General features: G+C 47.9%; 1 long non-coding RNA gene and 1 pseudogene across 1 annotated transcript; both read right to left on the reverse strand.

Moving 5' to 3' along the window:
- Nucleotides 1-351: 351 nt before the first annotated feature.
- LOC120391957 lies at nucleotides 352-77,863 on the reverse strand (annotated as a pseudogene).
- Nucleotides 77,864-94,233: 16,370 nt separating this feature from the next.
- On the reverse strand, nucleotides 94,234-116,713 carry LOC120391761. Its single transcript, XR_005591471.1, has 3 exons — nucleotides 116,633-116,713; nucleotides 112,438-112,746; nucleotides 94,234-94,370 (listed from the first exon to the last, which is right to left on the reverse strand). It is a non-coding gene; the product is annotated as an uncharacterized LOC120391761 (long non-coding RNA).
- Between the last annotated feature and the right edge of the window lie 27,466 nt (nucleotides 116,714-144,179).

Raw genomic sequence — 144,179 nt, forward strand, 5'->3', positions numbered from 1 at the left:
ACTTGTAGCCCAGTTTGGCAAGTTCCCGTCGCCGGTGCAGGCAACAGCCAGGCCAGCGCTGGGGAAGGTCCCGAAGCCCTGGGCTCCGAGGCTCACTACTGCATTGCAGTCAGAGCAGGCTGAAACGGGGGGCGGTTCTGGTTTGGGAGAATTTCAGCATTTTGATTTTGGTTTCGTTCTGGAGCAGCAGCATCCCGGGGACCCTGCCTTTGACTGGATGAAATTCAGCCAACCCGGCTCCTTTTCAGGAGAAACGTCCGGGCTGATGAACTGGTTTCATTGGAAGATTCCCAGCCAGGTTGAGCTGCATTTTCTGTCTGGCTGGGACCCAGCAGCACCTTTCCATGGCACTCACCTTGGCAGGCTCCAGTGCGTATATTGGGGATGAAGCCCCGGCGGCAGGGGTGAGGCTGGGCAGGGCACATCTCACATGGGTGACCCCAGGCCCGTCCAATGGTGGCACAACACATGGTCTTAGTGCAGACAATTCCACTGAGCTGGCCCTGGCACATTTGGTTATTCACCTGGCTGAAGCAGGGACCGGTGCGATAGTCTGAGAAGAAACCAAAAACCAGCAGGTTAGAACAAGACCCCAAACCCAGCTTTGGCCAGTATGGCCTGGTACCTGCTCCCCTCCCTTGTGCTGTGCTTGGGTGCAACCTGTGAGCTGGAGCCTGCTCTCCCGTTCACAAGGCAGCAACACCAACATCTTGCCCCTGACAATGGACCTCAGCCCCAGAGACCTCCCCAGACTCCAGGCCACTCTCTGAATAGATTATCCAATCCCTGGCATGTGGGCATTGTGCAACCATTTTTAACTCTTCCCTGTCCAAAGTGGTCTGGCTCCCCGGAGCTGTGAACATCTGCAACCCCGTATAACCTTGCATGGTTTAAGATATCTGCAGCTGCTTGCCAAATGCCAGAGTATTATGGGATTGAAGATACCCCCACCATTCAGATTACTGGCTGACCTGTCAAGGGGTTGCTTGCGATAACTAGCTGTGATATCATGATGCTTGTCAGAGAGATAGACTGTATCTGTCTTCGATGGAAGGTCCTAGGGATCTGGGGGAATAGTCCAGGTGATTTGGAAGCCCTGGGCATTGCATTTCCATTGGGTACTTTCCAGTGGATGGGTTTGCACTTTGAATTCCCTGCCTTTCTGACTTTGCTTTTCTTTCAGAGAACAGCAAAGCTCTACTGAGGATTTTCCCCGTAAGTTAGTGACAGCTATTTATATTCTTAGCTCCAGGTTAACAATCTGTTGTGTTGGGAACAGATGTTTAGGACTGAGTTCACTGCTGAGTGGCTCCTAAAGGAAATCGGCTCCAGATCTCTCCTGAAAAGCTTTCTAGAGAGAGAGAAAGCTTCCCAGACATGACTGAGCCCTCTCGGGTTATGGAGTGTGCACAGCACTGGCATAGGAATGCCTGCTCCTCTATCAGTCTGTACAAGGAGAGCCTCCAGCAATGACACATGCAATAGTGATTCATTTCTCCTAGGAAACTAGGAAAGGCCCCTTGGCAATTTTAACTGGCTCTTTAACACGTCGATGCTACAGCAACAGTGGGCCCGTTTCCCAGTTCCAACAAGGAGACATCTGTGCCTTACAAGCTACATTAGTTGGGTTATTTGCAGTGAGGAATGGGGTTTTCCTGCTCCCTGGGCTCGCCTGATCCCTGGTTGGGGATATTAGCACATCAGGGATTCATCAAGAAACTCACGGCTATGATTTCATGCAAATGTTTCATCTGTTCGTGGAAGAGGGACCTTTGACCATAGTACAGTCAGACTGAAAACTCCTACATTAAACATCTGACGAAGTCCAGGAAACAACAGCTGAGGGTGCTGCTCTGTCTCTAACTTACTCCCATGCAATGTAGGTGCTGGCAGGACAGCCCAGTATTTTATATGCAGGCTGCGATTTTCAAAGTTGCTTAGGGATTTCAGTGCTGGATTTCTCATTAATGAACTGGGAGCAGAAATTCCTCTGGCAGTGCTGTGAATCCCAGGCTGCATTCTGCATGCTGCAATGTCCAGATGAGTCCACGACAGCCCTAATGCTAAACTGCCTGGGTTTGAAATGTAGAGCACCAAACTGGTGTGGAAGGTGTGTAGACACAAATAGGGCCACAAGCAAAATCGGGAGGCCATATCTTCAGTAGTGGCTGTATTTAACTGTGCCCACAAGTGTTTTCTCCTAATAAATACACATAAAAGCGCAAAATTAATACCACACAATCAAGTTTAATTTTTGCATTTCTTGGCTTCTGAATGCTTCATTCCATAACCCTAACACTCTCTGAACATATGTTTTGAATGGAATTTCTTCAGATTGTTGTTGTTTTTAAACCCTAAGACATGTGCAAACAGAAAAAGATTAAAGGGAGCCAAGCAAATCCAGCCAGGAAGAGTGACAGGACAGGAGGCTTGTTTCCCTATGTGCCAATCATGCAACTTATTCCTACCCTCACCCCGGCAAGGAAGCTGCTTGGGGCTGGGCCTAGACCAAATGGCGCCCCAGGTGCCCCCCCACATGTGTTAAACTTTTCAATACCTGATTTCTTATTACATTTGTAGCCCATTTCATGACTTTGATGCATGAGTTACATGCATGATTTATCTCTGTCATATAAGACAATACATTTGCACATTAGGATCTGTAAATCTGTATTAATTCCATATAGAAGTAAGGCTGCGAGTCTCTCATGGAGGTTGCAGAAGTTACGGATTCTGCGACCTCTGTGATTTCCGCAGCTGCAGCTGCCAGTGCAGCTGACCCCAGAGCCACTCCAGCAGCTGGCCGGGCCCAGCCATACCAGCCATTGCTGGACCAGCCCAAGGGCCAGCTGCTTGGGGGCCAGCGACACCAGCCACTGCTGGAGTGGCCCCAGGGCCAGTTGCTCGGGCAGCCCCGGGGCCAGTTGCACCAGCCCCTGCTCAGGTGACCCCAAGCAGCTGGCCCTGGGCACTGCCTGAGCAGCAGCCGGTGCGGCTAGCCCCGGGGACAGACCAGGCAGCAGTCCCAGGGCAGCCCTGGGGACGGGGCGGTTCTAGGTATTTTGCCACCCCAAGCATGGCAGTCAGGTGGCTTTCGGCGGCGCGCCTGTGAGAGCTCCTCTGGTAACATGGATTAGGCGGCATGCTCATGGCGACCGGCAGGCCGCCCCCCACGGCTTGCCGCCCCAGGCACGCGCTTGGTGTGCTGGTGCCTGGAGCCACCCCTGCCTGGGGACCACCGGAGCAGCAATGGTCCCAGGGACCACTCCGGAGGCGGCTGGAGCAGCGGCCGGAGCAGCGGCCCCAGGGTGGCTGGAGGCAGTCAGCCCCCGCTACAGGAGCAGCAGTGCCCTGGGGGCTCCCAATAGGGGTGGAGCCTCAACCTGGAGCTGGGTTTCACGGTCCCAGGTATGCAAGCATCTGCTCCTATAAACCCTGCAGGCCAGACCTGAGACCTGGGGGTCAGGACATTGCCCAGCTAAAGGCTGGGGGAAACAATCTGTGTTTGGTTTGGAACATTCTGGTAATAAAAGCAGACCCCAAGAAGGGCCATAATTGGATTTGTGAAATCCACTGTTTGAGTTTACTGAGAACCAACGAGGGCAAACCATGGCAGGGTGCCACAGAGCCACCCCCGGCCGCAAGGGGGCATGGGGGAGGCACCAGCTCTGTTACGGTTGCAATGAAATTTCACATATTTCATGAACGATCCCTGGGCCTAATTAACCGTAGGACGGTGCAGGGCACCTAATAAACGAGGCCTATTTCACCTATTTCCCAATGGAAAGGAGCCTGGCCCTCAATGTGGCTGATGTGATTGTACTGTGGTATCGGTAGTGCATTGAGGACTGCGTCAGAGTTGCAAGCTATCACTTTCAGAGTGTGGGGAGGGGGGAGGGGTTCCTGGTCCTGCTTGAAGGCTGGGGGCTCTGTAGGCAGGGGCGGCTCCAGACCCCAGCACGCCAAGCGCGTGCTTGGGGTGGCACGCCGCGGGGGGCACTCTGCCAGTCCCCGGAAGGGCGGCAGGTGGCTCCGGTGGACCTCCCGCAGGCGTGCCTGCGGAGGGTCCGCTGGTCCTGCGGCTTCGGTGGAGCATCCGCAGGGTCACCTGCGGGAGGTCCACCAGAGCTGCAGGACCAGCGGACCCTCCGCAGGCACGTCTGCAGGAGGTCCACCGGAGCCGCAGGACCGGCGACCAGCAGAGTGCCCCCCGCGGCGTGCCGCCGTGCTCGGGGTGGCGAAATCGCTAGAGCCGCCCCTGTCTGTAGGGAAGTGTATGAGCACAGGCAGTCTGTAAAGAGCCAGCCTAGAGCAAGGCTGCCTTAGGAAGCAGCCTGCTTTGTCTCTCTCGGGTTTGGGGCACATGCATTATTGTTCTGAGGTCTAAGAAATAAAGTCATGTTACATTGTAACCTTCCAGCCAGAGTATTGCATGATTTAATCTAACTTCTCTCTGTCTGTGCTGTGAACATAACTGTATCTGGAAAAGGCTCTGGATTCATTTATAAAGACAAAGCCTATAACCACACAAGGACAAAACTCAGGCACCACAACGGGCTTCAAAGCAAAGTGGGGGAAGAGTCAAACTGAATATCTGACAGTGTTGCTGAATGTGCCACAGAAGAAATTCCTGGCAATTAATAATGAGGCCCAACATTTGCCATTGAAAAGGAAAATGCATCACTTTAAAATATACTTGACAAAAATAGATTTTCATATTTAGATTTAATTCTTTGAGGGAAAGCAGCCAAAGAAATCTGGGAATTGCAGTCTGGAGTCCAGAGTGTACTGGCAACATACCAGCTCCCATCTGGTGCTAATTTTAATGGGTCAAATTATTAAATCTTTAATGAGACACTAATTAAACTTGATAAAGATTATAGGCACACTTATGCGATGGCTGAGGCCCTGTGAGACTCTGCAGGACTCTGGCCTCAGATAATTTGTCCTTTGCAGAATTTGTCTCTGTGGCCACATTTTTTGGCGGAGCAGAGCAGAGCTTCATTCCCCACTGAAATCTATGTGGTGTCTTTTTGCTTCCTCTCTGGAATGTCTCACTTGCAGTCACAGTACGAGTGCCATGTGGTAGAATTTCCCTAGTTAGGGGCTGATCTGTAAGTATGCAAAGTGCTCACCAAAGGGTCTGCAAGAAATGCAGATTTTCAAGCCCTATATCAGGGAGAAAAAGTCCAGTCCTGAGCTTGACGAGCGTACAGGAGTCAATATTGATTGTCAAGTATCAGAGGGGAGCCGTGTTAGTCTGGATCTGTAAAAGCAGCAAAAAGTCTTGTGGCACCTTATAGACTAACAGACGTATTGGAGCATGAGCTTTCGTGGGTGAATACCCACTTCGTCGAATGCATTGATTGTGACCACATGTATTTGGTACTTTATGCATGACCTGTAGCCGCAAAAGACATCATACCAACTCAGAGTTCAAATGCAGATCCATTTTCACAATACAGGGATAAAAAGCTTTGTGTGTAAGAACTAACTGCCAAGCAGACGTGTTCCTCCCTCTACCCTTCTTGGCCCATGGGCCTCAGAGCACCCACTGCCCGCAGTTGTGTTTTGTTCACTTGATCTGTGTCAGCTTAGGAGAGGCAGAAGAACCAGAAAGGACTTTGCACATTTGGCTGGTTGTCATGGAGATACTCAGGTTGCTCCTGTGCCTAATGAATGCTAATGCCCAGCACTCTAAAGCCTCCGCCCCTTCGGGAGTTACTCAGTGGAATCCATTCCATGGCACAGGGCTCTCAGCTATGCTGCCGGCTTTGTCCAGTCTGAAAGAATCTACTTACAGCTGCAGTAACCTTCCCTCTAAATGGAAAACCAACATGTGTCTGCTCTGGATGTTTCCTTCCACACAGACTCTGACCTGCGCCTGGCTGGACCACACAGACAGCTGGAGGTTTTAGTGCAGTAGGAGAGTATCAGTGTGTTGTATTAGCAGAGAGTGAACAATAAGAGTCAGGGGACTCCTGGTTTCCAGACCTACCTGACCCACTGTGCTGCTTTAGGCATGTCACGCAGGCTCCGGCTACACCCCACTCCTCTAGTCCCCCACAGAGGGAGGCAGATTACGATTTTGTGGGGCCCTGGGCCAGAGCAAGTGGGGGCTTCTCTCCACCCCTTCTGCCCGCAGCCCCCCCACGCGCTTCTGCCGGGGAAATGGGGTTAGGCCTGAAGGCTTTCCCCGACTCTCCCTCCTGCCCAGCACTCCTGCCGGGGAGCAGGGTCGGGGCGCGGGGCCTTCCCCCGCTCTGCCCACCTGGCGGTCCTGCTGGGGAAGAGGGTCAAGGAGTGGGGGCTTCCCCTGCTCCCCAGCAAGAGGGCTGGGCAGGCGGGCAGAGTGGGGCAAGCCTCCATGCCCTGACCCCACTTCCTAGCAGGAGCGCCAGGCGAGCAGAGCGGGTCAAGGTGAGGGGGCGTCCATTTTCCCAAGGACCCCCAATTGGCCTAATATACCACTGGCCCCCTGCAACTGTGGCCGAAATGTCTGTCTCAACCACCGGCAGTGGCAGACAGCGGTTGACCAAAGATAGCTGAACACAGCCTGTGCTTGTCAATGAGAAATGTGTTTAGCATCAGTCCTTGGCCAGTGAGGAATCATACTGCCGACACATTCCTAACAAACACCATCCTAGAGCTAGTTAGCTGTGGGTCTGCAGGCAAGACCATTGCCTCCTATGCCTCAGTTTATCCATTGGTAAACGAGGCTGCAGAGCTGGACGAACTTTACTGGGTGGAAAATCGTCCCAGTGGAAGAGACATTTTCACAGGAAATCCGGTTACTAACCTGTGCCATAACTGCTGTTCTTGGAGATGGGCTGCATGTGTCCATTCCGCTCTCGGTGTCGGTGCCCCCAGCGCAGGACCCGAGGAAACTTTTTGCCTCAGGGTTACCCGTTGGGTGACTCAAGCACCCTTGCTGCCACACAGCATTGCCTGCAGGTCTAAAGGGCAGAGCTTGCTGTAACTCCTGCAAAGAGGGGAAGGAGGGCAGGTTGTAGAATGGACACATGCCACCCACCTCAAAGAACAACAATAGCAGAACATGTTAATAACCGTTCTTTGAGTGATCACGCGTGGGCATTCCACTCTTGGTGACTCACAGGCTGTAGAACAGGAGCGGGGATCACAGTCTATTTCCATAAAGATTGGAGAACAACTCGTCGTACCCTAATATCGTCTCTGGAGTCTTGAGCCACAGCACGGTTGGAAGCAAACGTCTGGACTGAGGACCAGGCTGCCACTCCACGAATGTCTGCGTTTGGCACTTGGGCCAGACAGGCTGCCACGGCTGATGTGCCCTCGTTGAAGGAGCTGTGCCTCTGTCAGGCACAGTGACGCTAACCACGTCACAGCACATGCGGGTGCAGGATGAGATGCAGGAAGAAATTCTCTGGGTGAAGACTGATGGACCTCTCACTCAGCCTGCATCTGTTACAAACAGCTGGGAGGATTTATGGAAGTGTCTCGTTCTATCTAGGTAAAATGCCAAGGCTCTTCTGATGTCCAAGGTATACAAACACTCTTCCTCCCTGGTCACATGTGGTTTTGGTTAGAATCTAGGCAAATGAATTGGCTGTGGCAAGAAGAAACCACTTTTGGGAAGAATGTTGGATGAGGATGCAGATAAGCCTGGTCCTTAAAAAAGACATTAATGCCTGCCGCTCTCCTTCTGGCTGAGGTAATGGCCACCAGAAATGCCACCTTCATTGATAGATGCAGCGATTACCAGATAGCCAATGGTTCAAACGGGGGACCCACAGGTCCTCACAGTACTAAGTTCAGATCCCACAGAGGAACAGGGTCTTGCACTTGAGGGTATAATTTTAACTAAGCCTTTTAAAAATCTTATGGACATGTCATTGGAGAAAACAGTGATTGCACTTTAGGATGGAATGCTGAATTAGCAGCCAGATGTACCTTGATGGAACTACCACCAAACCATGGTGTTTCAGGAATAATAAATAGTCCAGTACACTTTGATTTGAAGAACTGGTCCCATTCTCAAGACCAGATGAAGAAACGCCTCAATTTTGCAAGGTGAGTAAGCTCTTGTAGAAGGCTTCCTACTACTTAGCAGGACCTCTTGTACATCTTTTGAGCAAGCCTGCTTTCTAGTGCCTAGCCATGGAGCATCCATGCAGTTAGGCAAAGGGATTGTAGGCTCAGCTGGTATAGGCAACCGTGATTCTGGGAAGTTAGGTTTGAGTCTAGGGGAAATGAAATTGGAGGTTTCACTGACAATGCCAGGAGAGTGGGGAAGGCCTGTGCTGGGGCTATAAGTATGACTCTGGCCTGGTCCTGTCTTATCTTTAGCAGGACCCTATAAGTGAGTGGGATGGGTGGAAAAGCATGGAAGACCCTTTGACCATGTCACTAAAAAGGCATCTGTTATAGAATCTGGGCTGTGATGCTGTAGGGAGCAGAACTGCTGACAGTTTCTGTTGGACTTTGTCAGAAATAGGTCCATTTGGGGAAACACCCGTGACTGGAAGATGTATCAGGCCACTTTGGTGAAGAGACCACTGGTGGTGACTCGTAAATAACCTGCTCAGATGTTCTGCTAGGTCGTTCTCTGTGCCCAGCAGATTAGATGCTTCTAGATTGACTGAGTTGGCAACAAGTAGAGTCGCTTCTTGGCAGAGTGGAGAAGAGCAGGCTGCCCACTGCTTGCTGGGGTAGAACATTCCTGCCACGTGGTCTGTGAGGATGAACAGGCTGCTTCCCCTGATTTGTGATAAAAATACTCGGCATGCCAGAGTGACAGCTTTCAGTTCTCTGACACTGAGGTGTAAAGCTAGGTCCTTGTAGGACCATAGATCCTGCATTTGTAGAGAACCCAGATGGGCTCCCCATCCCAGGCCAAAGCATCTGCCACTAGCATGAGTGTCAGTTGTGGGCAGGCAAATGGAACGCCTACACATAGGCTGGCTGGATCTCTCCACCAATCCAGGGAGGGGAGGACATGGAAGGGCACTCTTAACATTGAGTCTGACAGTGGCTTAGTGAGTAGACTGATGCCAGCCAACCCTGCAGAGTTCTGAGTCATAGTCTGGCCTGTTGATTCACGTAGGTGCAATAGACCATGTGTCCCCAAAGCCCCAGTTTCGTGGTGGTGTGATTGTGTGAGCCTTCAAACCTATAACAAGTGATTGAACTGCCTGGAACCTGGAGTGTGGAAGAAAGGCCCTGGCCTGAGATGAGTCCAGTACAGCTCCTATAAACTCTATCCTCTGAACAGGGAGAGGAGAGATTTTCTGTGTTGATTATCAATCCCAGAGCATTGAACACTGACTGGACCAAGGCAACACTGCTCTGCACTTGCAGTTTGGACGAGCCTTTGACAAGCTTTGGCAAGGGAGGGGTAAACCCAGTGCTTAATTTGTAATGAAAGACGTGCCAGGGCTCAAGCAATTTTTACATTCATAATGGATGCAGCAAGCCCAGAGGTTATGAACTGCCAAGCCTAGAGGTGCCAGGCCTCAGTCCTGGCACAAATTAAGCACTGGGAAAACCTGCATCCTGGATCTTCAGAGGAATGCAGCTAATTTGTAAAGACCCTGGGATAATAAAAGCTACCGTGACCATGAAAAACTTTATCCTCTTTAAAAATGTGTTGAGTTGACACAGGGTTAAAATTGCTCTGAGACCCTCTACCCCCGAACTTTTGGGGTTAGGAAATATTTTGAATAAAACCCCTTCCCTCAGACCACATGGCACCTCCTCTGTGGCTCCCCAAGCGAAGGAGCAATTGAAATTCCTGGATAAGGAGTTTCTCGTGAGAGGGGTTGCTGAAGAGGGACATGGAGGAAGGGTGGAAGAGAAGAAAGCTGCAGAGTATATCCCACTTACACAGTACTCAAGACCCACTGGTCCAAAGTAATCTGGGGCCAAGCAACGTGGAAGTGGGACAGATGGTTTGTGACGGTGCATGAGGTAATAATTGGAGATATACCAATCTCCTAGAACTGGAAGAGACCTTGAAAGGTCATTGAGTCCAGCCCCCTGCCTTCACTAACAGGACCAATTTTTTGCCCCAGATCCCTAAGAGGCCCCCTCAAGGATTGAACTCACAACCCTGGGTTTAGCAGGCCAATGCTCAAACCACTGAGCTATCCCTCCCCCCTAAGGGGATGTGAGGACTCCCTGACCGCTTTGACCTCTACATCTAAGTCTGCAGCCACTCTCTTTAACAACTCCTGATAAACTTTAAAATCATCCGGAGGAGGTGAAGATGTGCCAAATGAAACAGCCTTGTCTGGAGAGGACAAAGAGGAAGCCAAACCAGAGGGGCAGAATCTCTTCTGCTGGTTGGTTCTGGAACCTCCTCTGGGATGCTCAACCCAGTGCCAGACTCCAGGGAAGGAGCTGCTTGGTGTGTAGATTCAGCCCTTTTAGACAAGGGCACTGAGTACGCATGGTGTGGGTAAGATCTGGAAACTGTGGGGAAACCTCCAGCGGTTCATAATGGCCACAGATATGGGACAGGGCCCCATTGTCCCAGTCACATTCCCAAGGCAGGTCCCACTGAAGGGTCACAGTGGTAGATGGTCAGAGAGGATCTGTGCAGAGACCAGTTGTGATACATCAGGTCCCACCTGCAAGTCTGATGATGAGGATTCCCCTTCCTCTGACCAGAGTGGGGCTGATCCAGTCTGTGCCGGGGACCAGTGCCGAAAGCCTGGCGATGGACAAAGTGACACTATCATAGCAGGCTTCTCATTGGTCAGAGGCTGAGTCACTGGCAGAAATGGCCTGGTGCCAAGGGACTGGACTCCGGTAAGGAAGGAGACATTGGCCCCAAGAAGCAGAGCAGGTTTCTTGGCACTGCAAATGCCTCCGGCATAGTTGGCATTGAGAGGGTGTTTGGGTGTGGTGCCAAAGAAGCTGGAAGCTTTGTATTTCTTCTTCGGTACAGGTGAGAGAGACCATGGCTGGGATTCCGCTAAAGCTGGAAGTGCTCTTCTCACTGAAGCTGCAGCACTCAGTACCGAGTCAGACCAGGACAGCTCTGACGGTGGTCTGATACCACCTGCATCAGCAGAAATTTCAGCTTACCCTCCACATCCTTCTTTGTCCTAGGTTTGAACTCCCTGTGAATCTGGCACCAGGCCTTCATATGTGCCTCTCCCAAGTGCTTCAGACAGCTCTTTTGTGGGTTGGTTCCTGGGACAGGCCTGGAGCAAGAAACCTGGTGACCAGGGCACAGCTCAGTACCATACATAGAATAAAACCTCAACTGGAGAAAACAGCAAGTCCAACAGGTACCACTGAGGGGAAAAGTTTCTGGCGGCCATGTGCTGGGCGCATCAACCCCACGAGTGGAATGCACACATGCAATCACTCAAAGAAAAATCAATTTATTTTCCCATGAAAATGTCGGTTTCAGTGAAAAATTTAAATTTTCCTTCAGGAAAGGTCAAAAACAGGCATTTTTGTTTCAAACTGACAAAAGTTTTCATTTCTTTTCAACTTAAGATGCTGGTTCAGCTTTTTTGATTTTAAAAAACCTGAAATGAAACTGTTAATGCCAAAACGTCAGTTCAAAACTACAATTTTTATTTTGTTTTGACTTAAAATATTGACTTGCTGTGCCTTTTGGAAACCAAAATATTTAAAATTGAAACCAAATTAAATGTTCATTTTCAATCCGTTCAAAACGTCCTGACGAAAAAGACATTTTTCAACCCCCAAATTTGAACACAAATATTTTGTTTGAAATTTCTTACAGGAGAAATGTTGTTTTCCCACCACCTGTCTGGGGACGGTACCATCGATCTGTCTCACAGGATGCTCACAGGTGAAATGAATGCTTGTAAGGGGAATTCAGACCCACACAGATAAAGGTACAAGAGCAGGGCTGAGTGTCTACCATGTCCATTGCTAGTGTAGGCCCCATGAAAACGTGCTCAATTTTTGGCATGTGAGCAGACCAATGAAGCACAAGCTAACTGGAAATCAATAAACTAATTAACATTTCCTTTAATCTCTCGCTGTCTTGCTGTAGCACCACTGTCCAGGATCCCCTGGGGAATCCAGCCATGGCCCACATGAATTCTTTCCTTGCTAGCAAATAAATATAACAACAAGGAAGAGGTGGCTTTTCTCTGCTAAAATCAAAGCCCCTCTCATAATAAACAATGTTTTTGCTGAAAGTTTTCTCTTCAAACAGCAAGGCCGAGAGCATCGGTCTCTCTCTGGGGCTCTGCACATTGGTATGTTCATTACCAACTAGTGGGGACTCCCAGACTGTGAAGTACATAATATTCCAATACTTCTATGTCAGTTCTGAATCGAATTTGTTCCAGGTCTTCATGGAGGACTAATTCTCGACAAGATTGAGGTTTCAGAAATAAACCTTTCTGGAGTTATCCAACCCCAAAACAAGCATATGCACATTTGTTGGCCCGCAAATCCTATGGGGTCAGATTTGACCTCAGCTCTACTGGTGTGACTCTGGATTAACGTTACTAAATTCCCTGGCAACTAAGGTCAGTATCTGGCCCATGTTTGATTAACTCAGAAAAACAAGAAGGATTTTATTTAACAATTTTTCTCCATTAGACTGAAACCAAGAAAGAAACAAACTCAGCTCAAAGATGCTTAAGGAAGGTTAACGCTGCCAGAGGGGCACTGCCTCTGCGAGAACAGGCTCTTTGTATGTTGTGTGTGGCTGGCACAACTCAGAAAAACAAGAAGGATTTTATTTAACAATTTTTCTCCATTAGACTGAAACCAAGAAAGAAACAAACTCAGCTGAAAGATGCTTAAGGAAGGTTAACGCTGCCAGAGGGGCACTGCCCCTGCGAGAACAGGCTCTTTGTATGTTGTGTGTGGCTGGCAGACATGCTAATGTGGCCTGGGATCATCTCCTGTTCCTGAAGGAACTGGGGTGGTGCCCCAAAGGAGCATGCATGGGACATGGTGTTAGGGGACTGTATTCGTGCCTCAATGTCCCACTGACTCTGAGTCAAGCGGCACCTTCCCTAACAGCTTGGAAATCCCCCTCCTCCACTGGGAGATCTGTCACTCCTTCGCACAGCACACAGCAGTGGCCTCCTGCACATAACGATATTTCGAGACAGCTGCTCAGCTGCTGAAAGTTGCCATAGCTCCAGCTGCGAACCTGCCTAGTGAGTACTCCCTATTCATGCGTTTATAACCTACCCAGCACCAGGGTAGACGTCACCTCACTCACCGCACTCAGTTCTCAGAGAATTGCTCATGGTCTTTGAGCACTGTACCAAAAACAACATGCAACTCTAAGCAGAGTCAGATACACTTCATGTCACTTCTCTCCAGGCAGGGTCATTTCAGACCACGTTTCTTACTGCACTCAAGGGAGACTACAGGATGAAACAACTACAGGGCATTACATCATTGTTTAGGCCAGTGATTTCCCTACACCCCCCCTGAATTTTCCCAACACCCCCCTCCCCCAGTTTTATGAGCTAGTTACATACCAATTTAGTGACTGTTTGGAAATCTGAATTTAAACTGAAACATTAATACACACTTTAAAAGCTTATACAGTGTATGATAAAATATGTGTATCTGAAAAAGTATAATAGATTTGAAAAGTATGAACATAGACTAGCTTCCTTGCTTCCTTATACAGCTGTTGTTTTTTATGATGTCAGTGCATTCATTTCGGTGATGTTGGCCAACCTAATAATTTCAAATGATGATTTGTAAGCAAAGTCTAAATGAGCTCTCCCTGACAGCTAGTGATGAGCTGGGGGCTACGGCTTCAGGGCCAGATTATATTTACATTCACACCTAATCTACCTAGGTATCCAACAAACAGAGCTGTGTTGCCCAAGTGATAGATTTTGGCTGGGGTTGGGTTACAAACCACTTGAATGTGGGGGGAATGGGGGATGAAATGTTGTTCTTATTGTATGAGTAAAGGGCAGTAGAACTGTACTTAGCCTGTGATGATTTGAAGGCATCAAGAGAGAGGGTGGGGACCTGTCCCTCTCCACTGTTTAAAGACAGAGCTGATTAGGCTCCATAGGTAGTCTTTTGTTCTGTTAAGTGACCACTGCAGCTGAAATCACTGACAATCAGGTCTAAGTGCTTAGTCCTGTTGTGGGGACAGTGTTCCTGTGGGTACAGTGTTTTTGTGTAAGAGACAGCCCAGACTGCACTAGCAGTGAGGTTCCCGCACTGAGAGCTCAGCTGAAATCACTGAGAGCTGGTGGAACCTCAAGAGACCAACTCGCAGAGGTCACAGTGGCAGGTGACAGCAGAAGGTGACTGTGCAGGGCCATTGGTAACAGAGCGGTGGAGTGAACGGTGGCACAATGAACAGCCATGGCCAGAGCGAATTGTGCCTTTTTGTCTCCCACCTGGAAGGTGTACTCACGTGAAAGCACCTCTGAACTCTGAGTCTCCACTGACCAAGGACAACACCGGTGAGTGGAGTGCAGTGGAGGGAAAAGTGAGGGGCATGTTAAATAAACATTTGTTTGTTGGACTATATTTTAGTCACTTTGCTCCCGAATGCTAGATTTGTGACTGGGAATGGAAACTTATATAAATATGTTTCCCAGTAGGCCAAGATTTTTAAAATGCAGTATTTGCCAAGGTTATCATCTCACATTGTTGCTATCTTGGGAGGTCATTATGTTGGGGAGTTTCTGTACTAAACATTTTTATTATAATTAATTTTTACATAAGAATGGTCATACTGGGTCAGACCCATGGTCCATATAGCCCAGTGCCCTGTCTTACAACAGTGGTCAAGGCCAGGTGCTTCAGAGGGAATGAACAGAACAGAGAATCATCAAGTGATCCATCCCCTGTTGCCCATTCCCAGCTTCTGGCAAACAGGCTAGGGACACTCACAGCATGGCGTTGCATCCCTCTCATCCTGGCTAATAGCCACAGATAGACCTGTTCTCCAGGAATGTATCTAGTTCTTTTTAAAATCCTGTTATAGTTTTGGTCTTCACAGCATCCCCTGGCAAAGAGTTCCCTGGGTTGACTTTATATTGTGTGAAGAAATACTTCCTTTTGTTTTTTTTAAATCTGCTGCCTATTAATTTCATTGAGTGACTGCTAGCTCTTGTGTTATGTGAAGGATTAAATAAAATTTCCTTATTCACTTTCTTCGCACCAGTCAAGATTTTATAGACCTCTATCATATCAGTTTAGAAAAGTCATCTCTTTTCTAAACTGAAAATTCCTAGTCACTTTAATCTCTCCTCCTGTTTCATACCCCTGATCATTTTAGTTGCTCATCTCTGTACCTTTTCCAATTCCAATATATATTTTTTAGGATGGGTGACCAGATCTACACACACTATTCAAGGTGTGCACGTACCATGGATTTATATAGAGGCAATATGATATTTTCTGTCTTATTATCTATCCCTTTCTTAATGATTCCCAACATTGTTTGCTTTTGTGACTGTTGCTGCACATGGAGTGGATGTTTTCAGAGATCTATCCACAATGACTCCAAGATCTCTTCCTTGAGTGTTAACAGCTAATTCAGATGCCATCATTTTGTATGTATAGTTGAGATTGCTTTCCAATGTGCATTACTTTGCATTTATCAACATTGAATTTAATTTGCCATTTTGTTGCCCAGTCACCCAGTTTTGTGAGATCCCTTTGTAGCTCTTCGCAGTCTGCCTGGGACTTAACTATCTTGAATAGTTTTGTATCATCTGCAAATTTTGCCACCTCACTGTTTACCCATTTTTCCAGATCATTTATGAATATGTTGAACAGCACTGGTCCCAGTACCGACCCCTCAGGGATACCACTATTTATCTCTCTCCATTCTGAAAACTGATAATTTATTCCTACCCTTTGTTTCCCATCTTTTAACCAGTTACTTATCCATGAGAGGACTTTCCTCTTACCCCATGATGGCTTACTTTTCAAAAGTCAATTTAAATTAAATACTTTTTTTTTAAATGTATATTTTTTTAGAAATCTAGACCTGTTATGTGTTTTGGTGTAACTTGCATTATTCTTATGTTAAATTTGCATAATCCTAACAAAACATTTACTTTATTCATATCTCTTTTATATATCTCATTGGTCCTGACACCCCCCCGTAAATTCGAACACCTCCCCTAATTTCAATTCCTGGGGAAACCACTGGTTTAGGCCCAGATCTTTAAAAGGATTTAGGCACCTAATTCTCATTGATTTCAATGAGAGCTAGGTGCCTATATCTTTGAGGAGCTGGGCCTTAGTACATTTTCTTAGCCTTGTCACAGTTTTAGCTCCATTTCTCAGGAACCAGTCCCAGCCTGTGAATGAAACTCCCATCAGAACTAAGGCCCATCTCAAACCTCCCACCTTGGGCTTCTTCCACCTATCTCCTCTAACATACACATACAGCAACAAACCAATGACAAAAACCAACACACTGCCTTGCACTGCGCTGCATACACAACTCTCCCCCAGGAGGGGATGAGAGCGAGAAGGAATCACACTGCATAGATGTGAGTCCCATTCCTAAATGCCCTAATGGAAGATAGTAGTGAGGAGGGCAATATAAGAACCTATATAGACCAGGCTCAATTAGAATTTGCTTATCAGTCCTGTTCCTCTTTGGAATCTCTGTAAGGAAAAAACCTCATGGAGGCAAATACAGTTTGTGTCTAACACTTTGACTCAATTCCTGCATCTCATATAGGTGTGGAGAACAGGGCTGCCCTGGGGGGGGCAAGTGGGGCAATTTGCCCCAGGCCCTGGGCCCCGCAGGGGCCCCGACAAGAGTTTTTCAGGGCTCCTGGAGCGGGGTCCTTCACTCGCTTTGGGGGCCCCGGAAAACTCTCGCAGGGCCCGGACCCCCGGAGCTTCTTCCGCTCTGGGTCTTCGACTGCATTTTGGCGGCGGGGGGGTCCTTCCACTCCAGGACCTGCCGCCGAAGTGCCCTGAAGACCCACGGCGGGGGGTCCTTCTGCCCCGGGACCTGCCGCCCAAGTGCTGGGTCTTTGGCGGCAATTCGGCGGCGGGGAACCCCCGCTGCGGGTCTTCGGGGCACTTTGATGGCAAGTCCCGGAGCAGAAGGACCCCCTGCTGCCGAATTACCACCAAAGCGGAGGCCCCCCACCGCCGAAGACCCCAGACCCCCTGAATCCTCTGGGCAGCCCTGGTGGAGAAGGCAGATACAGTAGCTGCCTTGAGCTTTCAGCCATAGCCAGCTAGAGGGGAAAATGGCTTCTAAACTTTACTGCTGGTGCTGTCTGGACTATACAAAAACACTGGGGCGGCACTGCCGACATCAGACAGTCAAGTGCGAGCAGCCTGCACTATAAATTCATCCAGCCAGATCTCCCAAATCACAGAGGGCTCAAGCCTGCGAGACTGGGAGCGCTGCCTGTTGTTATGGTGCCTGACACTTCCCATTATAAGACCTTGTTTTCAGTTGCTTAGAACTTTGCCAAATGTTAGCCACTTGGCTGACATTTTCCACGCCAGGGGCTGCTTTTTTTAAAAAAAAAATCCAGCCAAAACACTGCAACTGTTTCTGAGAATGAGGGTAGGGAAAAATACATTGTTTTGCCCATATTAAAATATTCTGATGGCCTTTTCTTTGAGAAGATCTAGTGCCCCCATGCTTTGGGGTCGGGAAGAAAATCTCCCCTGGATCAGATTGGCAGAGATCCTGTTTTGGTTTTTTTGCCTTCCTCTGCAAACAGGGGCACAGGTCACTTGCAGGTTTAAACTAGTGTAAATGATCAATTCTCTATAACATGAAGACTCTAAACCATGATTTGAGGACTTCAGTAACATAACCAGAAGCTAGGGGTCTATTACAGGAGTGGGTGGGCAAGGTTCTGTGGCCTGCAATGTGCAGGATGTCAGACTAGATGATCATGACGGTCCCTTCTGACCTTAAAGTCTATGAGACTTGACCTTTGGGTCAGGGATGTACCTTTTGCTGTGCCAGTGAAAATCAACCCAAATTGCCCAAATTATAAGCCTTTGAAAAATCACAATTCACAAATGCTCAATAGATATGTGCTAGAGCTCAGTAGCTAAAATCCCCAAAGATTCTGTCTGCACTGAGCATGCTCCAGCCCAGGGTTGCAGGGGCTGAGTAGGACTTTCCCTGAAATTGTAGTTCTGGGCTGCTACAGGCCATGCCAGAGCCAGGGACTGGAACAGAAAGCGGGGAGACCATCTCACCTGTGCTCTTCAAAGACCACCCTGAAGAGGATGGACCTGCTCTGGGGATGGATCAGGGCTATGTAGTGAAGGGGGCTGTTGTCTGTAGGCTCCTCATTCCTGGAGGCAATTGCAGGAAGAGAAAGGATGGTCTCACAATTAAGGCAGTCAAACGCTGCCCTGGAGAATTGGATTCTATCCCTGCCTCTGTCACAGAGTCCCTGCATGGTGCTGGGCAAGTCACTTCAACCAGACTTTTCACCGGTGGGTCACCAATTGTGTGTCCTCATTTTCTGGGTGCCTGACTTGGAACCCTGCAGTCTGATTTGCTGAAGTGCTGAGCGCTCACAGCTGCAACTGAAATCAATGGGAGCTGGGCTTTGAACATATACAGTGCTAGATGAAGCTCAGTACGCTGAACAAGCAGGGCCTAGGTTTCTCACATTGGGCACCCAAAATTAATAGATGCCTGTGACTTTAATCTCTCTGTGCTACAGTTCCCCATCTGTCAAGCGGGAATAATCCCAAGCCCGCACCTCGTAGGGTCATTGTGAAAATAAACGGTGATGCACTCTACCTTAGAAATTCCACGAGGAAACCAATAGCTAACATAAGAACAGCCATAGAGGGTGTCATGGAGTGTTGGGGAGTCAGGGCCCTACACCCACCCCACACTTCCTGTGATTCACCATGACTCTCAGCCAGCCGGTAAAACAGAAGATTTATTAGACGACAGGAACACAGTCCAAAAGAGAGCTTGTAAGTACCGAAAACAGGACCCCTCAGTCAGGTCCATCTTGTGGGGTAGGGAGCCCAGACCCTGATTCTGGGCCTCTCTCTGTTTCCCCAGCCAGCTCCAAACTGAAACCCCCTCCAGCCATCTCCCCCAGCCACACACCCCGGCTCCTCCTCCAGCCTTTGTCCAGTTTCCTGGGCAGAAGGTGTCACCTGGCCCCAACCCCCTCCTGGGCTCAGGTTACGTGCTCATGTATCATCCCACAAGTGAAGTCACATCCTGATATCCCACCACCGTCAGTGTTAATGCAGACAGTAAACTAGTAAAACTCCCATGCAACATTACCAAGTTAATACCCCCTACTCCCTACTCCATCACAGAGGGTCAGCCCAAAGGTCCATCTAGCCCAGTGTGCTGTCTTCCCACAGCGGCCAGTGCCAGGTGCTTCGGAGGGAATGAACTGAATGGGGCAGTTCATCAAGTAATCCATCCCCTGTCGTCCAGTCCCAACTTTTGGCAGTTGGAGGTTTAGGGATGCCCAGAGCTCAGTTCAGCCTTGAGAACAGAAATTGAATAGAACGCAGAAGGGCTGTCAAGCAATTGAAAAAATTAATCGTGATTGAAAAAATTAATCATGGTTAATCGCGCTGTTAAAAAATAATAGAATATCATTTATTTAAATATTTTTGGATATTTTCTACATTTTCAAATATATAGATTTCAATCACAGCACAGAATACAAAGTGTACAGTGCTCACTTTATATTTATTTTTTATTACAAATATTTTCACTGTATAAAAACAAAAGAAATAGCATTTTTCAATTCACCTACTACAAGTACTGTAATGCAATCTCTTTATCATGAAAGTTGAACTTACAAATGTAGAATTATGTACAAAAAAACCTGCACTGAAAAATAAAAGACTGTAAAACTTTAGCGCCTACAAGTCCACTCAGTCCTACTTCTTGTTCAGCCAATCGCTCAGACAAACAAGTTTGTTTACATTTTCAGGAGATAATGCTGCCTGCTTCTTGTTTACAATGTCATCTGAAAGTGAGAACAGGCGTTTGCATGGCACTGTTGTAGCCGGCGTCTCAAGGTATTTACATGCCGGATGTGCTAAAGATTCACATGTCCCTTCATGCCTGACTCCCATTCCAGGGGACATGCATCCATGCTGATGATGGTTCTGCTCGATAACCATCCAAAGCTGTGTGGACCGACACATGTTCACTTTCATTATCTGAGTCAGATGCCACCAGCAAAAGGTTCATTTTCTTTTTTGGTGGTTCAGGTTCTGTAGTTTCTGCATCAGAGTGTTACTCTTTTAAGACTTCTGAAAGCATGCGCCACACCTCATCCCTCTCAGATTTTGGAAGGCACTTCAGATTCTTAAATCTTGGGTCGAGTGCTGTAGCTCTCTTTAGAAATCTCACATTGGTACCTTCTTTGCATTTTGTCAAATCTGCTGTGAAAGTGTTCTTAAAATAAACAACATGTGCTGGGTCATCATCCAAGACTGCCATAACACAAAATATATGGCAGAATGCAGGTAAAACCATGGAGCAGGAGACATACAATTCTCCCCCAAGGAGTTCGTTCACAAATTTAATTAATGTATTTTTTTTTTTAACAAGCATCATGAGCATGGAAGCATGTCCTCTGGAATGGTGGTCGAAGCATAAAAAGGCATATGAATGTTTAGCATATCTGGCATGTAAATACCTTGCAATGCCGGCTACAAAAGTGCCATGTGAATGCCTGTTCTCACTTTCAGGTGACATTGTAAATAAGAAGCTGGAAGCATTATCTCCCGTAAATGTAAACAAACTTGTTTCTCTTAGCGATTGGCTGAATAAGAAGTAGGACTGTGTGGACTTGAAGGCTCTAAAGTTTTGTTTTTGAGTGTAGTTATGTAACAAAAAAACCTACATTTGTAAGTTGCACTTTCACAATAAAAAGATTGCACTACAGTACTAGTATGAGGTGAATTGAAAAATACTATTTCTTTTATCGGGGGTAGCCGTGTTAGTCTGTATCCACAAAAACAACAAGGAGTCCGGTGGCACCTTAAAGACTAACAAATTTATTTGGGCATAAGCTTTTGTGGGTAAAAAACCCACTTCTGCATCTGAAGAAGTGGGTTTTTTACCCACAAGAGCTTATGCCCAAATAAATTTGTTACTATTTCTTTTATCATTTTTACAGTGCAAATATTTGTAATCAAAAGTACTATAAAGTGAGCACTGTACACTTTGTATTCTGTGTTGTAATTCAAATCAATATATTTGAAAATGTAGAAAAACATCCAAAAATATTCAATAAATTACAATTGGAATTCTCTTGTTTAACAATGTGATTAAAAATGTGATTAACTTTTTTAATCGCGATTTATTTTTTTGAGTTGATCATGTGAGTTAACTGCGATTAATCGACAGCCCTCGTACACAGTAAATGAAACTGGCGCCTACTGAAAAATGAGGAGAAAACAAAATATTGGGCAGGATCTGTCTTGTGAATGGAATGAGGCAGGGTCCTGTGGAAAACGTAGGATGTGACCATGTAACTAAAGACTGTATATGCACCAGGGGGTTGAATTAAGGTTGCACAGGCAACTCTTAATTCTGGCATTTCCTAACTTTTGAGAGCTTGGCTTTGCAACCTGAATCATGTTCTTGTAATGTTGTTTTCTGTGTGTAATATATACGAAACCCCACCAATGTGCCTGTCAGACTTGCCTTCTCCAGGGATTGCAGGGGAGGACTGTTTCCCATGGCCATAATTAACTTTTCAAATAAACTGTCCTGGAGGGAGACAGGAAACTGCATTATATTAAATCACATAGCAAGGCCTGGAGCAGAAACCCACTTGGAGAGCCTGTTATGTGAGATTCAAATAACAAAGAGCCAGCCTGGGCCCACTGCTCTCCAGTCTGTGTACATGTGCACAGGAAGAGCAGTCCTACGTTGGTCACACTTACATATGAGGACAGAACCCTGGGGCAGCACTAGGTGAGATTTTCTGGTCCGTGTTATGCAGGAGGTTAGACTGGATGATCAGAAGGGTCCCTTCTGGCCCTAAAAATGAGTATGGGCTGGTGTAAATCAGCAGAGCTCCATTGACTTCAGTGGAGTTTATACTAGATGAGGATCTGGCCTTTGAATATACGTGTACCTGCCTCAACAGTAGCCATTTCACAGGCTGTTGCGAAGGCTGTGAATGGCTTCTCTTATAGAGCCTTGTTTCCACAAGTTCCTAATTCCTGAAGCAGGCTCCGGTTGGGCTGGAATGGGCCCACGCGTGGGCTCTGTCCAACGTGAATTGTGCTGGAAAGTTCGAGAAAAATCCTTTCTGCCATTGTTGAGTCAGGGAGGAGTGAAAGGACACAGTTGCCATTCTACCTGCACGTAAGCCATGGCCACGGCAAACTCAGCGCCACTTTGAACCTGGACCGTGGCCTTGGCAGTGTCCTCACTGGGCGCTTGGGCTGACTGAACAAAGCTACGACCATGTGTACACTGTGCCCTGAGTCTTGTGAGCTGAAAGCCGGCAGAGGGTGGACCCGGCCGGGAGGCTGCCTTGGCAGTCAGAAGGGCTGGGAGCTGCATTGCTCCAGAGCTGGTCTGTTTCTTTTTCCCTAGCAACAGGGCTGCTGGGGGGGGGGGGGGAGTGGGGCAATTTGCCCCGGGCCCCAGAGAGGCCCCCACGAGAATATAGTATTCTATAGTATTGCAACTTTCAGGGAAAGGGCCCCCGAAATGGCTTTGCCCCAGCCCCCCTGAATCCTCTGGGCGGCCCTGCCTAGCAGAGAGGAAATGAAACACAGGGGCAGAGCTAAGGGGGCACAGGTCACACGCGTGCAGGTGGAGCTCGGGGTCGTTACACGTTCCTCTCCTACGCTGCGTCGGTTTGCGCTGGTACAAACAACTCTCTCTCCCTGTCTCCTATATCATGGCAGCCACACCACTGCCCCTTGTCAGTGCCTCAGGCAGAGATGCTCTCCCCCAGGGATTCTGCATGTGCACAAGGAGGGAGCAATCTGACTGCTCCTCTGTCCTGCAGAGGGCTGGGGGTGGGGAGGCCACGGCTCCATGTGCTTCTGGACCCTTTGGGCAGGTGGCTCCCAGGGTGGGGTCGGGGAGGAGTGAGCAGGGTCCGCTGCTGTCTTCATCCCTTGTGCAGCTGTGCAAAGGAGGGAGGCTTCCCGGCTGTGGCCACGCAGGAGCTGCACACAGGCTGGCGCTGTGCGGGAGGAGAGAAGGCCTGAATGTGCGTGTGGTGGAGCACTCCCGGCCCCACTGAAGTGAATGAGGCCACTCCTGTGAACAAGCCCTCGCCAGCGGGAGCACAGAGCATGTCCAGGAGAGCCAGGCCGCAGAGCTCAGTGGCTGCAAACGCGTTTGTTCCTGATGTGCATCCACAACATCTGTAAACACATCTCTGGACCACCAGCCAGCAGGCAAACGCCCCCCAGGGCGAAGGTCCTCCCCCCTCATCACCGCACCTCAGACGAATGCTCACCACGCCCTTCCCTCCAGACTCAGAATCCCACCCCCAGACCTGCGGCACCGCCAGGATACCCTGGGGAGGGGTGGAGCCTGCAGCATGGCCTGACAGTCCTCAGATCTGGGCCTGGAGGATCAAGGGGAAATTCAAGAACCGCTCCCCAAGAACAGCCCATGGGCAGCCTCCTCCTGAGTAAAGAAGGACGCAGTCAGATCAGGGCTCTCAGCTGGTTTGGTACCACACTGGAGAGACAGGCTGCTCTCTCTGGAAGACAATGCTCAACCCACTTCAGGCTTTATAGCTAAATCTGAACACCTGAAACTCAAAAATCAATAGGTAACCCATGCAGATCACTGAGCGGAGATGTGACGTGAGCGACACACTCCTCAGAAGTCGATTGTGGGCTGCCAGGTGAACTGCAATTCCTTACGGTCTGGAGTAGGAGCCTGTTGGAGAGCTCGTTACTGTTAACCACTCAGGTGAGGCCAGATGTCCCCAAGAGCCAGGGGTGAAAGTAACTCACGGGAGCCCGGAGGAGCACTTTTAATGCCGGCCCCAGCCCAGCTGCCAGAGCTGCAGGCCGGGGCCGGGATTTAAAGGGCTCGGGCTCCCCGCAGAGCCCTTTAAATCCCCGCCCCAGAAGCCGATGCTCTTGCCAGTATGCCGTACCGGCTTACTTTCACCTCTGCCAAGAGCTCAGGGCCAGATGATTTCCAAGCGCTCAGCTCCAACGATCTGGCCACATTTCCCCAGGAGCTCAGCTCCCAACAAGACGTGCAGCCCTGGTTAATGCTACAAGTTTGTGATGGTAGAACTATATCATTCAGAGGTGGGAGAATCCACCCCTCTGAGCAGTGCAGTGATTCTGACTGAATTCCCAGTGTAGGGCTTCTCTTGTCGGCATAGGTAGCATCTTCACTAAGCGCTACAGCATCACAGCTGTGCCACTGCAGTGCTGTAAGTGGAGACAGATCCTAGAGAAGGGCCAGACTGTCAGAGACCCTCAGCACCCAGAAGCTCCCACTGTGACACCAATGCCCAGAGCTTCAGAAGAACTTAGCACCTGCTATGCAGCCAACATGCTGAGCTGCTCTGTGTTTATCTGAACTTCCTGCATCTGGATCGATCAGATTCCTACCACCTCTCCTGGTGCAGGGTCATCCGGACTCAGCCAATGTGCACAGGGCCAACTCCAGGGCTTTTGCCACCTCAAGCGGGAAAAAAAAAAAAGGCGCGATCTCAGCGGCATCCCCACCGCACTGCTTTCTTCTTTGGCAGCAATTCAGCGGCTGGTCCTTCCCTCCAAGAGGGACTGAGGGACCCACTGCCGAAGAGCCCGATGTGCTGCCCCTTCCCCTTGGCCACCCCAAGCACCTGCTTGCTGAGCTGGTGCCTAGAGCTGGCCCTGAACGTGCAGTGTCCACAGCCCAGCGTGCAGAAAATCATAGAATCTCAGGGTTGGAAGGGACCTCAGGAGGTATCTAGTCCAACCCCCTGCTCAAAGCAGGACCAACTCCCAACTAAATCATCCCAGCCAGGACTTTGTCAAGCCTGACCTTAAAAACCTCTAAAGAAAGAGATTTCACCACCTCCCTAGGGAACCCATTCCAGTGATTCACCACCCTCCTAGTGAAAAACTTTTTCCTAATATCCAACCTAAAACTCCCCCACTGCAACTTGAGACCATTACTCCTTGTTCTGTCATCTTCTACCACTGAGAACAGTCTAGATCCATCCTCTTTGGAACCCCCTTTCAGGTAGTTGAAAGCAGCTATCAAATCCCCCCTCAATCTTCTCTTCTGCAGACTAAACAATCTCAGTTCCCTCAGCCTCTCCTCATAAGTCATGTGCTCCAGCCCCCTAATCATTTTTGCTGCCCTCCGCTGGACTCTTTCCAATTTTTCCACATCCTTCTTGTAGTGTGAGGCCCAAAACTGGACACAGTACTCCAGATGAGGCCTCACCAATGTCGAATAGAGCGGAATGATCACGTCCCTCAATCGGCTGGTAATGCCCCTACTTATACAGCCCAAAATGCCGTTAGCCTTCTTGGCAACAAGGGCACACTGTTGACTCATATGCATCTTCTTGTCCACTGTAACCCCTAGGTCCTTTTCTGCAGAACTGCTGCCTAGCCATTCGGTCCCTAGTCTGTAGCAGTGCATGGGATTCTTCTGTCCTAAGTGCAGGACTCTGCATTTGTCCTTATTGAACCTCATCAGTTTTCTTTTGGCCCAATCCTCTAATTTGTCCAGGTCCCTCTGTATCCTATCCCTACCCTCCAGCGTATCTACCACTCCTCCCAGTTTAGTGTCATCTGCAAACTTGCTGAGGGTGCAGTACACGCCATCCTCCAGATCATTAATGAAGATATTGAACAAAACCAGCCCCAGGACCGACCCTTGGGGCACTCCGCTTGATACCGGCTGCCAACTAGACACAGAGCCATTGATCACTACCCGTTGAGCCCGACGATCTAGCCAGTTTTCTATCCACCTTACTGTCCATTCATCCAGCCCAGACTTCTTTAGCTTGCTGGCAAGAATACTGTGGGAGACTGTATCAAAAGTGTCCACAGGAGCGTGCAGCATCCACAGCCCAGTGTGCAGCATCCACAGCCAGCGTGCAGGGGAAAATCTATTTTTCTAGAACAGTTTGCTGATGTTTTTTTGAACCTCAGAGAGGTTGAAGGGTCTGGTCCAGGGTCTGGTCCAAGCTTTGGACTGGGTCTCATTTTCCCCATTCCCCATTCCTCAATGATTCATCCTCGGTTTGCACTCTCCCCTTGGCCCAGCACTCCAGGAGGGGTGCACAACCATCTGCCGGAGACTCATGCTCAGAAATGTACATTAGCCACTGACGTGACTGAGAGCAAACTCTGCCCCTGACTGAGCTAAATCTGTCTTCAACAAAGATTTACTCTGTCACAGACTCAGAACATCTCCATTAGGGGAAACGGGAGCTCATGCTTCCTAGGAACATAGGACTGGAAGGGACCTCCTGGGACATCAAGTCCAGGCCCTGCAATTGCAGGCTGCCCCATCAGCTAATCTTCAGCGATCCCAGAGCTCCCATTACAAGGAAGAGAACAAGATCATGAAGGGATGAGCAACAAATTACAGCGCAGCAGAAAGACCCCAACATTTTAGCACCAGCCTGTCAGTCGCACACCTCGATGGGGGAGCACTGCTCTGTATTTTGGGAATCTGAACCAATGGCGTGCTAGCAAAAATCTGTGAAATGTCTCCTTACAAATTAGAATGAGAAATCTCCCAGGGCTTGGCTACACTTACAAATTTGCAGCGCTGCAGCAGGGTGTGAAAACACACCCAACTCCAGCACTGCAAATTGCGGCGCTGCAAAGCGCCAGTGTGGTCAAAGCCCCAGCGCTGGGAGCGCGGCTCCCAGCGCTGTACGTTATTCCCCACAGGGAGGTGGAGTACGGACAGCGCTGGGAGAGCTCTCTCCCAGTGCTGGCGCTTTGACTACACTTAGCGCTTCAAAGCGCTGCCGCGGCAGCACTTTGAAGTGTAAGTGTAGCCAAAGCCCCAGTAAACATGGTCTGTTATTAAAATACTTTGTTGAGGAAAATCCTAATTACTGCCAATACATTCCTAATTACTGCCAACAATTACTGTCACTAGCTTTCCTCCTCGTCCATATTTCTTGTTGAAATTGTTTCCAAATGAACTTGGAGTTGATGGGCAGAGCAGCCTGTCAGGATATGCTCACAGCCATGAGTGTGAGTGGCAGAAACTGGCTCAGTAGCCAGTCGTCTCCCGAGAATGACTGTTGGTTTCTTTCCTAACCCTGCAATGTAAAAGCAGAGCGGGGAGGCCAAAAGCCGAGTCAGAGCTCACGAAGCTGTGCAATGGCCTCCGAAGCCAGGGTGGTGTGTGCAGAGCACAGCACGAAGTTAATGTAATGTTCCTCTCTCTCCTCATGACTCACACAGCAAACTGTGAGGGGCAGAGACTCGCAAGGCATGGAGGAGTAATTCCCAGCTTGGGCAGCCAGACCTGTGCTGGCTCTACAAAGAGCAATGGCGATCTGAGCAGCGCGCCGGGCTTGCGGCCTCAGTATGTCCCTGAGGTTTCAGACAGGATCACACGTGGGCAGCCAGCTCCACTGCTGTTTGTTGCATGCGAGCTCAATGAGAGCAAGCCTGAGCTGGACTCAGCCCCCAGCTCCAGTGCGGAGATACCCAGAGACAGCCAGCCAAAGGCACTACAAGGTGGGTTACCAACCAGGCCTGAAAACAGAGGGCACTTTGAATACCCTCTGCCTCTGACCCTCTCCTGCAACATCTGGGCCCAGCACTGCCACTGAAATCATCCTCCTCACCCTCCAGCCAGCAAATCCACTCACCAGCGTCCTGCCTTTCTGGGTCAGGATCAAGGGTCTTCTCCTTCCCTTTGGAGCACTGCACAGACTCATCTCCTGCTTCCCTTCCAGACCTAGCTCCCTCCTCTGCCCCCTCCCCACTGCACTCCACACCCCCACCCTCCAGAGGGATCCCCTCTTCTTCTAATTTGGAGTCGGTGCCTCCTGATGCCTGGAAGGACTGGCACTCTCCATGGAGCCCCCGACCTTCCCCCTTTCAGGGCAGAGTGGAATGCACGAGGCTGGCAGAAGTGCAGGGGTCTGAACCACGGGGGGTAACCAGTCAGAGAGTGCAAAGAAAGCCTTGTGACTCAGGGGATCAGTCACACGATACAGATAAACACAGTTTGTGAGCTTGGCAAAAAGTGCCCATTGGACAATTTCAAATAAAGAACAATGATAAAAGTCCGAATCAGTTCACGGATCATTTGTGAATAGCAGAAAGGGCAGAACCCACAGAATCACTTACCTACACATCCAGCTGAGGGTTCCCTGGAGCAACCAGCTCCACAGTAGCCAAGCACATCCATGCTTTTTTTTGCTCCAAGTAGTTTACCCCATAGGCGCCGACTTCCCTTCTGCCCGGTGGGTGCTCGACCCCCAAACCTGCCCCTGAACTGCCCTCGCCCCACCTCCATTTCACCCCTTCCCAAATCCACGCATGCAAAAGCCATAACATGAATGCAGTCACCACTAAACCATGGATCATTTACTCTCCTAGTGAACACCGTGTCATACCCGTAGTGGGTTCAGAAGCACCCCTGGCCTTAGCCATGTGCATAAAAAGCTGTATGTATTTAGCCCCTGCTCTGGAACACCCAGTCAGCCCAGGAATGTAGCAAAGCATGTCATGGCAATGAGGAGGTAGATTTAAATATTGCACTGACAATACAACAGGGTGAATCGATGTCTGAGACAACCCACAGAGGTCTCCAACCTCAGCATCTTTGGATTTCGGGGCAAAGGCTCTCAAATTCACATGTGGCCCCCGGTCTGTAAAGTCACTCTGTGATCCCGGCCCTTTTGATACCCAGCCATAGTTGCTGAGGGAGTGAGAGCCCCACAGCACCCTGAGTCTGGGGGCTTTCTCTGGGACTAGGCAGTTTCACATGACTCTGGGCATTAGTTTTTCATGCATCAGTTAAACCCTATTTCTGCTGAGCCTGAAGAGGAGCAAAAATTGACACAGGCAGAGAACTGTCTATAAGACAGGGGTCTTGAATGTCCTTGTTACAGCTCTGGCTGGGCTCTCCCTTATGGTCAGACACCAGGCTGCTGTACTGGACTCGCCCTTTGGATCCTACGTGCCTTTAAGCCAGTGGATCTGAGAAGCGTCCAGAATCTGTCTCTTAGTCCAGACTATCTGGCACATGTCCAGGGTACAGGCCATCTGTCTCATACCCCTCCTTGGGATGTGAGACCCACCCCCTGAACCAGAAGCTCGAGGCTCCAAGACAGTGTTTATCCTCAATCTCCCCAACTGCTTAAGCACTCTCTCCCCAGAGCTCCACCCTTGTGGGTACTCCAGTTACTGGTTAATCCTTCGGTGACCGTGTGACAGTTAAAACAAGGGAACACACAGGCTTTGCAAAGGAGCTTCTAAGCCAGACACACTTACTCACAGACAAAGCAGCAGAGTTACTGATCTAGGCAAAACTAACAAACTCCTGCATGCAGAAACCCCCCCCCACCACCAGTGCCCTCACCATACCCAGATTCTCCAGGGGTTCTTTGGTTAGTGACCTTACAGGGTCCTAGGCCTCTCCTGCACCCTGTCCTGCTCAGTTGTCCTACTGTCTGCACCCCACCTCCTTGTGGGGCAGGGTCCCGCATGGCGACACCATGGTTTCCCTGGTGGCAGAGGCAGTGACTGATCCCCCACCTCCCTGGATTTGCACTCTGGGTGACTGCTTTGGAGCGTCTTTGTCCCCCTCCTGCTGAGGAGAGGTGATCAGATTTTCTCCCAGGCAGTTATAGGCTGAGGGGGAGAGAAGTTCCCCTCCCTCCTTGCTGCTGCTTTTTCTACACTCTTCCATGCAGCTGCTTTGCATTTCTTTGGGGCTTTCCCCACCCTCTCATGGGTATCAAATGTTTGGGAATATTTTTTTGCTGGACACACACTGTAGCCATTCTCTGTGGAACTTTAAAATCTCTTAGCCAAAGGAAGTGGTTTCTACAGAACAAAAAGAGACCAGTTAGTCTCTCAGTTTTTGCCTTAAGTTTCTACTATGGTAAGATTTGAAAATACTGGCATGTTATCAGGGCCGGTGCAACCATTTAGGTGACCTAGGCGGTTGCCTAGGGCACTGGCATTTGGGGGGCGCCATTTTCTTCAGCAGCGACCGTGGTGGCCGGATCTTCGTCCGCCCCATTCGCCGCCGGCATTTAGGCGGAGGGAGCTGGGCAGGGGAGCGCGGGGAGGGCCGCCTGCAGCAAGTAAGGGGGGGTGGGCGGCATGCAGGGGAAGTGAAGTGGCCACAGCGTGCTCGGGGAGGAGGCGGGGCAGGGATGAGCTCCTTCACTTCTCCCGCCTCCCAGGCTTGCGGCGCCAATCAGCTTAGGCACCACAAGCCTGGGAGGCGGGAGAAGTGAAGCAGCGACGGGGTGCTCGTGCGCGGATCAGAGGTGAGCTGGGGCGGGGGGGTGCCTCAGGGCAGAGGGGGGGTGGGGAGCTGCCGCAAGAGGGGTGCCTCAGGGCAGAGGGGGGCAGCTGCCACGAGGGGGCACCTCAGGGCGGGGGCACGGGGGGTAGGGTGCAAGGTGGAAGTTTCGCCTAGGGTGCGAAACATCCTTCCACCGGCCCTGCATGTTATTTGCAGAAAGTGGAAATGTATCCCAAAAAGGTATTGCCGAAGTAGCACTTTCCACACTAAAAGCAGAGACTCATTTTCATGAGAATTAGCAAATTGCATCCAAGGCGACATTTCACTATTTCCATGGGAGTAAAACAAAGAAAGCCCCCAAATGTCATCCTTGGAACAAAGCATGCCTTCACCTGAGCGAAATATTGCCATTTTTGCTGTAAAATCTTTTCCACTTGCAGAAGGAATCTCTCCAGTGTGGAAAAGAGTCGTGATCAGAGACAAAACTTGAGCTTCCCCTCTTACAAAACAGGAGAAAACCATTTAAAAAACTATTTTGGCCCTTTCTCTCCACAGAGCTAATTTTTCTGCACTGAAAAACTCTTGACACTGATGTAACATGAGCTCCCATGATCAAATACTGCTGGAATTATATGGAATATCAGCTACTTCTTCACTCCTGAAGATGGCAGAAAGCAGCAATGATGTTACATTCTCTGAGTGCCCTAGCCATTAATCTATTTACCTCTAAAGTGGAGTATTTCCTGAAATAAGCGTAAAGGCAGCCAGAGTCCTCCCATTTCAAAGCTGTAGTCCCAGAGCTGCTAGACTGCTACTTGCTGAGCACAGGGCAGCAGAGACATGGGACTCCAGGCAGCTATTATGCTGTAAGGGGTCAACACAATGCTTGAATTTTACGAAGTGCCGTTCCTGTGGCACGCACGACACTGAAAATTATTAAACCCGAAAAATGGTTAAAAATTCTCCTTTACTTTTCACTATTCATAACAAAACAAACTCTAACAAACGTGATCATAATGAAACAGTGGCAAGGGGGGTTTGCACTTCGCTTGAGCCTTTCATCAGATCAAATTTGAAGCTGTGCATGTGTCTAGCAAATACAATAGGGCAAAAATGGTCAGCACGAGGCCCCATTTCCACATCTAGGCACCCCCCATCGAATCGATTGAACCATTATTTAGCAATAACGTAGGTTCTGAGATTCAGACAGTTTAAGGCTCTGAGGGAACATTGTGATCAGCTAGTCTGACCCCAGAGAGCCTCCCCGCAGTTCTTTGGGGAAACGCCCACTCTTCATTGAAAGGCTTCATGGGACAGAAGATCCAGCGCATCCCTAGGGATGTTGTTCCTGTGGGTAATTACCCGCCCACTGACAAACGTGCACCTATTTCCTATTTGAATTTGTCTCGCTTCAGCTTCCAGTCCCTGGATCTCAGTCTGCCTCTATCTGCTAGAGAAAAGAGTCCTCGGCTCACAGAGATCCTCTCCCCGGGGTGGATGTGGAGCACCCGTCTCCATGGGAGCGGCTTGCGTTGCTAGGGGAGAATGAGGCCCATCGTTTGCAATGTGCTTGGGCAGCTTGCAGGATGAAATGTGTTTATAAGTCTCATCTTACCTATCCAGGAGAACACTGGCATGCTGCCTTGGACAAATCATTGACAGAAATCTCCATGGGGGTTGATTCTGCCCTCCCCCAGCTCACAGGGGCTGCAGTGCACAGGCTCTCTGGGGGGCAGGAATTCAAACTGTGCCCAGGAGGCAGTGGGGTCATGCAGCCCAAATACAACATGGTGTTGCCAAGCGAAGAATTCAGCAATGTTATCCAAAGCCACGTTAACACCTAAATGCCAGCTACTGCCCAGCTGTAGGGTCAAACCCCTGACACCACAACCCTGGGATAATGGAGGGGACTCAAAACTCAATGTTCCCTTGAGGTTATTTCAGCCCAAAGTAGAGGTCAGTCACTCTCCTCACAGCCAGTCATTCCCAGATCCCGGTCGCTGTTGCTAGCTAATCCTCAGCTCCTCTGTGGCCCCTCACAGCTCCCAGGGCAGACTGGAAATGATGTCAGTTTACCCTGGGGGCAAAGGGAGGCAGCGCTCAAGAGACCACCCACAGTGAGTCAGAATCAGAGCCAGGAATAAATCTCAGGAGTTTTGGCCTCCCAGTCCTGTGAATCAGAACGCTTCCCGGCCGGCCGGGGGGAGCAGGGGCGGGGGGCAGCTGCCTTTGTCATACACGCAGCCCCATTGACATATTAGCTCTGGAGTTAGGGACCTGAGAGACATTTCACAGACTGACAGGCCCTGCCCATACTCTGAGCTCACAGGCTGATTTCTCCAGCCAGCAGGATCCTCTAGCCCAGGGAGTGCTGTGCCGAGGCTTCATTTATTCACTCTAATTTAAGGTTTCGCGTGCCAGTCATACATTTTAACGTTTTTAGAAGGTCTCTTTCTATAAGTCTATAATAGAAAACTAAACTATTGTTGTATGTAAAGTAAATAAGGTTTTTAAAATGTTTAAGAAACTTCATTTAAAATTAAATTAAAATGCAGAGCCCCCCGGACCGGTGACCAGGACCAGGGCAGTGTAAGTGCCACTGAAAATCAGCTCACGTGCCGCCTTCGGCACGCGCACCATAGGTTGTCTACCCCTGCTCTAGCCTCTGTCTCATAGCAGCCTGTGTTTCACAGTACAGAGCCCTGGGCAAGACAGGTTTCACCTTATCCCTTCTTTCCACAGAAAAGACAGTCAGTGCTGGTCTAAATACCAGCTACTGCCATATTGAAACTTGATGGCCAGCCCAGCAGATTCCCACATTGTGCTGTCTCTGAGCAACAGACATGAGGACCCTGCACCAGACAGCGCTGCAGCAACCAGATAACTGCAAGTGCTGTCCCAGTGGGGAGCCAAGCTGTTCTGGTGTGAGGGGCGAGGGGAAGAGGCAGGAGAGTAGCCAACGGGCAGCCCTAGCCTTAGGGAAGCTGCACCTAGCAGGGAGTCAAGCCGCAGTGTAAAGGGAAGTACCAGGCCTTTTTCTAGCTGTCCAGCAATGCCACAGAAAGGTCATTCCGGATCCAGAGAAATCCTTCAGGAGTGAACCCAGTATAGTGGTGGGTCTATGCTCCTCTCAGCCAGTGGTGGGTCTATGCTCCTCCCCGTGCCCTGCGCATCAAGCGCCAACACCTCATTCCACTCAGTCCCATGACAAGAGTCCCGGGAATTCAATGGCACCAGGATTTGGCACCATGTGACTAGGGCCCAGAGCCACAAAGACATTTAGGCACCCAGCTCCCATTCATTGCCATGGCAGTGAGGTGCCGAAATACCTTAAAGATAAGGACAGAGCTGCTGCTGCTTTTCCTGCAAGAGGCATGAAATCACCATACAGACACTTCAGCCATCACTACCTCTGAACACTGTACAAGATCCAAGGCTACAAATCTGTACAATTGGCCAGCTTTGTTCTCCTCTGACTGGAGACTTCTAAGGGGCAACTGTGAATATTTCACATACTAGTATTGGCCTGGAGCTTGGGCCGAATCGGAAATTATGCACTGATCCACAGTGGAGATCTGATAGGCTAGTGTCCTCAATACCTTGTGTTCCTAAGGGAGCCCTGATTAGCGACTGAACCTTAACGTGCTCAGCAATGGAACATATTCATTCTCCAGGAGGGAAGGGTTAATGTCTCCCTTCACTAGAGCAGTGAATGCCAGCGGCTGGGATGCAGCCTCACCTCCCTCCTTGTCTTGCTGTAAGCTCAGAGCCTAGCATGGAGGAACCTCTAAAAAGTGTAACTTATCACATCCCTTAGCAAAGCGAAGACTCTGTTTGTCTTGGCCTGGTACAACCTGTGTGTACACAGCTGGGGAGCTTGTTTTGTCTCCTAGTGCAAGTCTGGACCAAAGCAATTCTCCAAAGGCTTTGTAAAAATGTTCGCTGTATTTAAAGAATTTTACATATTATGAGACATCTCCAAAACCCACACACACACACAAAACATGAAGGCAATTGGATTTTTCAGTCTTCCCTGGCACTCGCATATCCAGAAATTGCTTTCTTTACACATTTGCCAGATTCCTCCTAGAACACAGCCCTTATTCTTATAAACACGCAAGCCATAGTATTTATGCTACTTGGTAAGCCAGCAGCAGGGAACCAGCCACCTACGTGCTAAGGGGCCCAATCCTAACCCCACTCCACATACGGAATTCCCATGTAAGTCATTTTAGGTTTAGTGGGAGCCGAAAGCTTTCAGGATGGAGCCCCCTGTTGTGTAAGACTGTCTGTCATCGTGGCACCTGCCTGAATACTTTATAGTAATTAAAAAGTGTGTGTGTATGTGTGTGTACCAATCTTTGCTTCTGTAACAAAGTACAAGGGAGGGGAATGGAGCAATGTGTGCCCCCTCTGTACTGGTGTATGAAAGCTGTTAAAATAACTTACACTTCGTTGCATCCAGTAAAAGTGAGGCTCAAACCACCGTGGAGGCCTTGATGGGACACCTGCTCCACAGTGCTCAGCAGGTAATTTTGTAGCCCAGGGAACACTGAACAACTATTTTGAGCTCTGCGTATTTTGACTGGCTGCCGTTCAAGCAGGACTGCCTGCCTGCCTGGGCTACCAGAAACCAATGTTATTCCTCTCTCACCCTCTACATCAGACTGCCAAGAATTCAGAACTTGGAAAAAGCCATTAGAGACAGGAACCAGACAATCCCGGAGCAGGGAGCTAGACAGTTCACTCCCAGTCTCAGGAAAGTCAGCTTGGGGGGAGTTTCCCAAGACCTTTGATGTGAATCCTTTGAGTTTGCACATCCGCTCCGGGGAGTGTTTCGGTTTCACTTCTGTTCTGTGCAGCGCTGACCCTCGCCAAACATCCCCTCAGCAATGAGTGTCCTTGAGCGTTCCTCTAAGCCAAAGGGACGGGAGGGAATTCCAGCTCTGCTAGCAGAACCTCACTCATTTCCACTTTGCTGAGACACAAAGCCCGTCCAGCTCCTCAGCACACCCTGGCTGTGGAAGCTAAAGCCCCAGCCGCTCTGTGCCACAGTCTCAGCTGGTGTAAACTAGTGAAGCATCATTGACCTCAGTGAGTGGCCCAGATCCACAGCAGCTGAGGCACTGGCCCAGGATTTCATTATTTTTACAAAATATTCTAGACTCTAGGCAGAGCGGGCCACAATTTTACACTGGAGCATTTTTCAACGGGAAATTGGCTTTTTGACTAAAATCAACTGATTTTGTGGAAAATTTTCAGTTTGGTCAATTTTTTCTAATTTTTAGCTGAAAAATCACAAATTGAAATACCAACTTTTTTGTAAAAATTTTTAGATGCTAGTAAAAATGTCAGTTGTGGGTTAAATGTTTTGTTTCTTATTTCAGTTTTTTTGGTTAAAAAAATTAAAAATCAGTTTCTGAGTTCAGGTTTTTGTCAAATTGCTTCTCTCCCCCTCAAAAAAACTGTAGTGAGAGAGGGATAGAAAAAATCTTCCTCGTCAAGTGCATAGGATGGACAGTGCTCAGGGAATAAATTAGGGTTAGGGGGTAAAGAAGGCTGTAAGTCTATAGGACCCCTGCCTCATTTGCTGCACAAGCTGTAAGGCATGCGATGAATGAGGCAGGGGTTGCAGGAAGAGAAAGGACGGTCTCTGGCTAAGGAAGTTGAATGCCGCCCTAGAGAACTGGATTCTATCCCTCCCTCTGCCGCAGAGTTCCTGTGCAATGCTGGGCAAGACACTTTTCACATGTGACCGCTAATTGTGTGTTCCTCATTCTATGGGTGCTCAAACGAAGGTGTAATTGTAGCATGGGGAGGCATAGCCATGCTAGCACTAATCTAGCCAGCATGGGTAACAACTGTAGTGAAGAGGTGGTGGCATGGACATCATGCTGACCTTATACCCAGTGGGTGTGTACTGGGGTGGTTAACCTGTGCTGAAGCCCATGCCACCATCTCTTCACTATTATTGTGACCTGTTCTAGCAAGGGTTTGCCTACCTGTCCTACAACTACACCTTAATTCCCAGTGTAGTTGTATCCTAAGACACCTAGGGTCAGATCTGCAGAAGTGCTGAGCACGCAAAACTGCATCCCAGGTCAGTGGGAGCTGTGGTTTGAACATACAAAATGCTATACAAATCCTAAGTACTCTAGAAACTCAAACCTTTTATGCCTTAAATTGAGCACCCAAAATTAGTGGGTACAGTGGACTGTGTGCCTCAATGTCCTTCTCTAAAGATAATGCCACCTCCGCATCTCACAGTGGTATGGGGAAGATAAGTTCATTAACATTTGTAAAGTACTCACTTATTACTGCAAGTAATAAGTAATGAGCACCATGAAAGCACCCAGGAGGAAAACCGATGTTACTTGCTTGTAACGGGAGTTCTTTGAGATGCATTCGGTATATTAACACTCTTGGGATGCACTGACCCATTGCAGCTAGGATGGTGGAAGCACCTCACCCCTCGCATTCCATCACTAGTGCTCGTGCCAGTCAGGCAGCATGGCTGTAGGCGTGCCTTCCAAACGCTAACGTGGACTGCCAAGTACTGACACAATTAGGACTGTGTGTAAAGTGGGAAAGGTTATATGCACGGCGGATGGGAATATGCAGACTGTATCTCGAAGAATTCCAGTTACAAGTCAATAACCTCCATTTCTTCTTCGGGTGCTCTCTGCAGATGCCCACTCTTAGGACAGCTTGGTGAGCAGTACCTCAGTAACGATGGACAGAGCTCTAACTGAACGGTGCCGAAGTACCACCCTGCCAAAACGAGCATCAGGCCAGGATTCTAAATCTAGTGCACAGTGAGACATAAAGTGTGAATTGTTCTCCAGGTAGTGAGCTTGCAAGCCTCAGAAAGGGGAATGTGCTTGAAAAATGCTATAGATGCAGGCATTGCCCTTATATTATGAGCTCTAAGAGGAGCTGGAGGGGATCTGAAGTCCTTAGTTCTATCCAGGTGATATGAAAGAAATCTTTTTGCATCTAAAGAATGTAATCTAATGTCTCCCTGGCTTATATGGGTTTTGAGGGAAAATACTAGTGAGTTTATGATTGATTTACATGGAAATCGGAAACAATGTTTGGAATGAATTTAGGATGTGGCCTAAGGACCGCCTTGTGCTTTTGAAACATGCATACAGCCCTTTAATTCTTCGAGCGGATGTGAGTGCGGTTGAAAAGCTGTTTTTATTAAAGGTGAAACGGAACAATCTTGGAATGGCTCAAAAGGGGAAGACATCAGTTGAGTCAGTACTAAATTCCAATTCCACAAGAGGACAGCAATGCTGGTGGGTGGATAAAGGTTCAGTAGACCCTTCAAAAATCTCTTCACCATGTCATGTGAGAAAATGGGTTTGTCCCTAATATATGCATGTACCAATGAAATAGCCACTAAATGAATGCTAATAGATTATAAGAATAGACCCTCTGTTATTAAGTGTAACAGATATTCTAAGACCTTGTGAATGGGGGCTGAAACTGGATCGACACTTCTATTTTCTGCCCATATAGTGAATCTTTTCCATTTGGAGTCATAACACCTTCTAGTAAAGGGTTTCCTAGCAATAATAACAATTTGTTGAACCTCAGAGGAGGTTCTATTTTCGACAAAGTCCCAGCAGTTAGGTGTAGAGGTCTGAGGTCTGGTGGAGCACTGTCCCCTGTTGCTGCAATAACAGTGGTGGATAATAGGTCAGTTACCATTGTTGTCTCAGCCACCCCAGATCATCCTGGCAAAATCCCGCTTTGCTTTGGTTAGAACTTTGGGAATTAAAGGGAATGGGGGAAATGCATACATGAGAGCTATTCCCCAGTTTAGAGGAATGCGTCTGTCAGAGATTGACTGTCAGTCCTCGCTCATGAGCAGAAAAGGGTGCAGTTTGCATTGAGTCTGGTGGCAAACAGGTCTATAGGTAGGACTCCCCAATGTCTGAAGATAACCTCAACTGATGAATTCTCTAGAGATATTCATGCATAGATAGTGAGGCAATCTGCTAACTTGTGTTCTTGTGCAACATGTAAAGAAATTGGGGTAAAAATTGTAATGTATGCACCGATCCCATAGCTCCATCGCTTCATTGCACAGGTGGGTTGAATGAGTCCCTCCTTGTTTGTTCACATAATAAACTTCATTCATGTTGTCCATGGCAATCTGGATAGCTGTTTTGCATATCTGTGGGAGAAATGCTTTGAGAGACAAATGGATTGCCCGCAGCTCCCATATATTTATGTCTAACCAGAATTCTTAGAGACTCCAAAGACCCTTTACTACCTGAGTTTGAAGGTGTGCACCTCAGGCTATCTTGGCTGCATCCGCGGTTACTATTAACATCAGTTGAGGCGCGTTGGATAATACTCCATTAAACACTCTCTGCGGATGTAGCCACCATGTTCTAGAATGAAGAGTTTCATGCGGTATTGTAATTTTCTTCAGCCTGCTCTCTGGATTAGGACTGAAATTCTTCAGAATCCAGTGCTGAAGTGACCTCATTCTGAGACAGGCATGGGGGTTACATATGTCATCCATAACATGAGTTCTAGCAGCTTCAGAAAAAGCCCTGTCATTTGAGCCAGCTGTAACATCAGTGAATGTATAGAATCAGTTATTTTCAAAAGCCTCTCTCCTGATGAAAAGCCCTTCCTTTGACAGAACTGAAGATCGCCCCTACGAAGCGACTCTTGAGATGAAATAAGAAGTGACTTTTTCTTGTTTATGATGAGACCCCAGGTTCTGAATAGACAACAAGTGCTCTGAATGGCTGCCTCTTATTCTTCTTTGTGTTAGCCCGTCAGCAACCAATCGGCCAAACACGAGAAGACAGAAATGTCTTGCATTCTTAGCTGCGCTGCTACTGGAGCTGAACATTTGGTAAATACTCTGGGTGCAGTAGAGAGACTGAAAGGTAAGATTCTGAAGTGAAAGTGGTGTAAACCAGGGACAAAGCATAAGTACTTTTGGTGAGATGATCTGATGGTAATATGGAAATATGCCTCTTTGAGGTCAAGAGCAGTAAAATCAATCTAGAGTAGACAAGGAGCGAATGATTAGACCCAGGGAAGGAATCCTGAACTGAAACTTCCTGATATATTTGTTTAGATCCCAGAGATCTAAAATCGCTCTGAAGTCTCTGTTCTTTTGGAGGATTAGGACACGTCTATGCTTAAAATGTTGCATCTGCGCAGCTGCGCCGCTCTCCCCTACAGGCAGCTTAGAGCGTCTTTCTTAAAGCTCTACAGCTGCCCTGATGCAGCTGTACCATGGCAGAGCTTTAAGCAAGCAGGTGAGATCTCTCCTGGCCACTCCCGGTGAGGGGCAGCTATGTGGGTGAGAGACGGTCTCCCGCCAACTCAGCACTGTCTACATGGGGGTTAGGTCAGTATAACTACATCACTCAGGAGTGTGGATTTTTATGCCCCTGAGCAATGTAGTTATATCAATATAGGTCTGTAGTGCAGACAAGACCTTAGAAAGTAATGGGAGTAGAACTCTTTGTTCTGGAAGTCAAGGGAACTCATTCTATAGCTCCCATGTTCAGAAGAACTTGTGCCTCTATCCATAATCGTCTCTCCTGGGAGGTTTCAGAGTAGTAGCCGTGTTAGTCTGTAGCCGCAAAAAGAACAGGAGTACTTGTGGCACCTTGTACTCCTGTTCTTTCTCCTGGGAGAGGTTCCTGGAGAGAAAGGGGGTGGGGGGTTGTATCCATAGGTGCAGAACAATTTTTAGGAGGGTTGGTAGGGCTGAAAGCAAATGAACCAAACTGTAAACCCTGTATGTGATGGAACCCCCTTGAAGCCAAGGGATGCTGCTGCACCCCCAGCACTCCTAGTTCCAGCACCTATGGTTGTATGGAGGGAGTGATCGGGATTGGGTGGTATAACCTTCTTTTATCAAATACAAAACTCATCTGTCTGAAGTGATAGTTGTCCAAGCTGGTCTTCAAACTGATATACTAAAATTGGTTTGAGGCTCTTGACTAACATGTCAAACATGAGGCCTGACATGTGGTAAAGTAAATGTGGCCGAAGGATTCTGTGTATGCATCTGCACTTTGAAGGGTTTCTTCCTGTTACGTGTCTGTGAATATGTTTGTTGCTGATGGTGCTGCTGATGTTATGGTTCCGCTGATAAGAGGCAGATGAAAAAGGTGGTAGGTACTGTCTATGATATCTGAACGCCAGAATAGAAGATCTTCTTCTGAAAGGTGGCATGAGTCCTTCAGTCTACCCAGTGTGTCATCAGTCTTTACAATAAATAAACTGAGTATCAGAGGGATAGCCGTGTTAGTCTGGATCTGTAAAAATAAGCCATCTCCTTCGAAAGGTAAATCTTCTATTTTGGCCCTGGTATCCAATGGGAGAGAAGATGAATGTAGCCAAGCATGTCTATGAAGAGATATTGCCATTGTCAATGATCTACAGGCAATATCAGACACACCAAACAATGCCCTAAGGACATGTGTGGCTACATTTTGGCTTTCATTAATCATGGCTGATGTTAACTTCTTTTGATCCTTTGGTAGATGTTCAGTGAATGGAGCCATCTTCTCCCGCAGTGGAAATTGATATCTAACCATCACCACCTGGTAGTTGGATATACACATATTTAAGGATACAGAAGAAAATGATTTTCTACCCAAATAATCTAATTTTCTTCCTTCTTTATCCATTGGGTAGAAAATCTTGGTTTTTGAAGAGTAGCTGCTATGACCAGGGAGTTTGGTTGAGGATGTACATGAAAACAAGAGAGCCCCTCCTGTGGGATTTGATACAATTTATCAGTCTTTCTGGAAACTGGTTGGGACCAAAGGGACTATGCTATTTGCTATAACATTTCTAATGTGGGCAAGGAGACTTTAGGTTTCATTGTCAAACTTAAGATATCAAATACCAGATGTGAAGTCTCCTTTAATGCTACCTATGGTCAATTCAGGGTTGATGCCATCCTATCCATCTATTCTTGGAACTGAATTGCATCCTCAGAGGGAAACAAAGCTGTTGGTACTCCCTCATTCTCACCAGGAGATGAACTGCTCTGCAACTCTCCTAAGTCACAAGAAAACATCCTCGGAAGTCTCTCTTGATATTCCTCTTCTGAGGTTACTTCCTTTTCTGCAGTGGAGGAATAATGCAATGGTCTTGGACGTGGGGCTGACAGATCTGGACATCTCCTTTCTGTTGAACTTGGTGTTCCGGCCCTGAAGAGACCTGTCTTCCAGCATGCAAAGAAAAATGAGGAATTGGCCAATATGGCCATAGCATTCACAGAGGCATAGGGTAGTCCTGCCAGCTTTTCCAGTATCATAGTCTACAAAGGCTATCCAGGGAATTTGGGCTCTCTCCTTGTCGGAACACTTTTTCAGTGAAAAGAATGTCCAGTCAATACCTGTACTGGATCTGGTTCAAGCTCTGAACTCAGATCCGATCCTGGCTCCAACACTGAAGCCATTGATGAGACCTATGGGGTAAGGACTTTAAAAAGAGAGGGCAGGGAAATGATCTTCCCTGATAACCCCCCTGCAGGGTGGAAGTGGAAGTGAAGCTGAACTTTCCCTGAAACCTTGTTGTTTTGGTCTTTTGTTCAGAAGAGATTGCATCTCAGTCAGATCCGTAGAGGGTGTGGATCCAGGTGCATTTGAGCTGTCACCTCAGTTATGTGCTGTGGGTTCTTTGTTAACGTATCCTCAGGTCTTGATCTCAGGCTCATAGTCTTGGGTGCATCTTGAGGTCCCAAGTCGTTCAACTTCGGTTCTACCCCATGCGAGCGATTGGAGGAGCTGCTGGAGACATGCTTAGACTTTCTTTTCCTTGGAACTGAGGAAGATCTGTTGGGCATATCTTGTGGATCCTTATGACATTTGTTCAGATCTGGGACTGATGTAGGTTGCATCATGGTTGAGGTCGGCTCCAAGAGGACCACTGGAACCTCAGCTGACTTGGAACCAGAGCCTGGTACTGAAGCCAAAGCTCTTGTCACAGATCTGGATGATTCTTTGGCTCCAGCAGTAGACAGAGCTAACTCCAGTCTCCTGCTTTTGAGTTCTCGGATCCTATAGACTTAGCAGCTAGCCCCTCCTTTTACAGAAGGACCTGCCGTCTATTTTGTCTGTGGATGTGTGGCATATTTGGCAGTGTGCCAGCGAGTGATTTTCACTTAAGCATGTTAAGCATTGTACATGTGCATCACAGGAAGGAAAGACAGCTGGACATGACATATCTTGTTTGGAAGCCGTTTTTTTTCGCATTGATGTCTGTCATAGTCAGTAAGTAAACTCTTTGTTCTACTGTTATCTATTTCTAATCTATCTTTTAACAACTGTAACCTATACTAGCTATACTAGCTAACTAACTACTAAAATACAGCTAATTACTGACCTACATGTATTATTTTTATTATTATTATTTTATATTTGTATTTTTATTAGGCTACAGCACTAGTGACAGAGACAAATGGACAGAAAGGGGTTCATAGCCTAACGCTGCAGTGGTTGGAAGGAACTGAGATGGCAACAGCGCCAATGCCCCCGACCCGCACGTAGGCTGGGGACAGGAGGCGAGAGATCAGGCATTTCTAACAGGTGCTGTGACTAGAAGGTTCTACCATCCCACCTCAGTGCAACCCAAGAGGGGAATGTGCAGAGGACACTCCAAGAAGAACTGATATTTCTCTATTCATTGACGGATGAGGTTAGAAATACTGAATAGCTACCTACTGTCCATCCTGTGCACTGAATGAGGCAGGAGGCCTATGGAAAAAGTACTATGTGATCATGTAATTAAAGACACTAATATAATGCATGCACACAATGGGAGCCAAATTAGTACTGCATGGGCAAACTTAACTAACGTAACTTCTGAGGGCTTGAATTTGAAACCTTTTCTGTTCTTTTTTGTAGTAACATCAGTGATAGTAATATAATAAACTGCTCCTTACCCCTCTCACACTGAGGGCCAGTGAACCCGTAGACACAAGCGCAACGGTTGGGTCCAATGCACCGACCTCCGTTCTGGCAGCCATTTTCACAGACAGCTATTCAGAAATAGAAAGATGGGTGAGATTACACTAGACAGTGGTCTAACAAAGTACACCAGGAAATTCTGCTCTAATGGAAAAACCCATGATGCAAGATGCATGACAGCTGCAGAATTTGAAGCATCCCATGTTTTATGTTAGATATTATTTGTAGTTCAGGGATCTTCCCCACATACTGACCCTAAAGAGAAAGGTATGTTATTTTTTTTTCAGCAAGGCAACTCTGATTTCTTCCTGCTTCTAAAGAAATCAATTATAAGTGGACTAGAAACCAACAGCTCAGTCAACAGAGAGGTTTTGCTGGGTGTTAGAATCTCAGTTAACACAGCTTAGCTCTGTAAGCCAGTAATGAAGTACAAAATTAAAAACTGTGAAAAGGGAAAACTTGTGCTAGACATCCCCAAATCTGAGCAAAAAGGGGCATGTCAGAAGTCAAGTAATCATTAGGGATGTTGATTAATCGCAGTCAACTCACACAATTAACTCAAAAAAGTGAATCATGATTAAAAAAATTAATCGTGATTAATCGCAGTTTTAATCGCACCGTTAAACAATAGAACACCAATTGAAATGTATTAAATATTTTTGGATGTTTTTCTACATTTTCAAATATATTGATTTCAAATACAATACAGAATGCACAGTGTACAGGGCTCACTTTGTATTGCATGGTAAAAATGATAAACAAAAGAAATAGTATTTTGAAATTCACCTCATACAATACCGTAATGCAATCTCTTTATTGTGAAAGTGCAACTTACAAATGTAGATTTTTTTTTGTTCCGTAACTGCACTCAAAAACAAAACAATGTAAAACTTTAGCGCCTACAAGTCCACTCAGTCCTACTTCTTGTTCAGCCAACTGCTAAGAGAAACAAGTCTGTTTACATTTAAGGTAAATAATTCTGCACACTTCTTATTTAAAATGTCACCAGAAAGTGAGAACAGTCATTCACATGGGACTTTTGTAGCCAGCATTGCAAGATATTTACGTGACAGATATGCTAAACATGTGTATGCTTCTTCATGCTTTAGCCACCATTCCAGAGGACATGCTTCCATGCTGATGACGCTTGTTAAAACAGTGGGTTAATTACATTTGTGACTGAACTCCTTGGGGGAGAATAGTATGTCTCCTGCTCTGTTTTACCCACATTCTGCCATATATTTCGTGTTATAGCAGATTTAGATGATGACCCAGCACACGTTGTTCGTTTTAAGAACACTTTCACGGCAGATCTGACAAAACACAAAGAAGATACCAATGTGAGATTTCTAAAGATCGCTACAGCACTGGACCCAAAGTTTAAGAACCTGAAGTACCTTCCAAAATCTGAGAGGGACGAGGTGTGGCACATGCTTTCAGAAGTCTTAAAAAAGCAACACTCCAATGCGGAAACTACAGAACCCGAACCACCAAAAAAGAAAATTAACCTTCTGCTGGTGGCATCTCGCTCAGATGATGAAAGTGAACATGCGTCGGTCTGTACTGCTCTGGATCGCTATTGAGCAGAACTGCCATCAGCATGGACACATGTCCTCTAGAATGGTAGTTGAAGCATGAAAGGACATGTGAATCTAGCGCATCTGGCATGTAAATATCTTGCAATGCCGTCTACAACAGTGCAACGTGAACACCTGTTCTCACTTTCAGGTGACATTGTAAACAAGAAACGGGCAGCATTACCTCCTGCAAATGTCAACAAACTTGTTTGTCTGAGCGACTGGCCGAACAAAAAGTGGACTTGTAGGCTCTAAAGTTTTACATTGTTTTATTTTTAATGCAGTTATTTTTTGTACATAATTCTACATTTATAAATTCAACTTTCATGATAAAGAGATTGTATTACCGTATTTGTATGAGGTGAACTGAAAAATACAATATCTTTTGTTTTTTAAAGCACAAATATTTGCAATCAAAAATAAATATAAAGTGAGCACTGTACACTTTGTATTCTGTTATAATTGAAATCAATATATTTGAAAATGTAGAAAACGTCCAAAAATATTTAAATAAATGGCACTCTATTATTGTTTAACAGTGCGATTAATTGCGTGATTAATTTTTTTGATCACTTGACAGCCGTAGGAAGACCAGGGATCTTTCTCACACACTTGCAGTGAAGAACCCAGGACCAGCCTGACTGGAACTCAGTGACACTAGCAGCAAGTGGATGCAGTGATCTGTAACATTAAAAGAGCAGCTGGAAAATCCTGAGTGGAAAATCCTGAATCCCAAGGAAAAACAGTGGGCAAAACCTGGTGTAATGGGATGTGTCCCTTCAGAACAGCAGTGAATCTACAGGGCGACATTGGGAGGTTCACAACATGATTATAAAAGAGAAACAATTTTCTGAGATACCACTTGACAGCAGGTGCACAGAGCCAAATGGTCAGAGCTGTCTGCCTTCTCACCAGAGTGAAACCACCACCCTTTGACGGCTTTCAAAAATGGGGGCCTTCGGGTGGGAGGTGAACCTCTGAACTCTGGGTCTGCACTGACCAAAGACAGCAATTGTGAGTGGGGTGCAGAAAAGGACGAGCACGTTAAAGTGACTTTTGGTTGCTGGACTGAGGAACCTGACGGAAAAGGACACTGCCCAACTTACTTGGGGGTGGGTCTTTTGCTCATGGTTTATGTTTATGAATCCTGTTTGCCGTGTTTCCCCAAATTAACACTGAGTTACTTCCCTCCTTTTATTAAAAGTGTGTGCGGGGGGGTTTCTACACTCAGACTGTGCTTGCGAGAGGGGCCCAGGGTGCGCTGTGTAATTATCCCAGGTCACTGGGTGGGGGCTCGAGCCGGTTTTGTGTTGTATTATTGAAGAGGAACCCTGAGATGCTGAACCCGGCCCTTGTTGCTGCCAACTCTGACTGGCAGAATGGTTATAGTTGGTTTGACAAATCCATGCTGTTACTTTTCACTTGATTATCTTCTAGGTGTTTGCAAATAGATGGCTTAATTGTTTGCTCCATTGTCTTTCAAGCTTATTGGTCTGTAATTTCCCAGGTTGTCCTTATTTCCCTTTTCATAGATTGGCACAATATTTGTCCTTGGTCTTCCTCTTGCTTCTAATATATTTGTAGAATGTTTTCTTGTTACTCTTTATGTCTCTAGCTAGTTTAACCTCATGTTGTGCCTTGGACTTTCTAATTTTGTCCCTATGTACGTGTGTTATTTGTTTATAATTTGTTTGTAATTTGACCTAGTTTCTGCTTTTTGTAGGTCTCTCGTTTGAGTTTCAGATCATTGGTTAAGCCAGAGTGGTCTCTTGGCAAACTTTCCATCTTTCCTACACAGTGGGATAGTTTGCTCTTGTGCCCTTAATAATGTCTCTTTGGGAAAATGCCAACTCTCTTGAAGAGTTTAAGGCCAGAAGAGACTGTCTGGCCTCCTGTATATCAGAGACCACGAAGCCCACCCAGCCCCTGCACACTGAAGCCAACAACTGAAATAAGACCAAGGTGTTACAGCCCACAGCAGACTAGACTTTTACATGCCGAGAATAGGAGACAGCAAAGTGCACCAAAGAGTGGGTGATTCCACCAGAGGCAGGGAAATCACACCTAACTGCCTGCCCGTGGGGGGCAGAACTAGACCAAGGGCATATAACATGCCACTGTGTCATAGCAATAAGAAAGCTGATGGATGGAAACCAATCTGACTCACCTGTGTGTTAGTATTGGTAAAACAGATATTAGAGTTATAAGAATGTGTTCAGTGTTTAGACTTTAAGAAATGCTTATAGGACGCTGCATGTATTGATTTTACCTATAATATCTGCATTCCATGTTACAAGGTAACATTTAAGTGTTTGCTCTGTAACTATAAAAATGTTAGCTAAGACTGTAAACCCCCCAGTGAGGAGAGAAGTATTACCAACTGTGAATGCTAGTTTACCACAAAAGGTGTCATCTCCTGCCCAACAAAAGAAGGACACCAGGCAAGCTATAATGGAACATCAGAGGACAAAAGACTGGTTGCTTCCCCCTCACTGACAAAAGGGGGACATGCATAAGCCCTTGTTCCATCACAGCTTGAATGTGTCGCAAGGACATAAAAATCCCTGTCAAGGAAGAATTGTTATCACTGTGCTGCTTGGAATTCAGAGAGGGCAATATTTCTAAGCATAAGCAAGGGATCCCCAAGCTGCTTGGCTTGGGTTACCTTAAAAGACAAATAGTGCTTGTATAGAAGTGTCTATTAATTTTGGAACCTAAGACCAAATCTCATTTGTGCGTGTGTAGGGTGACCAGATGTCCTGATTTTATAGGGACAGTCCTGATTTTTGGGTCTTTTTCTTATATAGGCTCCTATTACCCCCCACCCCCGTCCCAATTTTTCACACTTGCTGTCTGGTCACTCTATGTGTGTGTGTGTTTGCCTGTTTTAACCTTGTAAATAACTCATTTATTTTTCTTAGTTAATAAATCTTTCATTAGTGTTATAGGATTGGCTACAAGAGTTGTCTTTGGTCTGAGACTTGGGGTAAGTGACTGATCCTTTGGGACTGGGAGTAACCTGAATATTCTTGTGAGTTTTGGTGTAAGCGACCATCTATCACAAAGTGAAGCTTGCCTGCGTGGCAAGATAGTCCACAATGCCATGGGAACTGTCTGTGACTCCACGGGAAGGCTTTTACAGGGTTTTAGGAGTGCACACCTGTGAGTTGGTTGGAGAAATCAAGGCTGTTCCAGCTGGTAGTAGGCACTGTCACTGTCTGCAGGGTTGCCAATGGAAGAGCTATTCACTTAGCCTCCTGAATGCAGCACTGCCATTAACACAAAGGCCCCAGAGGCAAACAACTCAGGAGGGACATACAGGTACTCACGTTGCCCACAGTAAGTTCCAGTGTATCCTTTCTGGCAGAGGCAGGATTCCTCATTGCAGCTTCCCCCATTCATGCACCTGACATTGCAGGTTTGGACTGTGGAGGAAAACAGGAAAACTTGATGAGAGGCCACCTTCTCTCTGTGGAGCTGCAAACCACTCCACCAGGCAAACAGGGACCTTGCACCCTCACATGTGGTGCTGCTTCTTAATGTGACAGCAGCTCATGGTAGAATCAAAGACACATGCCCAGCTCCCATTAAATTCAATGGAAAGACTCCCATTGACTTCCCATTGGATCTGAGCCTACGGGGTTAGAGCCATTAATGCCTTGGATAGCTACTGAGGATATTCTATAGACTGACTATCTCTGGGTTTCTTACACCAGTAAATCCCATTGTCTGCCTTTGTTCCTGTGACGAACTGGGAATGTTCTTAATGTTTTCTCTGAATACTGGGGGGGGGGGCCTCAGTTCCTTGCCGACCCTCTGACGCCTAGCAATTAATGGCCAGGCCCTTCCCCCCTTGCAAGGGGATGCTAAAGGTGTGGGAGAACAAAGAGGTCAGGTGACCTCCAGGCCTGGGAAAGGAATTGAGCAGAGAAGGAGGGCCTGGAGGGTGTTGTCAGTCTGGAGCTGGCTGGGGACGAGGAGTGAAGTGCAGACATGGGGGTCATAGAATCATAGAATCATAGAATTCAAGATCAGAAGGGACCATTATGATCATCTAGTCTGACCTCCTGCAAGATGCAGGCCACATAAGCCGATCCACCCACTCCTGAAATAATTCTCTCCCTTGACTCTGCTGTTGAATGCTCGAAATCATGATTTAAAGACTTCTAGTAGCAGATAATCCACCAGCAAGCGACCCCTGCCCCATGCTTCGGAGGAAGGCGAAAAACCTCCAGGGCCACAGCCAATCTACCCTGGAGGAAAATTCCTTCCCGACCCCAAATATGGCAATCAGCTGAACCCCGAGCATGCGGGCAAGACTCTCAAGCCAGACCCTCTGGAAAAAGGCTAACAATATCCTATCATTGACCCTTTGTACTAATTACCATTGTGGCATGTTATTGACTAAACCCGTTATCCTATCATACCATCCCCTCCATAAACTTATCTAGCTTAATCTTAAAGTCATGGAGGTCCTTCGCCCCCACTGTTTCCCTCGGTAGGCTGTTCCAGAATTGCACTCCTCTGATGGTTAGAAACCTTCGTCTAATTTCAAGCCTAAATTTCCTGACTGACAATTTGTATCCATTTGTCCTCGTGTCCACATTAGCACTGAGCTGAAATAATTCCTCTCCTTCCCTGGTATTTATCCCTCTGATATATTTAAAGAGTGCAATCATATCTCCTCTTATCCTTCTTTTGGTTAAGGAAAACAAACCGAGCTCCTCAAGTCTCCTTTCATACGACAGGCTTTCCATTCCTCGGATCATTCTAGTGGCCCTTCTTTGTACCCGTTCCAGTTTGAGTTCATCCTTCTTAAACATGGGAGACCAAAACTGCACACAATACTCCAAATGAGGTCTCACCAACGCCTTATATAACGGGACTAGCACCTCCTTGTCTCTACTAGAAATACCTCGCCTAATGCATCCCAAGACCGCATTAGCTTTTTTAACGGCCACATCACATTGCCTACTCATAGTCATCCTACGATCAACCAGGACTCCTAGGTCCTTCTCCTCCTCCGTTACTTCCAACTGGTGCGTCCCCAGCTTATAACTAAAGTTCTTGTTAGTCATCCCTAAATGCATAACCTTACACTTCTCACTATTGAATTTCATCCTGTTACTAATACACCAGTTTACAAGGTCATCCAAATCTCCCTGGAGGATATCCCGATCCTTTTCCGAATTGGCAATACCTCCCAACTTCGTGTCATCCGCAAACTTTATCAGCCCACTCCTACTTTTGGTTCCAAGGTCAGCGATAAATAGATTAAATAAAATCGGACCCAAAACCGAACCTTGAGGAACTCCACTGGTAACCCCCCTCCAACCCGACAGTTCACCCTTCAATACGACCCTCTGCAGTCTCCCCTTTAACCAGCTCCTTATCCATCTCTGGATTTTCATTTCGATCCCCATCTTTTCCAATTTAACCAGTAATTCCTCATGTGGTACCGTATCAAACGCCTTACTGAAATCTAGATATATTAGATCCACCGCATTTCCCTTGTCTAAAAAATCTGTTACTTTCTCAAAGAAGGAGATCAGGTTGGTTTGGCACGATCTACCTTTCGTAAAACCATGCTGGAATTTGTCCCAGATGCCATCGGCCTCAAGGTCTGTAACCACTCTCTCCTTTAAAATTTTTTCCATGACTTTGCATACTACAGATGTTAAACTAACAGGCCTGTAGTTACCCAGGTCACTTTTTTCCCCCTTCTTGAATATAGGAACTATATTAGCTAATCTCCAGTCAAACGGTACAGCCCCCGAGTTTAGAGATTTATTAAAAATCATCGCTAACGGGCTTGCAATTTCACTCGCCAATTCCCTTAATATTCTAGGATGAAGATTATCCGGGCCCCCTGATTTACTTCCATTTAGCTGTTCAAGTTTGGCTTCTACCTCAGATACCGTAATGTCTACCCCCATATCTTCATTCCCGTCAGTCCCTCTACCACTATTCCTTAGCCCTTCATTAGCCTCATTAAAGACCGAGGCAAAATATTCGTTTAGATATTGTGCCATGCCAAGATTATCCCTAATCTCCACTCCGTTTGAAGTTTTAAGCGGTCCCACTTCTTCCTTCTTGGTTTTCTTCCTATTTATGTGGCTAAAAAACCTTTTGCTATTGGTTTTAATCCCCTTCGCTAGGTCCATCTCCACCCGGCTCTTTGCCTTTCTCACTGCTTCCCTACACCCTCTAACCTCAATAAGGTAGGTTTCTTTGCTGATCCCTCCCATTTTCCACTCCTTGTACGCTTTCTGTTTTTTCTTAATCACCCCTCTAAGACGCTTGCTCATCCAGCTCGGTCTAAAACTGCTACCTATGAGCTGTTTTCCCTTTCTCGGGATACATGCCTCTGACAACTCCTGCAACTTCAACCTGAAGTAACTGGCTCACTGCCCCCTAGAATGGATCCGGCCGAGGGGTCCCGTTTGCTGTACCTACAAGCTCTGTTTTAGACCGTGTTCCTGTCATCGAATAAACCTCTGTTTTACTGGCTGGCTGAGAGTCACGTCTGACTGCGAAGTGGGGGTGCAGGACCCTGTGGCTTCCCCAGGACCCCGCTGGGGCGGGCTTGCTGTGCGAAGCGCACGGAGGGGCAGAGGATGCTGAATGCTCCAAGGAGAGACCCAGGAGGTGAAGCCGTGGGAGCTTCTTGCCCTGAAGATAGTCTGCTCCAAGGGAGAGGAGGCTCCCCAAAGTCCTGACTGGCTTTGTGGGGAGCCATTCCAGAGCATCGCCCGGGGACTCCGTAACAGTTCCATACACTCAGGGTCCTATTTTTATTCTCATCGTACATGCCTGTAATGAACTGATGAGTTGGGAAAAGCCAAAAGCAAAAGTCATGGCCGATCCTTCCCCAGAGTGAGACACCTCTTTTGTCTAGGCCATCTCACGGGGTCAGCGCAGGACTGTTCCCCACAAAGGGCCTAAGCTTCAGCTGGAGGAAGTAGGCATCATTGCCAAGACGTCAACGTAATCCACCTGAGGATCTGGCCCAGTAGATTTTCCTCAGATTTGCCCTGTCCTTCCACAGCCTCATAGGAGTCATTGTTTGGAAATATTGCCCGAGATTTATCCCAGCTGTTTCTGCTTTGAATTTAATTCCATGCCTCTTAGTTCCACCACCTGGTACATTCCTGACCAATTCCTCTCTCTCTGCACACATTCAAGGAGACGTATGTTAAAAACTGTTCTTTTTTCCTAAGCAATCCAAAAGATAAATCACATCTTAAAAGGAGGACATACACTTTTAACATGGGTCCATACAAAGCCCTGTTGTCCATACAGAAGGGAGTTGTAACCGGGCTGAACTTCCCAGAAACATCTCTGAGAGTGGTTGCCATGGCTTTGCCTCCTCACTGCACGAGACATCAGCTCCAAATAGACTGGGGGCAGCGCATGCTACATGTCTGCGCAACGGGCAGTAGGAGATGTGAGTCAGCCTGCACAGCCAGATGCATTGCACATGCTGCAACTACCCTGGGCAGACACAGTGCCTCCTAGCACCACTGCCTATGTGGTGCCCACCCCATTAGAAGATTAGGGTTGGAAGAGACCTCAGGAGGTCATCTAGTTTAATCCCCTGCTTAACGCAGGACCAACACCAACTAAATCATCCCAGCCAGGGCTTTGTCAAGCCAGGCCTTAAAAATCTCAAAGGATGGAGATTCCACCACCTCCCTAGGGAACCCATTCCAGTGCTTCAGCACCCTCCTAGTGAAAAAGTGTTTCCAAATATCCAACCTAAACCTCCCCCACTGCAACTTGAGACCATTGCTCCTTGTTCTGTCATCTGCCACCCCTGAGAACAGCCTAGCTCCATCCTCTTTGGAACCCCCTTCCAGGTAGTTGAAAGCAGCTATCAAATCCCCCCTCACTCTTCTCTTCTGCAGACTAAACAATCCCAGTTCCCTCAGCCTCTCCTCATAAATCATGAGCCCCAACCCCCTGATCATTTTTGTTGCCCTCCACTGGACTCTCTCCAATTTGTCCACATCCTTTCTGTAGTGGAGGGACCAAAACTGGACGCAATACTCCAGCTATAGCCTCACCAGTGCCGAATAGAAGGGAACAATCACTTCCCTCAATCTGCTGGCAATGCTCCTACTAATGCAGCCCAATATGCCATTAGCCTTCTTGGCAACAAGGGCACATTGTTGACTCATATCCAGCTTCTCGTCCACTGTAATCCCCAGGTCCTTTTCTGCAGAACTGCTGCTTAGCCAGTCAGTCCCCAGCCTGTAGCGGTGCATGGGATTCTTCCTTTCTAAGTGCAGGACTCATCAGATTTCTTGTGGCCCAATCCTCCAATCAGTCTAGGTCACTCTGGACCCTATACCTACTCTCCAGCGTATCTACCTCTCCCCTTAGCTTAGTGTCATCTGCGAACTTGCTGAGGGTGCAATCCATCCCATCATCCAGATCATTGATAAAGATGTTGAACAAAACCAGTCCCAGGACCAACCCCTGGGGCACTTTGCTTGATACCGGCTGCCAGCTAGACATGGAGCCATTGATCACTACCCGTTGAGCCTGACAATCTAACCAACTTTCTATCCACCTTATAGTCCATTCATCCAGTCCATACTTTTTTAACTTGCTGGCAAGAATACTGTGGGGGATCGTATCAAAAGCTTTGCTAAAGTCAAGATATATCACATCCACTGCTTTCCCCATATCCACAGAGCCAGTTATCTCCTCATAGAAGGCAATCAGGTTGGTTCACCCCATTCACCTACCTGCCCACACTGCTCTCCCTGCATAGGCCTCAATAGCTTCCTAAATGGGCACATTTTGCATCTTTCCTGTTGGAGTGCATCCCTTCAAGTACTTAGGAGCTCCAGAAATAGGAGAGGGACTCCTGGGAAGCCTGAAGGAGTGAGGGATGGCATTGGAGATCTGAGGAGTTTGCATCTGAGGAGCTCAGCATATTTGCTCTGTATTTATTTCATGCATTTCCAGGGAACCTCTTACAGTGTGTGCTGCAGCTCATGCTGCTTCTCTGTGGCCAGAGACCAGGCCCAGTTTAGATGAAGGCTTAAGCAATAAGCTGACTAAGATTGGGGCTTCAAAATCACTGCCTAGACTGTCAGACACTTGCTAGTCTCTACTGAAAACGATGTTGGTTCCAAAGCCTTTTTCTCCTCCAGTTCCTGAGTTGAATGGATCCAGCCTCACCGTGCTTATTCACTCCAGTGAAACCACACTGGGAAAGCAGCTGTGTGAAAGCCATTTCCAAGGGCTACACAGTGACACTGCAGAGAGATCTGGTCACCTACACATGCCAGTTCCTGTCACCTCCTTTTTCTTAATTTGTAGCTTCCCATACTCCACACCCACCACTGACAGCTCCTGGAACAAGTGGGCTTTTGTAGTGATTGGTAGGGCCCTACCATGAAAAACACTTTATGGACCATGAAACCTGGCATAAGTACTTTTTGTGTACTTTTACCCTATACTATGATCATAGAATCATAGAATATCAGGGTTGGAAGGGACTTCAGGAGGTATCTAGTCCAATCCCCTGCTCAAAGCAGGACCAATTCCCAACTAAATCATCCCAGCCAGGGCTTTGTCAAGCCTGACCTTAAAAACGTCTAAGGAAGGAGATTCCACCACCTCCCTAGGTAACCCATTCCACTGCTTCACCACCCTCCTAGTGAAAAAGTTTTTCCTAATATCCAACCTAAACCTCCCACACTGCAACTTGAGACCGTTATACCTTGTTCTGTCATCTGCTACCACTGAGAACAGTCTAGATCCATCCTCTTTGGAACCCCCTTTGAGCCCCCTAATAATTTTTGTAAAAAGCAACAATGAGTCCTGTGGCACCTTAAAGACTAACAGATGCATTGGAGCAGGGGTAGGCAACCTATGGCATGGGTGCCGAAGGCGGCACGCGAGCTGATCTTCAGTGGCACTCACACTGCCTGGGTCCTGGCCACCAGTCCGAGGGGCTCTGCATTTTAATTTAATTTTAAATGAAGCTTCTTAAACATTTTAAAAGCCTTATTTACTTTACATACAATAATAGTTTAGTTTTATATTATAGACTTACAGAAAGAGACCTTCTAAAAATGTTAAAATGTATTACTGGCATGTGAAACCTTAAATTAGAGTGAATAAATGAAGATTCGGCACAGCACTTCTGAAAGGTTGCTGACCTCTGTATTGGAACATAAGCTTTCGTGGGTGAATACCCACTTCGTCAGACGCATGACATGTATTCACCCACGAAAGCTTATGCTCCAATACATCTGTTAGTCTTTAAGGTGCCACAGGACTCATGGTTGCTTTTTACAGATCCAGACTAACACAACTATCCCTCTGATACCTAATCATTTTTGTTGCCCTCTGCTGGACTCTTTCCAATTTGTCCACATCCTTCTTGTAGTGTGGGGCCCAAAACTGAACACAGTACTCCAGATGAGGCCTCACCAATGTTGAATAGAGGGGAATGAGCACATCACTCGATCTGTTGGCAATGCCCCTACTTATATCTACCACTCCTCCCAGTTTAGTGTCATCTGCAAATTGCTGAGGGTGCAGTACACGCCATCCTCCAGATCATTAATGATGGCACAGTGAGGCTAGACCCTTACTATACTATCTATACTAGAACATAAAAGAATACAAAATTAAAAAGTGTTTCTCACACTGGGGGTCCTGACCCAAAAGGGGGGTCACAAGCCTATTGTAAGGGTCACAATATTCCCACTTCTGCGCAGCTGCTAACGGTGGTGCTTACCTTCAAAGCTGGGTGGCTGGAGAGTGGCGGCTGCTGGCCAGGTGCCTTGCTCTGAAGGCAGAGCCACTGCCAGCAGCAGCGCACAAGTAAGGGCTGTATGCTATGAACACATCCAGGAAATTTGCTATTCATGTCACAACCAACCGTGAAAAATGTGTTATTTCTCCGCAATTTAAGTAGACCCCTAGTTCTGGAAGAACCTCAGAAAGCTCAGAAGTTTAGGTTAAGATTTGGGGAAGGACCCAGGAGTCTAGCTGTTTATACAAAGCTCCCCTAACCTGTGGTGGTTTCTTTATTCCACCCCCCTCTCAATAACCCCCGGACTTCAGCAGTTTAGCAGGAACTTCAGATGAAGGCTGGGTGCTAGGGCTACCTGAATTCTTTGAGGGGGTCAACAAGCGTGTGGACATGGAGGAGCCAGTGGATACAGTGTATTTAGATTTTCAGAAAGCCTTTGACACGGTCCCTCACCAAAGGCTCTTACACAGAGTAAGCTGCCATGGGATAAGAGGGAAGGTTCTCTCATGGATCAGCACATGGCAGCTGGTGACCCAGCCATTGGGGGAGGCTAGCCCCTGGCCCCCTTGTGCCCAAGGTCCCATCCCTCCCCTTCTGCCCCCCTTCTTCTGCTCCCCCTTTTCCCCCTCCCCTGCAGGAGCCCCTAGACCCAGTTCCAGTGCTTCTGGCAGCCGAGTGGCATGGCTGCAGCACCCCCAGCCCTAGTCTGCCCAGTGGCAGTGCTCCCAACCTCAGTGTGCCCCAGCCCCCGCCCCAGCCCCAGCCGCCCCGAATCCCTGCGGGAGGCAGGCCAGCCAGCCCCAGCCAGCCTGGGCCAGTCAGAGCACAGCACTGGGAAAGGCAGGAGGAGGCCTTGCCTGGAGGCAGAGCATAGGTGGGGCCACACTAAGCTGTTTGGGGAAGCACAGCCTCCCTCTGCCTACAATACTTCCCGCCCATGGATCAGCAGCTCATTAAAATATAGGAAACAAAGGGTAGGAATAAAAGGTCAATTTTCAGAATGGAGTGAGGTAAATAGTGGTGTCCCCCAGGGGTCTGTACTGGGACCAGTCTATCCATTTGCAGATGATACAAAACTACTGAAGATAGTTAAGTCCGAAGAAGACTGAGAAGAGTTACAAAGGGATCTCACAAAACGGGGTCACTGGGCAAGAAAATAGCTGATGAAATGCAATGTTGATAAATACAAAGTAATGCACATTGGAAAACATAATCCCAACTAGACATATAAAATAATGGGGTCTAAATTAGCTGTTACCACTCAAGAAAGACCTTGGAGTCATGGTGGAGAGTTCTCTGAAATCATCCACTCAATGGGCAGCGGCAATCAAAAAAGCGAACAGAATGTTTGGACTCATTAGGAAAGGGATAGATAATAAGACAGAAAATATCATATTGCCTCTAGATAAATCCATGGTACGCCCACATCTTGAATATCACGTGCAGATCTGGTCGCCTCATTTAAAAAAAGATATATTAGATTCGGAAAAGATACAGAAAAGGGCAACAAAAATGATTAGGGGTATGGAACAGCTGCCATATGAGGAGAGATTAGTAACACTGGGACTTTTCAGCTTGGAAATGAGACAACTCAGAGGGGATATGACAGAGGTCTATAAGATCATGACTGGTGTGGAGAAAATAAATAAGGCAGTGTTATTTACTGCTTCTCAGAACACAAGAACCAGGGGTCTCCAAATGAAATTAATAAGCAGCAGGTTTAAAACAAACAAAAGGAAGTATTTCTTCACACAATGCACAGTCAACCTGTGGAACTCCTTGCCGGAGGATGTTGTGAAGGCCAAGACTATAAGAGGGTTCAAAAAAGAACTAGATAAATTCATGGAGTATAGGTCCATCAATGACTATTTCCCAGGATGGGCAGGGATGGTGTTTCTAGCCTCTGTTTGCCAGAAGCTGGGAATGGGCAACAGGGGTTGGATCAGTTGATGATTCCCTGTTCTGTTCATCCCCTCTGGCTAAGGTGACCATACTTCCCAAAGAGAAAATGGGACACCCCCAGCTGCTGGGGCTGTCAGCCATCCTGGAACCCTGCCCCCCCCCCATGCTGGAATGCCTCCTTTTGAAAAAAAAAAAAGTCGAGATGGCTGGGACAGGGCTTAAAAAAGGGATTGTCCTGGACAAAATGGGACATAGGGTCACCCTACTTCTGAAGCACCTGGGACTGGCTACTGTTAGAAGACAGGATACTGGGCTAGATGTTCTTATGGGACAAAGGCCAATATTTCCGAAAAGGTTCCTGGCTGTTACTTTCCTGGTCACGCTCTTCCCTGGTGTAACCACAAAAAGGAGCATGGATTTAGAGCAGAGCAGCATTTGCTGTACACGTATTGAAGCCTAGGCAGCCTCAATGTGAAGCCAACATGAGCAGAGGACTTTGTAGTCATCAGGATTTTATCTGTCCATTACCTATGTCAGGTATTTATAGGGCCCCAGTCACCACAGCATCTAGGCACAGAAAGGTGAAGGGTTAACCCTAGTTAACTGTTACTCTGGTTAGATTAGATTGACAACATATTTGTAATGAGAGTTCTGCCAGTAATCAGCAGTGTGTTTTGATTATCACTATCCAAGTGTCACTTGCAACTTACTCTTCCATAGGCAACAAAGGTGACCCTGGGTCATGACAGAAAGGAGCCGAGTGGCTTTTATTGCCTGCCTTTGGCATGCGGCTGGCCTGCTTTCCCTCCCTGAAGCATTAGTGATCAGTGCAAACCCAAACACCCCTCCAGTACAAATGCCAGACCCCAGGCACACTCCTCCTGGGGCGCTTACCCGCCAGAGTGCATTGTGAAATCCTTCCCTGCTGACCCAGTGGAATGCTAGGCACGTGCCCAGACATATAGACTGTATACGCATTCTCTGCATTCCTGCGAGATTGCTAACATATGGCCACCATCCTCCCCGGGAAGCATTGTGATGGGCTGGGGTGCAGGGGAGCACACACATTCCTGTATGTGCTGCAGTTTTTTGGGATTCAGCTAGACCGTGGCACAACGTGGCACTATAAAGTCAGCATTCCAGGCTTAGCCTTGCAGTTCCTTCCCTGAGTTAAAGGAACACCCGGCACGTGGTTTGAATTGTGGGGACTGTTTCCCTGTGATTGGATCAGTGGCCAGTTCACAATGGGTTTTCCACAGAAAAGTAAATGTAGCAACAGATCCCCTGCCAGTCTATAGCAATGTTCAGCTGAGGAGCTCAAAAGGACTTTCAGGATCTCAATAATTTCTTCCTGTCAATGGGAACCAGCCTTCAGTGAGACTTACTGCCCTGCCTGTAACTGAATTCCGTTAGGTGGCGATTGTCTCTGGACAGGCTTTTGAAGCACCTGAGAAGGTTCCTTCAGACAGACAGCCTGAAGGGAGAACAGCCCAGGGCCTCTCGAGAGCCCTGTCTCCTGATGTCAAAGCGAGGTTAGCTAATGCCTCAGCACAGCTTTGGGTCGGGGTGTCTCTACAAACAGAGAAAGAGGAGAAATGAGCATATCTATGGGGATTCAGGGGAGTGCTAGGTCTAGGGGATGATTTTGCTTCCACTGAACTATGGCAAAACTCCCATTGACTTCAGCAGGAGCCGGACTGGACGCAGTGAGAAGTGGAGACGGGGAAGTGGTGTGGGGTATGTCTACATAGCAGGAGGTGATGTACCAAGCTAGCTCCACTAACAACAGCAGTCAAGTGCTGTATAACTTTGCTCAGGACCATGGTGGCCAGCCAGTGCCGCTAGGACTTCACTGTTCTTGCTATCTGAATTAGCTAGATCAAAGCTAGTGTGGTTACGACTACACATGCACCTCTGATTGCAGGGTAGACATAACGTTCGAGTAGCTGCAGCGAAATTGGCTGAACGTTCAGTGCATGCTTCGAGGCGCCTGGACCACTTGCAAAATCAAATACATTCCAATATTTGTGTTGGCAGGAATTGTTGGTTTTTCATTACTTTGAAAAGTTGGGGAAAACCAAGTGAGTGGCTACCAGCAGTGATCACAGAAGCAGTGATGTCTAGTGGTTTGAGCAGAGGACTGGGGAGCCAAGATTCCTGAGTTCTAGTCCCAGCTCTGCCACTGAGTCGCTGTATGACGTGGAAAAAGAACAGGAGTACTTGTGGCACCTTAGAAACTAACAAATTTATTTCAGCATGAGCTTTCGTGAGCTACAGCTCACTTCTTCAGATGCATAGAATGGAACACACAGATAGGAGATATTTATACATACAGAGAACATGAAAAGGTGGAAGTATGCATACCAACAGGAAGAGTCTAATCAATTGAGATGAGCTATCATCAGCAGGAGAAAAAAAACTTTTGAAGTGATAATAGAAGGTGTGAGGAGAACTTAACATAGGGAAATAGATTCAATTAGTGTAATTAGTGTAGTCTCTGTTTAAGCCTAACTTAATTGTATCTAATTTGCATATTAATTTGAGTTCAGCAGTCTCTCTTTGGAGTCTGTTTTTGAAGTGTTTTTGTTGCAAAATTGCCACCTTCAAGTCTGTCACTGAGTGGTTAGAGAGGTTGAAGTGTTCTCCCACTGGTTTTTGAATGTTATGATTCCTGATGTCTGATTTGTGTCCATTTATTCTTTTGCGTAGAGACTTTCTGGTTTGGCCAATGTACATGGCAGAGGGGCATTGCTGGCACATGATGGCATATATCACGTTGGTAGATGTGCAGGTGAACGAGCCCCTGATGGCGTGTCTGATGTGATTAGGTCCTATGATGGTGTCACTTGAATAGATATGTGGACAGAGCTGGCATCGGGCTTTGTTGCAAGCTGGGAATGATTAGACTCTTCCTGTTGGTATGCATACTTCCACCTTTTCATGTTCTCTGTATGTATAAATATCTCCTGTCTGTGTGTTCCATTCTATGCATCCGAAGAAGTGAGCTGTAGCTCACGAAAGCTCATGCTGAAATAAATTTGTTAGTCTCTAAGGTGCCACAAGTACTCCTGTTCTTTTTGCGGATACAGACTAACACGGCTGCTACTCTGAAACCTGTATGACTTGGAGCGAGTCTCTCTGGCCCAGCGTGTCAGGTGGGTCTAATGATGTAGCCACCATCCGGGAGTGTGGTGAGGCCAAACGGATGAGTGTTTGGAAAGGGCTTTGGGACCCATGAGTAACAGACATTGAGACATGGAAAGCAGCATTAGGGGCAGCACTTGTGAAAGTACCGGGGCACACACAGCTTGAGTTCTGCAATATTCATTTCTGAATGTGACTTGACTTTAAATATCGGAGAGTCTGTCTGGGAGCCATAGCACAACCATTGCTGACTGTCATGATGTTATTGCAAGTCACATTGTATGTGAGGGGTTTCTTAAAGCCCCAGTTCCTGGAGTCAGGTAATTATGTGAAACTCTCGGCTGTTTTTAAACTACGTTTGTTGCCCCTCATGGTTGCAGAGAAAAGCTGGAAAACATGGTTCCTAAAGGCTCAAAAACCAAAAGGCAAAGAAAAAGAGGAACACCCAGAGGCTGAAAGAGAGCTGGCTGCAGACATGCCATCTGAACCGGCTGGAGCCTTTCTTGCTGTGGCTGCCTGACAAAGGCGAGAAGAGGGTGAGAGTGCATTTTTACAGTATGAGGCAGTTTTGACCCACATATTACAGCAAGGCAGTTCCACAGGAGGAACTGAGAGCAGGACTGGCATTTCCAGGCAAGCTGGGATAAAGAGTAACACTACACACGTGCGGCACTGGATAGAGAAGTCAACTTTGCAGAGGCTATGCTCGTATTTGTGGAAGTTTTGGCAAATGTATCTAATTCCACTGAGATGGCAAAGCAATCCTGCCCCTGCCGTCTCAGGAGACAGAACCACCAGCTTTCATGCAGGTTCCTGTTGCACCCAATTCCCTTCCCTTTCATGTGTGTGCATGTCATGAGATGAGCTGCAGAGTGGAAAGAGGTAACCCACAGGGAGCTCATTTTCCACAACCAGACAGCAACCGCAAATGATTCCAACATGACAAAGCAGCCAAGCCAGACCAGTATGTGCTGGCATCCATCCTGCAGCAGATGCCAAGGTCCTGGCAATGCAACCCAAAGCTGGCCCTAGGGGCCTGGTGTTTCCCACACAATGGGTCCTCTAGCCCCCTTGTTCAGACTGTGAGAAGGGAAGAGTGTGCTGTGCGGAGGGTCACTAGTAAGGGAATGGCTGTAGTGTCAGTCATTTCCAGAAGCCCTGAACACATCTGGCAGAGATGATCATGAGCACATGGTAATATACTGACCCCTGACAGCTCCCTGCTTTCTGGCTATCTGACTGGTGCTGTTTGTTTCAGATGTCAGAGCTGCCCAGTTCTCCACAGTTTAGTCCTTTGTACAGGTCAGCTGGGAACACTGACCAGTTTAGTGTTTCTCTGGCTCCTGGCTCATTGTGGGGTGGACTGCACATGGAATCAGAGAGCAACCTGTGTGCATTAAGAAATAGCTGTGGCATTAAAGAGAAGGCTTCATGGTCCCCTTCTTTTCCACGGCTCTTCTCATGCAGTTTCCTAGGGGTCCACAGTGCTAAGCCAATAACTTTTGGCCTTTTCTATTTTTAATAATTCTCAGTGTTCTCATTTAAGTGCCTTGAGTGTGCAGTTAGTTCACTGTGTGGATGATCTGGGGCTCCTGGGGGTTCACTCGCATTGGTCACAGGGGTCAGAGAGCAAGGCAGGGGGAAAGGAGATGCATTTTTGTGATTCCTGACTCCCCAGTGTATGACCTTCAGATGTCATCTGAGCCTACCCGAAACAGCCCGACATTTCTTTCTGACACCCAAATCATGGCCTCAGCCAATCCTTTTAGCGCTTGCTTTAGATAGACAGCACTTTTATTTCCCACATAAACATGGCTAACAAAGCGTTTAATCACCAGGAACAGTCAGCAGTAGATGGACTTTCTGGCAAACCAGGTCGTGAATGCTTTGTCACAGTGAGAACTGGCTCTGAGAGATGCCCTGCTGGAATTCACTATGCCAAGGTGGCTCACTGGACTGTAGCAGAAATTACAAAGTAATTAATTTTCTTTCCGCACAGAGAGGAGCCCTTCAGTGAGAGCACGGCTGGGGTTTATGGCCTTTGCAATTCCTGCTACGTTTAGAACTAGAGCAGAGCAAATAATGGTTTTCTTGGTTCACTGGTAATTCCAAAAAATAGGGAGGGGGAAATAGTCTCAGGTTGAACTGAAACCAAAGGTTTTAGAAATTTTTGATGAATCTAAAGTTTAAAAAAATTCCTTGTGAGTCAAACAAAACATTTTGTTCAACCCAAAGAGAAACGTTTCGTTTAGAGGTGAGAATTTTTAAAAGTTTTTTATTTTAAAAATGTTAAATTTAAGGACATTTTGAAACAAAAAGTCATTTCAAATAGAAAAATCAAAACATTTTGTTTAAAAAAAATGAAAAGTTTTGATTTTGGGGAATTTTTTTTTAGTTTTTTTTTTACCCAAACAATAGGGTAAAATCTCACAAATTTCACAAAATGATCTGGTGATGCCGAATCTACATTTTTCACTAGAAAAATTTTTTTGTTCAACAAGTTTTGCACAGCTCTACCCAGAATCTCTCCTGCTGGCTCCCAGGAACACAAACTATTTCAGGTCAGCTTACGGAGCTGCCCCCCGGTCTGGTTGGGTGCTCTCGGACATAGACAGTCAGCATCAGGGTGGGACTAGCAATCATCTGATATTCTCTTACCTCCACCAGAGCCGCAGTTGGGGGACAGCTGCCCATTAGAGCACGTGCACATATTCGGCCGTGAACAAAACCCATCGCCACAAGAGTTCCGGCAAATTGCTGGAGAGAGACAAGAAGAAAGTGAACAGTGTTGCCATGCGGTGCCATGCGCATATGGCCTGCTTTCAGAATTTCCAAGGCCAGGAAGGCCCTCTGTGAGCATCTAGTCTGACCTCCTGCATAACACAGGCCAGAGACCTGCCTCCAAAATCCCTAGAAACACATCCAATGTCCTTAGCTTCCAGCAAAGGCCTGATCTGTGGTATCTGGGCTATTGGTGCTACGGCATGAACTAGGGTTGCCAACTTTCTAATCGCACAAAACCGAACACCCCTGACCTGCCTCTGTCTAGCCCCTTCCCCAAGCCCTGCCCCTGCCATGCCCCTTCTCTGGGGCCCCAACCCCTCTCGCTCCATCCCCCCGCCCTCCACTGCTTGCTCCCCCCCACTCTCACTCACTTTCACTGGGATGGGGCAGGGGGTTGGGGTGCAAGAGGGGGGTGAGAGCTCCAGCTCGGAGTGCAAGCTCACGGGTGGGCTGGGAATTCGGGGCTTGGGGTGTGGGAGGGGGCTCAGGGCTGAGGCAGGAGGTTGGGGTATTGGGGGGTATGGGGTGCAGGCTCCAGGAGGGAGTTTAGGAGGAGGAGGGGACTCTGGGCTGGGGTACCAGGTTGGGGTGAGTGAAGGGGTTCGGGGTACGGGGTCCCGGTGGCACTTACCATGGCTTCCAGGAAGCGTCCGCCAGATCCTTGCAGCCCCATGGCTCATGGGTAGCCAGGGAGGCTCCGTGTGCTGTCCTTGCACCCACAGGCGCCGCCCCCACAGCTTCCACTGATCGTGGTTTCCAGCCAATGGGAGCTGCAGAGCCAGCCTTCAGGGTGGGGGCTCCCTGGCCGCCCTGCACCTAGGGGCTGCAAGGACCTGGGGGCCACTTTTGGGAGCTGCACAGAGCCAGGGCAGGCAGGGAGCCTGCCTTAGCCCTGGGCCCCACTGCACTGCCAACTGGACTTTTAATAGCAGTGCCGATTGGAGCAGCCAGGGTCCCTTTTCAACCAGACGTTCCAGTTGAAAAACCAAACTCCTGGTAACCCTAGCGTGAACCTGCTCACAGTGAGGATTAATATTCCTCTAAAGAAGATTAAAGCTTCCGTTGGCTGCTGGAAATTGCTGAGCAGCACATGGGAACACCAGCCTGAGCAGAACAGCAGCTGGAAAGGTTGCACTAGCTCCCTAGGGCTGACAACCTTCCTGGGGACACACTCAGACCGAGGGGTGAGAGGACACGATGTTTCCTTTGGACCTAACCCTCCCAAGTCTTGTCCTCACATAGTTCCCCCCTCCCAGTGATGGTTGGGACTGAAGACACGCACAGCACCAGTTCTGCTGGTTTCAGGTGTTTGTCAAAGGCTATTGTGGTGACAATTTGCCTTAGGCCAAGTTTAAAAGTGTTGTCAAGATTTCTATCTTTCCTGTGAAAACTTCAGAACCCTGGGGGGTGGAGGAGCATGTCTGCGTAACTGAGACCCTCCTTCATCTGTGAGACCCGTGGGTCAGATCAGAGAGTCATAGAATCATAAATTCCAGGCCAGAAGGGATCATCGTGATCATCTGCTTTGAACTCTTGTATCACACAGTGCACAGAACTGCCCCAGAATAACTTCTAGAGCAGATCGTTTAGAAACACATCTAGTCTTGATTTACAAATTGTCAGTGATGGAGAATCCTTTGGTAAATCGTTCCAGTGGTTAATTTGTCTAACTTCAATTTCCAGCCCTTGGCTCATGTTAGACTTTTCCCTGCTACACAGCAGAGCCCATTATTCAATAGTTGTTCCCCTTGTAGATACTTATAGACTGTAATCATCACCCCTGAAATCTTCCCTGTGTTAAGGTAATAGATTGAGTTGTTTAAGTTGAGTTGGTTTTCTAATCCTTTAGCCATTCTCGGGGCTCTCCTCTGATCCCTCTCCAATTTATCAGCATCCGTCTTGAATTATGGACACCAGTGCCAAACACAGAGGTAAATGAACCTCTCTTCTCTGACTGGAGATTTCCCTGTTTATGCATCTCAGGATGGCATTAGTTTTCTTGGCCACAGTGTTGCACTGGCTATTAGCCAGGATGGGTAAGAATGGTGTCCCTAGCCTCTGTTCGTCAGAGGATGGAGATGGATGGCAGGAGAGAGATCACTTGATCATTGCCTGTTAGGTTCACTCCCTCTGGGGCACCTGGCATTGGCCACTGTCGGTAGACAGATACTGGGCTAGATGGACCTTTGGTCTGACCCGGTATGGCCTTTCTTATGTTCTTATGTTATGTTCTTACTGGGAGCTCACGTTCAGCTGATTTTCCATCACAATCCCCAAATCTTTTTCAGAGTCACGGCTTCCTCAGGTAGAGTCCACCCTCCTGTAAGCATGGGCTCCATTCTTTGTCCCGAGAGGGATACATTTACACTGAGCTGTATTCAAATATATATTGTTTTCTTCTTCCCAAACTACCAAGTGATCCACATCACTCTGTATCTGAGACCGGTCCTCTTCCATATTTACCCCCCAACCCCCAATTTAGTGTCATCTGAAACTTTCACTGGGATGATTTTATGTTTGCTTGCAGGGCTCTGTTAGAAATGTTAACTAGAGGAGGGCCAAGAACCCTGCCGAACCCGACTGGAAATGCACCTGCTCAGTGACAATTCCCCATTTACAGTTACGTTTCAAGACCTCGGTTAGCCAATTTATAATCCATTTAAAATGTGCTATGTCAATTTGACATCATTCTAGCTTTTTAAGCAAACCGTTGTGCAGTACCAAGTCTTAGAGAAGCCCAAATATATTACACCAACATTATTATCAACCACATTTATAATCTCATCAAAAAAGGTGTCAGGTTAGTCTGACAGAATCTATTTTCCATGAACCCATGTTGATTGGCATTAATTACATTACCCTCCTTTAATTTTTTATTAATTGAGTCCCAAATCAGCTGCTCCATCATCTTGCCGAGATCAAGGCAGGCCTATTATTATTCATTCTGTCATTCTGTTTATCCTTTTGAAAAATTAGCACATTCGCTTTTTTCCCCAGCCTTCTGGAACTTACCCAGTGCTCAAGACAGATTGAAAAGCAGCATGAATAGTCCAGTGAGCTCCTCAGCCAGCTCTTTTAAAACTCTTGGAAGGAAGTTATCTGGACCTGCTGATTTTAAAATGTCTAACATCATTGGCTTCCATTTAACATCCTCCAGAGATACAAGTGGAATGTCAAGAGAGTTACCAACATATGATGAGACTATACCAGGGACCTAGCTACAGGGGCGGCTCTAGTAATTTGGCCGCCCCAAGCAGGGCGGCATGCCGCAGGGGGCGCGCTGCCGGTCCCGCGGCTCCGCGGGACCTCTTGCAGGCGCGCCTGCGGAGGGTGCGCTGGGAGGGCGGCAGGCGGCTCCGGCGGACCTTCCGCTGGCATGCCTGCGGGAGGTCCACCCGAGCCGCGGGACCAGCGAACCCTCCGCAGTTATGCCTGCGGGAGGTCCGGTGGTCCCGCGCCTCCGGTGGACCTCCTGGAGGCATGACTGCGGAAGGTCCGCCGGAGCTGCCTGCCGGCAAAATGCCGCCCCAAGCGCGCGCTTGGCGCGCTGGGGTATGGAGCCGGCCCTGCCTAGCTAGGGTCAACTGGAGCTCTATCCATTGTTTTCCAAGCCCAACCCCCTTCCCTCTCTCCATTGTGGGAGTGCTGCTCTGCCCCCACCTGAGACCAGGGAAGCCAAAGAGCATTCTGGCAGTATTGTTTCAGTATAGTGTAAGCAGAGATTGATTAGAGCCCAGCAAGAAGCTCTCATCTCTGCGTGTTTTATACAAAACAATGACAATGTAGAGTTCCCAAGGATCAAGAACCCAGATGGCATGTGTTACAGCTCTGCAGGGCATCGGCTAGCAGCGCTGAGTGTCACTAACCTCACATGCCATTAAGCCACTCTTTGGCTGGGAGTTCCCTAACCCCTGTGATATAAGCAGCATTAAATCTGCTCCTGGTATGGTCAGCTGAATTTTTTCAGAAGCACAGGACAGCTAAATTAATCAGCAGGATTTCCTGTCGTGAGGAGAATTGTGGGTTTTCTTGTTTGTTTTAATCCCACTTTCATGCTTGGGTCAGAAGTCTCATTCCTTCATTTTTAACTCTTGAGTGATCTTGACTCTTTGTTTTCTCTTTGACTTTGGTGAGTAGTATTCATATTAACTACACGCAAAACCTACATAAAAGAATATTATTAAGATTGCAAAGTTAGGAAATACCAGATGTAAGGCTGTCTGAGCAAGCCTCTGTGTGGCATTATGGTACTGTGGAAGCCAGTAAATAATTAACAAGGATTTGAAGAGATCTTAATGAATGTTAGTCAGTTAGCAAGAGTCAGGCCATACTGTGACCCTAATGATGTGAGATTTGTAGAAGCAAGATAATGTGAGACAGAGTGAACTGTGTGCAAAGTTATGGCGACCTTGCATTGATAACCAAATGTGCAGTCTTGTTTTTTTCTTGGTAGTGAGACAATAAGATAAGCCTTTCTGCTATGTATAAACAAAATGTATTTGTTGCTTTTTACTGTCTCCATGATTGCTAGAAATTGTCTGTAACAAAGGTATAAAGGCTTGATGTAATTGTTTACCAGTTGAGAGACCTGTCCAGGACTGGGGCGACCCTGTGTCCTATGGCACTCTCTCCCTCCATTGTAATTACTGGAGAAATAATAAAGTATTTGATTTTGCTGCACCCAAACAAAAAGCGAGAACTGAGTTTTTCTTCGACAATTTGGGGGCTCGTCCGGGATGGCAACGCCCACGGACCCACAGACGGCTACTACGGATCATTCCCCTTCGAACCCCATGGCGCCACATGAGAGGTATGAGACCTTTTGAAATCTCTATTGGGGTATCGGAGGAGGACTTTCCGTGAGGACGTCTGTCTCTGTTGGGCTCACGCCATCTGAACTTATTGACTGTGCAGCAGGATCAGATGCAAAGTGGTATTGGGGAGAGGCCCCAATAAGGTTAGTTTATAGCAGTACTGGGAACTGCTGAGTTGGCCAAGGAAATGCATAAGGTAATGCATAAGGTAATGCATAGGTAAATGCATTAGAATGCACCGGTGCTGAGGGTCTTTAATTACATGACCACAACTATGTTTTCTGCAGGATCACTGCCTCACTCAATGCACAGGATGGACGGCGCTCACTAACTGAGCAGCTAGTCAATATTTTGTTTTATTCTCGTTGGTCAATATGTAGCCCCAGGCCTTATTTGCTGCAGACTATATACCAGGGGTAGGCAACCTATGGCACGCGTGCCGAAGGCGGCATGTGAGCTGATTTTCAGTGGCACTCACACGGCCCGGGTCCTGGCCACCAGTCCGGGGGGCTCTGCATTTTAATTTAATTTTAAATGAAGCTTCTTAAACATTTTAAAAACCTTGTTTACTTTACATACAACACTAGTTTAGTTATATATGATAGACTCATAGAAAGAGACCTTCTAAAAGCGTTAAAATGTATTACTGGCACGCGAAACCTTAAATCAGAAAAAATAAATGAAGACTCAGCACAGCACTTCTGAAAGGTTGCCGACCCCTGCTATATACAAACCCTGCTATGAACAGAGCATTATTAATTTCCTCATAGGCTTTTCTAGGGTGCTTATCACTATGGTAAGGGAGCGCTTCAGCAACATTAATGGATTTATTTTCACAGCATCCCTGCAAGGTGAAGGGGGGTGGGATTATCCCCATTTCACACATGGGGAACTGAGGCACAGAGAGATTAAGGTCACAAGTATCCACTAATTTTGGGAGACCAATTTGGACCTGATTTTTCAGTGTACTTAGCATTATCTAGCATTTTATATGTCCAAAGCCCAGTTCCCATTGACTTCAATTGCAACACTCAGCACTTCTGCAAATCAGATCCCATGGTTCTAAATCAGGCACCCAGAAAATGAGGAATACACAATGAGGAACAAATGCTGGTTGAAGTGACTTGCCCAGCATCATGCAGGACTCTGTGACTGATGCAGGGACAGAATCCAGTTCTCCAGGGCAGCATTCGACTGCCTTAACCGTGAGACCATCCTTTCTCTTCCTGCACCCCCTGCCTCTTTTACCACACACTGTCCAACTTCTGCAACAAATGAGGCAGAGCCCTACAAACAACAGCCTCCTTCGCTACACAACCCTGATCCATCCCCAGAGCATGGGTGGGAAATAGTGTGTGACAATGTAATTTTAGGCTGTATCATAACACATACACAGAAGGGGACCGGACTGACCACCAGCACAGTTATTCTGGTATGGCTCTGCCCTATTCCAGAAGAGTTACTCTGCTTCCTTAGTCAATATCAATTCAGTGGTCACTCTGGGGGAAGACTGCCCCCTACCGAATCACCAACTATGTACAGCACCTGGAACATTGTGGAATTCCTGTCTTCACCCAGCTGTCGCTAGCCTAAAAAGTGTATGTTATCAGCCCATTTTGACACCTTACCGTCCACCCCATATCCTTAGACAATACCAGCCCTAGTACAGACCCTTTTGGCACCCCACCATTATGTTTTGCCATGAAGAAAATTGACCATTAATTCCTACTCTTTGTTTTCTGTCTTTTAGCTGGTTTTTGATCTAAGATAGAACTTTGTCTTTTGTCCAAGGACTAATTAAAAGAGATGATCGAAACTGGGATTCTGATGATAAAAAGTTGTTTCTGATGACATTTCTCAGTGGGAAATAATGAAATAAATGAAATGAAAATGTTCATTTTGTTTAATTTCAAATTGAAATTTTTGTTTCATTTTGGTGTTGTAAAACCAAAAATAATTCAAAATGGCAGAGTGGGCGAAGGAAAAATGAAATACTGTAAGTATGTCAATCTGTAGCTTTTCAAAATTCAAAAATTTTGAAAGAAAACTTCTTGTTCTAAAATTTTTGCTAGAAAAAAAGTGTTTTCAACCAGCTCTGCTGATTAGTTTCCTTACTAGCTTCTGGCGAGAGTCTTTGCCCAGGGCTTCTTGAAAGTCTAAATAGGAAGATAGAGTTTCCTATATCAGATCAGCTGATCTACCTAGTCCAGGGTCCTGTCTCTGACAGTGACTAGTACCAGATGATTCAAAGGAAGATGTAAATCCCTGATCATAGACAATCTGTAGTGACAATGTGTCTTTAGATCTAGGCACCTAGTTAATGTTTCTTATAAAAATAGCAAAGAATCCTGTGGCACCTTATAGACTAACAGACGTTTTGGAGCATGAGTTTTCGTGGGTGAATACCCACTTCGTTGGATGCATCCGACAAAGTGGATATTCACCCACGAAAGCTCATGCTCCAAAACGTTTGTTAGTCTATAAGGTGCCACAGGACTCTTTGCTGCTTTTACAGATCCAGAGTAACACAGCTACCCCTCTGATACTCTTATAAAAATGTCTTCCTCCAAGCAAGCAGTTTTAAATTAACTTTTCTTGCTTGGGAGTCACCTTTGGGGACAAATGTACTAGAGCAGGTATCCAGACTGTCCGATTGAAAGGCCACAGTGACAATTCTTATTTCTATTAAATGGTGCAGATTATAACCACTCATCTATAATCATCCTGCAGAGACTACCCACTCCATCAATCAGTACTCTTGCTAAAGCAGATTAGGAATATTCATTTCATCAGCTGCGAGGGTGGATTGTGTATCTCATCACTGCAAGATAGCTAGTTCCCTGGGAGATGCCCTGTGATATCATTAAAAGGGAAGTCGATACTCACGAACAATGCACTGATTTCCTCCCGGCAGCGTTTTCCATCCAGGGCAGCAGTACGAGTGGAACCTTGAGCCGCAAACATTAGGTCTGTCATTTAGAAAACAAACATTTAGAATCAATTTTATTCTCCATTCTCTGCAGCTGGAGTAGTCAACAAAGTTCCACTGTCGTGTTAGAGCATTTTAACGGCCTTTGATATGGCATATCACTGCCAGTTTGTTCCCTCAAGCAGAGCGCAAAACCAGCCTCAACAGATAAATCCCATTAAAGAGAATCAACACACAGTATTTTAATAAAACGCCAATTAACTTTGAACCTCTCTTTCAATAAAGTAACTACCATAGGCCACAGCTGTACCTACACTCATGTGGAGGAGCATGTGCATCACGCTGCAATTCCTTAGGATAAACAGCCGGAGGGCTGGCTGCTCAGGCTGCAGAGTTGTGGCATATGGAACTTTTCACTTCCATCCTCTGGTTTCAGGCCCAGACCGGGGACCGGAAGATACTGCTGTCCAAAGGCTGTTCAGTGGTTGGTGTGAAATGAGTTGTGGCCTCCCACTTGCACCTGGTGTAAAGTTGTCTGTGCACAAAATGGCCGTATCAGCTGGCACTTGGTGGTTCTCTTGAAGCTGCCTCAGCAACTGTGTATTTCCAGACTCTCAAATATTGATTTATATGGACATTGAACCTTAACTCTGGTTCCTGGCTTTCTGCTACTTGGGTTGTTGTTTTTCAGTTACAACACTGTTGTAGTATAGAGAGAACAGATCAGCCAGTGATCTGGGCACTTGTTTGGGACATGTGAGGCCTGGGTTGAATTCCCTGCTACACCACAAACTTTGGGTGCTATCTTGGCAATTCACTGAGTCTCTCTGTGCCTCACATTGCCCTCTGTAAAATGGGGAGATAGCACTGCCTGCCTCACAGGGGTTATGGGATATGTAAATACATTAATGACAGTGAGGCACTCCGATACTTCAGTGGGGGCCATATAACTATCTAAGATAGATTTAACAGCCTTATGTTACTGAGATGAGCTCTCAACCTTCCCCCCTAGATAGATTTACTATGCTATACAACAGAGGTACTGTATGTTCTGCACTAGAGCTGGCCAGAAAACAAGAATTCCGTTTCGCAAACAATTGTGAGGTTTTGACATTTGTTCTGCATCAGAACAAAAACGAGACCTTTCAAAACTTTTAGTGAAAACCACAAGAGAGAGAGAGACAAACCACGCAAGAAGAACCAGGTAATTAGGTCACTCATGAGGGATGAGACACAGACTCAAGTCCCTGCTCTGATTCAAGCAGAGAAGGGACTTAAACCTGGGTTTCCCTCATCCCAGATGAGTATCCTGACCCCTGGGCTATTGGCTATTCAGGGGTGGCAGTCACTCCCTCTCTCTGGGTTTGACCAGAAATTCTGTCTCTTAGACCTGAGAAACCTTCCCAACAAAAGTTTTGTTGAAATCAATAGATTCCCGGGAAAAGTTTTGGTTTCAATTAACCAGCATTGTCTGACACAACAATGTCTCACTGAAAAACTCCCTCCCCGCTCTCTTCAGCACAGAGGGTCCTTATGTCTGTAGCTCAGCAGTGCTGGACACGATCTCATTCGCGTCAGTGTGACTGCACTGGAATTCCTATTGACTCACACCCTTACTGGGGAGATCAGACTTGGGCTCTGAGGCTTGTTTCTTTCTATAAATGTTTGCTGGTTCCCTGATTTCACTGCTGTGGTCTGTTTCCCAGTTATTGGGTACCTATCAGCAGAACTGACCTCCCTTACGTTGCCTGTCAGTCTTAGATCCCTTCCTTTTCTCCCTGCATATCTTTCTGCTAGGAGAGCCTGCACTAGCCGTGTTGATGCAATCGACAAGGGCGGGGGCGGGCAATGGGATTCAATGGGTGATGCTGCATGATGGAACCTAGAGGATGGGACTGGGATGGGGCATGGTGGAGCATTTCTGGAGGTAAGGGAATCCCCAAAGAGTCTTCGAGAGTCCCTGAGGCACCCAGCTAGGTGTCCTCAGCCCTTCAGCATCCACCAAAGCAGCCATTTCCCCTTGGTCGTGGGCTCGTTTGTTTTCTGATTCCAACTGAAGCTTTATTCGTTTTCATGAAGCGAACAAAGCAAGACCCCTGGAGCATGCACACATGGAAGGTACTTTACTGAGGCCTATCCAGAGTGTTGTGTCGTTGTTACACCTCACCAATTCCTAGCTAGACAATTCACTTCTCACGCCTACATGGAACAACCCAAGCTTCCCAAGCAAACCTCCGACACCAAGCCACTTCCCATCTGCACACCAGGCACTGTCAGGTGAGCAATCCTGAGAACACGCTGCTAAGACAACCCTGACAAGTCGTCCTCTGAGCAAGAGCTGCTGAGGTGTTAACGTGGGACCAGACTGGTGCATCAGAGATAAGGGAAACTTCCCCACCTTGCCCAACTCACAGCTGCAGACCTTGAACTAACCTGAGCCTAAGAAGGAGCCAGAATTTACCACTGTACATTGCCAAAGAGCCACAGTAATATGTCAGCAGCCCCCCATCAGCTCCCCCACAGCGCCTCCCGCCCACTGGCTGCCCCACCGATCAGCACCTCCCCCTCCCTCCCCACACCACCCGATCAGCTGTTTCGTAGCATGCAGGAGGCTCTGGGGTGGAGGGGGAGGAGCGAGGGCACGGCAGGCTCAGGGGAGGGGGCGGGAAGAGCCAGGGGTTGAGCAATGAGCACCCCCCGGCACACTGGAAAGGTGGCGCCTGTAGCTCCAGTCCCGGAGTCGGAGCCTATACAAGGAGCCGCATATTAACTTCTGAAGAGCCGCATGTGACAGGCTGGCCACACCTGCAGTATGACCTTATGCGGAGGAACAGCCTGAGGCTGTATAATTCAGAGATACAGACATTATAAGGCCAGAAGGGAGCACTGTGATCATCTAGTCTGACCGCCTGCCTTGCACAGGCCACAGACCTGCCCTGAATTAATTCCTGTTTGAATTAGAGCAGATCTTTGAGCATCGACCACCACCCTTGGTTAATTACCCTCATTGCTGAATATTTACACCTTATTTCAAGTCTGATTTTGTCTAGCTCCAGCTTGGACCTTGTTACACCTTTGTCTGCTAGAATGAAGAGCCCTTATTATCAGATTTCTGCTCAGTATGAAGGTATTTATAGACTGTGATCAACTGCAACCTTCTCTTTGTTAAACTAAATAGATGGAGCTGCTTGAGTCTGTCACTAGAAGGCATGTTTCTGTATCCTTTAATCATTCTTGTGGCTCTTTGAACCCCCTCCAATTTATCAACATTCTTCTTGAATCATGGAAACCAGAATTGGACACAGTATTGCAGCAGGGGTCACACTAGTGCCAAAACCAGAGTTAACATAACCTCCCTACTCCTACTTGAGATTTCCCTGTTTATACATCCCAGGATCGCATTAGCACTTCTGGCCACTGTGTTTCATTGGGAACTCATGTTTAGCTGATCATCCACCATGACCCTCAAGTCTTTTCGAAGTCTCTGCTTCCCCGGACAGAGCCCCCATTCCGTAAGTATGGCCTACATGCTCCTTTCCTCGATGTACAACTTTATGTCTGGCTGTATTAAAACATGTATTGTTTGCTTGAACCCAGCTTTCCAAGAGACCCATATCTCTTTGTATCAGAGACCTGTCCTCTTCAGTATTTACCACTCCCACAATCGTTGTGTCATCTGCAAACTTCATCAGTGGTAATTTTATGTTCTCTTCCAGGTCACTGGTAAAAATGTTAAATAGTGTAGGACCAAGAATGGATCCCTGAGGGCCCCATTAGAAACCCAGAGGCTCAGTGATGATTCCGTGTTAACAATTACATTTTGAGAGCCTTCTGTTAGCCTGTTTTAAATCCATTTAATGTGTGCCATGTCGAATTTGTATCACTCTAGTTTCCTAATCAAAATGTCATGTGGTAACAAATCATGTGCCTGACAAGAGCCTAAGCAAATTATAGTTACATGTTATCAACCAAACTTGTAATCTCCTCAAAAGAACATCCAGAGTTAGTTTGATTGGCTCTATTTCCCATAAATCCCTGTTCATTGGCATTAATTCTATTGCCCTCCTTTAATTCTTTCTGTATCAGCTGCTCCATTAGGCTGCCCAGGACCGATACCAGGCTATAATTAGACTAGCAGACTGCCTACACACAAGGGGACTGAAGTCAGGTTGCACAGGTAACCCTAACTTTGGCATTTCCTTAACCGCCCAGCTTGGAAAGTTCTCTTCATTGCTGGGAGGAGGAGAACTCCCCAGTGGGTGATGCTCCAGTGGGATTTGCAAACCTCAGCAACTTGCAGAAGGGACTTTCTTTCTTTCTTTAAATTGTGCCTCCGCATGAGAGCAGTTGTGTGGGGGCAATGGCAGCTCCAGGATACCGCAAAGGAAACATCTAACTCACAAGCCTCTGCAAATGCCTCCTTTTGACACTGAAAACCGGCTGATGTTCCCCTGAGCTTCATTTCCATTAGCAAGTTCTTTTCACATTCCAGTGAACAAACAGTTCCCCAGGGCTTGTGGCCCTATTGCCGATAGTGCGTGGGACCGCTGTGATGGAGCCATACCTGATCAGAAAGCTCAGTTTGCAGAGACCCATTCATTTTACTCTGGCAAACACTTGGGACCTCTGCCCAGAGTCACAATAGTGAGCAGATGATGTTGTCATTGCATTATTGTTCATTCAGCTCCTGCCCCGCATTCCATCAAAAGCAAAAAGCTGTTAAACTTTCTATATCACTTGTATATCTAATTATAAATACATATAATTCAAATGCGTTATAAAAAGATCATCGATTTATAGATTTTAAGGCCAGAAGAGACTAGTCTAATCACTCAGCCTGACCTCCTAGATAACACAGGCCAGAGAACCTCACCCAACGATTCCTGCATCAAGCCTCTTCACTAGAAGAAGGCTAGACAACCAGAGATGTAACATGAAAGGTAGGGAATGTTATCACATATTTATAAGCTTCTTTTGGTTAATTATCACATCACCAATTGCCCTGAAAAAAAGTTCTAACTACAGAATACACAAAATCTGTAGGCGTCTGGAGGATCAGGGAGGGGGATTTGTAATCTGTAGCTGCTATTTAATCAGATAAGTACCCCAGAAGGCTCTGGTTCCTGCACAGATCTCTGTCCTGTCTTCCCAGGAGTTGAGTGTGCCTGTTATATTGTATGGCTGTCTGGCATATCCAGCAGTGATGTCACAGTATCTCGTGTGACCTCTTGTGGCTTGTACATAAGATCTGTGAGGAGCAAGGTTGTCAGATAGTGAGGTGTAGGCTCCCATTGAAGACTTTGGCATCACGTGTGGCCCTTTTTTCAATCAGTTTTTCTGCATCTGTCTTTCCTTGTTTGTTAGTTATATATTATACACAGCTGGATGACTCCACAGCACTTTCCAGGGGAGAAGGCATTGGACAGTGTGTATCTCTTACATAAAGTGCAAGCTTTAACTACAGTCTCCATACTCTTCAGACCATTCACAAATTCCAACAAAACCATCACGCAGCGCTCACCATGCAAACACAGAGGCTGCGCTAGTTTCCTGTCACTTTCTGCCACCCACTCAATTCCTTGCAGAGAGCAAGCATTGTCTGTTTCCCTTCAGCCCTTTCCAGCAACATCCCCATTACTAACTGCGTGAGCATTTCAGAGAATCTGCTCTAGCTGTTACTGCCATTTCCCTTTGCTATCATTATCATCGCCCCTCACATACACTGAGCTTGGCTGGACATCCCTTTAGCCCATGCTGGCAGCCTTTTTGTTAACACAATGCATGATGCTGGAGTGTATCTGTTCTAAACAAGGAAGCCTTAGTGTGGCTGCAGCCCGAGTCCATTGTACCCCTCACGGGAATGGGCGATCTGTGAGCAAAGCCATCTTTGCACGTCTGTGCTCCATTCTGTTCCCTGAGCAATGCTGAGCAGTCGGGATCCTTCCACTACTCATTAATGGTCCCAAGGGTCATTACTGCAACTGAGGGTGCAGAGAAGCCTCAGCCAGGCCCCTTTTCATGGCAACACCCTCTATGCTGGCTGCTGCACCAGCTCTGCTCTCTTCGCTGGGATGATCATCCCATGGCTGTCTATGCCAGGCCAGATTTCCCCACTAAATCAACAGAGAGTATTCCCCCACCCCCTGAGAGCCACTGGAGCTGCTGAGCTCTATGAACCCTGTCCCTTTGGCTTGATAGCTGCTTCGCTCCAGTCTTGAAAAGCAACGTGCCAGTCAGTGCAGCCAAGGACTGGGGCCCAGCAATTCTGCATCATAGGGCAGCCCAACCATTGAGGCTTTCCAAAATAACCCACAAATCTTCCTGCTGGCTTGTGGGTAAGATCTGGGCTTGAGAGGGGCAGTGGGCAGTGACAGCTTGCCATGTATCCCATCTGCTCTGGGAGTTCGGCAGTGGTAAAGGCTACTGCTTCAGGGCTGAGTGTGCCACCACATCATACAGCGCCTCTCTCTCTCACACACACACGCACACACACACACGCACACACACGGTTGGTGTCACTGATACTTCAGGCTCTGCCTCACTCGGAGAAAAGGAACAAACAAAGTAAACATACCCTAATCCTCATTCTATGGGCCCCCTAGAGCTGTTAATTTGAGAAATTCGCTCTTTCAGATGAAAGGTCCATGCAGTGACCCAGCTGCATAGTGTGCATTCCAGGAGAGGGCTCTAAAACTTCCCAGGCAGAACAGTTGTTTGGTTATCCGTTCCTGGGCCCTGGATCCTGTAAGAAGCAACAGCATAAAGGACCCTAGTGTGGGTTTGTTCACTATCAGCTCAGAAGCAGTAGATGCCCCCTGATGAACTAATGGCAAATTCGGATACATTGTAGAGCTTCTTGCTGATGTGCAACAAGATTTCATGTAGTCGAACCCTCTGTAGCAATGGCTTGGTTGGGACACGGCAAGGCTTTGTACACGTGTTTTGTGGTATTCTGGGAGCTCCAGACTTCTAACGTTGAGCAAGTAGGTTCCCGTGTGAATATATTTCTGCTCTTTCTATTCTTTCCAATGACTCTTCAACATGACTTTGAAGATCTCAGTTCAGCCTAGACCATGCAGCTCAATCCTTGATGTAGTAAAGGTCACTTTTCTAGTTCCCCTCTTCAGTAGGCTCAGCATGCAGACTGAGCTTCTCTGCAGAAATTGTTGTAATTTTGTGCACTATATTAATTCAGCATTTCCATGCTCCACCAATCTATCCGTCATTCAGGCACACGATTGCAAACAGAGCAATACCCAGCAGGGGTGTCTTTAGTCTATAATGCCAACATTTTCACACTTGGGTACCTTAGACTAAGCACTCATGGTAAACCTCTCTTTAGGCACCAAATACCTATGGGATCAGCCTATTTAGCTGCCATTAAGGTCGGTGATGAAAATGAAACCAACACTTTGATTTAGCAAAAAAAAAAAAACAGGAGTACTTGTGGCACCTTAAAGACTAACAAATTTATTTAAGCATGAGCTTTCGTGAGCTAAAGCTCACTTCTTCGGATGCATAGTTTTTTCATGAAGTTGATGGATTTCCACTCCATACGGCTAAATGCAGTGCCTTGCATAATGACAGGTTTCAGACTAACAAATTTATTTAAGCATGAGCTTTCGTGAGCTAAAGCTCACTTCTTCGGATGCATAGGATTTTAGCTGTGATTTAGCTGTCTGAATACAGAGCTGGGTCCCTAACTTTAGGCACCCAAGTATGAACATTTTTGGTCTTGATTTTGTAGGAAAGGCAGCCAGCTGCATTTGTATCAAGATCCATATGCACAGCAGACTGAAGCTACACCTAGCCTGAAAAGGGTATCTTGGCTAATGCTGTTTGACTATTTTAAATTCCAACATGTACACAGGAAAGAGAGGAGATCCAGTAGAGCTGGTCACTAACTACGACCACCTAAAAATCCAGCACACATTGCTGGAGCTGCTGAGCTATGAACTATAACTGTTAGGAAAGGATAATGCAAATTGTGCTCAACTGAGAAAAAAAATTTTAGAACAAAACCCAATCTTGAATTAGAGATGCCAGGTGATGGACAATCCATCACATCCCTTGGAAAGCTGTTTCAATCACTAATTACCATCATTGTTACAAACATGCACATGTGATGGGCTGAACCTCCCATCTGGGGTGCCATCTGATGTGCTGCTGTCCCCTGCACCTGCCTGGGCTTCCTCACTCTGTCATAGAATCACAGACTATCAGGGCTAGAAGGGACCTCAGGAGGTATCTAGTCCAACCCCCTGCTCAAAGCAGAACCAATCCCCAGACACATTTGTGCCCCAGTTCCCTAAATGGCCCCTGAAGGATTGAACTCACAACCCTGGGTTTAGCAGGCCAATGCTCAAACCACTGAGCTATCCCTCCCCTCCCCTCCTCTTACTTCCCTTGCCCAAAATAAGCAAACAGAAAATAACAAACCGCTAACTCTTTGTCTGTTCTCTAGTCAACACGCTTAAAACTCACTAGAAATCACCGCCAGTGTTGTAGTGCAATAAGCTGTGCACGTTACCCTGCTCGCTGCACCACTGTGTCTCAGCCTGGACTCAGCTCCTGCCTTTCCCTTCAGGTGTTTTTCGCAATCTTACTTCTTGGACGGAGATAGGGGGACCAGATGTCCTGATTTTATAGGGGACAGTCCCGATTTTGGGGTCTTTTTCTTATATAGGCTCCTATTTACCCCCCCAACCCCCACCCGTCCCGATTTTTCACACTTGCTGTCTGGTCACCCTCGATGGAGAGGCAATGGAGAAGAGTCCTGATTGCCTTACTTCCCAGCCTTCTATAGAATTTACATAAGGCAGGAAACTTTTGTTTCCCAGTCTGACCCCCCCACGCCTTCTTAGTGGAAAAACACTGAAAGCCCAAGATGGGGGTCTAGTACCAGGTGACCCGATCACCTGACCCTGTAGTGTCAAAGCAGCAGCCCAGGAAGCTCCTTAGGAATGAGGGAGATTAGTATCTTCAAAGTTCTATTGTCCTTCTTAAACGGCTCATTCAGGCTGATGGCCTACAGTCTGGTGGGCGTCCCCCAGCTACACACACAGTTGTAATTGTTACATAGTCAATATTCCTAACTTCAGATCCAGAAATGATATATGTGCACATATTGGATAATCACATTCAGCAAATCATAACCTTCCCAATGATACCTTATATGACCCATCTTGCATAAAACATACCTTAGTTATGCCATAGTCATATCATAACAATACTTCTATAAAGAACCTTATTTCAATTTAATTTTTCAGGCTTCAACTTCCAGCTATTAGATCTATTAGTTCTGCCTTTGTCTGCTAGATTGAAGAGCCCTCTGCTATCAGAAATCTCTTATATGCTGGAATCAAATCATCTCTGAGCCTTCCCTCTGATAAGCTAAATAAATTGAGCTCCCTTAGCCTGTCAGGCATTAACTCACTTGTGGTACAAACCTCGGGAACATAAGACAGCTTGTAATTTTCACACGAGTTAGATGGGTCATTAGAACACCTAAAACTAATTGCCCCAATACTAATTTCCCCCTGCTGTTACACACCCCTTCTTGTCAACTGTCTGAAATGGGCCACCCTCGTTACCACTTCAAAAGTCATTTTTCCTCCCTTGGTATCCTGCTGTCAATTGAATTGTCTCGTTAGACTGACCTCACACTTGGCAAGGCAACTCACATCTTTTCATGTGTTTATACCTGTATTTTCCACTCCATGCGTCTGATGAAGTGGGTTCTAGCCCACGAAAGTTTATGCCCAAATAAATTTGTTAATCTCTAAGGTGCCACAAGGACTCCCTGTTGTTTTTGCCGATACAGACTAACACGGCTACCACTCTGAAACAGGTCAAGTTAAAGATTAGTGGGGAGCCCAGGGCCTGATTTCTAAAGGTATTTAGGTACCTACAAATGCAGATAGATGCCTAGTGGGATTCTCAGAAGCACTTGGCTGTGTGTGACATTCTCTTGCCTGAAATATGCAGGAGGCCAAAGTGAGCAGAGTGGTCCTTTCTACGCTTAATATCTATTACTATGTGCTACAAAATTAGAGGCATTTCAACATGAAACACAAGGAGACCCCATTTTGTACAGGATAAAATTAATGGTTTCCCAAGAATGGCCTAAAGGGAGAGGAGAGTTCGGGTACGTCTACACTACCCGCCGGATTGGCGGGTAGTGATTGATCTATCGGGGATCGATTTATCCAGGGGCGGCTGTAGCAATTTCGCCGCCCCAAGCACGGCGGCAGTCCCAGTGGCTCCAGTGGACCTCCCACAGGCCCACCGGAGCCGCCTGCCGCCCTCCCGGCGACTGGCAGAGCGCCCCCCGCGGCATGCCGCCCCAAGCACGTGCTTGGCATGCTGGGGCCTGGAGCTGCCCCTGGATTTATCGCGTCTAGTGTAGATGTGATGAAATCGATCCCCGAGTGCTCTGCCATTGACTCTAGTACTCCAGCACCACGAGAGGTGCAAGCAGAGTTGACGGGGGGGCAGAAGCAGATATGCTATTCTCATAGCTGAAGTTGTGTATCTTAGGTCGATCCCCTCCGCTCCCCTCCCCCCCCACCAGTGTAGACCAGGACTAAGACTCCAAATTGAGATCCCACTGGCCTTCTCGGCAGTAAATCAGGAAGGAGGACACTATTCTGCAAGGAGGAGAAGGGGGACCTCATCAGCAAGGCTGAGAAACCAAATGCTTGGTACATGTATAGCAATTACCTAGATATGGAACAACTTAAGCAAAGGACAAGAGATACTTCATTGTAGCTAGGGACAAGTGTTCAGATAACATTGTAATTGTATATCCTACACGGAGCTGTAAACATCAGTGAGGCTCTGTGGTCAGGAAAATTCAGAGACAGTAGCAAAGGCTAGGGGAGAGCCAACCTGAATTTAAGAAAAACGGCTGCCCACCACATACCAGCCTTGAAAGGGTTAAGGAAGCTCAGAAAGGATCAGTCAGTATGATCGGCCCCACAGGAGGGGATTAGGCTGGAGGAGCAACCCCTGACAGGAGGGTGAAGCAGGCGTGAGCTGGGCTAGTAGGAAGCTGGGCACTGAAAAGGTGGCAGTGAGGAAGCCTGCAGACACCCTTGGTGCATTGAAGAGGGAAGGAGGGAACCCTGGGAAAGAGCAAGACTCTGGGAACCTGGCCCTGAAGGAAGGGTGTAAACGCCATAGTGGCATGGCCGGGGTGGGATGAGAGTCACGAAGAGGAAGCTGCAGGTCCTGGAGTGAGAGAGGGTCCGCAGCATGAGAGAGAGGACAATGGGGTGGAGAGACCACCAGGAGAGGCATTGGACATGGAAGAGAGCTATTGCCCAGAGCAGCCGGAAGGAGGTGCCACCTGCAGTGGGTGAGTACCCAGGATGCCCCCGTTTTGTGGCTAATGATTTTTACCAATGCTGTCAATCCATGGAACAAACACAAGTAGCAGCAGGATGATTACCTCTCATCAAAATCACACGTTGCAAGGTGGAGAACCCCAATGGTTCTCATCTCTGGTAAGCCAGCCCAGCACTGACCATGGGTAACCCAGGCCAGTATGAACCTCAGGCTTGACATAGCTCTGGCGGGGATGATTTAGTTGGGTTTGGTCCTGCTTTGAGCAGGGGGTTGGACTAGATACCTCCTGAGGTCCCTTCCAACCCTGATATTCTATGATTCTAACCCAGTCCAGTACTGACCACAGGTAACACACTCCGGTACTGGGCATGGGTACCCCAGCCCGGCACTGAACCCAGTACTGACCCCCGGTACCCCAGCCCAGTACTGACCATAGGTAACGTACTCCAGTACTCAAGCATGTCAGAACAGAATTCACAAATGCCCCATTCATTAGACATTGGTAAAGTTAAAGCAATACATCGCTACTGTGAACTTGGTAACAGATGTGGTATATAGTTATTTCTGTCAATGGAGGGAATAAGCAACACCAGGATAGTTCTGTAGGCCCCTTTATGTCATCCACTCTAGTGGTTGTATTAAATTAACTATATTGGTATAAAAACTGTGTGTAAAGCAGGCCCAGGAGCTGCCAGCGTGATACAGTGTTTCCGCCCCAGCTACGTGGACAGCGAAAGCTGACGTGAACACAGAGAGTAGCCCTGCGAGAGCTTACAGCACGGCAAAAGAAAGAACGACATGAACGGGTGGACAGAAAAGTGTGTTTCCCACTATATCTCTGTTCTGAGCCCTAAGCAAATTCCAGACTTAGGAGTAAAACTGGAGGAAAGACAAAGGAAACACGTTTTTCCAACAAACCCTGACCGGCGGCCAGGGCTCCACCGGAGACTCAACGGCCGCCAACAGGAGCCATTGCCCCAGAGCAGACCATGACCCTGCACTGTGGAAAGGGACAGTCAGAGTTACCACGTTTACTTGAAACACCTGAGCTCTCCCTGATCCCTAGGGGAGACGAAGGTGAAACCTGGGCTCCTCCAGGCAGAGGCACAGGTAGGAGAGGCTGTGTCAGCACCGGCAGGACCTCTGCTGGTACCCACACTGCATAGGCCCCCAAGTGCAGGATCACTACAAGCACCAGCATCTCCACAGGCACCAATCCCAGTGGCATCTGGCTGAGGCCACCATGGGAACATGCCTGTAATTCTGTGGGAGATTATGGATCCTGTGCCTGTGTCTGGCTGCAAACTTCATCCTGAATGTGCAGCCTTTTGCCTTCCCTGTGGTCTGTTTGTCTCCATGTTGGGCTGAAAGTTCCAAAACCTGGTGGTAAAAGAGTGACAGTAGAGGGGGGTTGACCCTTAAGTAGCCAGTTGTTGGACATCTATCCACCCTAGCCAAAGACTGGTTTAGGAGAGGCAGGTCACCTTGGCAATGAAATCACCTGGCAAAAGTCTGTGCTCTCATGTGGGGAAACTGATAAGGGGTGCACCTGACCGGGGCTGATGGTTTCAAAAGGAGAGAAACTGGTCTGCTCGGGGGACCATTTTCTTCAGTTCATGTGGGAGAGAGAGAAGCCACCAGGCAACAGCTTACATGAGGACGGACACCTGGCCTGCTCATACAGTGCAGGACCCATAGTTCCCCGTGGACCCACAAAAGACTGGTGAGCTAGAAAGTGAGGAACTTTGCATTTTGGATACTTTATTGTTTGGTATGATCTGCGCTCTCCTGCGGTTTCCATGATTAAATGCGAAGAGCCCAAAGGTGCTCGACTGCCCCACGTGTCTGTGCGTGTTGTCTGCTTCACAACTGCTGCATGCCCCTGAGAGCGCTAAACTGTGAACCAGGAGGTGGCCAGCCGCTGGGGGAGTTCTGGGAGAGCGGTGTGTTTAGTGCTAGGGAGTCCGAAGTGAGGCATGAGTGGAAGTACAGCGGCCCCTGGGGAGGAAGTGAAGCAGAGGAGTTACCAAGTGCCTCGCGCAGGAGTGCAGGTTTCCATATCTGAGTGCCTCGGGTGAACCAGATGTTATGGGAAGGCTGAGTAGAATCAGCCTGGGCCGGACACTCTTGTCTTCTCTCTCGCCCACTTCTGAGTCCATTGCTGAACATTACACTGCATGCATCCCTCTGTGACCTACAGCCTGCGGGAAAGATTCCCAAAGCACAGCCCTCTCTATGGGGAGCCCTGCACAGATGCTAATGTGCTCTGGAATAATCATCATCCGGGCTCCCACAGGCAGCATTTGAAGGGCGGGGCTACGTTAAATGCAGCCAGGGAGAAGTGGCCCTCCAGTCATGGCTCCATGGAATATCCAGTTTCCACGGATGAGCACAATTTTCCAGCAATTTTGCTCCACTAACAAGGACAACGAGTACCCCCTAAATCTTCGTTTTTCCTTAAGAATGATCATGTTTATTTCTGAAATCAGAGGGCCACAGAAGTGATTAGGAAAGAGCTGCCTGGTTAGAGCTGGTGCACTCCACCAGGAAAGGATGCAGGGATGCTCCCAACAGCACAGGGATCGCTCCCTTCCCAACAGGCCAGCAACTGATCACTCACTCATGCTCTCTCTCTAGCCTGATCCTATTCCCAATGAAGGGAATGGCAAAACTCCTGGGGCCTGATTCTTCAATACCCTGCACCTCCATTGCAGCTACACCAGTGCAAAGCTGCTAGAAGTAGCTAAGTAAAAACATTTTGCACCCACTCTGCACTGGTGTAAGTGATGACGCAAGGAGCAGGCAACAACATTGTCTTCAGTGAGCCAGGATCAGATTTGAAGGCTGCGTCTTCACTAGAAATGCTGCAGTTCTGCAGCTGTGTTGCTGTAGTGCCAATGTATTCACTACCTACACTGACAGGAGGGGTTCTCCTGACAGGGGTTCTCTTGTCACCATAGGGAGTCCACCTCCCCGAGAGACAGCAGCTGGGCCAACTGAAGAATTCTTCCATCTTCCCAGTCCTGTCTACACTGGGGGTAGCTCAGGGGTGTGGATTCTTCATTCCCCTGAGCAACGTAGCTGCATCGACCTAACTTTTTAGTGTAGACCTGTCCTAAGGCACCATAAGGCCCCACAGTATTGTATGGACAGATTCTGCTCTCATGAAGTGCAATGTAAATCCAGAGTAGCCATTCACAGATTCATAGCCATGGCCTTCATTAGCTGGAGGGACACATTCAAGTCAGTGAGTCACTCCAGAACATAAGAACGGCCATACTGGGTCAGACCAAAGGTCCATCTAGCCCAGTATCCTGTCCTCTGATAGTGGCCAGTGCCAGGTGCCCCAGAGGGAATGAATAGAACAAGGAATCATCAAGTGATCCATTCCCTATCGCTCATTCCCAGCTTCTGGCAAACAGAGGCTGGGGACACCATGCCTGCCTGGCTAATAGCCATTGATGGACCTATCCTCTGTGAATGTATCTAGTTCTTTTTTGAACCCCGTTATAGTCTTGGCATTCACAACATCCTCTGGCAAGGAGTTCCACAGGTTGACTGTGTGTTGTGTGAAGAAATATTTCCTTTTGTTTGTTTTAAACCTGCTGCCAATTAATTTCATTGACTGACCCCTGGTTCTTGTGTTATGTGAAGGGGTAAATAACACTTCCTTATTTGCTCTCTCCACACCAGTCATGATTTTATAAACCTCTATCATATCCCCCCTTAGTCGTCTCTTTTCCAAGCTAAAAAGTCCCAGTCTTATTCATTTCTCCTCATATGGCAGCTGTTCCATACCCCTAATCATTTTTGTTGCCCTTCTCTGAACCTTTTCCAAGTCCAATTTATCTTTTTTGAGATGGGGCGACGACATCTGCATGCAGTATTCCAGATGTGGGAGTACCATGGATTTATATAGAGGCAATATGATATTTTCTGTCTTATTATCTGTCTTAATAATTCCCAACATTCTATTCGCTTTTTTGACTGCTGCTGCCCATTGACTGGATGATTTCAGAGAACTCTCCACCATGTCTCCAAGATCTCTTTCTTGAGTGGTAACAGCTAATTTAGACCCCATCATTTTATATGAATAGATGGGATGACACTGAGAGTGACACTGGTGTGCCTGAGGGCAGAGTTTGGCCTGTTGCCCGCACATCTTCCCAAGTCTGAGGCGTGCCCTACACCTAACACTTAGGTTGCCCCAGCTATGTCATTCAGGGGCATGACAAATTCTCACTTCAGAGAGATGTGAGTCAGGCAGACCTAAGCCCCGGTCTAGACGTAGCTAGATCGATGGACGTAGCTATCACTTCTCAGAGCGGTGGATTAATTATCATTATGGAGAAAGTGCTTCTGTTGATGTAGGAAGCGTCTACACTATGGCATCACAGTAGCACAGCTGCAATGCCATAGCTGTGCCACTGTAGCACCTGTAGTGTGCACATAGCCTGAGCCTGCTCCCTGACTGCCTTGCACCAGATCCTAGGGGTGTAAAATGGCCCCTCCCCCCCTCCAGATGGCAGCACTGTAGAAGCACTCTGCTGCCCTGCGGCCACTGACACCTGTGCAAGGCAGTGCCGAATCAGGCCCAGTGCTTGTAGCTGATGATCAGCACTCTGCTGCCAGTGACTTTTCTCATGCTCTGAAAATGGTCCAAACAGTAACATCTTTGCAGGGTGGAAAAGATGGGGCAGCCCAGAGAGGAAGATGGGGCAGCCCAGAGAGGCAGGAAATGGATTTCAAATGAAAATTCTTTTCTGATATTCCCCCTGGGCACTCTGAGGATGCAGAGACTCCCTACACATCGGGCTCTCTGGGACCCCACTGTGGCCTCAAATCCCACTCCAGAAGCACAGTGGGTCCTGTGCGGCTTCATGATCACGTTCTCGGAGGGCGACGGCCTGAGCAGAGGTGCTGACCTCTGGGACGCACTCAGCTGGGTCACTCTCATTGAAACAAGAACGTCCACATCCGCTACTTCTTCAGTGCCCAAAGCCCATTTGCAGAGGCAGCAGAGCTGCGCTGAGCTCAGTGCAGTGACTTCGACCTGAGAAGCAGGAGAACCAGACCTGGGGGGATTCAGCACACCCCCATCCCAGGAAAATTAACTACACTGAAACCCAGGGTCCTAATCTGGATGCTGCGCTGCAGTAGGCCCAGTCCCTGAACTGTGAGACATTTTACCTTCTGGCTGCTGGTTGAGCATCTTTTCAAAGGTGTAGCAAGAGCCACTCCCCAGCACAGAAGGTTCTTCCCCACGCCCCTGGAGGCATTAGGCCATCCAGATGCCTCTGCCTCTGCCCCTGCAGGGCTGGCAGCATGCCTCCTCCCTCTCCCTCTCCCTCTCCCCCGCATCACTGTGGCCCCTGAATCCAGCTACCTGATTATTCTTGCTCAGTGGAAACAACCTGCAGGCCCTAACGTTGTGCACTAGGGTGAGTGTCTCAGAAGAAGCTGTTTCACGCTGGGAAGGGAAGCTCTTGAATGGCTCAGCAGCGACTGGAACCCCGTTGGGACCTGCTCTGCTGACCCGTGACTCCATATTCTGTCCGAGGCTCTCAGAGAGTGCAGAGAAGCCAGGATCTCACTTTGCTTGCAACCCTCCCGCTCCTTCAACTTCCTTAGGGGTGCTGGGAATGTTGGGGGGAGGGCAGAGGGGGATGGGTGCTATTGTACATCAGGGCTGGATGTGCTTCTAGAAACTGTACTTTGTGAGCCTTTTAAAAAAACAAACTGCACATTTCTAAGGCCTGATGCTGATCTGTTCACCACGTATAAATCACAAACAATTCAGTGTGACGCTCCCCCTCCCCCCCAAAAGCACAATCACACAGGTAAGAATGAGCACAAGGCAAGGAGTCCAGCAACACTCCAGAGGTGTGAGAGGCCACATGGGAACAGGCAAAATCCCTGCCATCCTGCCAGCAACAGGTGTTTACTGGGGGACGTACTGGGGAGCATCCCAGCTCCTCAGCCATCCTGCCCCACTTGGCAGAGTCACTCAGCTGAGAGGTCCCACTCTGCACCCTACCCTACAGCACCTCAGGACTCGGCCCTCAGATTGTGCTGGCTAATAAATACACTCCTGCAGCTTCCCAACAACCTCGTAGGGCTTGTCTCCGTGGGAAAGTCAGTCCAGAGTAAGGCAGGATGTGAATTTGGAGCACTGCAACTCTTCCAGAATAGCTCTCTGTGTGAATGCTCACTGCAGAAGAGCTATAGCAGAACAGTTATTCTAGCCAGCCGTGTAGACAGCCTCTTGGTCTCAGGACCCTATGGCTAGCCTGCCTGTCAGCCCTGGGACTCTTAAAGACAGAGGTCTGTGCGCTGTGACAGATCCAGCTGTGGCTGCCCTCCTCCAAGAGACACAGAAATCAGAATAAAGTGAGAGGCATGAGTCCCTGTTCCTGGACTGGCTGATTACAAGGAAGACAAGAGGATGGGAAATTACAATTCTAGTTCTAAAACAATAACCAGCATATAAATGAACTGAGCAACACGCTGGCCTCAGGCATGGACTAGAAGCCCAGACAGCCCTCACTCCTGAAAGAGGGACTAACTAGTAGAGAAACCTTCAGTGTTGCTGCAGCTCAGTGATCCTGTGAGAATCCCCCACCCAGAGGGGAAAGTAAGCCGGTACGACCCAGTACTCCATACCGGGCCAGCTTCCCCAGGCGGCAATTTAAAGGGCCTTGGGCTCCCAGCAGCGGCTGGAGCCCTGGGCCCTTTAAATTGCCGCCTGAGCCGGGCTGCCAGAGCCCGGAGGTTGCAGTGGTGGCCAGGGGCTCCAGCAGTGATTTAAAGGGCCAGGGGCTCCCAGCTGCTCCTACCACAGTAGAGCCCCCGACTCTTTAAATTGCCAACGGAGCCCCGGGGGTCCCAGCTGCCGCCACTACCCCAAGGCTCCGGCAGCAGGGCTCAGGTGGCGATTTAAAGGGACTGGGGCTCCAGCCGCCACTACCCTTTAAATCTCCAGTGGCTCCAGCAGTGGGGCTCTGGCAGCAATTTAAAGGGCCCAGGATGGTAGCAGCGGCCGGAACCCCAGGCCCTTTAAATCACTGCCCGAGCCCCGCTGCTGGAGCCAGCGGAGATTTAAAGGGCCTGGGGTGGTAGCAGCAGCCAGAGCCATGGGCCTTTTAAATTGCTGCCCGAGCCCCACTGCCACTACTCCAGGGCTCCGGCAGCATGGCTCTGGTGGCAATTTAAAGGGCCCGGGGCTCTGGCTGCCGTTACCGCCCCGGGCCCTTTAAATTGCCACTGGAGCCCACTCTGCCTCTGCAGCTGGTAGCTCTGGCAGTGATTTAAAGGGCCCCGGGCTCCCAGCCGCCACTACCGCAGCCGGAGCCCAGGGCCCTTTAAATCTCGATTTAAAGTGCCCCGGGCTCTAAAAGCCCCGCCTCTTCTGGTTGAGGCCACGCCCCTTCTGGTTGAGGCCCCGCCCCCTGCTCAGGACTCCATCATACTGGTAAGTCCTTTAACTTACTTTCACCCCTGCCCTCACCACAAGTGGATATGAGGAAACCTCTTGGGGCAGGGGGTTAAACTCAAGCTTCCTATAGGAGACAATGGGCCAGATTCCAGGCTGCTGTAACTCCACTGATGTCAGTCCCTAGAGATGAACTTGGCCCAGAGGGTCACTTTCTGCAGTTGGTGTAGTTAACCCTGATATGGGGTATTTACCTTTTCATCCTGACAGGCCATCCACACATCAGAAAAGCCCAAACACCATTGTTTCTCCTTTTTGCAGGTCATCTTTAAACATTTAAACCAACTCTTTTTGTTGTATTGCAGCAAGCCATCCTTTGTCTTTAATTTTCTAGTTTTCTCTCTACTGCTATAATAGTGCCAAGAAAATATATGGGTTTTTTCTAGGTTTTGGATGCCTTGATTTGAGTCACAGAATAGCTAGATGCAGCAGCTACAAGTGTATCCCTTGGAGAGAAAACCTCAGCTCTAGCCTAGGGAAAGTAAGGTCCAACAGCCATAGGCGCCAGGTTTGTATAATTTTTGGTGGTGCCCAAAATGGTGGTGCCCGCCCGCCCCCCACTCCCGCCCTATAAGCTGATATAAAATGAAGCTACAACGCGTCGGCACCACAAGATTACAAGGGTCAATTAAAAGTGGAAAGTCAGAAGCAGCACTTGCCTGCTTCAATATATGGTATTATATTTCGTTGCACCTGTTGTGACAAAGTGGGAATGTTCGTAATGTTTTCCCTGAATACTGTGTGGGTGCCTCAGTTTCCCCTGCAAGGTGCCAACTGAAGGTGTTGGGGACAGAGAGATCAGGTGGCCTCCTTGTCCAGAAGAGACACAAAGGCTAGAGGAGGGAGTGTCAGTTTGGAGCTGGCTGGGGAAATGGGGAGAGGCCCAGAACTTGGGTCTAGGCTTCCCACCCTCCAAGATGGATCTGACTGAGGGGTCCTGTTTTCTGTACCTACAAGCTCTGTTTTAGACTGTGATCCTGTCGTCTAATAAACCTTCTGTTTTACCGGCTGGCTGAGAGTCACGTCTGACTGCAGAGTTGGGGTGCAGGGACCTCTGGTTGCCCCAGGACCTGCCTGGGCAGACTCGCTGTGGAAAGCTCACAGTGTGGAAGGGGATGCTGAATGCTCCGAGGTCAGACCCAGGAAGGTGTAAGCTTCTTGCCCTGCAGACAGTCTGCTCAGAGAGAGGAGGCTCCCCCAGAGTCCTGACTGGCTTTGTATGGAGTAGTTCCAAAGCATCCCAGCATCCCCTTCCACACCATGCACTTCCCGGAAGTCCACACAGGCACTGACACTCCCTCCTCTGGCCTTTGTCTCTTTTCCAGGCATTAGGAGGCCACCTGATCTCTTTGTTCTCCAACACCTTCAGTTGGCATCTTGCAGGAGAGCGGCCCAGGCCATCAGTTGCCCAGAGACAGGGTTTCGGCCATTCTCTGTGCAGACGGCATCACACTGGCACTCTAGGGTTCTACAACAATCACACACCCTTATCCCACCATCTAGATCAGTGGTCCCCAACGCGGTGCCCGCGGGCGCCTAATGCACCCGCATCCTGGCCCCCGGGAGAGCACCCACGAAAATGCCACCAAATTTCAGTGGCATTTCGGCGGGGACGCCTCTCAATGACGCCACTTGTCGCCAACAAGTGATGTCATTGAGAAGCGTCACCCCCGAATTTCAGCGGGGACACCTCTCGATGACACCGCTTGCCGTCTACAAGTGACGTCATCGAGAGGCATCGGCGGCATTTCGGCGGGTGCTCCACCGCCGCAGTGGTCCTTCGTCTGGTGCCTGCCAGACGAGAAGGTTGGGGACCACTGATCTAGATCCTTAAGAAATGCATAGGGGAAACTGAGGCACCCACACAGTATTCAGAGAAAACATTAAGAACATTCCCACTTTGGAACACGTGTATACTTTAAAGGGTGTAAAATAATCAAGTATTGTGCTAAACACAATGATACTCCAAACTGACCACCAAATTTAAGTTGCACGATTTTCCCCTCAAGTGAGGGCTCTGGGGTGGGGCTGGGGATGAGGGGTTCACAGTGCAGGAGAGTGCTCAGGGTTGGGGTGCTGGGGGCACAGGCTCTGGGGTGGGGCAGAGCTGGGGATAAGGAACTTGGGATGCAGACAGGCTGCCCCAGGGCTAGGGCCAGATAGGACTCCCCACCCCCTTACTGGCAGCAGCAAGCTCCAGGAGAGGGACCCTCCTCTTTCCCCTCCCCCCCCCGTCAGCACACTCACTCTACACCACAGTCACTGCACATGCTCCTAGGGACTCTCTCAGATCCAGAAAGCCCACTCGCCTCCCCTATGGTGGGTACCGGGGCGGGGGGGTTGCCATCACGTGTGGCCTCCCCTGCTGCTGCCCGTGGGTGCCAGGGGGCAGGGGAGAGAGCTCCCAAGCACGTGTGTGCCTCCTTCCCCCTCCTCTCTCCCTCTTCCCCTCCCCCGGTGCTCCAAGAGGCTGCCTGCCGCTGATCTCTATAGCCTTAGGCAGAAGCAGCACAAACAAGGGAGAGAGGCACTGGCTGTTTTCTTTCAGGCAGGGCCAGCTCCAAGCAGGGCCAGGGGAGAAACACAGCTCCAAATATTGGTGCAGCACAGCCCTCAGCCTTGAATATTCCTGGTGCTTGGGCACCTTGAGCCCATATAACCTGCCGCCCCTGCCAACAGCTCTCTGGTACAAGGACTCGGACACAAAGGAAGCCATTGCAATCTGCCACTCCAAAGAATGGCTAGTGAGAATCAGCAGCAGAGAGAGAGTCAAATGACCTGATAGGTTCAAGACCCTGTCATACATCCCTGAAGAAACTGTTTCCTAGGCATGCATTTCAAACTTTGGCCCCAAAGTTACAGGCACGTTCACACAATTGTGCATGTAAAATTCATGCCATGCATGCCAGTCTGGTAGTTGTGTGCACAGATACTGGCACATGTGCAGACTTTTGGCCCTAAATAGCAATCTTACCTGACATTCATGTGATTTTTACAAATATGCATATACATATCACTCTATTTACAGACACACGATGCATAGAGGCGGGGGGCACCATTCTGCTCTGCCTTGTGCAGCTGTGCAAAGCAGCAGAGAGAAGATCCAGGGAGCATCTCCATCCCCAGACACACCCACACAGCACCAGGCCAGGATCCCTTCCTATCCATCCCCTGAGTGATGTACATGATACCTGCATGAGGAAGCAGCCAGGGCCCATGCTGTGTCAGACAGGACACCCTGGAGGGTGTATACCCTGCTCCCTTTTCGGAGCTGTAGTAGCTGCATTGCAGAGCATGGTCCTGCCTGCTGCTCTGTGCCATCCTGCCCATTAGCAGCCAGGAGGGCTAGGAAGCTGCCCTACTGCTGACTCCACTCCACTCTCTCCCTCCAAGGCCAGGACTTTGCCCTGAAGGTTTACGTGGCTTGTAGTTTATACAATGGCTAACTCACAGATCACCATGAAAGCAAACTTTTAGCAAGCTGCCTGGTCTGGAGTATCTTGCAACCTGCAGTTCTGGCCATATTTGTCACAAGCCAAGCAGAGCTGAAAGCTGAGAAACTTTCCACCTCACCTCTTCCCGTGGTTTATTAAAGTTATCCCAACTTGGAGCTCTGTTGGAGCAAGGATGACATTCCCACGTATTGGAGTCCCCAGTCTCCAGCCATGGAAGGAATATGAACAGCCAAGACCTATATTAAAGGCACAGACTTTTAATCGTTCTGTTGAAATTAAATTCCTGGTTAGCTGTGGCCTGCTAGCCCTGCTGCCAAGCGAAATATGGATTCCAGGCTACCCAGCACTGGCAAATTGCTGCAAAGTGGCAAATGGCTCTTTTAAAACAGACTCAGAACTGCTTGATAATCTGGCCTGACCCAGACGTCTAGCCAATTTAATTCTAGTGAACAGTGATTCTCTCAAATGCAAGTAAAAGGGGCATGGCAGCCTTTCAAGGAGTGGACATTTTGCTGAATAAATACGTGACTCAGAAAGCAGGTCTAGCGTCTAGACAAGGGGCGATTTAAAAAAATAAAATCAAATGTTGTTTCAGGCCATGTAGGTCTGTGCACAACTTCTCTCGGTCTGCCTCTCATGAGAGTGAGACATCTGGCTGAGGTCAGTCACAAGCAGGAGCAGGCAAGCTGGGAGTGAGGGACAATGTGTCTCGGTGCTCTCCGCCAGGCCGCATCGCTCTTACTCAGGCCGTTTGCCTCTTCAGCCGGTGCTTGCCCCGGAGAATGTGCTAGTTGTTTCTAAGAGAAAGAAGTAGTTGAGAAAGAAGTAGTGGAGAAAGAAGTAGTTCGGGACTATTTAGGAAAGCTGGACGAGCACAAGTCCATGGGGCCGGATGCACTGCATCCGAGGGTGCTAAAGGAGTTGGCCGATGAGATTGCAGAGCCATTGGCCATTATCTTTGAAAAATCATGGCGATCGGGGGAGGTCCCGGACGACTGGAAAAAAGCTAATGTAGTGCCCATCTTTAAAAAAGGGAAGAAGAAAGATCCAGGGAACTACAGGCCAGTCAGTCTCACCTCAGTCCCTGGAAAAATCATGGAACAGGTCCTCAAGGAATCAATCCTGAACCACTTAAAGGAGGGGAAAGTGATCAGGAACAGTCAGCATGGATTCACCAAGGGCAAGTCATGCCTGACTAACCTAATTGCCTTCTATGATGAGATAACCGGCTCTGTGGATGAGGGGAAAGCAGTGGATGTGCTATTTCTGGACTTTAGCAAAGCTTTTGATACAGTCTCCCACAGTATTCTTGCCAGCAAGTTAAAGAAGTATGGGCTGGATGAATGGACGGTAAGGTGGATAGAAAACTGGCTAGATGGTCGGGCTCAACGGGTAGTGATCAATGGTTCCATGTCTAGTTGGCAGCCGGTATCAAGTGGAGTGCCCCAAGGGTCGGTGCTGGGGTGGTTTTATTCAATATCTTCATTAACGATCTGGAGGATGGTGTGGACTGCACCCTTAGCAAGTTTGCAGATGACACTAAACTGGGAGGAGTGGTTGATACGCTGGAGGGTAGGGATAGGATACAGAGGGACCTAGACAAATTAGAGGATTGGGCCAAAAGAAATATGGTGAGGTTCAACAAGGACAAGTGCAGAGTCCTGCACTTAGGATGGAAGAATCCCATGCACTGTTACAGACTAGGGACCGAATGGCTGGGCAGCAGTTCTGCAGAAAAGGACCTAGGGGTTACGGTGGACGAAAAGCTGAATATGAGTCAACAGTGTGCCCTTGTTGCCAAGAAGGCTAATGGCATTTTGGGTTGTATAAGTAGGGGCATTTCCAGCAGATCGAGGGATGTGATCATTCCCCTCTACTCAGCACTGGTGAGGCCTCATTTGGAGTACTGTGTCCAGTTTTGGGCCCCACACTACAAGAAGGATGTGGATAAATTGGAGAGAGTCCAGCGGAGGGCAACAAAAATGATTAGGGGGCTGGAGCACATGACTTATGAGGAGAGGCTGAGGGAACTGGGATTGTTTAGTCTGCAGAAGAGAAGAATGAGGGGGGATTTGATAGCTGCTTTCAACTACCTGAAAGGGGGTTCCAAAGAGGATGGATCTAGACTGTTCTCAGTGGTAGAAGATGACAGAACAAGGAGTAATGGTCTCAAGTTGCAGAGGGGGAGGTTTAGGTTGGACATTAGGAAAAACTTTTTCACTAGGAGGGTGGTGAAGCACTGGAATGGGTTACCTAGGGAGGTAGTGGACTCTCCTTCCTTAGAGGTTTTTAAGGTCAGGCTTGACAAAGCCCTGGCTGGGATGATTTAGTTGGGTTTGGTCCTGCTTTGAGCAGGGGGTTGGACTAGATGACCTCCTGAGGTCCCTTCCAACCCTGAGATTCTATGATTCTATAAGGGGTGAGGAGTTCTACCCAGGCCCAAGCTAACGCATCCAGGTTCTGTGGATGCCTTCAATAGAGCAGGTAAAAAACAAACTTCTTTTCCTCCACAGAAAATTTTGATTTTTATTTATTTTTTGGCAGAAATTCAAATACAAAAAAAAGTTCATCCTACACCTAAAAATGTCTGAAAACCAAAATAATCTTGGCAGTGGAGGGAGTGTACCATGGGAGTTTCTGGTGAGGGTGGAACATGGGAGATATAGTCCACCAAGAGAGCCTTGCCCCATAGAGGAGAATGGGCAGATGAGGGAACCAAACTACAAATCCCATGAGGCATTGCAGCAGCTTTCCCAAACTGAAATATTTTCATTTTCATGTATTCAATTTTTCAAAGAAAAAATGAAATTTCCAATGAAAAGCAGAGATTTTTCTTGAAAACTTGCATTTTGTCAAACACCAATTTTCCATGAAAAAACAGTTTTGATGGAATATTATTGTCCAGTTCTCCCGCTTGACCATGGGAGCTGGATCCCAAGATAATGGCACTGTGCTCTCCTGGAGCCTGGGTGGGGATCTGAAAATTGCGATCACCAGAAGTCTGGACATAACAGCGTATGTGGAGTGCCTCATCACTCTAGTATTGATGGCAAAATGGAAAATATTCCTTCTACTTTACTACAGAACAAATATGTGTTATAGATCCTGAAAACAAGGCTTCCGGGCAAGCCACAGGGCCTGATTCTCCACTCACTTACCCCAGTGTAAATCAGCAGTAACTACAATGAAATCAGCTGAATCGTACTGATGTAAGTGTGGAGGATGTGACAGAACAGGGGTCGGCAACCTACGGCACACGTGCCAAACACAGAGCACACACGCCGATTTTAAGTGGCACGCGGCTGCCTCCCAGCCAGGGCCGGCTCCCTGAACCCCACCCCTGACCTGCAGGGGCCCCGCGCCAGGGGCAGAGCCCCAGTGGGGGAGGGAGGGGGGGAGGAGAGAGAATCCCTTCCTGGCTAGAGGCTTCCTTTTTTTTTTTTTTTTTACCGGCGGCGCTCGCGCGGCGGGCGGCGGCGGCAGCAGGTCTGTGGTGCTGCTGAAGACCCCCGGAGGAGTGAAGAACCTGCCGCCAGAAGACTAGCGCCACACCGGTGAGTACAAGCCCCACGTTTTTTTTTTTGTCCCTGCTGCGGGCCCAAAAAACTGTTCGACGCGGGCCCCGCACTTCCTAAAGCCGGCCCTGCTCCCAGCCCCCAGCCCCCCGCCCACCGCTCTCCCCTGTGGGGGCAGGAGGCAGAAGCTTGGTCCTGCAGCAGCCAAGCTTCCCTCCTCCCCTGCTTCTTCCCCCAGCGAGGTGCTTTCCTGCCCCTTTCCCTCTCCTTCCCTGCGCCGATCAGCTGACAGCCCTTGCGAGGAGGAGGGGGAAGAGCGGCAGCGTGCACACAGCTCCGTAGAGGAGGTAGGGACGGGGCCTTGGGGAAGGGGGTGGAACAGGGCACAACCCTTCCAGCCCCCTGCCATGAGCCGCTCAGGACAGGGGGCTGGGAGCACCCCCATGCACACAGCTCCATAGAGGAGGTGGGGACGGGGCCTTGGGGAAGGGGGTGGAACAGGGCACGTCCCTTCCAGCTCCCTGCCATGAGCCGCTCAGGACAGGGAGCTGGGAGCACCCCTACGGGCCAAGCACCCCAGCCCTCTGCCCTGCCTCCTGAACCACCCCCACACCCCCAGCCCTCTGCCCTGACCCTTGGAACCCCCCCACATCCAGCCTTCTGCCCTGCACCCCCCACACCCTCCAGCCCTCTGCCCTGACCCCTGAACCCCCCCCACACACTCAGCCTTCTGCCCTGCACCCCCACACACCCCCAGCCCTCTGCCCTGACCCGACCCCCCACACATCCAGCCTTCTGCCCTACACCCCCCACACCCTCCAGCCCTCTGCCCTGACCCCTGAACCCCCCCACACACCCAGCCTTCTGCCCTACACCCCCACACCCCCCAGCCCTCTGCCCTGACCCCTGAACCCCCACACATCCAGGCTTCTGCCCTGCACCCCCACACCCTCCAGCCCTCTGCCCTGACCCTGAACCCCACACATCCAGCTTCTGCCCTGCACCCCCACACCCTCCAGCCCTCTGCCCTGACCCTGACCCCACACACCCAGCCTTCTGCCCTACACCCCCACCCTCCAGCCCTCTGCCCTGATGCCTGAACCCCACACACCCAGCCTTCTGCCCTACACCCCACGCCCTCCAGCCTCTGCCCTGACCCCTGAACCCCACACACCCAGCCTTCTACCCTGCACCCCACACCCCCAGCCCTCTGCCCTGACCCTGAACCCCACACACACCAAGCCTTCTGTCCTGCACCCCACGCCCCCAGCCCTCTGCCCTGACCCGACCCACACACCCAGCCTTCTGCCCTGCACCCCACCCCCAGCCCTCTGCCCTGACCTGAACCCCACACCCAGCCTTCTGCCCTGCACCCCACACCCCCAGCCCTCTGCCCTGACCCGACCCCCACACATCCAGCCTTCTGCCCTACACCCTCCACACCCCACTGCCCTGACCCTGAACCCCTACAGCCCCACTTCCTCTGCCCTGACCCTGAACCCCTACAGCCCCCATCCCTCTGCCCTGACCCTGAACCCCACACACACTCAGCCTTCTGCCTTGCACCCCCCACCCACCCCCGCCCGCTGCCCTGACCCCCCCACACACCCAGCCTTCTGACCTATCCCCCACACACCCTCCAGCCCTCTGCCCTGACCCCCCCCACACACACCCCAGCCCTCTGCCCTGACCCCACACACACACCCAGCCTTCTGCCCTGAACCCCCTCCCCCAGTCTGGGGTCCCGGCTGCCAGCCCCTTGCCAGCCGGCGCCCCGGCCGCAGGCCCCGCTCAGCCTGTTGCCAGCCTAGGTGAACGGAACCCCAGGCTGACAGCGAACTGAGCAGGCTGGCGGCGTAAGATCAGCATTTTAATTTAATTTTAAATGAAGCTTCTTAAACATTTTAAAAACCTTGTTTACTTTACATACAATAGTTTAGTTATATAATATAGACATATAGAAAGAGACCTTCTAAAATCGTTAAGAAGTATGACTGGCACGCGAAACCTTAACTTAGAGTGAATAAATGAAGACTCAGCACAGCACTTCTGAAAGGTTGCCGACCCCTGTGATAGAAGAATTGGACCTGTAAACTCTTCCAGTTTGGTGGCTACCAATAAGGCTTCATAAACCAAAAGACTAAAATGAGAGCCACCAAGATGTGGCTGACCGCTGCTCTAGAGAGCGTTTGAGTAAGATTGTGCTAAAAAGTTTTTGAGATGTGGTTAAGAGATTTAGATTTCAGCAACGTCAGATTCCCTTCCAGCAGCTAGACCTCTACCTTCAAGAAAAACAGGTTCTAACACCTACCCCGGAACTATTCAGATTACATATGCAGATGTAGCAGTAAAAAAACAATCCACCAAAAGTCCGTGACAGCAGCCAGGCGCTCAGATAATCCTGACTATGAAGGATCCTGTGATGAGTTATATCCAGATTGTACTCCCTAACTATTCAACAGGGGGGTGGGAAATCAAGACAATTAGACATACTTTGGGTCTGACTTTGGTAGTTCTGATTCCAACTAGACTACATTGGAAGTACATTGGAGGCAGGAAGCCTGCCAAAGAGGCAGTGGGGCCACTAGACAATGAAGGTATTAAAGGAGCACTCAAGGAAGACAAGGCCATTGCAGAAAAGCTACATGAATTTTTGGCCTTGGTCTTCACTGCGAGGATGTGGGGGAGATCCCTACTCAGAGCTATCCTTTTTGGGTGACAAATTGGAAGTCCTGTCCCACGCGGAGGTGTCAATAGAAGAGGTTTTAGAACAAACTGATAAAGTAAACAGTAATAAGTCACCAAGAACACCACCTCTTCTCCTATGAGTAGTCCTGTCTTTCTCAGTGGGATTACAGTGTACAGTAAGTGTTTGCAGGATTACTCACTATATCCTCATCACAATGAGCCCCTCTGTTTAATACTTTTTTCATATCTCATTGTTACAGACACTGTCTCGGAAAGTCAAGTCTGTCTCCTCAGCAAGCTGAACAGCAAATCAAGATTAAAGAGAGCAAGTGAAAAAAATTTTAAAAATGGGAAAATATTTTTAATATCATAAAAGGAATGAGGAAAAATGCAGAGAAAAATCTTTTAAAAAATCCTTACTCGCTTTTGGATTCAGAGTCCTTTGCTTAGTGCGCCGTTCAAACACACTAATGTTGCAGCTTTTTTTAGCAGTGAGTTTCTATAGTGGGTATTCACCCACGAAAGCTCATGCTGCAAAACGTCTGTTAGTCTATAAGGTGCCACAGGATTCTTTAAAAAAAACAGGAGTACTTGTGGCACCTTAAAGACTAACAAATTTATTTAAGCATGAGCTACAGCTCACTTCTTCGGATGCATCTTTGCTGCTTTTATAAAACCTTTAGCTCTCTTTGCCAGTTAATCTGCTTGCTTCCTTTCAGTTCAGTTATTTGTACATTTATGGATCTTTTTCAATTAAGGGTTAGTAAAGTCAAATTTGATTTAGGCAAAATTATGTTAAAAATCCATATATCAGCAAAGGAACCAACCAAAAGGAGGACTTTTCTTTGAAAACAGACTAAAAATGTAACATATTTCCAGGAATTTCACAAGAGCATCATCTGGAAAGTAGTACCACCAACTCTTCCATATGTTTTTTCTTAAACCTCTGAAACAAATCAAAACTTCAAAACCAGTTCTTAAAACGTTTGAATAAATCTCTCATAACCTACTAAAGACCATTCCAGATAAAGGTCTGCCATGCAAAATCTTGCCTTCTGCATTTGCTGCTGGTAACAAGACAGACCAGTTTAACTCAGAGGTCCAAGATCAACTGTCTACACAATGAACGAGGAGTACTTGTGGCACCTTAGAGACTAACAAATTTATTTGAGCATAAGCTTTCATGGGCTAAAACCAAGGCACCAAAGAAAGGTTGGGGAAATAAGAGCACAAAGTTAAAAGCCTCCATTTGTTGCCCTCACTTTTGTTCCTGCCATTGTTGGTAATACTTTGATCTCAGTCTTTACAACAGGGGTCACATGTGAGGAGTACACTAGCCAGGGAGCTGCCTTGATCTGTTAAAGAATCATGGAATCATAGAATCATAGAAGATTAGGATTGGAATGGACCTCGGGAGGTATCTAGTCCAACCCCCTGCTCAAAGCAGGACCAATTCCCAACTAAATCATCCCAGCCAGGGCTTTGTCAAGCCGGGCCTTAAAAACCTCTAAGGAAGGAGATTCCACCACCTCCCTAAGTAACCCATTCCAGTGCTTCACCACCCTCCTAGTGAAATAGTGTTTCCTAATATCCAACCTAGCCCGCCCCTACTGCAAGTTGAGACCATTGCTCCTTTTTCTGTCACCTGTCACCACTGAGAACAGCCAAGCTCCATCCCATTTGGAACCCCCTTCAGGTAACTGAAGGCTGCTATCAAATCCCCCCTCACTCTTCTCTTCTGCAGACTAAATAACCCCAGTTCCCTCAGCCTCTCCTTGTAAATCATGTGACCCAGCCCCCTAATCATTTTCATTGCCCTCTGCTGAACTCTCTCCAATTTGTCTACATCCTTTCTGGACGCAATACTCCAGATGTGGCCTCACCAGTGCCGAATAGAGGGGAATAATCTCTTCCCTCGATCTGCTGGCAATGCTCCTACTAATGCAGCCCAATATGCCGTTAGCCTTCTTGGCAACAAGGGCACACTTCTGACTCATATCCAGCTTCTCATCCACTGTAGCCCCTACGTCCTTTTCTGTAGAACTGCTGCTTAGCCAGTCATAACCCAGCCTGTAGCAGTGCATGGGATTCTTCCGTCCTAAGTGCAGGACTCAACACTTGTCCTTGTTGAACCTCATCAGATTTCTTTTGGCCCAATCCTCCAATTTGTCTAGGTCACTCTGGACCCTAGCCCTACCCTCCAGCGTATCTACCTTTCCCCCTAGCTTAGTGTCATCTGCAAACTTGCTGAGGGTGCAATCCATCCCATCATCTAGATCATTAATAAAGATGTTGAACAAAAACGGCCCTAGGACCGACCCTTGGGGCACTCCACTTGATACTGGCTGCCAACTAGTCATCGAGCCGTTGGTCACTACCCGTTGAGCCCGACAATCTAGCCAGCTTTCTATCCACCTTATAGTCCATTCATCCAATCCATACTTTTTTAACTTGCTGACAAGAATACTGTGGGAGACCATATCAAAAGCTTTGCTAAAGTCAAGATATATCACATGCACTGCTTTCCCCATATCCACAGAGCCAGTTATTTCATTACAGAAGGCAATCAGAGTGGTCAGGCATGACTTGCCCTTGGTGAATCCATGTTGACTGTTCTTGATCACCTTCCTCTCCTCCAAGTACTTCAAAATGGTTTCCTTGAGGACCTGCTCCATGATTTTTCCAGGGACTAAGGTAAGGCTGACTGGTCTGTAGTTCCTCGGGTTCTCCTTCTTCCCTTTTTTAAAGATGGGCAATATATTTGCCTTTTTCCAATCATCTGGGACCTCCCTCGATCGCCATGACTTTTCAAAGATAATGGCCAATGGCTCTGCAATCACATCAACCAATTCCCTCGGCACCCCATCACAGCCAGGCAACAGTTCCAAACAAATTCTGGAGTCTTGTTCCTTATGTGCGCTGATGTGACTGCACGCTGTCAGGTCTCATCAGACACTGCAGGGTTTCGCTTTCCAGGTGATTAACATAACTCTGGTTTGACCCTCATGCCACACCACATCCCAAGGTGCTGCAGGCAGCCTGGCCAACCCCACACATGCAAAAATCAGGAGTCAGGCCCCCAAAATCATAAGATTAGTTTTTAAATGATGAGATTTTTAAAGAAATAATACATGGAAGGTGCTTTTTATTTTGCGTTCTGTCTTTTGACTCTTTGGGGTCATGTTTTCAAGCTTTTCTCTACAACCATTTCAATCATTTAAAAAATGAAAGCTCAAGATTCTGCTGTTTGCACAAGGCTCCAGAGGCTGGTGCTTTAAACGAAATGCTGAATATCACAAGACTCATGATAAAATCGCCAGAGTTGGTAACATGACGTATGTGAGCTGATGGAGCTCTCCTGTGGATTCCTTGTTTGAATGAAAATAATGGAAGTTCTGCCCTTGACTTCAATGGAGCAGGATCAGCCCAAGAATCATTAAACTTTTGACCCTCTCTTGCAGCCCTTTGCTTGAAAAGAAGCTTGGATTCCTGTTTCTGTGTCGGGAATCTGATGCAAGCAAGTATGCATGTTTCAAATAAATACAAAGTGCCTGCATACATATAACGGTAACTGTCATTTGGGCTCAGTGAGTCATGAGTCTTGCCCAAGTGGGATGCTAATGCTTCTATGCTGGCCTCCATCAGGCAGCAAGCCATTGAGGAGGGTTAGTAGTAAACATTGGCTACTGAGAGTGAGCACTAGGAAACTGCAAGAGGCATTTGCTGCTGTTCAACCAGTTTAATAGATTCCAGGGCCAGAAGGGACCATTGTGATCATCTCTCTGACCTGTATAGCACAGGTCAGAGAACTTCCCCCAAACAATTCCTGTTTGAACTAGAGAAAACCCCAGCCGTTCGTGATTTAAATATTGTAAGTGATGGAGAATCGACAATGAACTTCGGTAAATTGTCCCAATGGTTAATTACTCTCACTGTTAAAACTTTACACCTTATTTGCAGTCTGAATTTGTCTAGCTTCAGCTTCCAGCCACTGGATCAAGTTACACCTTTTCTGCTAGACTGAAGAGCCCATTATCAAATATTTGTAGGTACTTATAGATTGTAATCAAGTAACCCTTAGAGCTCCATGAGTCTATCACTGTAATGCAGGTTTTCTAATCTTTTTAAGCATTCTTGTGGCTCTTCTCTCAACCTTCTCCAATTTATCAACATCTTTCTTGCATTGCAGGCACCAGAACTGGACACAGCAGTCACACCAGTGCCAAATACAGAGGTTAAATAACCTCTCTACTCTTATTCGAGATGCCCCTGTACATGCATCCAAGGATCACATTTGCCCTTTTGGGCATAGTGTTGCAGTGGGAGCTCATGTTCAGCTGATTAGCCACCACAACCCCCAAATCTCTTCCAGACTGTCTGCTTCCCAGCACAGAGTCCCCTGTTGTGTAAGTATGACCGACATTCTTTGCTCTCAAATGTATATATTTATATTTAACTTTATTCAAATATATAGTGTTTGCTTGCACCCAGTTTACCAAATGATCCATATCGCTCTGTATCAGAAACCTATCCTCTTCAGTATTTACCACTCCTCCAGTTTTTGTGCCATCTGCAGACTTTACCAGTGATGATTTTATGTTTTCTTCCAGGTCATTAATAAAAATGTTAAATAGCAGATGTCCAAAAACGATCCCTGCTGGACCCCACTGAGAACACACCCAACATTCCCCATTTGCAATCACATTTTGAGACTGACAAGTTACATAGTGATAGCGCTAGTCTGTCCCTCTCACTGGGTTTTACCTGCATTGAACAAGTCTCTGACCACATCTGGGATGCAGGGAAATAGCATTATCCCTGTTTCCTGAATAGGACTGTGGTGCACGGAGGGGAAGTGAGGGAGGTGGGAACAGGACCGAAAGGTGCACAGAGGGCAATGTTTCCCATTTTACAAGAGCCCAGATTCCTTTAAACTGCCCAGATTGCATCCCTGCCTCCCCCGTACGTAGCCATGGGCAGGCAATAGTAAGAATGCACTTTGGCTTCCACTGGAGGAGTAGGGATCCCAACCAATCACGTTGCCTTTGTGCACAAGGATTTTTTTCAAGCTCAAGGGCCCAGATTCTTGGCTCTGCTAAGGCCACTTTGTGCTGTTTGCATGTTACGTGCACATGAGCTTTGAACCGGCCCGAGAGCCACTGGTATGGAGCTGGCAAAGATGGCATAAGCATGTCTGATACCAGCCACTCACAGCAGTGTAAGAAGGGTACTGGGGGGACTTGGAATGCACCGGGGTGAGCTGGTGGCATGATGGAGCTGAAGCCCGCTATGCCCACGTCTCTGCTAGCACCACGACCCCTCCTGTTGTGCCTTGTGCGGGGGCCAAGCAGCCCTACATCAAAGAGCTGCAACCATCTCCCTTTGGCTGCCCCTCCACAGTATGTCGGAGCGGTGCTGGGCCTGGGGCAGAATCGAGGTCAGGAGGCCTGGCAGCCGCGGGTGACCCTCGCTACACTTTCACTTTGCAGTCCTGTCACTCCCATTCCTGCCCTTCTGAGGTGACTCAGAAGGTGCCAATAGAAATTGGGTAGGGCAGCAGTTTATGCACTCGCCAGGTGGGCTCCAGCCTGCGCTGCTCGGAGTCAGGCACACTCTGACCCTCGTGCATGGCTGTGTGCTGCCTGTCTCTGAGTGTCACCTGAACAGGCCAGCTTTGCCAGTGCCCCCAGACTGGTTCTCTCCATCGGCTTCCTTGGCACTGTGGCACCCTTCTGTAAAGAACCCTTCTTCCCTCAGAAGGAATCCAGAGCTCTGAGAAATGTTTTTTCTCTCCAAATGGCCCCTTCCCTTCGTCAGGTGTCACTGATTGCAGGCCCTGATGGCATACTCAGTAGTTCTCGAATTAAGGCTGTAGCCGATCCTTCATTCTGGTAGGTGAAAATAAGCAGCCATTAGCTCACAGGAAAGAGCTTTTCCAGTGCAGGGCTCAGCTGGGCTGCAGACGCTCTAATGACCCTTTCTTCCCCCCTTGTTAAACCCATTCTTGCTGTTGAAAACCATTAAATAGTTCATTAACGCAATAATCCTTTTAAGATCCTGCATCACAAATGGATTTGTCAAGTGCTGTTCCTGAAGGAGTTAGTCATATTAAATTGTCTTCTACAGTAATGAATTTTATGACAGATTGTGCCACTTTGCTTTATTAGCTAGTATTGCAAAGTAATTTGTGAATCAGGGGCTCATTTATTTTGCTCAGTCTTTCCTTGTGCGAGAGGAACTTTGTGAAGCAGAGTCGTGAGGGGGCACAGCGCACGATATTGCATTGCCAGGAGAAATATAAGTCGTCTCCTTTCCTGCATTTCTGCAGCCATGCCCCCTATTCCCTAATCACCCTGACTCCTCTCATGTAGCTACTCTAGATTCAGTTGTTTTTAGCTATTCCCTGTTGAATATAGAGCTGGGCATTGAGGACTAGCATGGCTCAGAGGGGGAATAATAAGAGAGATGCGTCTTGCATTAAATCCTATGACACAGAAGAGTCCTGTATAGTTGTACTGGCACCGAGTTCCTGAGTGCACACACCAAAGTGACTTGGTACTAAGGGAGAGCAGATCAGGAATGGAGACAGCAGCCACACGACCTTGTGATGTGTAATCCGCATCACAGCATGCACGCTAAGATGTACTGGGCTGCATCAGGGCTTTATGGGAGACCTCCAAGGGGAAGTCATTGGGCTGCAGGAAGTAGAGCTGGGGAGCCAGTAGGCAGAGCTCTTCCCTGTGCATGAACATGTACGGGGGGATTTCTGAAAGAGCCTATGGGAGATAGGAACCTAAAAAGCTAATGAGTGTTGGGCACCTTCCAGAGCCTTCGGAAGTCCCACCTGCAGTTAACATTCCAGCATATTGCTACGGCCACTGTGCTGCATGGGAGGTACTGTACTGTTCTTCCACTGAGGTGCAATCCTGGGGTCATTAACAATCCCAGGGCACTTTTCTGAGGAATTGGGGTAGAATCCCTGTATCATGCTCAAATTCCAACTCAGAAAAGTCAGAGATGGAGAAGAGCTATTAAGTTATCTAGTCCCTCTCCCTGCCAATCCAGGATAAAAGTAATGACATCCTGTTTCCCTAAACTCCCTGGGATAAGGTATGTTGCTTCACTTTGTGTCCTGTACTGTCACTGTGTACTGTTACCCTTGTTGTGTTCCATCGCAGAGGTAGCAGCATTTCCATGATGGATGAAGTGAACCCCTGCGAACAGTGTGTTAACTTTACAAAATGCTTTGCGATCCTTCAGGATGGAAAGGTGTGAAATGTAATGTAAAAAGGGAAAATATTGTTTATAAAATTCATTACAAGCAAAATGGTTAGAGTGCTCTAATGGTGCAGGACCAGCACTGGTCAAAATTTTTCCACTGATGAATTGTTTCCTTACAAAAAAGTGTTTTTTTTTCTGGCAAGTATCAGCTTTCCATGGGAAATTCTGAATTTTCATAAAAAAAACGAAAGGCCTGAAAACTGAAATATTTTTGGATGAAAAACAAAATATTTTGTTCTGGAGATGTTGCTGTAGTGTCTCATGGGGGTTGAAAATCAGTTTCCTCTTGTCCCCACACTCCTTAATGGGCTGGGCTCCACAGCAGGACTACATCTCCCATGATGCACCATAGCTGAATCAAAATATTTAATTTTTCAGCCAAAATTTTTGGTATTAAAATTTTTGAAACAAACAAACAAACAAAATTTTCTGCATTTTCTCTGTTTTCCAACCAGCCCTGGGCAGGTGACTTCCATAACAGGAGAGAGTAAACAGAATGGGCCTGCACACTTTATTGTGTTATAGGGACGATAATGATTCACTAATGATCTGGAGCAGGGGTAGGCAACCTATGGCACAGGTGCTGAAGGCGGCACATGAGCTGATTTTCAGTGGCACTCACATGGCCCGGGTCCTGGCCACTGGTCTGGGGGGCTCTGCATTTTAATTTAATTTTAAATGAAGCTTCTTAAACATTTAAAAAACCTTGTTTACTTTACATACAATAATAGTTTAGTTATATATTATAGACTTGTAGAAAGAGATCTTCTAAAAATGTTAAAATGTATGACTGGCACGCGAAACCTTAAATTAGAGTGAATAAATGAAGACTCGGCACAGCACTTCCGAAAGGTTGCCGACCCCTGATCTGGAGGATGGTGTGGACTGCACCCTCAGAAAGTTTGCAGATGACACTAAACTGGGAGGAGTGGTAGATACACTGGAGGGTAGAGATAGGATACAGAGGGACCTAGACAAATTAGAGGATTGGGCCAAAAGAAATCTGATGAGGTTCAACAAGGACAAGTGCTGAGTCCTGCACTTAGGACAGAAGAATCCCATGCACTGCTACAGACTAGGGACCGAGGGGCTAGGAAGCAGTTCTGCAGAAAAGGACCTAGGGGTTACAATGGACGAGAAGCTGAATATGAGTCAACAGTGTGCCCTTGTTGCCAAGAAGGCTAATGGCATTTTGGGTTGTATAAGTAGGGGCATTGCCAGCAGATCGAGGGATGTCATCATTCCCCTCAAGAACAAATGAGAGTAATGGTATAGAAGAGGCTAGTCACATGCCCTGTTTTATCCTACCCCATAAAAAGCACTTGAAGACCCTCAAATGTCTGTCCCCTTGCTCTAAGGGCTGGTCTGCAGGCCCCCTTGCACCAAAATAGCTAAACTAAATAACTTTTCATTCATTCATTTCATTGTTTTGGTGCAGGTTTGGGTGAAGACCAGCCCTTACACAGCAAAGAGCTGCAAAGGGATCTCACTAAACTGGGCAACTGGGCAACAAAATGGCAAATGAAATGTTGACAAATGCACAGTGATGCACACTGGAAAACCGAATCCCAACTAGACATATACAATGACAGGGTCTAAATTAGCTGTTACCACTCAAGAAAGAGATCTTGGAGCCATTGTGAATAGTTCTCTGAAAACATCAACTCAATGTGCAGCGGCAGTCAAAAAAGTGATCACAATGTTGGGAACCATTAGGAAAGGGATAGATAATAAGACTGAAAATATCATATTGCCTCTGTATAAATCCATGGTATGCCCACACCTTGAATACTGCGTGCAGTTCTTGTCACCCCATCTCAAAAAAGCTATGTTAGAATTGGAAAAGATATGGACAAGGGCAACAAAAGTGATTAATGGTATGGGACATCTTCTGTATGAGGAGAGATTAAAAAGACTGTGACTTTTCAGCTTGGAAAAGAGATGTCTAAGGGAGGGATATAATAGAGGTCTATAAAATCGTGAACAATGTGGAGAAAGTGACTAAGGAAGTGTTATTTGCTCCTTCACATAACACAAGAGCCAGGGATCATGAGATTAAATTAATAGGCAGCGGGTTTAAAACAAACCAAAGTATTTCTTCACACAATGCAGTCAACCTCTGGAATTTGTTCCCAGGGGATGTTGTGAAGGCCAAAACTGTAACCGAATTGAAAAAAGGACTAGATAAATTCATGGCGGATAGGTCCATCAATGGCTATTAGCCAAGATGGTCAGGGATGCAACCCCATCCTCTGGGTGTCCCTAGCCTCTGTTTTCCAGAAGCTGGGAGTGGATGACAGGGGATGGATCACTGGATGATTGCCTGTTCTCTTCACTCCCTCTGAAGCACCTGGCATTGGCCACTGTCAGGAGATAGGATACTGGGCTGGATGGACCATTGGTCTGACCCAGTATGGCCATTCTTATGTTCTTATGTTATCAGTATGACTCAGAACTAGATTTGATTCTTCTGAATAAGAACAGCATCTGCAGTTAGAAATGGCAACAGTTATCAATCCTGATGCTTCAGGGTATATATTGGTCAAAAGCTGAGTCAGGAAGAGATTTCCCCCCATGCTGTAGTGTTGCGCATTTGTCTGGTACAGAATGAAGGTGTTGGGGGTGACACTTTCTTATGAAGAATCTGGAAGAGGCCATTGTAGGAGATGGGACTCTGGAATAGATGGTCTCTTTTGGTACAGTCCTACTTTAGCTATGTAATCCCATACAGTGGTACCGCTAACCATTTGCCAGACCCAGTGAGGTGATGCTTTCTAGTCCATTTCTGATCTCAGACAGTTTTGGAGCTATGCTTCTGATGAAACTGGCAAAGACAAATGACCTTAAAGACTTGGACTGTCAGAAGGCTGGACATTCTGAAGGAGAAGCCGGGACTCTGGAACAAGACACTTGATTTGGGTCACTGGATGCAGAGCTTGGAAACTGCCTTTGGGAAGAAGTTCCACATGTTCTCTGGCTTGCCAAAATGCTATTTACATCTTTATATTCTGCATCATTTTGCCTGAAACCCAAGAAATAATGATTCCCCAGTCTGAGTGCCTTAATTTGCAGTTCCACAGGCTTTTCTAAACAGAGCTGGCATTTACCTCAACCAGGCCCTCTCATACTACAGAGAGCGCTTCAAAGATCACTAAGTAAAATGGAATAGACACTCACAGAGATGGCTGTGTGGTCCAGTGCTCCCAGCAAGGGACTGGGAGCCAACAACCCTCAGCTCTGTCCCTGATGCTACCACAAACTCACTGTGGCCTTAATAGTTCAAACCACTGAAAAATAGGCATAAGCGTATTTATTTTGATGTTTGCTAGCTATCATGACAGAGAGCCCCTCCAATACATTTTCCAAAGCCTCCAGGTGACTTGGAGTCTAAGGGCAGGTCTACACTAAGGGTGGGGGTCGAACTAGGGTACGCAAGTTCAGCTACGTGAATAGCGTAGCTGAACTCGAAGTACCCTAGTTCGAACTACTTACCCGTCCAGACGCCGCGGGATCGAAGTCCGCGGCTCCAAGGTCGACTCCGCCACCGCCTTTTGCAGTGGTGGAGTACCGGAGTCGACCGGAGCGCGCGGGGAGTTCGAACTATCGCGTCTAGATTAGACGCGATAGTTCAAACTCCGAAAAGTCGAACTCACCGCGTCGACCCGGCAGGTAAGTGTAGACTAGCCCTAAGTTCCATTTTCAAAAGTCACTTAAGCAGGGAGGAGCCGAAGTCTCATTGTAAGTCAGTGGGATTCAGGCTCCTAAGTCACTTTTGAAAATGGGCCCTTGGCTCCTAAATCACCAAGGTGCTTCTGAACATTTTGTCCTAAAACAATCAATAATAACACATGCCTTCCCTCCCAGGATGCAGCGAGGCAGGTGAATGTTAGTAAAGTCCCCGGAGGTCACAGGATGAAGGCAAAATAAAAACTCGTCTCACTACAGCATGTTGCCTCCTTTCTCTCAGGTACAACACAGCACTCCATGAGATGCTGAGTTAGATGGTAATGCTGCAGTTAGTGTGTCAGCAAACCCAGCCATCACTCTGGGCTCAGCGATCCTTCGTGTAAAGCCCTGGGAATCCACTTCTGAGTTCTTGAGGGACTTTAGCCCAGGACTCCATGCTATCTTTCTCCTTTTCAGACATGGCCCTGCATGCTCTCCCTTCCCCCAGCTCCCTTGTCGGTGATCAGCAGCAGTGTTAACAAGTTATCTGAAGGGCACACTGGAAAATGTCTGAACGTGTGAGTGTTTCTAGGGGAGGAGAGCACTCCTGCCCTTCTGTGGCAATGAGCAACTCAGGGCTGCCTTTGGTGGCTTACTTTTAAAAAATGAACCCACTCCAAATGCAGCGCCATAGCTGCTGTCCATCTTTTCAGAATCAGAGAGCAGCACAAGCAAGTGACCATGGAAGTCTAAACTCTAGGAACGAGTACAGCCAACCACAGGGCCCACCCTTGGCTGTTGGTCCTCAGCTGCCATTGCTAGCCTCTGTGCTCCAGCTCTCTCCAAGTCAGGTGCTGCTTGTGTGACCATGTCTGTGCCGAAGGTTCTGCATTCAGAAAAAGTGAACCCATGAGAGAAGCCTTCCCAGGCAAGCGTGGGGGGGACATTACCTTTGGAATGGCCTGGGGGCTGCTCCAGTTCTGCACATTGACACAGGAAAGCTTTCCCCGACAGGCACACTCAAAATACACTGGAGTCCATGTAGTGATGGTAGAAGGTGCCAGGCTGACAACCCAGCTACAGCATGGGCATCAGTACCAGCTCCCCATACAGTGGCCTGCCACTTTGCCCCAACCCTCACTTGGTGCCCCACACTCTGGCTGCCAGGGGGTTCAGTTTTCAAGCCCATTTGATCCTTGGATGAACCTGCCAATAAGAGCCCATGACCATGATGAGCTTTGTGACGTGGGTTCCTGTCCACTGAGAACCACCAACTGGCTGCACAAGGCCACCAGACCAGAGCAGCCACCAGATGATAAGGTCTTGCAGACAACACAGCCCCAGGTCTGGACTGGCATTGGAGAGCTGGACGTGAAAAGCTCCATACTCTGCTGCTGGGACACTCTGGCCCAAGGGAGTGCAGCTGAGTAATCACTTCTCCTCATCTGATTCCTGTGTCCTGCTCAGGTTTGCAGCAGGTGCAAGACTGGATAACACACGGAGCCCTCTTTGTGCCCTCAGACACTGAATTCCCCTGTGGAATCAACTTGTTCTCCTAAGGGGAGCTTTGGAAAAGGCTGCAGGGCAGAATTTTTGCTGACCTCACACATAATACAGAAAAGGCAGTTTTAAAAGCAGGTCTGGTCTTCAGACTCTGTGCTACATTAATAACCCAAGTTCTGTACCATAAAAAATAAATGAACATTAAACATACCCTCGTAAAGTGTCTTGGCCTCTTCTTCTCACTCTATTTGCTGGCTGTCTTTCCTCATAGCCTGCAAATCTGTCTGTCTGAAAGTCCCCTTCATATTGGCCCTGGGCTTGTTCCATGTACAAAAGTGTTGTACATCCTAGCATGAACTTGGCCAGCCATAATAACCCCATGATGGCAAGGATTCCTTGATTCCCTCTGCTGCCCTGAAAGCCTCTTCCAGCTGGAGGGGCCTTGCTGCCCTGGTGGAGGATGGACTGTGGCAGCAAACCCTGAATGCCAAGCTGCCGTCCTGATGGTCCCCTTCTGAGGCTAGAAGCAGAGACAGGACAGAGGAGACACAAGTGTTCTTAAGGGCTTTTACATTTTTAAAATGATCGTTCACCCCAGGCCCTCCTTCCCAAGCATTAATAGAGTGAGGTCATAAAATCTCACTGACTTTGGCTCCCTGTGCACAATCCAGCTAACAAGCTCACACACTCATACCGCACAAAGACATTGCCAAAGAATTCCTTTCCCAAGAGTTAGGAACGGACAGAGGCTGCTCCCTCGGGATCTCTATGGAGTAGAGATACTCTCTTCCCTCCGCTCTGTCCTTCTAGCCCAGCAAATGCTTCCAGAGCATTTGGAAACATAAAGGGCACCCGATGAGTGCATGGAGTGTAACTGCAGACATGCCCTGGGGTTTGGCTGCTGCCGGCCTGCAATACCCTGAATGCAGCTCCAGGATTCAGAGCAGCAATGCAAGAAGCAGGGCTATGATGCCAGAGCAGATGCACTCCAGGACAGTGGTTTCCCAGGGGAAGCTCTGGCCTCATGTTTCTGGGCCCCCTTGCTAAATTCCCCAGCTCTGCCCTCCCAAACCCATGTGCCAGTCAGACCAGGAGGATGCGGGAGGGGCATGGAGAGTACACTGCCCTGAAAACAGTGTTTCCAGCTCCTGGGATTCCCTTTGAAATCCTCTCTATTTCCCAGGGGGTCGAGGGGTGGAGGAGGCTCAGCCCTGTGAGAGAGTGGGGAGAAGGGATGGATGAGTGGGGAGGGTTGCATGGGGCTGAATGACAGGTCCTACGCTGGGGTGAGGGGGAGGAGGATACATGTGATGTGTTGGTGCTGGGCTGGGATTTGGGGGGGGCTCGGTGAGAGAGTACCGTGTGGTTGGGCCATACTGCAGGCCGGCGTGGGTGCTGGGCCAAGGCTGGGGATGGGGTCACAGGGGAAGCGCCTTTGAGCTGGGCCAGGCCTGGGGGAAGTTGGCATGACTTGGTGTGAAAGGCTGGGTGGGGGCGGCTGATATGCTGGTGCTGAGGGCAGCAGTAGCAGGCCCTGGATGTCCCGTAGCACCACCACGGGGGTAGCTCAGAGGAGGCAGGGATCTGCAAAGAGGAGGCCAGTGTCAGAGTGTCTGCCCTCAATCCTAGACCGGCTGCCTGGCATCATTGTGTCAACCTGTGCTGTGGCCTGTGGGAGCCAAACCACGGGCATGGCCCCAGACACAGCCCACGGCCCCGGGTCCCAGGGACTCTGCTACAGTCATTCTGCTGTGTGTCTGTGTCAGTGAACAAAGCAAAATTAAACCCAGACACCTTGCAAGGGAAGGAGACGGGACGCTGCCTGGGAAGCCCGCAGAGCGACCAAGAGGAGGCTCAGCAACCCTCACTGTGTGGGGAGGGATCCGGATCCGTGGTCGTGGTCGGGGGAGCCCCTGGGGAGAGGGATCCGGATCAGGTCACTGGGGACAGGGATTAGGCTTGTGTCACTGGGGGCCATGGACTGGGAGACCCCTGGGCCTGGGGGGAGGGATTCGGGTCACGTCACTGGGGGCTGTGGTCGGGGGTGGGATTTGGCTTGTGTCACTGGGGGCTGTGGTTGGGGGGAGCCCATGGGGGTCACTGGGGGCCGTGGTCTGCGGGAGCCTCTGGGAGGAGGGATCTGGCTCATGTCACTGAGGGCCGTGATTGGGGGGCGGGATTTGGCTTGTGTCACTGGGGGCCATGCTTGGAGAGAGAGAGGAGAGAGGTTTGGGTCATGTCACTGGGTCAGGGGGAGCCTGTGGGGGGAGGAATTCGTTTCGTGTCACTGGGGGCCTTGGTCAGGAGAGCCCATTTGGGGGAGGGATCCAGCTTGTGTCACTGGGGGCTGTGGTTGCGGGAGCCTCTGGGGGGAGGGATCTGGCTCATGTCACTGAGGGCCGTGATTGGGGGGAGGGAGGAAGGGATCTGGATCAGGTCACTAGGGTCCATGGTTGGGGGGAGGGCTGGAGGGATCGTGTCACTGGGGGCCGTGGTCTGGGGGAGCCCATGGGGGAGGAATTCAGCTCATGTCACCAGGAGCCGTGATTGGGGGGAGGGAGGAAAGGATCTGGGTCAGGTCACTGGGGGCCGGGGTCGGGGGGAGCTCATGAGGGGAGGGTTTCAGCTCGTGTGGTCATGGCCCATGGGGCCCACAAAGATCTCCGGAGTGGCTTTATTTTGGTGCCAAACGTACTACACACACCCCAGTGCCTTTAGCATCAAGCCTGCAGGGCTTTGCCTGGGGACTGGCACCATGAACTCACAGGGTCTCCAGCAAACAGGGTGGGATGAGCAAGCCCCGGCAGTGGGAGTGCGGCCATCAGCAGTGAGCAGAGCTGCAGCAGGAGTGGGAGAAAGGCGCAGACTCTAAGCTAGGGGAGGGCTGTGAGTAATGGGCTGTGGGGGTGCCAGGTCCTGGGCCTGGCCTTGGGGATGAGGGTGGAGGTCTGGGTGTATGACAGCCAGTATGGCTGGGCTTGGGCTCAGGGTGCATGTGATAGAAGGCAGGGCCAAGGTGGCTGACCGGCAGAGGCCATGGGGCAAAGTGATAAATTTGAGATGTTTTAGAGGTCATGGGGCAAAGTGATAAATTTGAGATGTTTTATCACTGTCCTTACCCCCCCCCCCCATGCCCCCAGCTCCCCCTCAAGGCTCATTCCTTCCCCAACCCCGCTCCCCATTCCCCAACTCCCCTGGCCCTACTCTGGCATGTGCAGACATTCAGCTGCTCTGTTACCCACCCCCTCACTCCAGCGTGCTGGAGCTGGGAGCCAGTCCCCAGGAGAGCCGGGGCTTGCAGCCCTCCTCAGAAAAGGAGGGCCAGAGAGCATCTTTCACCCTGAGACCCCAAGTCTTCTCCCAGAGGTTCCCCCTCTCCCCAAAACGAAAATGACTGCTGCTGCTGAGAGCGGCAGAGCCCTGAGCACTCCTGCTGAGAGGAGAAGGGCCCTGAGCTGCCCCTAAATGTCCCCCATGCTGTCCCACAGAAGCACTTTCCAATCCCAGCGCAGCCCAAAAGCAGGCAAAAAGCAGCACAGACAAGGCAGAAAATGTGTTCAAACCATTCCAAAACTCACAGCTCCAGAGCAGTGTCCCTGGTCAGAATGTCTCAGCTCTTGAGGACATGCTTTTTCAGGCTCTAATATTTGAAATGCAGTGAATGAGAAAGACAGAGTGGGAAGGAGCAAACCAGGCTGGGAGCAGAGGCAAAGGAAGAGACAAAGAAACTGCCCTCCCTGCAGTGCCTTGCAAAACTCTGCTCCTTTGCTACACATGTCTGTCTGCTGAAGGCTAGGATATGATTATCTCCAGCTAGACAAAGGGGGGTGGGGGTGTAGTTTTTAGAGCTTTCAAAGTAACACACACATGGAAAAGTGGTCACAGAAAGCAAAGATTTTTTTACACTAAGAGGTTTCCAAGCTCTCATGCAGAGATTTCAGTTGAGGAGATAAGTGACCCCTTTAACCACAGTGAAATTAGAATCACAACAATGATCAATACACACACCCGTACCCTTGAAAGTGTTAACACTACAGTTCTGCTAAAAGAATATGGAAAAGTAATTTACACCATCTGAAGAGAGTTAAAAAAAAGTTCAAAAATTATCTGCAGCTCTGAGAAATGCCACTAAACGTTCTTTGTAAGAAATCAACATTGACAAAGGAAAAAAAAGAGAGAGAATCAATCATTAAATCTGAGCTAAAATAGATTGGCAGATTTGAGGGGAGCAGAAAGACATTTAAATCTGTGGCATTAAGTGTCAGAACTAAACAGAGGGAAAAATGCAAAAAAAAAATAGAAAAAAGGCAGTCGAACAATTGCAAACTAGCTTTGAGATAAAGAGAAAGAAATCAGCCCCTTAGCCACTTATAGAGTCTGGATTTAGTCTGAATCTGTTTAAATACCTTTAGGTCCTGGAACTGGTGATGTGCCCAGAGCTCCTTTGTTTAGTGGAGATCTGGGCAGAAAAGAAGGGAATAAAACCCTCACCCCTGAAGGAAAGAAAAAAGGTACAGCCTAATCCAGATTGGAAAAGGGGAGGGCCTTGTTGCGGGAGAAGGGGTGCAGGAGGAGTGGGAGGAACAGGAGAACAACCCTACTGCATTCTTGAGCCAAAAGTTTTTCACTTCAAGGAGGGGTAGGGGGGAGAGGTTGGGTTTAGCAAGAGACATTTGAATGCAGCCATGATTATCACCTAACCATTCCTTGTGTGCTGAGGACCCATTCGGTTCACTTCATTGCTGATCACACTCAGTTCAGCTCCATGGACTGGCTGCTGGTCCCAGCTTTAGGCAGGAGCAGCAGGAGGCAGAAGAAAATTAATAACAGTGACTTCATATCAAAAGACTCAGGGGGAAAGAATCCACTCTTGATTTGGGGGTGACTTGTTGCTTCTTTTTGGGAAAAAAAGAGCCCCATATTAAAGTGAGTGAAAGGAGAAAGTAAAAGAGACTTCTCCTGCCAGATGTTTTATTGCAATTGATCAGGGATAATCAGGGAAGGGAGGGCGGGTTGGAGGGAAGTGACCCAGCTCAGAGATATCAGACCCAAAAGTCACACTAGCCGCATCCCCTCCCCCCACGCACCATCCCCCAAAACAATTTTTGAGATTTCAAAACATTTTATTAAATTTTAATTAAAATAGTATTTTGATGGTTTTAAAATTAGATCTTTCTTTTCATCACACACCAGTCCATGATCTGGTTTTGCTCGCAGTGCACAACGGATGTGTTTCCTCTCCATCTTGTTTCAATAATTATTATTGATGTCTTCTCTTGAAAAGAAAAATAAAAAGCACGTGCACACAGACACACACCCCCTTGACTTGTTTCATGTATGCCTCTGCACACCCTGGGTATTTCCAGGAACTAGATGATACCAATACTGCGTAGCCAGGAAATACCAAAAATCTCCCCAGAAAGCCCAATACAGGCCAGGTTCCAGGCCAAGGGGTTCTGATAAACTCCAGAAAAGCAGCTGAGTGTTGGATTTCTAACTGAACTGAGCCCTAAAAACTTGTGTACAAAGCACACAGTGACGTGACGGCTTTCTATTATCCTAAGAGCACATCTGCCCCCTGCTCTGTTACCCTTTTACACCCTGTATACAGAGTTCAGATGCAAGCCTTGGATCCATGCACAGAGGTGTCGAAATTCTCTGACAAACCCCAGGCAGACTGGGGGACTGCAGCTCCTTTCCCCTTCTTCTGCCTCTCTTTGAAATGTCCTTGCTGTCTCCTTTGTTCTTTTCTCTCCCAGTAATCAGCCCCCTGCCAGCTTTACAGAAGTCAAAATGATGCTTAGCCTAATTAACAGCAAACTTGTGTGGAGAGAGGAGGACAGACAGACCCGAATCCCAGGAGCACTCAGTAATGGCGCAGTTCAGGAATGTTGCTCTGTCTGCAAGCCTGCAGCAGTTTTTCATGCTTTACAGGGTCTTAGACCTCTTGTTGGGGGCCCAATCCTGCAAGCTTTACTCCCACTGAAGTTAATGGGAGTTTTGCTGAAGGAAGAACAGCAGGATTGGGCCATAATGCTGTGCAGTGTGATAGTGGAGGGACAAGGGATTGAATGTTTCTTTTTCTCAAAGGCTAAGCAAATTAGGACCAATTGCAGTCATAGGAGAAGTGGGTTTTAGCCCACAAAAGCTTATGCTCAAATAAATTTGTTAGTCTCTAAGGTGCCAAGAGTATTCCTTGTTCTTTCTTCAGTCATAGGAGAGTCTCTATTCTATTCTGGTTCTTACACTATGCCCATCACTATGGTTTCGAGGGGCCAGATTTTTAAAGGTATATAAGCATCTAAAGATGCAGATAGATGCCTAGAATAATTTTCAGAAGCTCCTAGGCACCCAATTCCCAGAGAAATCAATGTGAGTTAGACACCTAGTGGGCTTTCCAGAAGTGCCTAGGTGCCTATCTGCATCTTCAGACATCTAAATACCTTTGAAAATCTGGCCCTAAGGGCCTGCATTAAGCAAGGTGACTAGCATTTGTGATGTGTGGTTTTTCTTTCCTTCCCTTCCTCTTACCAGGGGGTGAATTTCCTGTGGAGTTGTAATTAATTAATTGTCTTTTTAACATTGTTTAGACTTTTACTCCTGCCTGCCCTGCTGTGCGTTTAGAGTAGAGACAGCAAGTGAAGGACTGTGCCTTGCAATGGAAGATGGTGACTCCTGTGTGTCGCCTATGCTAGAATCCAACACTACATGATGTCTCTGTTAATTGACATTTAACTGATCTCTAAAACCAAGCCTGTTAAATTGACACTTTTCTCTCTGAGGAGCCTCTCCCAGCACCAGACAGTGAGATGCAGCCCTATACATAGCTGGAATGTATTTTTCTTTACATTTCAGTGTGGATGGTTAAGAAGCATTTTAATCCATCTAACATATGCAAATCTCCCTGTACACTTTTGGTTTAGCTTGTTCCCTGTTCTTCTGCATTAAAGCTTTTCAGCACAGCTGTTTGCAGTTACAGCACAGTAAACACCAGGACACGGGCATCCCAGCAAGACAGCAAAGCCTTGTTCAACCCTCCCACTATCCATCATAGCGCCAGGGCTGGTCATCAAATGCTTATTACCAGCAGCAAGGAATTGCTACCATTTGTGTATATTTGTCTAAATCCCCATCTGTTCCTCCAGATGATGGGCTGTTTGATGCATTTGGGTTGGTGTTGTTTGCAATACCTCAGAATCACAGCTCAGCATTTGGGAGGTTGTTGTTTGCAATAAATAATACCCCAGAATCACAAGTACAACCAGACACAGCGAGGAAGGTAAACAAAGACCTAAAGCATGTTAGCTACCTCTGACGTGTGCATCTAACTTCAATTTATAGCAGGACAGGAGCTGCGGGAGGGGCCAGGAGGGGAGCACCAATTTTCTCTCAACTCTTACCCACTGGGGAGTGGTGGGTAAAGCCCTGAGTGACACTCATTCCCCGCAGCTGTATCAGGAAAGGAGGCAAACTTGCCAGGTCTTCTGGACAACCTCTACAATTCCTCTCTCCTGACAAATTGCTGCCCTTGGGAAACCCTGAACGGTTAATTTCAAAGTTTGGCTACTTGCTACACGTGAGCTTGATGGCAAGATTTATTCTAAAGCATCCCTTTGTGCTGTATTGCCATGGACGCGCCATACAAAACTATCCCAGACAGTTAAATAGAAAGTAACCTCAGATTCCTAGAGTCCAAGACCAGAAGGGACCATTGTGATCATTAAGTCTGCTCTCCTGTATAGCACAGGCCAGAGAACTGCCCTAAAATAATTCCTAGAACAGACCTTTGAGAAAAGCATCCAGTCTTGATTCAAAAATTGTCAGTGAGGGAAAATCCACCATGCCCCTTGATAAATTGTTCCAATGGTTAATTACTCTCACTGCTAAACCTTCACACCTTATTTCCAGTCTGAATTTGTCTCGCTTCCACTTCCAGCCATTGAGCATTGGCCTGTTAAACCCAGGGCTGTGAGTTCAATCCTTGAGGGGGCCACTTAGGGATCTGGGGCAAAAATTGGTCCTGCTAGTGGGGGCTGGACTCGATGACCTTTCAAGGTCCCTTCCAGTTCTAGGAGATTGGTATATCTCCAATTATTACCTTTTTTTACTAGCCTGAAGAGCCCATTATTCAATGCGAGTTCCCCAGGTAGGTACTTGTGGACTGTAATCAAGTCACCCCTTAGACTTCTCTTTGTTGAGCTTCTGGAGTCTGTCACTTTAAGGCACCTTTTCTAATCCTTTAACCATTCTTCTGGCTCCTTCTTGAATTGTGGGCACCAGCACTGGACACAGGATTCCAGTAGCCATGGCACCTGTGCCAAATACAGAGGTGAAATTACCTCTCTACTCTTACTTGAGATTCCTGTGTACGTGCATCCCAGGATCGCATTAGCCCTTTGGGCCACAGTGTTGCCCTGGGAGCTCATGTTCAGCTGATTATCCACCATGACCCCCAAATCCTTTTCAGTGTCACTGCTCCCCAGGGTAGAGTCTGCTCTCCTGAAAGTATGGCCGACAGTCTTTGCTCCTAGATGTATAACTTTATGTTTAACCAGATTGAAATGCATATAGTTTGCTTGCACCAGCTTAGCAAACGAACCAGAACGCTCGGTATCAGTGATCTATCCTCTTCAGTATTTACACTCTCCCAATGTTTGTGTCACCTGCAGATAAAATCAGTGATGATTTTATGTCCTCTTCCAGGTCACTAATAAAAACCTTAAATAGTGTAGGGCCAATAATGATCCCTGTGGGGCCGCACTAGAAACACACCTGTTTGATGATGGATTCCCCATTTAAAATGACATTTTGAGAACTATCAGTTAGCCAGCTTTTAATCCATTTAATGTAGTCATGTTAATTTTAATATTAATCTAATTTTTTAATCAAAATGACATGTAGTACCAAGTCAAATGCTTACAGAAGCCTAAGTGTATTACTGTAGCACTAAACACCCCTCTAGTCACACCCTGCACACTATGGTAATAATCTTTGTACAAAATATACATTGTGAGGTTGTGACGGGTTGGATCACAGTAACCCCCTTGGGAGCTGCCAACTGATGTGCCAAGACTACTTCTGCTCCTGCTTTCCCTGCCAGCTGGGGGCCCCAGCACCCTGTCTAGTGAGCCAGACACTTCCATCTGCTCCAACACAGACCCAGGGTCTGAATTACTTGCCCCAAAGCTGCAGGTTTACCTGAAAACAGCTCAGAGAAGTGTGCTTGTCTTTAGCACTCAGATGCCCAACTCCTAATGGGGTCTAAACCCAAATAAATCCATTTTACCCTTGTCATAAACAGATAGCTAAGGGTTAAAGTCTGTTTTACCTGTAAAGGGTTAACATGCACCACACTGACAAAGGACCAATTCAGAGACGAGATAATTTCAAATCTAAGAGACTGGAGGGAAGCCTTGTCTGTGTTCTTTGTTAGAACTTTTTGAATCTAAGAGAGACAGTCATGTCTCCAAGTTCTCTGGAGTAGTTTCTACTATAATTAAGTGAGTATTAATTAGAAAGGCGAATTAGTCTTATGATTTGATTTCTATAATTTTTTGGTTTGGGTGTAAAAAAAATGCTTTATTCCTGTTTGCTGATATTTTTTTGACTTGAGAGGGGGGGGGGGAATTCTCTCCAGAGATTGATAAGGTTAGCTTGGGCTCATAGTATTTTCTTTTTATTCTTTTCTTAAATTCTTTTCTTTTTTTTTTTTTTCTCTTTTTCCTTCTCTTTGGGAGAGGAAGGGAGGGGAGGGGGGGGGGTCCTCTTGAGTTGTTGAGTCAAGGATTGTATCGGTGTATATCTCTCCAAAGTGGCTAGGAGAGAGGGAAGTGGGCTGCTTCCTGTGTGTAGAGATCATTCAAGGGTTTTGAATCTTCCCCAGGGGGAAGCTTGGGGACAGGCAGTGTGTCAGACACTTTAACCTGACTGGTGGCGCGAAGGAGAGACCCCCCCTTTTTTTAGGGTGGGAGAATACCTGCGGGTCCCCATCTTTGAACCCACAAGCTCAAAGTGGGGGTGAGATCCCATGACAACCCTGTATAAAGCTTATGCAGGGTAAACTCATAAATTGTTCGCTCTCTATAACACTGATCGAGAGATATGCACAGTTGTTTGCTCCCCCAGGTATTAATACATACTCTGAGTTAATAAGTAAAAAGTGATTTTATTAAATACAGAAAGTAGGATTTAAGCAATTCCAAGTAGTAACAGACAGAACAAAGTAAGTCACCAAGCAAAATAAAATAAAATGCCCAAATCCATGTCTAATCAAACTGAATACAGATAATCTCTCCCTTGGAGATGCTTCAGTAAGTTTTTTCCTCAGACGGGACACCTTCCAGGCCTAGGCACAATTCTTTCCCCTGGTACAGCTCTTGTTCCAGCTCAGGTGGTAGCTAGGGGATTCTTCATGATGGCTGTCTCCTTTTTTTCCAGTTCCACCCCTTTATATCTCTTTTGCATAAGGCGGGAATCCTTTGTCTCAATCTCGCTCTCTGTTTCCACCCCCCCTCACTGGAAAAGCACCAGGTTAAAGATGGATTCCAGTTTACCTGACATGATCACATGTCACTTAAGACCCCAAGCCTTCATTCCTCCCAGCCTGACTCACAGGAAGACTTGCTTGCAAACAGAGCCCCAGTCAATTGTCCTGGTTGACGGGAGCCATTAAGATTCCAAACCACCATTAATGGCCCACACTTTGCATAATTACAATAGGCCCTAAGAGTTATATTTCATATTTCTAGTCCCACACATAAGAGTGTCATACAAATAGGATGATCACAATCAGTAGATTATAAGCTTTGTAATGATACCTTATGTAGCGGGATAGACCCCTGCTCCTGCCCTGAAGGGTTAAAACCAGCCCTGGGAGGGGGCTGTGGCTGGAGAAAGCAGCTTTTAGGCTGGACTGATTGGGGGAAGTGGCTGCAGCTGGGGCCATGCCCCAAACTGAGCAACAGGGCCTTATAAGGCGGTAGGAGAAGCCAGAAGGATCAGTCTGTCTTTGTTTGTAGAAGGAGAAGGGCCTGGCTGTAGAGAGCTAGAGACAAAGTACCTGAGTAGAGCAGGGCTGGGGACAGGCCGAGGAGCTGGGGCGCTCCAGCCTGGAAAGCCCCAGGCTGTGGCCTAGCAGAAGGCCAGTAGGTACTGGGGGTTGCAGAGGGCAGCCCAGGGCTAGGCTAAGGCAGTAGGTCCAAACCCTCTTTGCCAGTGATGAATAGGCTGATACTGCAGTCTGCCCCAGGGTGTGGGGCTAGATGATGACTGGTAGCCTTATGGTGAGGTGGGAATAGTGGGTGGGGGTTCCCTGGGGAGGGGAGACCCTAAGACTGAGGGGTTACTGCCGGGGGGGCAGCACCCCAGGTAAAAGGGCACTGGGATCCTGGGAGGGACATGGGGGGCCAAAGGACAGGCGGATCACCGGCCTGCAGAGGGCGCTCTGGAGCTGGAATGAGCTAATTCTCAGAAGTCACCAACAGGAGGTGCCGCAGAGGTGAGTGTGCACCTCTACACCTTATGAGACCTTTTGCATGAAGCATATTCCAATTCCATTATATTCACTCATTACCGTATTTTTATAGAACCATATAGACTGCACAATGTCTCAGGTATCATTTGAAAGCTAATAACTCACTGATCACTAATATTCTTGAATGATGTATGTATGCAGTGGGTTTTAAAAGTTATGAATATATGGTAATTATGCTAACCTAGTTGCCTTCTATGACAAGATACCTTCCTCTGTGGATGAGGGGAAAGCAGTGGATGTTATTCCTTGACATATTAGCAAAGCTTTTGATACAGTCTCCCACAGTATTCTTGCCAGCAAGTTAAAGAAGTATAGGCTGGATGAATGGACGGTAAGGTGGATAGAAAGCTGGCTAGATCATCGGGCTCAATGGGTAGCGATCAATGGCTCTGTGTCTAGTTGGCAGCCGGTATCAAGCGGAGTGCCCCAAGGGTTGGTCCTGGGGCCAGTTTTGTTCAATATTTTCATTAATAAGCTGGAGGATGGCATGGACTGCACCCTCAGCAAGTTTGCAGATGACACTAAACTGGGAGGAGTGGTAGATACTGGGGGTAGGGATAGGATACAGAAGGACCTAGTCAAATTAGAGGATTGGGCCAAAAGAAATATGATGAGATTCAACAAGGACAAGTGCAGAGTCCTGCCCTTAGGATGGAAAAATCCCACGTACCGCTACAGACTAGGGACCGAATGGCTGGGCAGCAGTTCTGCAGAAAAGGACCTAGGGGTTACAGTGGATGAGAAGCTGGATATGAGTCGATAGTGTGCCCTTGTTGCTGTAGTGCCCCCTCTCCACCTGGTTACCTCCTTTAAAGGCAATCTGCTTACGGGTTTTGATGGACAGGTCTGGGTTCTTTTGGATCCTGCCACCCACTCAGCAGAATGTATCTTTCTTTTTTCTGTGAAATTATTTGGCGGTGCCTCCACCACCCTCGCTCCTTCCTGGCAGGGTCACCAGGGCAGCTTGGGTGGAAAATTCTAACTACAGAGCAATCCCCACGTACTTGCCAGATAGCTGGAGACTTCCAGGAAATAACACAACACAATAATTATATTAAACAGGCAACAAATACAACATAACAGGGTGAAACACTATTTTTAGGGTCACCAGTGCCCACACTGAAAATACCCGTGACTTGATGTAACAAGTGTAAAATTAGTGTCCTGTTGGTACACGTACTTTGCTGGGGCCCCTGATGACCTATACAATTCTCTGCAGTGGTTTAGCAGTGTGGCTGACTGGGTTCAGTACAGCCCAAAGGACCCACAAGTGAGAGAAGGTGGTGAATCCCTCCACAGGTGTAATAAGCAGCAGGTTATAACCAGTGATGAGCTGCCAAATTTTTAACAACCGGTTCCCTCCCCCCCCCACTCCTGTCCCATCCAACCCCCCCCCCCCGTTCCTTGACAGCCCCCCCACCCATGCCCTATCCACCCCCCTTCCCTGTCCCCTGACTGCCCCTTGCCACCCCATCCAACCCCTTCTCTCATTCCTGATGGCACCCCGGGGACCCCTACCCCATCCAACCACCCCTTCTCTCTGTCCCTTGACTGTCCCTGGAATCCCTACCCCTAACTGCCCCCCACCGCCCCATCCAACCCCTGCTCCTTTCTGACTCCCCCCCGACCCTTACCCCATTCAATCCCCTGTTCCCTGCCCTCTGACTGCTCCAACACTAATCCACCCCCCCCCAACTCCCCTGCCCTCTATCCATCACGCCCTCCCTGCTCCCCTTACCTTGCTGCCTGGAGATGGGGTCCCAGCTGGGCTGGGGCTGGGACCCGGACACTGGGGCAGGAGCCGCGCCGCCCAGCCGGACCGGCCGCAGACGCCGGGACAGGAGCCCTGCTGCGCCGCCCGGCTGGACCCGGACCCGGCCGCGGACCCCGGGGCAGGAGCCGAGCCCCGGCCGTGCCCGCTGCTGGGCCACGGACCTGGACCCCGGGGCAGGAGCCGAGCCCGCCCGCGCCCCACCCAGCCGCGGACCCGGGGCAGGAGCGAGCCCGCCCGCGCCCCCACCCAGCCGCGGACCCTGGGGCAGGAGCCGAGCTCCGCCCGTGCCCCCGCGAACCCCAGGGCAGGAGCCGAGCCCCGCCCGCCCCGCTTGCTTACCTGCCTGCCTGCCTCCGTCCCTCCTGTTCAGGCTTCCCGCGAACATCTGATTCGCGGGAAGCAGGGGAGGGGGAGGAGAAGGGGGCGGAGCAGGAGAGGAGCGGGAGGTGAGCTTCAGCCGGAGCTTTTGTTAAATTTAGCAGCCCTTATAGAACTGCTTGTCCTGGAACAACCGGTTCTAAAATGGCTGCTAAATTTAACAACCGGGATCGCGAGAACCAGTGCGAACCAGCTCCAGCTCACCCCTGCCTGCCTGGCTCTTTAGCATCCGGTTCTCTGTCCGGCGTCTAATTTTACCAAACGGTTCGCGCGAACCGTTGCGAACCGTCTGCAGCTCACCCCTGGTTATAACATCCTCAAACCCTCACTCCCTGGCTTGAGGACACAGTTCAGGGAGTGGAGGGGGGTCCCCAAAACTAATTCCCTGACTAACTAACTAAAAGCTGGTGCACTCACGAACTCCATGAACGATCTTCAGGTTTGAAGATGACGCTGGACTTCTCAGCCTCTGCAGAGGGGCTGCTGTCAGGGATCCTCCTCAAGCAGGAAGCAGGCTGCATCGGTCCCAGGATCTCCCCTCATTACAAAGGGGTGCAGGGCATACAACTACCCTCACCTCCAAACTGTAGCCTCCTAGCCCAGCCTCCAGCCACACACTCAGCAGGCAGCTTCCCTGGACTAGCAGAGCTGACCATGTGGGGACTAGTCTCACCAGGGGAGCTGGAGGTGAACCCAGCCTGGCTGGGGAAATTTCTCAGCAAACGCTACCAATTGGGAATCATCCGTGGGGAAGGAAAACCCAGCTGGGGAATCTGCTGTCAGGTCCCTAGAGGCCAGTTCTCAGGGGGAACCCTGCTTGGAGGCCTGGGACTCACCAGCTCCCCACACAGCCAGTCCTGCCCTTGCCCTGGCTGGCTCCAGGCTCTCCAAAATGGCTTCGCCCCTTTCCTGAACTCCCTGGGAGGGGCATCTCACTCCCTAGTGGTTGCCGGGCAGACTCTGAGTTTGCCTTGGCTCCTCCTCCCTGAGGTGCCAGCAGACAGGGCCCAGGAATCTAGGTAATCTCCTTGGGGGTTACACTGCCAAGAAGGCTAATGACATTTTGAGCTATATAAGTAGGGACGTTGCCAGCAGATCGAGGGATGTGATCATTCCCCTCGATTTGACATTGGTGAGGCCTCATCTGGATACTGTGTCCAGTTTTGGGCCCCACACTACAAGAAGGATGTGGATAAATTGGAGAGAGTCCAGCGGAGGGCAACAAAAATAATTAGGGGGCTGGAGCACATGTCCTAGGAGGAGAGGCTGAGGGAACTGGGATTGTTTAGTCTGCAGAAGGGAAGAATGAGGGGGATTTGATAGCTGCTTTCAACTACCTGAAAGGGGGTTCCAGAGAGGATGAATCTAGACTGTTCTCAGTGGTAGCAGACTACAGTGGCATAGCTGCACCCGTGCAAAGCTGCTAAGTGTAAACAAGCCCTAAGTGTGTGTGCACTACACAGCACTGGCCAGCAGCTCTGACCCCAGCAGCCTGTCTGCAGCCCCACAGCCGCACTGGGCTTTGGTTACAACCAGCAGGGTGACCCCAACACACTCCAAGGCCCAAATTTTCCCAAAGCTGTGTGCTCTGTAATGTCCAACCCTCTTCTGGACAGTTCAGAGACAATAAGCTTCATTTGTTCCGCCAAAGACACAGAAGCACATGACGACTTATTAACTTAACTGGGGTAAATACACTCTTCCCTTTAAATACTGCACTGAGATGGTTTATATTAATAGTAACATTTATTAACAATAGGATATAAGTTAAGTGATGGTCAGTAAAAGAAACAAAGTTAGAAAGGGTTACAAGCAAATGAATGTGAAAAAGTGCATCTAAACATCTACAACTTAATGGAGCAAGGTGCAGGCTTTGTTCAAGATGGCTTCTCACATATATTCAGTTTCCAGAGACTTCAACCTTCCTTTTGGTTAAAGGACCCATCTTTCTCAGCTTTTCAAAAGCTCTGTTCCCATGTGTCCGTCTAATGATGAATGCCAAAGATGGCTTCTGTCTTTGCTTATAACTTCCAAAGTTCAATGACTTTATTTCAAGAGGTAAGATGTTTTTCTCCTTCCTGTGGGCTTCCCATCCCTCTGCTGCTTTCTGTGTAAATGGATCTTCCATTGTTTCTGGGCACATCTTGCTTAATTTCATTGGAGACCGGTGATAGCTGCCTTCCCTCCATTCTGGGTGAAAGCTGGCTTCTCCCTTTGTTTGGCTACAGACTGGAAACTTAATATCATTAAGTATTCATATTTCCTCATATAGTGTTAATAGACATTTCACAAAATGTCATTAGCTTTCCAATAAGACCTCACTCTGTACACTTTTATAATACAGTAATATTGTATACAACCAGTTGATTCAACTGCTTATCTCTTGAGGTTCAGCCCTTCTCCCCCGCCCCCAAAATCTTTACAGACAGGAATCCTTTGAAATGGATTCTTCTAAGGGTTACCCTCAAAGTAAAGTGTATTCAAGCTGTGAGGCTTTTTTGTCTGCCTGAAGATCAGCAAATACACAGTCGTTTGTCTAAGGCAAATCTGTTTAGCAGCTCCCCATGACATGCCTGTTTTAAACACACTTTAGCCATAATTCTAGCATATATCCATACCTCTTATTACCTGCTGCATACATACATCACATAAGAATATTAATCATCACTGAATTATTAGAAGTCGCATATACTATATTCAAACATACCTCACAAGGCATATTCTGTACAAGGATATTACAGTAGTGTGTAGGGTGAATACAGCCATGCTTTGTGTCACACCTGGCCCCTTACAAAGCTGCAGGTGGGTTAACCACTGTTCTCTAACCCTTCAATATGTTTAATTACATCGGAAATGACCATCCTAAACCCATGGAAAAAGGCTAATGTAGTGCCCATCTTTAAAAAAGGGAAGGAGGAGGATGCGGGGAACTACAGGCCAGTCAGCCTCACCTCAGTCCCTGGAAAAATCATGGAACAGGTCCTCAAGGAATCAATTCTGTCTGAACAGTCAGCATGGCTTCACCAAGGGCATGTCATGCCTGACTAACCTAATTGCCTTCTATGATGAGATAACTGGGTCTGTGGATGAGGGGAAAGCAGTGGATGTGTTATTCCTTGACTCTAGCAAAGCTTTTAATACGCTTTCCCACAGTATTCTTGCCAGCAAGTTAAAGAAGGATGGGCTGGATGAATGGACTATAAGGTGGCTAGAAAGCTGGCTAGATCGTCAAGCTCAATGGGTAGTGATCAACAGCTCCATGTCTAGCTGGCAGCCAGTTTCAAGCAGAGTGCCCTAAGGGTTGGCCCTGGGGCCAGTCTTGTTCAATATCTTCATTAACGATCTGGAGGATGGCGTGGACTGCACTCTCAGCAAGTTTGCAGATGACACTAAACTGGGAGGAGTGGTAGATACGCTGGAGGGTAGGGAGAGGATACAGAGGGACCTAGACACGGGCGGCTCCAGGTCCCAGCATGCCAAGCGCGTGTTTGGGGCGGCAAGCCTGCAGGAGGTCTGCCAAAGCTGCGGGACCAGCGGTCCCTCTGCAGGCAAGCCACCGAAGGCAGCCTGCCTGCTGTGCTTGGGGCGGCAAAATGCCTAGAGCCGCCCCTGCCTAGACAAATTAGAGGATTGAGCCAAAAGAAACATGATGAGGTTCAATAAGGACAAGTGCAGAGTCCTGCACTTAGGACGGAAGAATCCCATGCACTGCTACAGACTAGGGACCGAATGGCCGGGCAGCAGTTCTGCAGAAAAGGACCTAGGGGTTACAGTGGACAAGAAGCTGGATATGAGTCAACAGTGTTCCCTTGTTGCCAAGAAGGCTAATGGTATTTTGGGTTGTATAAGTAGGGGCATTGCCAGCAGATCGAGGGATGTGATCATTCCCCTCTATTCAGCACTGGTGAGGCCTCATCTGGAGTACCGTGTCCAGTTTTGGGCCCCACACTACAAGAAGGATGTGGACCAATTGGAGAGAGTCCAGCGGAAGGCAACAAAAATGATTAGGGGTCTGGAGCACATGACTTCTGAGGAGAGGCTGAGGGAACTGGGATTGTTTAGCCTGCAGAAGAGAAGAATGAGTGGGGATTTGATAGCTGCTTTCAACTACCTGAAAGGGGGTTCCAAAGAGGATGTATCTAGACTGTTCTCAGTAGTAGCAGATGACAGAACAAGGAGTAATGGTCTCAAGTTGCTGTGTGGGAGGTTTAGGTTGGATATTAGGAAAAACTTTTTCACTGGGAGGGTGGTGAAGCAGTGGAATGGGTTCCCTGGGGAGGTGGTGGAATCTCCTTCCTTAGAGGTTTTTAAGGCCTGGCTTGACAAAGCCCTGGCTGGGATGATTTAGTTGGGGATTGGTCCTGCTTTGAGCTGGGGGTTGGACTAGATGTCCTCATGAGGTCCTTTCCAACCCTGATAGTCTATGATTCTATGATCACCGTGCACACAGCTGTTAGCTGCTTTTTGGTGAACTCAGCATCTGCTTCTTTGCTCCTCCTGCCTTTGCTTCTTCTGACTCATCTTCACAATTCCTTTTGTTCTATTTCTCTGGCCCAAAATAAACAAACAGAAAATAATAAAACTGCCCTTTCTTTGACTGTTCCTGGTCTTTTCACTTGAGAATCATTTAAAACTATTTCACTAGTGCTTAAAGTGTAAACTTCCATTTTAAAATCACGAAATGTGTGTAGATCCTGCCAGCTGCACCACTGTTATGGACTCAGGATGCAATCCAGACTAGTCAGGGATTGTCACCACTTGCCCTGCAATCGTTAGCAAAGCATTACAGTAATAAAGCATTGTTGCAGGGCAAGTGGTGACACAACCTCTGGTGGTCTGGTTTACACCCCAAACTCTGGGACAATTACATCAACACTAGTACCTTTTATCAACCAAACTTGTAATCTCATCAAAACTCATTTCCGTAGTTTGTCCTCCTATGGTTTCCAATAGAGAAACCACAGAATGTCTACAGGATACTTAAAAACCCCACAGAAGTGAGATCATTCCATATTAAATTCTTTAGGTTTTTACAGTAATTTCTATAGAACCCTGATAAACTACTATGAAGACTCTTGATTTCATTTTTATTAAATTCTATAGCATGGTGTCACTGTGGCTTTAAGAGAATGAATAGAATCTCCAGGGTGTGGGAGCTGTTGGTTTCAGGTTAGACTGACAGATTCGCCTGAGTTAAGAGGCGATGTCTGTAGGTTAACTATGCATCTAATAAAGACTATTAAATTATTAGTAATGAAGTATTAATAAGGCTAGTGGATTACATGAATATAAAACAGCACATGGCCCCAGGAGTGAGGGAAGTGGTAAAAAGAACTGGAAGAAGTTTTAAAAAAAAGGTAAAAATTAATCAGAAATAAAAAGCAAGTTTGAATGAAATAAGATGGATCAAGTAAGAGTTCCCATAGTGATAAACATCAAGAAATGCTGTAGAAAATCAGAAAAGGTTTTAAACAAGAATATGCTTGATTTTTGGGGGCTTTGGGGTCTGCTCATAAGGAAGATTAACAAAAGATTGCCACCTTTTTGAATATTTCACCTGCGGAAGCAATTTCATTATGTAATTCATTTGATCTTAGTGTTCGAGAATGAGCTAATTAACATTTTGTCTTAAAAAAATCAGAGGAATACTGTTCAACAAAACAATGAACATTTGAAAGATTTCAGTTTCACTCAAGAAACTAATGAAGGAAGAGACTTTTGAATCATTTTAACAGATCCAGAGATAAGAAGTCAGAAATGTAATTTCCAGACTCTGAGTGGATGATAACAGATCAAACTGTGATCGCTATAAAATATATTAGTGTAAGAAAAAGACTGTTTGAAGAGCCAAATCTAAATCTGGAAAACGCAGTGAGAATTTGCCAAACTGCTGAATTTGATCAACAACTATTGCACATTTTAGTAAAAAAAGAAACTCATGTGAATATAGACTTAAGAAGGAAAAGTAAAAAAACAAGTCTATGGAGGAAAGCAGAGTGATGGTATTTAAAGGTAAAATATGTCATATGAAAGAATGTGGAATGAGGCACCAACCCAGTGTACAGCACAAGATCAAATCTGTCATATCTGCAAGAAAGAACCATTTTGCAGAAATTTGTACACAGAAGTTGGGAAAATTTTAGAAATATATATTTAGTTCAAAATTCAAAAGTCTCAGAGAAAATACTGAATAAGAAATATAGAGCTGACATTACAGTAGATAATTTGTTTTTGAGTATTTTGAAACAGATTCACTCTGTGAACTACAAGGCATCTACTAATGGAATATTTATTTCATATGTAATAGATACGGGGGCACAATATAATGCATGTCAGAAGAAATTATAAAATGTCCTAAAAGTAAAAGCTGTAGTAAGAGAACAAATGCATATTAATTTACAATCTATAAAGAGGTGAAAAAATTGGTTATGGGGGTTTGTGAATTACAGGTCATGGTTAAAGATAATGTAAAAAATATAAGATTTGTACTAGTTAAGGGACAAGGTTTTTCTATTTTAGTTTTAGAAATATGTTTAGCACTAATCTAATTGGTAGAGTTCAGACTATTCAGGATTCTGAAACTTTGGAAATCAACCATCAGTTTACAGAATTATTCACTGTCATTGGTAAATTGGATTGAATGTATGAAATAGAGTTAAATGAAACAAAGCAAACACTTACAAATGCAACTAGAAAATACCCTTCACTTTAAGAAGGAGGGTACAAAAAACTGGAAAGGTTAGTTAATTTAGTAAGAATTAGAGTGGAAGAGCCAACAGACTGGGTGATTCATTAGTAATAGTAGAAAAGAAAGATGGATACTTGTGTTTAGATACAAAAGACTTACTTATGTATGTCAAAAGGGAACACTTAAAAATACCTACCTGGGAAGAAATATTTGGACAAATGTGAGGAGCAAATTACTTTTTGCCTTTAGATGCTTCAAATTGGAGCAAGAAAGTCAATTTCTATGTACATTTAACATACCTTTTGGACATTACTGTTTTAAAATATTACCTTTTGGATTATGTTCCGCTCCAGGGGTATTTCTTAGAGCAACACAAAAGAATTTTGAAAATATAGATGGCACACAAGTCTATATATAGGTGATATATAGATATGGGGAAAAACTTCAGAAGAGCATGATATAAGATTATCTAAAGCAAAAGACACAGGATTAAAACTTTAAAAAACATTATATAAATTTAGAGTTCAAGAATGAATGCTTCTAGGAAAAAAGCTGAGTAGTCAGGGATTACAGGTTGAGCCACAATGAATGCAAATCACTGATGATAATGTTTACCCCCAAAAGTGGGAGTCATTAGAGAAATTTTGGGGTATGGTTAATTTTGTACCTAACTTAGCAGAAAAAACCCCAACAAATGCAAGGGCTTTTGCTTTGTAAAAATAACAAGAGGGAATGGGACTGGCAATATCAACAAGAATGTAAGCATCTTAAGTAATTAATAAAAACAGCTCCAGTAGTAAAAACTATTTGATGCTAACAGATCCAAACAAGGTGTTGGAGCAGTTCTATTGCAAACGTGATCTAACAAAACCAGTTGCTTATGCATCTAGGCTAATGTCAGCAGTGGAATGGCAGTATTTGCAAATAGAAAAAGAGGCTATGGCATTGAATTGTGCATGCAAAAAATGTCACATTTTGATATGGTAGCTCTGTCCTGGCAGCAACAGATCATAAACCATTAGTTAATATTTCAGAAAGAAACATGACAGACATACTGCCTCCATTAAAGATTTTTCAGTTCTATTTATATGATTTTAAAATGAGAATATCAGCCAGGCAAATCATTAATTGTTGCTGGTACTCTTTCTAGACTAGAGCTTATGATGTAGCCAATGTAGTTGAAGAAGATGTGAGACAATTATTTCCTGTATCGGGAAGAATATAGGAAGAAATTGTACAGTGACTAGACAGGATGAGAATTTAGAAAGGGTTGTTACAACTATTGAATAGAGATACATTGATTATATGTTTTGGGATCATTTTTATTGTATTCAAGATTGATCAGTAATTGAAGGAATTCTCTATAAAGGTAATAAACTAGGAATTCGTTTATGGCTAACAGGAGAGATGTTATAGAATCATAGACTTTAAGGTCAGAAGGGACCATTATGGTCATCTAGTCTGACCTCCTGCACAACGCAGGCCACAGAATCTCAACCACCCACTCCAGTGGCTCAGACACAGGTTTGATACAGAAGTCCTCAAATCATGGTTTAAAGACTTCAAGATGCAGAGAATCTTCCTGCAAGTGATCCATGCCCCACGCTGCAGAGGAAGGCAAAAAAACCCCAGAACCTCTGCCAATCTGTCCTGGAGGAAAATTCCTTCCCAACTCCAAATATGGCGATCAGCTAAACCCTGAGCATGTGGGCAAGATTCACCAGCCAGCACCCAGGAAAGAATTCTCTGTAGTAACTCAGCTCCCACCCCATCTAATCCCATCACAAGCCATTGGGCATATTTACTGCTAATAGTCAAAGACCAATTAATTGCCAAAATTAGGCTATCCCATTATACCATCCCCTCCATAAACTTATCAAGCTTAGTCTTGAAGCCAGATGTGTCTTTTTCCCCCACTACTCCCCTTGAAAGGCTGTTCCAGAACTTCACTCCTCTGATGGTTAGAAACCTTCGTCTAATTTCAAGTCTAAACTTCCTGATGGTCAGTTTTTATACATATGTTCTTGTGTCCACATTGGTACTGAGCTTAAATAATTCCTCTCCCTCCCTGGTATTTATTCCTCTGATATATTTATAGAGAGCAATCATATCCCCCCTCAGCCTTCTTTTGGTTAGGCTAAACAAGCCAAGCTCTCTGAGTCTCCTTTCATAAGACAAGTTTTCCATTCCTCGGATCATCTTAGTAGCCCGTCTCTGTACCTGTTCCAGTTTGAATTTGAAATGCACATGAAGTTTAGATGGAGAAAAATGTAAACACAGAGCATGAGCCGTTCTGTAATGGCCACAAATAACCAAAACATACAGGATTATATAAAAGAATGTGACGTGTCAAAAGTATAGCAATGCTTGTGCTAAAAAGCATTTAAAAGAGAGATGTGGTGTGAGTGTGGCTTTAAGCGAATGCATAGAATATCCAGGGTGTGGGAGCTGACAGCGGGAGGAGGCAGCTGGGTTTAGGTTGGACCAGGGGTCTCAAACTCAAATGACCACGAGGGCCACGGGAGGACTAGTACATTGGCCCGAGGGCTGCATCACTGACACCTCCCCCTCCCGCCGCCCTCAGCCCTGCCCCCACTCCACCCCTTCCCTGCCCCCATTCCAACACCTTCCCTGAAATCCCCACCTCAACTCTGCCCCCTCCCTGCCCCCAGGGGTTGCAGAAGGGATGTGGGGTGTGGCAGGGGCTCAGGGCAGGGAGTTGGGGTGTGCAGTGCAGGAGAGATGGGGGGTGCAGCTGGGGGTCAGGGCAGGGGGTTGGGGTGCGGGTGGGGTGCGGCGGGGGCTCAGGGCAGGGAGTTGGGGTGTGGTGCAGGAGGGGTGAGGGCTGCGGCAGGGGGTTGGGGCAGTGGGTTGGGGTGCCGGAGGGGTGTGGGGTGAGGCAGTGGGTTCAGGGCAGGGGGTTGGGTGCAGGGGTGCAGGAAGGGTGCTGGGTGCTGCCGGGGGCTCTCCGGGCCGGGGGTCAGGTGCAGGATGCAGCAGGCAGCTCAGGGAAGGGGACTGGGGTGCAGGAGGGGTGTGGGGTGCAGCAGGGGGGGCTGGGCAGGGGGTGGGGTGGGGCAGGCAGCTCATGGAAGGGGGTTGGGATGCAAGAGGGGTGCAGGGTGCAGCAGGGGCTCAGGGCAGGGGTGCAGGGTACAGCAGGGGATCAGGATGTGGCAGGGGGCTCAGGGCAGGGGTTGGGGTGCAGGGTGTGGCAGGGGGTTCAGGGCAGGGGTTGGGTGCAGGGTGTGGCAGGTGGTTCAGGGCAGGGGTCAGGATGCAGGAGGAGTAGGGCAGGGGGTTGGGGTGCAGGGTGTGGCAGGGGGTTCAGGGCAGGGGGTCAGGGTCAGGGTGCGGCAGGTGGCTCAGGGCAGGGGTTGGGGTGCAGGAGGGTAGGGCAGGGGTTGGGGTGCAGGGTGTGGCAGGGGTTCAGGGCAGGGGTCAGGGGCAGGGTGCGGCAGGTGGCTCAGGGCAGGGGGTTGGGGTGCAGGAGGTTGGGGTGCAGGGTGTGGCAGGAGGCTCAGGGGGTTGGGGTGCAGGAGGGGTAGTGCAGGGGGTTGGGGTGCAGGGTGTGGCAGGGGGGTCAGGGCAGGGGCTTGGGGTGCAGGGTGCGGCAAGGGGCTCAGGGCAGGGGGTTCGACTGCAGAAGGAGCCCGGGGCATGGGCTCTGGCCTGGGGTGCACTGGGGGCAGGGCAGGCTCCCTGCCTCCGTGCTGCTCTGGGAAGCGGCTGGAATGTGGGGGAGCAAGGGCACGGGGGGGGGTGTTGCTGTTGCTTCAGGCATTACCCCCAGTAGCTCCTATTGGCTGCGGTTCCCCATTCATGGGAGCTGCTGGGGGCGGTGCCTGAAGCAACAGCAACACATGTCCCTGCGCCTCTCCTCCCCCACCTTCTTTTGGCTTCCCAGAGTGGCACGGGGGCAGGGCAGTGAGCGCGTCGGGCCGGAACAGCTCTAGGTAAACGCTGGGGGTGGGCGGGGGGCTCTGAGGAGCTCGTGGGCTGCCGAAAAAAACTTGGCAGGCTGCGTGTTTAAGAGCCCTGGGTTAGACTGACTGACCTGAGTTAAGATGCTCTGTGTATATGTTAACTGTGTATCTAATAAAGACTGTTAAGTTACCAGCGATGAATTATTGTTAAGACTAATAGATTACTTGAATATAGAACAACACACATGGGACTTTCCAATAAGGACACTAGAGAGACAAGGCAGGTGAGGTAATATCTTCTATTGAACCAACTTCTGAAGGGGGGAGAGAAGCTTTCAAGAGCCACAGAGAGCTCTTCAGGTCTAAGTGTGTGTCTGTCTCACCAGCAGAAGTTGGTCCAATAAAAGCTATTCCCTCCCCCGCCTTGTCTCTCTCATATCCTGGGACCAAGGCTACAGCGACACTGCACACATACCATCAGGTTATTGACAGCTCTGGAAGTGGGTGTGGTGTCCATATCCTTAGCCGTGCCAGACATAGGTCAGTGTTCCACCCGAACACACGTATTGAGTGTGCTGCTCTCCCGCATGCTGTGCTCCAGCTAGCTGTGCAATTACAGACAAGCTCCCTAGCCTGGTCTCCACCATCCACATCATCGGTGACTGTGGCTGGAAAGCAATAAATGCTCTTTCACAACAGTGCAGGTATATACGACAAGCCCATACAATACAATGAACAATCCCCTCCCCAGCATTTTTATACCCTAATAAATAAAACTCACACATCCCAGCAACACAATATTCCCGATCAATACGGATCAGTGTATTGATTTGTTCATTTGCATCACCTCCACTACCAGGGTGCACAAGCCAATACTACAGCTTCTCTCACCAGAGCTGTCAGCCAAAACACACACACCCATTTTTGTCACAAAACCCCTAATAAAAGCTGTGGCAAATAAATGCACCTGACATTGTGCTCTGACAACTGCCAAGTGTGTTACATCTTCAATGTGGCAAATATACAAACCATTTGTCAACGTGCAAATTAACTCAGAATAATTTCCCTAAAATGCCACATCTAGAGCTGCACAAACCTTGACCACTGTGCAATTACCTCTGGTTTAACCCAGTGCAGCTGTGAGCAGATCTGGGTGCAAGAGTTCAGCAAAATGAAATATATTCTTATAGGAGTGACAAATAAGAACATACGAATGGCCATATTGGGTCAGACCAAAGGTCCATCTAACCCAGTATCCCGTCTTCCAACAGTGGCCAGTGCCACACATTGATTGAATATTCCCAGATGACTATTATTAAAGTGAAGCATATTACTAATTAAATGCACTATATATTGCAGGCTGGGCTGGTAGTGCTGCCGGTTACTAAGGTTGCCCAACACATCACTGTATAAAACCCTGATTTCAGTTGCTTATAATTTTGCCAGTCTTTAACCATTCAGGCTGAAATTTTCCATTGTCTGGTGTGTGCCTCAGGATGAACTTTTTTCTGGAATGTTTCAGCCAAAATGATTCAGCCATTTCATAAGAACATAAGAAAGGCCGTACCGGGTCAGACCAAAGGTCCATCTAGCCCAGTATCTGTCTACCGACAGTGGCCAATGCCAGGTGCCCCTGAGGGAGTGAACCTAACAGGCAATGATCAAATGATCTCTCTCCTGCCATCCATCTCCATCCTCACACCATTCTTACCCATCCTGGCTAATAGCCATTTATGGACTTAGCCACCATGAATTTATCCAGTCCCCTTTTAAACATTGTTATAGTCGAAGAAGAACTTCCTTTTATTTGTTTTAAACCTGCTGCCTATTAATTTCATTTGGTGACCCCTAGTTCTTGTATTATGTGAATAAGTAAATAACTTTTCCTTATCCACTTTCTCAACATCACTCATGATTTTATATACCTCTATCATGTCCCCCCTTAGTCTTCTCTTTTCCAAACTGAAGAGTCCTAGCCTCTTTAATCTTTCCTCATATGGGACCTTCTCTAAACCCCTAATCATTTTAGTTGCTCTTTTCTGAACCTTTTCTAGTGCTAGCATATCTTTTTGAGGTGAGAGACCACATCTGTACACAATAATATATTCTCAGTCTTATTCTCTATCCAATGATTCCTAACATCCTGTTTGCTTTACATCTTCAGAGAACTATCACGATAACTCCAAGATCTTTATCATGTTGTATGTATAGTTGGGGTTATTTTTCCAATGTGCATTACTTTACATTTATCCACATTAAATTTCATTTGCCATTTTGTTGCCCAATCACTTAGTTTTGTGAGATCTTTTGAAGTTCTTCACAATCTGCTTTAGTCTTAACTATCTTGAGTAGTTTGGTATCATCTGCAAACTTTGCCACCTCACTGTTTACCCTTTCTCCAGATCATTTATGAATAAATTGAATAGGATTGGTCCTAGGACTGACCCTGGGGAACACCACTAGTTACCCCTCTCCATTCTGAGAATTTACCATTAATTCCTACCCTTTGTTCCCTGTCCTTTAACCAGTTCTCAATCCATGAAAGGACCTTCCCTTTTATCCGAGCCTTTGGTGAGGACCTTGTCAAAGGCTTTCTGAAATCTAAGTACACTATGTCCACGGATCCCCTTGTCCACATGTTTGTTGAAAGAACTCTAATAGATTAGTAAGACACGATTTCCCTTTACAGAAACCATGTTGACTATTGCTCAAGAGTTTATGTTTTTCTATGTGTCTGACAATTTTATTCTTTACTATTGTTTCAACTAATTTAGAGCCCTTTTTAAATATTGGCGTTACATTAGCTAACTTCCAGTCATTGGGATTTAAAGGACAGGTTACAAACCTTAGTTAATAGTTCACATTTGAGTTCTTTCAGAACTCTTGGGTGAATGCCATCTGGTCCCGGTGACTTGTTAATGTTGAGTTTATCAATTAATTCCAAAACCTCCTCTACTGATACTTCAATTTGTGACAGTTCCTCAGATTTGTCACCTACAAAAGCCAGCTCAGGTTTGGGAATCTCCCTAACATCCTCAGCCGTGAAGACTGAGGCAAAGAATCCATTTAGTTTCATGACTTTATCATCTTAAAAACATTTTGTTATTACCTTTGGAGTTTTTGGCTAGCCATTCTTCAAACTCCTCTTTGGCTTTTCTTATTACACTCTTGCACTTAAGTTGGCATTTCCCAGAATGAGGTTAGGGGAAAGTACATTGCTAAGTAATATTAAGAAAAGACTCTGGTGGTCTGTCTTTGAGAAGATCTAGCAGCCTCATGTTTTGGAGGAAGGGCTTGAATTTCACCCCCGGGGGGGGGGGGCTTTGGTGGCAAAGATTTACCTTTTGCCATACTTGTGAAAATCCACCAAAATTTGACCAAGCCTTTGAAAAATCTGAGTTTGTACATGCTCAGTACAGACGAGAGTTTAGCTACTAAAATCTCAAATATTCCAGCCTCTCTGAGCATGCTCCAATCCCTCACACAGCTTCTAGTGCTGAGCAGCCTGCACATAGCAACTGAGCGTGCTCCACCCCAGGGCTATGGGGGCTCAGGACGTTCCCTGTAATTGCTTCTCCTGGCCAGGCTCTTTGTGGGCTGGGCTCTGAGAACAGGGAGCTTGTCTCCTCTTGGGCTCTCAGTGACCCTCTGCTGGCACCCAGGCAGTGAGGGGTAGGACGCCATGTGATTTGAATGCAGAGGGGACAAGACTATAGCCAGAATAGGGGCAGAGTGAAGGGTGTTGGAGGGAGGAAGTAGAGACAAAGAGCGTGGTGAAGCTGAGACTGGGGGTGTGCAATTGTTCCCTAAATATGAGTGCTTAATTTTGCAATCCTAATGTCCTTGTGGTGTAATACATTTGTTCATATGATGTTAAGGGTGCACAGTTAAGTGTGAAAAGCTAGGAACTGTACATTTTCACATTACTTCCTCCATGATGGCTCTGACTTGTTGCACACATGAGTATTTTCCATTCCTATTTTTCTGGTTAAATGGGTAGAAATATATTTCTCTGTTGTTGCAAATTCTGTTCTTTCTGATAAACATGTAACAAGGCCAAGTTGAGGCAGTAGAAACGTATCCTTTTCATTTCCTGACTGTTTTAGTTAATATGTCTAAATGACATTAACATGAAGTGTCACATCACCTCCTGCACCAAGATCCTGACCATTAGTGGTCATTAAAGATCCTGTGGCAATTTTCCGAGAAGCCAGCCTCAGTGCCCCACGTGTTCAGTCTCATCCCACCCACCTAGAGTTTCCCGACTCCCAGCTCTCTGTGGCAATAGCATTCTTCTCGACCTCCTCCTCCCAAGCTGTTGGGTGCATGCAGAGCAGCTGCTCATCCTGACCTAGAGAGTGAACCAATGCCATCTGTACATGTGTTCCAGGCTCCCCTCTTGGAGGTAAAAATTATGGAAAGGGCTAAAAACTTTAAAGTCTGACCCTAGAACTCAGCTGCAGCAATGATGGCCTGTCTTGTCAACTACCGCTCCGGAGGCATGGCCTGGACTGTCAACCCATGATTCCTGCAGGGCTGGCTCTGCTCCTGACCTGAATGGGGCTCATTCCATGGCCCCTGCTTCTCCCCTAGATTTCACCAGAGCCTCTCATTGGGTCCTGTGCTGGAGAATGGGGCAAATCTAGGCAGGCAAGAGGGGAATGTGCAGGCTGAGAGTGGCGCTAGAGGAGACATGCAATGTACTCCCTCAGGTCCCATAGGGCTTAGTCAGAAGAGATGATACAACCTGGGGTGTTGCACAGTCCACTGGAAATCCCATGGCAATTGAAGGGGCTTCCAGATGCCAGAGCCAGTGTGGAGACACAGGGCTGCATCCTTTAGCATGGGGAGCAGGTCCTACCCCCCTCTCAGAGGGTGCAATGGGAGAATTCCATGAGGGGTCTGTCTCTAGCACCCCATTTCTGCAGCAGAAATCTCCCTCTGGAGTTGGTGCCTAACACTGTCTGAGCATTCATATCTGCTGCACGTGGCAGGGGCTGTGAAAAGCGGCTGCGGCATATGGAAATACTCAGACATTGTCCAAGCCCCAGTGTTCTGAGCTGAAACCCATCACCTCACCATTTGAAGATGACCCCTAAAGACCATGCTTAGGTGCCCATCGAAGCCTTTCTACTTTCCTACACAGACGCGTGGATTGTGCCCACAGCAATGAATGCTGCTTAGACCAGCCCCTGTGTATTTTACTCTGCTGCTAAAGGGACCGGGGGCTTCCACTAAAGGTTGTGCCTTCCCCATGCCGAGGAGAGTTCCCAGGAGTGTAACTACAATCAGCAATCTCCAGGCAAGCACAATATAGAGCAGTGCAACCAAGCCCAGAACAAGCCAACACAAACTAAACACACAGAACAACTCTAAGGCAAAACAAACACCTGGACTCCGAACAGAGTTACGAGCCTTACTGCATGCTCCAGAGCCCACTAGAGCCTGGTAGAGGCAGGGTATGAAGGGGGAGTTTTACTCTAGGCAGCAGCAGGAAGAGCTTCCTGATGGGTCTCACCTGGCCACAGGAGGCGAGGGGCTATCGGACCATCAGGCCCCAGAGCATGCAGGCCTTTCCCGAGACTCTCTAGTAGGAATCCAGCAGCATCTCAGCACAGGCATGATGTGCCTGTACCACGGGGGAGAGGGAGACAGCAGTGTCTGGCACCAGCTACAGCATCTGAGTGGGTTTTTAAGGCAGCCCGGAGAGCTATAGTAACGTATCCTTGAGGCGACGGCAGCACCGGAGAGGGACAATCACACTGTCCTGCCTCCTGAGGGTTCAACAGCCGGAAAGATCTCCCCAGCCCTGAGGCTGGGAGTGTGCTGGCATAGGGCAGCTACACACCCAGAGTGCTGCTGCAGGTGCCACCTGGCCATTTCTCTAGCTATCCCTCCCTAGCTACCCTGTCACTTCCTCCTCACCTGGGCTGAACCTTCTCGCTCTGCCTTCCTGCAGCTCTGGGTCGACTGAGTGGAGCTGGATGTCACTGACCTACTGGTCCCACTGCAGCCCAGCTTCTCTTACAGTCCTACTGCAGTGACCACAACAAGGCCCTGTATGAGAAGAGCTGTGGGGAGGACAGCTACTACACTGATCAGTGCCAACTGCACTGATCAGTACCGACAGCACCTCCACTATCCGGCCCTTGTGGAGCACAGCTCCCTTCCCGGAGAGGAAGGAATGAACCCACTGTAAGTCTATCAAGCTGAGCGAGGCAGCTATCGCATAATTCATGACAGTCGTGGGACAGATGAGGAAAAGCCAGGCCCAGCCCATGCCAAGGCCAATGAGCCATCCATGGCTCATGCACTGAACATTGCTCGTACAAAGCTGCTATATCCTTGGCCTGACGTTTGACATTCCTGGCTCTAGGCAGTCTCTGGTTTTGTTTTTGTGATGGGGCTTAACCCCCATCACCTGCAAGGTAAGGCACAGACCCCAATTAGTCATGCCTGGCACCAGGTGAGAGGGCTGATTTAACAAATTGCCTCCTGGCCAGAAGAGACGGCGCTAGGCCTTGCAGGGAGCTCTGTTGAGGAGAGAAGACCCAGAAGATAGTTCACTTTCTCTGTCTGGGAAGGGCCTGGGGTAGGCAGACTGAGAGAGGCTGCAGGGACAGAATTGATTCCCAAGGCAGGCCCAGGAAAGGGGGCAAGATCCAGTGAGAAACTGCAGAGAAGGCCGGTCTCCCCTACGGAGAGAAACCCCCCAGGAAGCAAAGCACACCGATGTGTGGAGGAGGCCCTGAGTTCAGTTTGTAAGTGGAAACAGAAGACTTCAGTAGCCCAAGAGGGCTGAAGAATTATTCGGATCTGTGGGGACTCGTACGTGATACTCCAGAAGGAGTTTGAATGTCACATGACTTGGCCAGAGGGCTGAACCACGGATGACCTGGACCTAGAGGCATGCAGGAGGTGCTGGAGCTAAAGATACTGGCAACATTGTGCACAGACAGAAGGGGGCGCTCCAAGGGTGAGTGTGGCCCACCACAGCTCAGTTTGGATTTCTTTGTATCAGATTCCGTACTGACTTCCAAAGGCCTGGAGTGTCACTCTCAGACGGGGCTGTGTCACACCATCGCTGGGAAGGCTCCCTGGGAAGGCGATGAGGCACGAAGAGAAGAGTTGAAAGGGGATGCATAGGAAGACTGGGGGTTCTGTAGCAAGCTCTGCAGTTGTTTCTAGGAAGATTATCAGATATGCTGAATGTTTTCAGCCTTTCCTATTGTGATGTTGCACCACATAACGCTTTATAGAAATATGCTTATGAGTGTAAATGTGACATAACTGGAATATGTTTTGTGCTAGATACGCTATGTAACATATCTTTGCAAAAGGTTATGATCTACTGAGTGTGTTCATCCTATTTGTATAAATCAGGGGTCGACAACCTTTCAGAAGTGCTGTGTCGAGTCTTCATTTATTCACTCTAATTTAAGGTTTTACGTGCCAGTGATACATTTTAACGTTCTCTAAGTCTATAATATATAATTAAACTATTGTATGTAAAGTAAATAAGGTTTTTAAAATGTTTCAGAAGCTTAATTTAAAATTAAATTAAAATGCAGAGCCCTCTGGACCGGTGGCCAGGACCTGGGCAGTGTGAGTGCCACTGAAAATCAGCTCACGTGCCACAGGTTGCCTACCCCTG

The sequence above is a fragment of the Mauremys reevesii genome, linkage group 26, assembly GCF_016161935.1.
Source record: "Mauremys reevesii isolate NIE-2019 linkage group 26, ASM1616193v1, whole genome shotgun sequence".
NCBI lineage: Eukaryota > Metazoa > Chordata > Testudines > Geoemydidae > Mauremys > Mauremys reevesii.